The sequence below is a fragment of the Onychomys torridus genome, chromosome 5, assembly GCF_903995425.1.
Source record: "Onychomys torridus chromosome 5, mOncTor1.1, whole genome shotgun sequence".
Lineage (NCBI taxonomy): Eukaryota > Metazoa > Chordata > Mammalia > Rodentia > Cricetidae > Onychomys > Onychomys torridus.
The window spans coordinates 136,533,298-136,677,476 of NC_050447.1; the positions used below are offsets into that span (position 1 = coordinate 136,533,298).

Genomic DNA, 144,179 nt, shown 5'->3' on the forward strand with positions numbered 1-144,179 from the left:
GAAGATTTACCATCAAAAGCCCAGGGTGAAGGTTCATAGCAAATCTGACAGTCTGGGAAGATGCTAGCTACAGACATGTGTTGTAGCCTACTTCCTGGACTTCTAACCGCTGCCTCCAGCAAGGTGTCTGCAGTCCCTGTGATAACAGGTCCAAATTGAAATAAGATAAAGTTGCCAGATTTGTTTTTATTGAAGACACAAAGATGAATTTGTAGCATAAGGACACCACAAAGTTAGAAAGTCACCTGGCCAATTGCAAAGAAGCTATGCTAACAACTAAAAATAAGAATTGAAAAAAAAAAATAACGTTGAGTGTGGTGGTGCCTTCCTGTTGGAGGCAGAGGCAGGCAAATCTCAGAGTCTGAGGCCAGCCTGGTTGACAGAGTTCTAAGACAGCCAGGACTACACAGAAAAACCCTGTCTTGAAACATAAAGAGGAGGAGGAGGAGGAGGAGGAGGAGGAGGAGGAGGAGGAGGAGGAAGCAGCAATTGGGGCTGGTAAGATGGCTTATCAGGTACAGGCACTTATCATACAAGCCCAGAGGTGACATGAGTTCAATCCCCAGAATTCACAGAAAGGTAGAGAGAGAGAGAGTTATTTTTTGACCTCTATATGTACAAGATGGCACACATGACTCCCACACTTATTATGTACACATACACGCACACTAAAATAAATTTTTAAAATGAGCATTTGAAGTCAGCCTGACTACATATGTGTACATACACACACATACACCATGGTATAAACAAGAGATATTACTTCTTTAAAAATTATATTTACATAATGGCAGTGGTGGTGCACTCCTTTAATCCGAGGATTCGGAAGGCAGTGGATCTCTGAATTCAAGGCCAGCCTGGTCTACAGAGTGAGTTCCAGGGCAGCTAGTGCTACACAGAGAAACCCTGTCTCAAAAAACAAACAAACAACAACAAATTATATTTACATAAGCATGATTGAATTAAAAATATTTATTTTATTTTATGTGTATAATTGCTTTGCCTGCACATATGTATATGCAACTGTGTGCACACCTGTTGTCCACAGAGTTCAGAAGAGGCATCAGGGATCCTCTGGAACTGGAATTACTACATGGGCCACAATGTGGGTGTTGGGAACTGAACTTGGGCCTTCTTAACCACGGAGCCACCATTCCATCCCCTATTTAAAATTTCAAGTTAATTTTTTTTTTTTTTTTAAGCTGGGGATTGAACCCAGGGCCTTGCGCTTGCCAGGCAAGTGCTCTACCACTGAGCTAAATCCCCAACCCAATTTCAAGTTAATTTACAATTAACATACTCAGTAGGTACTTATATTTTTGTGGGTCAGGCAGTGCTACATCCAGCATGGCTGGGATGAGGTGAGGTGGCAAGCAAATGAAGAAAGGACAGACTGACAGACACATTGAAAAGCTGGGATTAGGTGGGACATGCTACACTGGTAGGGTATACCTACTATGAGATAACCCAGGATCTCAGGGGGTTTATTATGTATAGCATTAATTAGCCAGTTTGGTAGGAGGTCTCTGTAAGTCAGCAGTCTCAGGTTGTAAACCTCCAGGAGAAGGAAACTGTAGTTGCTAGTTTTCCTACACACTGCCAACACTCAAACTCAGACCAGAAGAAGGCTTTGCATCCATCTGAGTCTGACCCAAACACTCCCATGGGTCTGAGGCACTGAGTCCTTGACATGAGTTAATACACATTAACACAGGACTTCACCTACTCCTTACACATTCACTCAGGGATTCCTTAGCTCCCCACAGTGCAGCCATATGCCTGCATTTGGGTCAGAAGCAGCTTTCACAAACATGTTTATTAGGGATGAATCAGTTATGCATGATTATATATATATATATATTTTGCCAGACCTGAGGACCAAACCTAGGGCCTTGCACTTGCTAGGCAAGCGCTCTACCACTGAGCTAAATCCCCAACCCCTATGTATTTTTTAAAGATACTGTGTAGCCCTGATACTTCCTTTGCAGGACCAGGTTGGTCCTGAGTCCACAGAAATCTGCCTGCTTCTACCTCCCGAATGTTGGAGTTAACGGTGGGCACCACTAGTCCTGGAAGATAATTTCACATACTTTTAAGGGAACAATAAAGATTGATTACAAATTGCTTCTTTAACATTTTAATTACATTTTAATTTAATTTGTGTGTGTATGTGTATTGTATTCATGCCACAGCACCTATATGGAGGTCAGAGATCAGCCTGTAGGATTCAGTCTCTCTATTGTGTGGGCCCTGGGGATGGAACTCAGGTTGTCAGGCTTCGTGGCAGACACCTTTACCTGCTGAGCCATCTTACTGGCTCTGTGCTTCCTTTTTTTCTTTCTTAAAAACAGTTTTGTTTTGTTTTGTTTTTAAAACAGATTTATTTATTTTATTTTGTAGCTGATAAAAGGTCCTTGTGCAAACTGGTAGGTACTAGGGAAACTAGGAAAAGTTAAATGTGGATGCTGTCTCTTAAAAGGAGGGAGAAGTTTATATGTCTTCTACCCAGAATGCTGGCAATGGATGTAGTTACAACCTGGTGATCTTTTGCTGTCTGTAGGGCCAGGCTTCCCTGGAATCCCCCAGAAAACTATGTTTGTTACCCTTCCTAAATCTTGGGCATTGCTTCTCAGTTCATCAAACCATCTTTATGAGAGATACCATCTGTGCTTTACAACAGTGTTGCTGGAGAGTCTCTTTAGCTCCTGCCAAGCCCCTGCAGTCCTGCAGCCCACTTATAAAATAAACACACAGACGCTTATATTATTTAAACTGTTTGGCCTAATGACTCAGGCTTCTAGCTATCTAGTTCTTACATCTTAAATTAGCCCATTTCTATATATCTATACCTTGCCACGTGGCTCATGGCTTACCAGTATCTTACATGTGGTACTCATGGCAGCGGCTGGCAGTGTCTCCTGATTCAGCCTTCCTGTTCCCAGAATTCTCTTCTCTGCTTGTTCTGCCTGGCTACTGGCAAATCAGCATTTTATTTAGACAGAGCTATATCCATGGCACGCCCCCCCCCCTTTTTTTTTTTCAAAAAGGAAAGTTTTAACTTTCACATAGTAAAATTACATATAACAAAACAATTATCAAGCAAGAATTACAGTTACAATATTTAATCTATTTATAATATCTAGTCTATTTGTATTTGGCAAAATTAAAGAAGATATCCTATCTATCTTACATTTGTGAGTCTAAGGTTTCATATCTAACTTATTTCTTTATCATAACTATGGAAATTATAACTATCTAGTCTTCAACTACATCAAAGACCTCAGAAGGATATAATATTACCTGAGAAATGGGAGAAGGACACAAGCAACTTTCAGGAGTCTTACGAGAGTAGAAAGAGACAGCTGGCAACCTGGACAAAATGGACAGACAGGACATGAAACAAAGGACTACCTGTGGTGGTATTGTGTTCCCTAAAATATTGTGCACCCTAATAAACTTATCTGGGGTCAGAGAACAGAACAGCCACTAGATACAGAGGCTAGAAAATGGTAGCACTCACGCCTTTAATCCTAGCATTCCAGAGGCAGAAATCCGTCTGGATCTCTGTGAGTTCAAGACCACATTGGAAACAGCCAGGCATGGTGACACATGCCTTTAATCGCAAGAAGTGAACCTTTAATCCCAGGAAGTGAGGGCAGAAAGCAGAAAGGTATATAAGGCATGAAAATCAGGAACTAGGTTGGTTAAGCATTCAGGCTTTCGAGAAGCAGTTCAGCTGAGATCCATTTGGATAAGGACTCAGAGGCTTCCAGTCTGAGGAAACAGGATCAGCTGAGGTACTGGTAAGGTGAGGTAGCTGTGGCTTGTTCTGCTTCTCTGATCTTCCAGTATTCACCCCAATAACTGGCTCCAGGCTTGATTTTATTAATAAGAACTTTGAAGATTCATGCTACAACTACCAATTCTTGCCAAGACAAGTGTGGCTGTGGCTTTAACAAAAGGCATCTTCTGAGGCCAGTACAATATGGCACCATCCCTGAAGTGGCCTTTGCAATCTGGAAAAGGTACAGTGCTCTTTTCTTCTAAGGCAGCTGAACTGGCAGTGGACCAATGGCTTCTGGTGTGCAGTGGAACAGTAGCTGAGACAGTTATTCTTGAAAGAGTAATTAAGCTAACGGAGTCTCAAAAGAGTTGAAGTCAGGCCAGGCGGTGGTGGCACACGCCTGTAATCCCAGCACTGGGAGGCAGAGGCAGGTGGATCTCTGTGAGTTTGAGGCCAGCCTGGTCTACAGAGCTAGGCCAGGACATACTCCAAAGCTACAGAGAAACCCTGTCTTGAAAAACAAAACAAAACAAAAAAACCAAACAAATAAAAAAAAAAAGAGTTGAAGTCACCCACAAGCTGAGAAGAAAGGGATGTGGAGAAGAATGGGATGCTGAGATGAAGCCACACACAAGCCAAGAAGAATGGACAGCTGAATTAAAAAAAAATCAGCAATTCCCAGAATTTAAAATCCTGAATCATGACAGGACACTAGTAGAATTCAGGTGTTTCTGGTACATGGACAGCTCTTACCAAATGTGAGATCAAACTATTGGCCTTGTGTACATCCTACTTCACAAATGACTCTGTCAGATATGCTAAGCCTTATCCCTGGAGAAAACGGATTTCCCTCCTTTCTTAGAACTCTCTCAGTCATTGAGACAGGTCTTACTTTGTAGTCAGGCTGGATTTGAACTCATGATCCTTCTGCCTTTCAGCATCCCAAAGTACTGGAATTACAGGCTGTATCACCTGGTAGTGGGCTGATACTTTCTGTTTTTAAGTATAAGAAGTTTTTCTTTCCTTTTATAAAGTTTGTTTTAGGACTTAATACATATTCAGCTCATGATATTGACTACTGATGAACAAAAGGAAAGGCTTCAGCAAAGATGTGGAACTCACAAAATTGCTGTGGACAAACTCTTCAAAGAAAATAGTCTTGTCTAATCGCAGCACTTGGGAGTCAGAGGCAGGTGGATCTCTGTGAGTTCGAGGCCAGCCTGGGCTACAGAGTGAGTCCCAGGACAGGCTCCAAAGCGACACAGAGAAACCCTGTCTCGAAAAAAAAAAAAAAAAAAAAAAAATTATATATATATATAATATATATATATATATATATATATATATATATATATATATATATATATCACATCAGTTTGGATGTCAATGCTACATTCTCCTCAATACTGAGAAGTAACTAGCCTATGAGAGCTAAACTCAGCATGAAGTCAAGGGTGATCTTTAATTCCTGGGTTTCCTGCCTCTACCTCCCAAGTGCTGGAAGAACAAGGAGTCCACTACATCTGGTTTTTTTGTTTGTTTGTTTGTTTTTGTTTTTTCCTTTTTCTTTTTTCTTTTTAACTTGAGGCTCTTCCTCACGCTGTGGTCTAAACTTGAATTTTCTGTTTTCCTGAATTAGCCCAATGAGTATTGTGCCACAGGGCTTGCAAACTTTTACTATTTCGTGCCCAGAAGAGGGTTCAACAGACATTCCATAAGGCCCAGCCTCACACTCTGTTTAAAGGTCTTGTTTGTTTTGTGTCTGAGACAATCTTACACTGTAGCTCATGCTGGCCTTGAACCTGAGGCAATCCTCCTGCCTTAGTGTCCTTAGTGTTGGGATTGGAGGAATGAGTCACCATGCTGGCACACATATCAACAAACGCACTCAAAGGTTCTATTTCTCGGCATTATTGCCTTCCCAGCATTTGGGCATGCTCCTCTCCCTCTCCTCTTCTGCCCTTTTTTTTTTTCCCCTTCGAGACAGGGTTTCTCTGGGTAGCTTTGTGCTTTTCCTGGATCTCACTCTGTAGACTAGGCTGGCCTCGAACTCACAGAGATCCGCCTGCCTCTGCCTCCCGAGTGCTGGGATTAAAGGCATGTGCCACCACAGCCCGGCTTGCCTTTCTTGATTTCTCCCTGGCTTTACTTTGTTCGCACGTAACCATGTCCTAACTGGCTTCATAATTGAGATCTTCTTAGCTTGGTTTTGCTGGGTACTAGAATTATAGGCAGGGCAACCACACCCTGTTTATCATCTAATTTCCTGATAATAATCGTCCTAAAGAGTGTGAGATACTTTATTGTGGTTTGATTTCATTTCTCATAGTTAGTAGGGATGCTGGTCGTCATTTCACGTATTTATTGGGCATTTCACTCTATTTTGAGAGAAGGTCTCAGTACAGGCTGCCTTGAACTATGTAGATGAGGATGACCTTGTCAAGTATTGGGACTGCATATGTACTTTAGTGAGACCAATTTATGTGGAACTGGGAATCAAACCAATGGCTTTGTGCACTCTAGGCAAGCACTTCACCAACGGAGCTTCATCCCCAGGCCTAGTATGCTCTTTTAAAAGGTACTTGGATTCATGATACCTAGTGGAGAGACCGGAGGCCCAAGTAATTCTTCACGACTCCAACACTAGCTTGAGTCAGTTACAAAGAGGCTCATCTGCAGCAAGTGGCAGACTAGATTCTTGCATGGGGTACTCCCGCCTGCTTCTGGATGTCCCCAGCCTCTCTAGCAGCGGCCCCGCCCCTGAGCGCGTGAACACACCCTTCACTTGCGTGGCCCTGCCCCTCCCGGCCGCACGCGGAAGCGTTTCTTGTCACGTGGCCCCGTGGCCGGATTTGTAGTTAGATCTTTCGGTGACTGCCTAAGGCTTGGAAAAGTGCTGCCTAGCGGGGATGCAAATTCCTGACTGAGCTCAGCGTGGGTCTTTCCGGTCACGTGCTGTGCCGAGCAGCTGCTAGACACGTTATTGCTAGGCAACGCTTGCACGCTCTGTCCTGCGGTGGATCCCCGGAGTGGAGGTTCTGGGCGCCGCTGGCTGACATGGACCAGTACTGCATCCTCGGTCGCATCGGGGAGGGCGCCCACGGCATCGTCTTCAAAGCCAAGCATGTAGAGGTGAGGCCAGCCGCGCGCGCTGTCCGAGGGGTGCCCGCTGCGTTCCCCCTGCCTCAAGCCGCGAGCTGCGGCCTTTCAGTGCTGAGACCTGCCAGTGCGAGGGCCTCCCGGGTCTCTGGTTGCTTGTCTGGTCCCTTCTGTGGTGATCCCATCTCCAGCGGCAGGACTGCGGAAGCGCATCCCAAGCGGACGGTTTAGATATTCCCGACCTAGGGGCGGATCTCTGTAGATATCTTGTTCGTGGTGTGTTCTCTCCCAGCCCTTCCTTGCCGAAGGTTTTTTTTAGCAGTGTCTGCACTCTTCTTGCACAGACTGGAGAGATCGTTGCCCTCAAGAAGGTGGCCTTGCGGAGGCTGGAAGATGGCATTCCTAACCAGGCCCTAAGGGAAATCAAGGCTCTGCAGGAGATCGAGGACAGTCAGTATGTGAGTGGGGCTGGGCTCCAGTGGGCAGGCTGGGCTGCGGTGGACAAGACGGTGGGCGGCAGGTTCCAAGATAGCTTCTTGCCCTCTTTCACTCATTTCCATCTCTCCCTACCCACCTACATACACTTTAAAGGATTCCTTTCCAATCCCCACTCTGCTCCTGCCTGCTTACCCCTTATTTATACTCCCAGGTCCACTATTTGCCTGAGTACTTCACTCCCCTCCCCCGTTCTCCCTCTTCTTTACTCAGTGCTCACACATTCATTCATTATTTCCCTTTATTTTGTGATTTCTCTCTCTTCTTTCCTTCTTGTCCCCCCCCCCCCCCCACCTTCCTGCTTTCCTTCCTTCTCAATGCTAGGCAGGTGCTGTGCTGCTAAATTATGTCCCCATACTAATTTCTCAGTAACTTGTACCCGCTGAGCCCCTACTTTGTTCTGCGGGTCTGTTAAAGGCTTTATATGTGCTTACTTGAGTTCTCCCTGCTTTTCAAAGTAGGTTTCAGGAATTTGTTAAGCAAGGGGAATGTTTCATTTTCAGGCTCACTCAGTTCATGGGGCCTCAGCTATCCAGTGAAGACTTTTCCCTGGGGCTTCCTAAAAGTCCTGACCTGTGCACAGGACCAGTGGCACTGAGGAACTGGTCCCAGTCTGTTTCCTGAGAATATGTGTGTAATGGAATCAGTAGGAGGTCACATACCTGGTGTATATCTGTGTGCTAGTGTGTTGTGAATTCTGATGGTGTGTGTTTCAGGAATGACTGTAGATGAGATATATTTTCATTTCTTATTCCTGTATAATTTGTGTACTATCTGAATGTAGGTGTATGTTTTAATTTGTCCAATGATTATTTACTATAAAAAACCCAATAAGATGTTTCTGTTTTGTTGTTGAAAATTAAAGGTCTTTCCAGACAGCCTGTGTTGTGGGACAGGGGTGCAAGGTCCATAAGGATGCTAATGATTGCCAGCCATCTGAAGTTGCCATTTTAATTAATTAACTAATTAATTAATATTTAATTTTATGTGTATGAACATTTTGCCTGCATATGTGTGTGTGTACAGTGTGTGTGCCTGGTGCCTATGGAAGTCAGAAGAGGGCATTAGATTCCCTGGAACTGGAGTTATGGATGGTTGAGAGCTACTATATGGTTTGAGAGGTCCCAAACCTGGGACCTCTGCAAGAGCAACAAGTACTCTTAACCACTGAACTTTCTCTCCAGCCCAAAGTTTTCATTTTAAAAAATGCACTAGGGGGTTGGGGGAATGGCTCAGTGGACAGTGTTAAGCAGGTGAATGCCAGGTGGGTGTGGTACCCCACCTGTGAGACAAATGTTTGTAAGGTACTGGATGGGGGATCCCTGGAGCAACCTGGCTAGTTAGATTAGCATATTGATGAAGTTCTGAATTCAGTAGAGACATTGCCTCAACAGATAATGTGGAGAGCAATTAAAGAAGACTCCTGACTTCAGCCACGGTTTTCCACATGCTCATGCACACACATACATCCACACACAAAGACATATGTAAAAAAATAGATTTGTCCCCGGCCTTTATCATCCTCTTCACTAACTACCACTTCTTAGGTGTCTCTTCAGGGACTAACATCTGTCTAGGTTCCAGGAGCACAGGACAGAACAGCAGTGTTCATCAGCTGGATGTTGTGGTTTATACCTATAATCCCAGCACTTAGGAAGTGGAGGCAGGAGGATCCAGGTCATCTTATGCTGCATAGTGAGTTCAAGTCCTTTCCTCCCCACTGTTCCAAAAAGACACTTATTTTCTTGTCCCTCTAGCCATCTCTGCTAGCCTTAGGGCCTTGCTCTTTCTGCTTTCCTTGCTCAGACCTGCTTCTTTGACATCTGCATAACTGGCTCCTCCTTGGGTTTACTCCTGACCGAACCCTTCTAATAATATATACATACTTCCTCTGCTCTCTCACAGTCACACTGCCCTCTCTTCCTGCACCTTACAGAGCCTAGACATATATTCCCTTTATTATCTGTGGTCATCTGCTTCCTGTTCTGTAAGCTCCTCTGAGTCCTTGCATCCAGCTCCCTGTGCTATGTAGCCTGGGCCTGAAGACTTTGGGAGCTACTGTGTGTGATGTGTCTTCATTGTCCCAGTCCCAGAAAAGCTGTGATCCCTGGTTCTGTCCCCAGGGTGCTAGGCTTTATGCGCCTCTCCAGGTGATCTGCAGGTGAGTGGGCTGGGTTGAGCAGTGGGTTGCTGCTGCCCACTAAGTGACCTTCTGACCTTTTCCCTGATTATTAGTGGAGAGTTAGAGTAGAGACTACCTTGTCTCTGGGTAGCAGAGCACCATGAACCCTGCGTTTCCTGGCCATCTTTGCTTGTCTGGCCCTCTGTCAGTGCCTGGCTGATGGTACTGCTGATGGTGGGGCACGAGCAGAGGAGGTCTGGAGGTGAGTCTAGAGCAATGGTTCTCAACCTTCCTAATGCTCCAACCCTTTAATATAGTTTCTCATGTTGTGATAACCCTCACCCATAAAATTATTTCATTGCTACTTCATAACTGTAATTTTGCTACTATTATGAATCATAATGTAAATATTTTTGGAGATAGATGTTTGCCAAAGGGGTTGAGACTCACAGGTTGAGAACCACTGGTTTAGAGCCTGATAGGATTTCTTCCCTCAGGTGGTTCAGCTAAAGGCTGTGTTCCCACATGGTGCAGGGTTTGTGCTGGCCTTCGAGTTCATGCTGTCAGACCTGGCAGAGGTGGTGCGCCATGCCCAGAGGCCACTGGCCCCAGCACAGGTCAAGAGCTACTTGCAGATGCTGCTCAAAGGTGTTGCGTTCTGCCACGCCAACAACATTGTGCATCGGGTCAGTACCAATATGGGCTGTGGTGGGCTAGAGTAAGCTAATCCTTGAAGAGGGTGCAGTCAGAGGGTCTTAAGGTAGGCAGCCAGGGCTGTGGCTTTAGAGGAGATGGTGGCCTGGCTGCCCCTTTCCCTGTCCTGAAACCCTGTCTAGGTACAGGGGAGACTGATGCCTCCTTTTGTATGCACAGGACCTGAAGCCTGCCAACCTGCTCATCAGTGCCTCAGGCCAGCTCAAGATAGCTGACTTTGGCCTGGCCCGGGTCTTCTCTCCAGATGGTGGTCGCCTCTACACACATCAGGTGGCCACCAGGTAGTGGGGCTGTATCCCTGCCAGTCCTCTCACTGGGGAAGACACCTCTGTACCTTCTGTCCAGGCACGGGCTGTGGGGCTGGGATGAACTTGTAGCTTCTCGTCAGAACAATAATCCACCTGTGATCTCAAACCCTTTTCTCCCAGGTGGTACCGAGCTCCTGAGCTCCTGTATGGTGCTCGGCAGTATGACCAGGGCGTTGACCTATGGTGAGACACTTGGGGTAGATGAGGTAATGTGTGCCGTGGTGATGTCCTCTCTGGTTAGACTAGTCTGAGCAGCTTGGGATCTGTGTTCTTCACCCTGATGTTTTTGAGTTTGTTAGGGGAAGGTTAGGAGAGTGGTAGTTTCAGGCAGGAGGCTTCTGGGAATGGAGGGTGAGGTGGTCTGAGGTACAAGGCATGTAGTATGTTTAGGTATCTGACTTGAAGATAAGGCAGTGGTGCTCTAGAGTGAGGCTTGTGTCCCTGGATATGGAGGTTCAGCAGTTTTGGGGACTAGGGAGATAGTTTGTGGTATTCAGAGGTCTAAGGTTTGGGTTGTTCTGCGTTTCTGTCCCCCAAAATGGAGGAGGAGCTGGGTGTCCCAGACATGAGGCTCTAATTGTATTGGCGCTGTCAGAGGCTGCTCTGTTCTAGAACTGATGTCTGTGGGGGAGTAATAACGGCTGCACTAGAAACCTCTGGACCTTGACCTGGCATGAGGTGTCAATGCTGTTGTGGGTAGCTTGATCACCCATGTGTGAGATGTCCAGTTGCTTAGATCTGTATCCACAGGGCTGTGGGCTGCATTATGGGAGAGCTGTTGAATGGGTCCCCCCTGTTCCCTGGAGAAAATGACATCGAGCAACTCTGCTGTGTGCTTCGCATCCTGGGCACCCCCAGTCCTCGAGTCTGGCCGGTTAGTAGCAGCCATTGCTGGGGAGGGGGCAGGTGTGCTCCATTCCCCAGTAGGAAGTGACTCCTTATGCAGATGTTCCAGGGCCCCAGCCTCCCTTGACCAATGAAGATCACTTTCTTGGCCCTGCAGGAGGGCCAGGTTTTGTCTGGGTAGCATTTCAGCAAGTTGGGCAAGGAGCAGGCCTTAGAGAGGGTTAGAGGGGCTAAAGGAGAACATGTGTGGGTGATGGTGAGCCGTGACCTGAGGCATTGGGAGTGGTAAGGCAGGGGCTGCTCTCACTGCCTTTTCCTCTTCTGGGCTCAGGAGATCACAGAGCTGCCTGACTACAACAAGATCTCCTTCAAGGAGCAGGCACCAGTGCCCCTGGAGGAGGTCCTTCCTGATGCCTCTCTCCAGGCCTTGGACCTGCTGGGTCAGTTCCTCCTCTACCCTCCACACCAGCGTATTACAGCCTCCCAGGTAAGGTTCAAGGTTGTGGTCACTGTTCTGATACTCTGCCCTCAGTAGCCATGGGACCCTGCCAAGTCAGTGACTCTCAGAATCTGTGATGGACTAGAACCCCAGGAGATGGGACTTTACAATAGGGTGTTTTTTAGGAGGCTTCAGTAGAGTAGCCAGTGACCTTGCCCTCTGTGACTTGTCCATTTACCTCTCTGTCAGTGGTTCCTTCATGCAGTTACAGGTGTTGGAGTTGTCTCCCTCTTACTTGATGCTCCTCATGTCCTTATCCCTCCTATGCTTGCTCCTTTCCTTGGGCTTGTGCTCCTGTGTCCTAACCCTTCAAATCCTGCAGCATCTCTCTGGTCTTCAGCCTTTCTCCCCAGCTCTATTGTATAACTTGTTCTGGGAGACATGAACAAGTGTCTGTTCACTCCAGATAGACACTGATAACAAATCTGACCTGAGTCTAGTCACAGTTTCAGGTGCTTCCTGGGACTTGTGAGTTTCCTTTACTTCCTGAGTCTTTAAGGAGCCTCCTGCCCAGAGGGAATGTTTCAATTGGGAGGAAATAGCTACCCAACAAAGCTATCATTATTGCTGAGGACATACTGTGCATTTTGCCCCTTCCTCTGTTGGCAAGGCTTTTAAGCTCACTGCCATGTTCCTGGCTACTGGAATAGTGCTCCAGACAGGCACACAGGCAAGGTTTGCTGAGTCAGCTGAATGATTCTGGGGGCAGGTAGTGACTGGATTTCTTTTACTGACCTTTATTTGCTACCCCCAGGCCCTCCTGCATCAATACTTCTTCACAGCTCCTCTGCCTGCTCATCCATCTGAGCTGCCAATTCCTCAGCGCCCAGGGGGACCTGCACCCAAGGCTCACCCAGGCCCTCCCCATGTGCATGACTTCCATGTGGATCGGCCTCTTGAGGAGTCACTGCTGAACCCAGAGCTGATTCGGCCCTTCATCCCAGAGGGGTGAGATGCTCACCCAATTCTGCTGCTTGCCCCAGGAGCACCTAGACAGCCATTCCTCTGCCTCTTCCTCATTTGCCTTCATAGCCTCCCCAAGGCTATACATACCACACCTTGTCCTTACTCCTTAGCCTGCTTGAGGGCTGGGCTCCAGGAGGCAGAACCATGAAGATGTCCAGCCCAGCAGAGAACAAGACTCGCAGCCTCCAGAAACTACTAGCTGTGACCTTCCCCAGGGCTACCACTCAGTGGTGTCACCTACCTTGGAGATGGTTCTCTAGGCTCTGTCTCCTGCTCAAGTACCTTGCACAGCTAGGAAGGTAGGCTTGCTTTGGTTTGGTTTTGAGTCCTCTGGGCCAGGATTTGAGATTCATATAAAAGCCCTGAGTATTTCTGCCTGTTTCTATTAGGGTGTCAGTCACTCAGAAGGTGCTTCCAGTCAGGGCCACTTTGGTCCTGAGGCTTCCTGTGCCATCCATGTGACTTGAGTGCTCACCAGTCAGGGTCTGGAAGTTGAGGCCCAGAGACGGACAGTCTGGCTCCCAAAGCACACTTTCCACATGTTGCGTCATTAGTCAGTTTTTTCAGAAGGATAAGGGTGAGCCAGAGTCTGCTGTGCAGATTTGAAGCAGGCATTCCTGGAATTCATTCAGTAAATAAACTCCAGTGTAACTCAGCCAGCTTGTTGATTCTATTTCATAGGAGTATAGAAAGATGAGTCTAAAATAGTACTCAACCTTCCTAATGCTGTGACCCTTTAATACAGTTCCTCAGGTTGTAGTGACCCCCAACCATAAAATTATTTTCATTGCCACTTCATAGCTGTAATTTTGCTATTGTTATGAATTATAATGTAAATATCTGATATGCAGGATATCTGATATGAGATCCCTGTGAAAGGGTCGTTCGACCTCAAGGGGTCATAACCCATAAATTGAGAGACACTGGTCTAAATGTTACTGAGATGTCAAGGACCAAGAGGAGGGAGCAGACAGATGTTGAGAGGACTTGTGTAGCAGGTAGTAAGGTTTACTACAAGGTTATATAACAACTAAGACAGGATATTGTTTCAGGAATTGATTAGATAGACTCTTAACTATCCATTATTCATATATACCTAATAAAATATGCTAGTGGTTATGGCATATACCTGTAACCCTAGCACTCAGGGGTCTGAGATAGGAGGGTTCTCAAGAATGGAAGGTCACCCTGGGCTACAGTGGGGGATCCTGTCTCAAAAAAAAAGGTGTATATGTGTATATATGTATATGTGTAAGCATGTATATAATATCCACACATAGGAGACACATTATATTCTTAAAATGTTTGTTTTAGACCTAACATGTATTGATTGTTGTGTGAGTATTGGGGACACAGAGGTGACTAACAGATTTACACTATACTGTGCTCAGAAAATCTTGATGTCTTCATAATCCAACCTCCATTTATTTCTCTGGTCACGTCTTTTGTAGACTCTAAGGTTAGTCAGGATCCATTAGTTTCTTGTAGCTCTTATGTATGCACAGGTGACAACTTGTGTCTGGACGCTGTTTGGAAACAGTTAAGGTACAGGCTGATAAAGGTAGTCCATTTGGTGATTTACAAACTGGTGCCTTCAGTGATCTCTGCAAAACCTTTTCTAACTCTGCATTGCACAGTGATAACCAGGTATTCAGTGAAACAATACAAACAGCAGAACATGTGCAAAAGTTGTCCTTTGACCTTTGCACATCCCTTTCATTTGGGAATTCTTTCCTTCTGGAGGCCTGGAGCCCCACCTCCATCCACTCAGCAGGTGCACCTGGCCCATCCCAGGGCTCTTGAGAGAATCCCAGCCCATCCTCAGCAGGTGGTCAGAGGCTATGCTTGGGATTGAGAAAACTCTTTTCTCTGAATGGAACTTGAGAGAGACAGGATCTTTCTGTCAGGGTTTAAGGGTATGGAGGGACTGGAAGAGCTGTGCTCCTATGACAAGAGCAAGCTTCAGGGGTAAATGAAATTCATAAAGAGAATAAAATTGAAAGGAGAAGGAAAGTACTAATGACTTTATGTGCTTGTGAATGGCAGGAACTTTTAACAGTGGGAGTGGGTTTCAGCATTAACAATGATCTAAGACAGGAGGAAAAAAGAGAAGAGGAGAGAGACAAGGACATAAACTAGCTGACCTCTGGGTTTTCCCTCTGGTTGCTTAGAAATAGTGTCTGCCTGGTCTTCAACTTCACACCTTCTCTTTCTTCATTCTCTAGAGCAGAGAGGCTTCGTACAGGTGACAGCTTTGCCTATGACTCCTGGTCTCCACCACTGTTTTGTGACACTGTTCCTGGGGATATAAGAACAAAACATCTATTTACCCCAGCTAGAGAACCAACAACAGACCAAGATACAAACATCGCCAAAGTTCAACTTGGTGAAACAGCATTGCTGGGTGTGGAGGATTGAAAGAAAGGGAATGCACCAAAGGGGATGGTTCGTGCCTTCAGTCCCAGCACTTGGAAGGAGAGGCTGGCAGATCTCTGAGTTTGAGGCTAGCCTGGTCTACAGAGCAAGTTTCAGGACAGCAAAGCTTAGGCAGTGAAAGACAGAAAACTAGTGAAGATGTAATTGAATGAGGGGCCGTGTTCCAGCCCCAGCAAGCAGCAGAACTTGGCAGCTTTGGCCATGTGGTTCTGGATTTAGAGTTAAGGATAGAAGAAGAAAGGAATTATGCAATAAAGCTGCTGAGGCTAAGTATGTGTCAGGGGTGTCCCTGAATGGAGGCTTAGAGAGGCCGTTGTGTGAAGCTATGAAATTGAAGCCTGGATTGCCTTGGAGAACCCAAGATGTTGGAGATGCTAGAGCCATGGGATGCTAGAGCCAAGGAGAGCAGGGAGTGGAATCAGCCTAAGAAAAAGTGTGTTGCAGTCAATAAAACTGAGCGGAGTTAGAGATTTTAAGAGCATATTGACATCAGATGTGGAGATTCAGAGTTTGAAGTTTGCCCAGCTGGTTTTCTGTTTTGCTTTGGTCCAGTATGTCCTCACTACACTCCTTTCCCTACATTTTGGAATGGTAATGCATATCCTGTGCCATTTTATGTTGGAAGTATGCGATCTGCCTTTTGATTTTAAGATTTATTTATTTATTATATATACAGTGTTCTATCTGCACATAACCCTGCAGGCCAGAAGAGGGCATTAGATCTCATTACAGATGGTTGTGAGCCCCCATGTGGGAATTGAACTCAGGACCTTTGGAAGAGCAAGCAGTGCTCTTAACCTCTGAGCCATCTCTCCAGCCCCCTGCCTTTTGATTTTAATTTTTAAAAATTTATTATTTTTTATGTGCATTAGTATTTTGCTATGGGTGTCAGATACTGAGGAACTGAAGTTACAGACAATTGTGAACTGCCATGTGGGTGCTGGGAATTGAACCAGGGTCCTCTGGAAGAATAGTCAGTTCTTTTAACCCTTGAACCATCTCTCCAGCCCCCTTGATTTTGATTTTTACAGGGTGATTATAGTTAAGAGCTTGCCATGCATCTCAGAAGAGACTTTGCCTTTTTCTTTCTTTCTTTTTCTTTTTTTTTTCCGAGTCAGGGTTTCTCTGTGTAGTTTTGGTGCCTGTCCTGGATCTCACTCTGTAGACCAGGCTGGCCTGGAACTTTCAGAGATCTGCCTGGCTCTGACTCCCGAGTGCTGGGATTAAAAGCATGTGCCACCACCACCAGGTGAGGCTTTGGCCTTTGAAACAAGTTTGAGACTGTTATAGACTATGGGGACTTCTGAAGTTGGACTGAATACATTTTTTTTTTTTTTTTTTTTTTTGCATTATGATATGACTATCCTCATTTCGGGGCCAGGGAGAGGAATGTGGTGGTTTAAAAGAAAATGGCCCCCACAGGGAGTGGTACTATTAGGTGTGGCCTTGTTGAGTAGGCATAGCCTTGTTGGAGGAAGTTTGTCACTATGGGGGTAGGCTTTGAGGTCTCTTTTTCTCAGGCTTCCCTCAATATGACTTTTAGAGCACTTCCTGTTGTCTGCAAGATGTAGGACTCTGAGCGCCTATTCTAGCACCATATCTACCCACACACCACCAGTGTTTCCCATTACAATGATAACAATAGATGAACCTCTGAAACTGTATGCCACCCCAGTTAAGTGTTTTCTTTATAAGAGTTGCCATGGTCATGGTGTATCTTCACTGTAATAAAAACTCTAAGACATTGGGGTTATTTACAGAAATATGAGTGAGGGGTTACTTACAGAAGCAGAAATGACTAAATTACTCCCAAACCCACTCCAGAATGGGTGACAGCTCATGGAACCTGGAAAGCTGGTGTACCCTTCACAACCTTCAGGTTTTAGGGAACTGAAGCCTTTGAGTTGTTTACTTCTTGAGCTTAATCAATTCCTTGTAGGATGGAATGTTTTGCTTCCCCTTAGAGCATCATGTGTCTTTACAAGCCTCCCTTTAAGAGGGAGGGTTATATTTTGGAGGAAATTACTACACAATCACCACTAATTTGGTGCCTTATATAAGATTCTGAAAAAAAAAAAAAAAGATTCTGAAGTGACTTCCTCTCTCATCCCATCCTGGGGTAAACCCATGAGATTCAGAGAGCTAGCTTTGCTCTGCATCCTAGAAAACACAGCATCCAGCCAGCTAAGAGGGGACCAAAGCCAGCATATAGATGAGAATGTCAAAGAGCAGGTAGCATAGGGACAGTGGCAGGCCCTTGAGGTACACTGGGAAAGCATTCTCCTTCTACAGCCTTTAGGTATCTTTTGAGTTTCATCTAATTTTGAAATGTTTCTGATGTGAGGATTGTGGTGGTTCGGGGAACATTCTGACCCTCTTGGGGATTTTCCTGCGTAGATCTTTTCTATACCTGGCTTGATGCTCCCTGATGAGATGTGAATCTACAGATGGGTTGAGATTGGCCACCTCTGTGTCAACCGGAAAAAATGAAGGATGTATCTCCAAAGTTAGGTGCAATTTTATTAGACAGCAAATACAATTAAATGCTGATTTAAAATGAATGACAATTCCTGTTTCTGTATGATGGATTTGACAGGCAGATAAAGCAAATGTGGAGTTTCCAGTTGCCATGAGGCTCAGCCAGATAATAGGGACAGGCGTAAGAATATGCAGACAGTAGATGGCGCCATCGGCTTGTGTGATGTGATCTACATTGCATGCCCTAGAGACTTGAGTAAGGACGTGGGAAGACGGAAAGGAGCAGATGAATTTCCTAAACTCTCTGAACCCTAAGAGGCCTAGAAGACAGGAAGTCATTCCTACTACACCAAATCATGTGACTTAGATAGGCACAGCCTGAACAGGGCAGTTTCCACCTTAGGCTGCCATCTCCTCAGAGACAGGGGCCTCAAAGCCATCAAAGGGGGCTGCCACCTTCAGGATAAATTAGAGTACTGTCCCTGGGGACCTTGTCAGAATCTGGTCATCCCAGAACAGTGGAACTGATCATTGCAAGGGGTGGGACTGAGGGACAGTAGGACAAAAGAGGGATGGGGAGGGCTTGTGGAAAACTGACCTCAGTGCTGATATTTCTGCTATTTTTACCACCTTAAGGTGAAAATAGGGACAAATACTCACCGTGTATCGTCCATGAGATAGGGGCTTTGACAAGAACATAAGAGCCACCTACATGATGAGTAGATCACTCCTGGGCTACCTGCCACTCTGAAACATCTTGGTTTCTTCTTGTCCACCCCAACTCTTCCTACCATTTCTATTTCTCTTCATACTGGGGATTGTTCCTAGTGGTTATTGTTTTTTTTTTTTTTTTTTTTTTCTCTAACACCCTTTTCCTTTTTATGAGTCTATTATTTTGCCTGCAAGGATGTTTGTGTACCACGTGTGTGTCTGGTGCCAGCAGAGGTCAGAAGGGGGCATCACGTCCTCTGGAACTGCAGTTACAGATGGTTGTGAGCAGCCATGTGGGTCCTCTGGAAGAGCAGTCAGTGTTCCTAACCACTGGGCCATCACTCCATACCTGCTGGTGGTAGTCTTTAGAATTGGTAATGCCAGAGCCATTTGTTTCTGCTCATCTTTATTTAGGTCTTGGGGAAACTATGATCTAGGCCAATGTAATAGTAGCTCACCAAAGAGTAGTATGCTTACCTTCTCTTATAGGATCATGGCTTCATACCTGTGTACCTTTTAGTATCATTCCTCATACATGCATACTTCGCAGATCACATCTTCACACATGTGTATCTTCCAGGATAATTTCTCATAATGCATACTTTCCAGGGCTATGGCTTCATACACATGTACCTTTCAGGATCATTCTTCATATATGTATCCTTTCCTGGATCATTCTTCATATACATACTTTTCAGGGTTATGGTTTCATACATATATGAAATGCATATGTATATGTATACCTTTAGGATCACATCTTTGTGTTATTACTTTTGAGTGAGAAATATTTTTCTGCTTTTCCATCATGGCATTTTTAATGAAAAATGAGGAAATGGGGCTGGGAATGAGGCTCATTTGGTACAATGCCTACTCACCATCCACAAAGCCTTGGATTAATCTGTAGTACTACATAAAGTGAACCTGCTGGTGCATACTTATAATCCTGACACTTGAGAGGTGGAGGCAGGAGTGTAGAGGGTAGCTGTTCCAGCTTTGACCTGGAAGTACTACCTCCAATTAGGCTTCCAATAACTGCCATGCCTATGAAGTGGGGCTGAGACGGGAGCCCTTAAGACCCAAGATTCAGATGGGCTGGCTTTCTTGGTTCCTTGATCCTGGATGCTGGATATAGACTGAGCAGAGTTTTTCAGAGAATACCACTGGACTGCACTTCACCTTTCCTGGACCCTGTAACCTATCCCTTTACTTGTAAGTTACCCGCCAAAATACGCCCCCCCCTTTTTTTCTGGAGCTGAGGACCGAACCCAGGAACTTGTGCTTGCTAAATCCCCAACCCAATAAACCTCCCTTTTAACTATGTGGAGTTGCCTTAATATTTCCACCAATACAGGAGGATCAAAAGTTCAGGGTTAATCCTTGGCTACATAGAAAGTTCAGGGCCAGTCTGGGCTACATGAAATTCTGTATCAAAATAAACAAACAAAAGCCAAATCTAGATGAATGTATAGAACAAAATGTTTCTGGCTTATAATATGCCAGTTTAGTTGTTCATAGTACCTGTCTGCTTTGTGGTTTTTTTTTTTTTGTGTGTATATTTATGTGCAAAAAATGTATGCAGGTATGTGCACTGCTGACCATGCAGAAGCCAGAAATCAACACTGAATGTTTTACCACTACCATATTCTTTTTGAGATAGGATCTTTTCCTGAACCACATAACTAAACTGACTGGGCAGCAAGCTCCAGCTTCCTCTTGCCTCCTCCTCTCAGTTCTGGGCTTACAGACACACACTACCACAGCTGGTCTTTACAAGGACATGGGACTCCAAACTCAAGTTCTGATGCTTGCATAGCAAGCTCTTAATGTGTTTATTAGGGTGATAACTTGGCTAGCATCTTTCTTTTCCACCAGATGATATACTGAGAGAAAGAGCCAGTTCATGTGCCTCCCACTGTACTGCCATATCCAGCACAGTCTAGTGCAGAGAGAGAGGGAGCACAGTATATTTTGAATAGAGTACAGAGCCTTGACTATGGCTCACACAGCTTTCTGTGACTGGGCTTGGACCACCATAGTCTTTGGGAATGACTTCTAGAGAAGTGTAGATGCCTGGACAGGACCCTGGAAAGTGAGATTTCCTGAGAGCAGAGCAGCTTGACATACTAATCAGGTCCTCACTAGGAATTTTGGCTTTATTTTTACACTTAAAAATTTATTTATTTATTTATTTAGATTTTTAGAGACAAGGTTTCTCTGCATAGTCCTGGCTGCCCTGGAACTCACGCTATAGACCAGGCTGGCCTCAAACTCACAGAGATCTGCCAGTCTCTGCCTCCTGAGTGCTGGAGTTAAAGGTGGTACAATCACACCTGGCTCAAATAATGGCTTTATTTATTTTTTAAGCTTTTTATTTTATTTTATGTGTATGAATATTTTGCCTGTATGTACCTTATGATCTTGGAGTTGAGAGAGGGTGTTAGATTCCCTGGAACTAAAGTTACCCATGGTTATGAACCACCATGTGGGTGCTGAGAACTGAAAATAGGTCTTCTGCAAGAGTTAACCCCTGAGCTACCTCTTGAGCCCCTTGTTTTTGTTTTTGTTTTCTTTGAGACAAGGTCTCACTGTTTTAGGTGAAAGTTTTCCTGTGTCCTGCCTGGCCCTCAGCAGCTTATAAAATAATCACTCAGAAGCTTAATATTAATTACATACTGTTTGGTCTGTGGCTCAGGCTTCTTGCTAGCTAGTTCTTTCATCTTAAATTAGCCCATTTCTATTACTATATTTTGCCACATGGCCATGGCATTACCAGTCTGCTGGCATCTTGTTCCTCCTTGGGCAGCTGGATTATGTCTCCCTGACTCCTCCCTCTTCTCCCTGTATCTCTCTTGGATTTCCTGCCTGGCTCTTATCCTGCCTTACCATAGGCCAAAACAGCTTCTTTATTAACCAGTAATAGTACACATTTTCACATCATACAGAAAGACCATCCTACAGCACTTCCCCTTTTCTATCTAATCAAAAAGGAAGGTTTTTAACTTTAACATAGTAAAATTATATATAACAAAACAGTTATCAAGCAAGAATTTATAGTTATAATATCTAGTTTATTTGCATTTGGCAAAATTAAAGAAAATGTTCTATCATCTATCCTAAATTTATGAGTCTAAAATTTTATTTCTAATTTATCTCTTATTGTAACCAAGGAAAACTATAACTACCTAGTCTTCAACTCTATTAAAGACCCCAGAAGGTATATACCTAAATATACCTATATAATATTACCTAAGTAACCGGAAGTACATTGTAAGCAACTTCAAAAATTCTAGAAATGACAGAGACATCTGGACAGTCATCCAAAGTTCCTCTGTAATGTAGGGACATCCGTCTTTAGCCTACAAGCCTAGAGTCTCTGGGAGACTTTGTAGTGAAACAGGAATTTTGAAGGCTTGTTTTGCCTATTGGCAAAGTTCATCAGTCACTTTCCTCTGTGTCCTGCAGAATGTCTGGCAGTATCTTCTGTGAAGCAGGAATCTGAAAGACCATCTTGCCTTGTTTAGGCAAGTTCAGTGGTCACTTTCCTATGGGTTCTGTATGTCCAGTTTACACAACATATTGTCAAGCAGTCCAGGCAAAAGCAGTTTCTTGCCCAAATGGCTAACTTTTGCCATGAAGAAAGCAAATTTTATGTGGAGTTTCTTTGATGTCCATCATCCTCTTTGAAGTAATTGGTGCTGCCAGGAGCAGACATGTCTCACTGTCTAGAAAAGTCTAAGTTCTTAAAACATTTTAAATGCCATATTCTCTTGGTCTTTGAAGTGTTTGAAGATTAACTACCTAACTAACACGTATCTATGTATACCTAGAAAACTTAACTAACATGACTGTAAATTTGATTATCATAGATGACTAATTATTAATCTATATTTCTTAACTATACACTACAATTTTAAATGAGTTGCATAAACATAATATCTTAAACAAGAGTAGAAATAAACATATAGTATAACAAAATTAACTTTAAATTTATATCAATAAACTGAAATCCATACCAATGTAAAATATTTTGAGATTAACTGTTGTTTTTTGGATTAAAATAGATTCAATAATCTACCATTTTATTCTATAATTTTATATCATACATTTCTATATCATATCCATGATTATGAACCACCATGTGGGTGCTGAGAACTGAAAATAGGTCTGCAAGAGCAGCAACTACTCTTAACTCCTGAGCTACCCCCCCTCCCCCTTTTGAGACAAGGTTGTCCACACTGGCCTCAAACTTGTGATCCTTCTGCATCAGCCTTACCAGTGCTGGCATTTAAGGAATGCAACACCACTCCAAGCAGCATTAGGAAGTTTTGATCCACTGGGTACTGGGGGAGCAGTAGTGACACAAATAGACATTAACCCTATTTCCTGGAGTTTACAATCTAAAAAAGGAGATAGACTTTTCTGAGATACATCCAAATTTGAGAGAATAGATACAAACCAAGGACAACAGGCATCTCAGAGGATGTCTACCAGTGGAACACAGCTTGAGTGAATAGTGATGCATATGGGCATCTGGCTTCTGACCCTTCATATACATGTCTCCACTGAAATGTCTCATCTATGCTATGGTCAGAGGAAAGATTAAAAATAATTGTCATGCTGAAAGTTTGAAAAGCAGAGGCTCCTCTCATCAGCTGGAAACAGCAGCACTTTGAAAGCTTTTACAGCAGCTTAGATTTAATGACCCCCATGGATGATCCCATTTAAGCTGACAGTGACAAAGGCCTCATGAATTTTGCAGGTTATGCAGAAAGCAATTATCACCTCACTAGATGTCTATGTGTGCCTGAAAAGCAATTTAACTTGCTTTTTATTTTTTCTTTATGTGGTATTGGGGATCAAGCCCAGGGTCTTACACATATTAGGAAGTACTTTGCTTCTGAGCTACATCACAAGCTTGGAAAAAACAATTTAGAGCTAAGCAAATATCCATCAAGTCAAGGTGCTACAAAAATTTCAACTCAGGATTTTAATTTAGCATAAATAGAAAATTATTGTAGGCATATATTTTTTGCCACAAAATATAGATGCAAATTTTAGTTTGAACTTTGACCCTGAGATTCATCTTAGTGAATGTACTTATCCATTGTAAATTTATTTTTGTTTTTCTAAAGGAATGCTTAGGAACAATTTCAACAGTCAATTTTATGCACTTTCACTTGGGACCTTTCAGTTTGTCCTTTATCTTCTTCAATTGCTAGTTTTGACTCCCCCATTTCACCTAATTCCTTTCTAACATATACTTAGAAAAACATTAAACATTTTCATGATTTTAGGAGACTAAGGTGATAAACTTAAAACAAAACAAAACACTGCCACGTGTTCATGGCTTAAAGATTAGTTTTCAGCAAGTGTGCTGGTGCAAATGCTATCTTAGCACACAGGAAGCAGAGATGGGGGAGATGCCAGTCTGCTCTACATAGTTAGTTCTTGGTTAGCCAAAGCTACACAGTAAGACCCTGTCCCAAAACAAACAACTCACTCTCTACTCAAAATCTAGAATTATAACAATTATAATAAAAAATGTGATACCAATAATGAACTCCGTGACAAAGAAATCAGGAAAACAGCCCCATTTACAATCCTCTTCACCTATGTATATATAAACCTAACTAAGGATTTTAAAGCTCTCTACAATGAAAATTATAAATCATCGAAAAAAGAAACAGAAGAAGACAAGATGGAAAAGACCTCCTATGGTCATGAACTGAGAAATTAATTTTATAATGTCCATGCTAGTTAAAGTGCTCTATAGATTTAATACAATCCCCATCAAAATATCAGTGCAATTCTTCACAGAAATAGAGAAACAGTCCTGGGGTGGCAAGATGGCTCAGCTGGGTAAACGTTTATAGCTTGATGATCCGAGTTTGGTCCCCAGAGTCCACATGGTGAAGAAGAGAATTGAATCCTGCAAATTGTCCTCTAATTTCCACGTGTGCACTATGTCATCTTCTCCCCTGCCTTTCTAATTAATGTAAAGAGAAACTTAAAGAAAATCCTGAAATTCATATGGATGCACAAAAGAACAAAGGTAAACAAAGCAATCTTGAGTAAAAGAGAAACATAAAAACTTTATTATAATTATTTTTGAGACAGGGTCACTTTACATAGTCCTGGCTATCCTGGAATTTGTTACGTAGACTAGACGGGCTTGAGCTCATAGAAATCTCCTTCCTCTGTCTCCTTAATGTTGGAATTAAAGGTGTATGACCCTACACCTGACTATAAAGCCTGATTTTAAGACAGGCTACAGAGAAATAGGCAACAAAATAGTATTAGAAAGCTAGTGTGGGGACGTACACCTGTCATTGAAGCACCCAAACAGCAAGCAGCCTAATAAAAGTCGAGCAAATGATTTGAATAGACACTTCTCCAAGAAAGAACTGTAAAGGGCTGATAATACATGAAAAATGCTCAGCATGTCTGGAAATGCAAATCAAAACTACAAGGCACTTTGAAATATCTCAAATCTGGGTTAAGAAAGGATTCACGGTCAACCTCACTGGAGTTGCTGTTGGCTGGAAACACCTTTCATTGTCCTATGGGTCTCTTCTTCCTCAGAGTGGGGTCATCAAGGGGTGGGCAGAGAAAGGAAGAGAAACAGAACAGTTTTTTTAACCCCTCTTCTGTGACAGCTTGCTCTTGCTGTATTTTAGTCATTAGGGGGCAGCCTCTTACAGTGTGGGCAGTGATCTGAGGGTCAGAGGAAATGTGGGAGTCCAGACCTGGGATGGTAGTTTGGACTAGCTTCAGGTGTTGGTGAACACAGATAGAAGACAGAGATATTTAGGGGTGACACTGATTTGAGACAAGTGATCTATTGCTGAGCAAAATCCCTAGTGAGAATGGAGTAGGCCCCCTCTTCCTTTTCTTCTTCTTTTTTTTGAAGCACGGTCTCATGTGACAGGCTAGCTAACCTCTAACTCCCTGAGGTTTCTGAGAATGACCTTGAGCTTCTGATCCACCTGCCTCTACCTCTTGAGTGCTGGTATTACAGGCAAGCACCATCATATCTTGTTTATGGGAATTAAACAAGAGGTTTTGTGTGTGTTCAGCAAGCATACTACCAATTGAGCTATACCCTCAGCCTAACAATCATTTTTTCTATGATTCTGTGGTTGGGGATCTGACAGGCTATGCCAGTATGTTTTGTTCACACACTCACACATACTGAGAAGTTCATGGAGGTGCAGTAAATGGAGACATTTCATTCTTGTGCCTTGAGTTCTGCACATAGCAGGTACATACGCCTTTGATGATACGTGGTGACTTTTAATGACCCAACTTCCCTGAAGCCTCTCTCTCCTTCCTGAATACACTCCTGAGAAGCCTCTCTGTGGCATATGAGCCACAGGCACTTTATGTGATTAGAATTGAGGAAGTATTTGTGCAGGGTCATGAATGACATCTTTAGTGAGGTATCCGTGACACCTGTGTATCTTGAAGATATCATTGCAAGATTGACTCCTAGTTGATAGATGACATTGTCTGCAGTCCCTATAACCAAAAGAACCCACACCAATCCATGAGCCAGTAACCATGGAGTCAGTGAACCCTCTGAGCACTGTGAAAACACAAGCAAGCAGCCTAGTGGAGCAGCATCATAGAGAAACGGGACATAAACCACTGTACAAGCAGCACATGCTGTGTAGGCACCTGAATAAATCAACCCCCCTGATGCAAGTGAGAGGCATTTCAATATGCTTCATACCAAATTACTTTTGATTACAAAGCTTATTCAGGAGCTAAATGCAGATTACCTCTAGGTATGCTTCTTTCAGCCAGCTGTTGAGGATTTTAAAGTGCCAGGGTTCAGCATTCCAGCAGCTCATTTTCTGTATGCACTGAGTCCTTAAGCAGGCATTTGGAATGTGCTTTCAGAGTTGTGGTTTTCAGCAGCATAGCTGGGAGTTCAAGAGAGTGATGGCCATAATGAGGTTGAAGTAGTTTGATGTGTTCAAGCTTTATTAAGGTGTACGGATAGCATATACTCTAGGCAGACACATGCTGGTTATTTCATTATGATTAACTGTGACATGAATTGCTAAACTGTCTTACAAATTAAAAAAAACAACAACCTGGGATCCAGATATTGGGGTGAAAACTGAAAGATCAAAGAAACAGAAAAAGCCAGCCATGTTCTTACCTCTACAAAATCCTCAGCCTCAAGAGAGCGAGTTCCTGTTTCCTCACATCTTATATATCTTTTTCTGCCCTGCTATCCTACTTCCTGAGATTAAAGGCATGTGTGCTTCCCAAGCAAAGGCATGAGATCTCAAGTGTTGGGATTATAGGTGTGTGCTACCACTGCCTGACCTCTATATTTAATATAGTGGCTGGCTTTGTCCTCTGATCCCCAGGCAAGCTTAACTTGATTACACAATATATTACCATAATTAACACTGGCAACAAACAGGCTACTCTTCAGCAAGTAGCACCTATGGAGGAATAAGATGTTGTTTGAAAACATGCAGGTAAATCATACAGAATCTCATGGTTATAGAGAGAATTAGAGAGCAGAGAGAGGTGAAAATCTGGGGCTGGAGAGATGGCTTGCCATACAAAGTTCATAACTTTAGTCCAAATTTCTAGTGCCCTGAAGCAAAAGAGCTGAACATCATGGTACATGGCTGTAATCTTGGAGCTGGGAAAGCAAATACAGACAGATTCCCAGAACTTAATAGCTAGTTAGCCTAGCCACAAGGGCAAACTCCAGGTTCAGTGAGAGAACTTGTCTCAAAAAAAAAACAAGGTGGAGAGAGATTGAGGAAGAAACACCATTACTTGTTTTTCTAAAGTTAGATTTTTATGTCTACGTGTATAAACCATTTCTGCATTGTAAAGTTTAGAGCCCTGGATTGTTCACTCATGTTAGAAATCAAGAGGGTAGGTCAGGTTCATTAAATGCTCATTACCAAGTCCCAAAATCTTGAAGCTACAAAGGAAAAAAGACATTTGTCTATGTGAAAATGAAAAATCTTTTATGTGTCAAATGGGCCACAGGCAGATAGATACATAGTCATGAAAATTCTATGTGGCTTCACACATTTCTTTGAGAAGTATTAAGTGATTCATGTGTGATGGTTATATGATTTTAGCACATACATTCATGAAATATAGTCACAGATGTGAGAAACCAGCATGTTCAGGGCTTCATCTTTAATTCAGTTTTGTTGAAATGCATAATCCTTACAGTGACTACATTTAAGAACCAATGTAATAAATGACGTTTGCTGTTTTCAACATAATTTGGCTGTAAAATACTCATATTTATTTGCTGTGGATATTGCTCTGTATGCTGTGAATGTGTTGCTCTGATTGTTAATAAATAAAGTGCTGATTGGCCAGTAGCCAAGCAGGAAGTATAGGTGGGACAAAGAGAGAGGGGAATTCTGGGAAGACGAAGGCTGAGTCAGGAGTTGCCAGCCAGACACAGACGAAGCAAGATATAAAAGTACCGGCAAGCCACAAGCCATGTGACAACTTATAAATTAATAGAAATAAGTTAATTTAAGATATAAGAACTAGGTAACAAAAAGCCTGCCATGGCCATACAGTTTATAAGTAATATACATCTCTGTGTGTTTACTTGGGTCTGAGTGGCTGTGGGCCTGGGCAGGACTGGAGAAAACTCCAGCTACATTTATTGGTTATTTTAGGAACTCTTAAATTATAGTTGGCCATTATCTTGTTTATCCGGTACTTTTGATCAGACTCTTCATTACTTGTAAAAATGAAAGCCAGAGACAGATCTATTCTCAAATAAATGTTGCATACATATATTAAAATTCAGCTGCCATATTTGAAACTTTCTGTGTTTAACCCTTAAGCTCAGTTCCTTGCATCTAATATGTTACTGCATCATTGCTGGCTCAAAGAGCCTGCTATTCTCTTTTGTCCACTACCTACGGTATTTATTACTATTCTTGGTTTCATAAAACCTGTGAACTTTATAGGAATCCAAATATGTACAAATTAAGCTAGTAAGAGTATTTTAAAGCCTATATTAATTTTGAGAAATGAGTTTATCATGTTTCACACATGCTTTTGATGTAGTTTAATTCTGTTTACCTCCCATTACTACCTCCCCCAGTCTTCTTATTCTCCAATAGTCCCCTTCCTACTTTCATTTCTGTTAAAATTTTAGAAAGGTATTTTCTATTTCTTCTTTTCTATATGTGTGTGGATGTTAAAGGACAATTTGTGGGAATCCATTTTCTCTTTCCACTATGTGGATCCCGAGGATAGAGGGGTCAGCCTTGGTGGCAAGTGCTTTTACCTGCTGAGGATTCAAAAAACTTCTTGCAGTTTTTACATTTTATTTTTTTATTTTTTTATTTTTTGAGACAGGGCTTCTCTGTGCAGCTTTGCTAGAACTTTTCCTAGAATTCACTTTGTAGCCCAGGCTGGTCTCAAACTCACAGAGATCCACCTGCCTCTGCCTCCCGAGTGCTGGGATTAAAGGCATGTGCCACCACCATCCGGTAGTTTTTACATTTTAATGAAAACATGCCATTTATGTGTTTGAATCTGACCAATTCTGTTTAAGGTGAAGGATGATCTTGTTAGGAAATCAAAACACTAAACACTATTAGGGATTACAAAGGTAGGTAAGAGAATTGAAAAATACATAAATTAGAATCAGTCGAGGCAGTCAATCTTTTTTTTTTTTTTTTTTTTTGAGCTGAGGATCGAACCCAGGGCCTTGTGCTTGCTAGGCAAGTGCTCTACCACTGAGCTAAATCCCCAACCGAGGCAGTCAATCTTTAAATTCCTCTCATAGGCTTTGATTCTCAGTAGAGAAGTATTCTTTACTATGTCTCATGCTAGTCACATTAAAGGGTAGAGTAAGACAGGAAGTTGTGGAAACCCCAGAAAATAACTAGTCAGAGGATTAGGAGTTTTAATTATCTCTGTGATCCTTGGATTTTTTTTTTTTTTATAATCTTTGAGCTTTAATTTTCTTCAAGAGTCAGAAATAGGGTTATTAATTTCATTGTGAAGTTGTGAGTAGCTAGTGAAATTGTTAAATGATTTTGGGAAAAGTATTTTAAAAACGGCATGATACGATCAAGTATTATGATTGAGACTGGAGAGCTTATTTTGACCCTAGGAGGAGAACTTAGGAAATGAAGGGGATAAAGGACTTCATGCTTGCTGACATGAGTGAGGAATTGAGAAATGCTACATAGGAAATATAGAAGTAGACAAAGAAAAAAATATAAAGACACAGGATAACTTCTGGAGGGCCCTGGGTCAATACCCAGCAGCCTCAAGTTTATTTTTAATGGGCTTTTTATATACTAGCAAGGGGAGAGGCAAAAGACCTCCCCCTTTCAGGGTCAAAGCACAGAGTACAACCAAGTGTAGACCCTTCAAAATACACGGTAACCATGTCCCATGGCAAAGCATCTTGTGATTAGGCCTTGAAGTATAAGACACCTGGTAACCATGCCTTTGCACCCTATTATGCAGCCTTGGAGAGCAACATAAACTCTGACTCTCTGATCTTGAGTCAAACCACAAGTTGTAGTCTTTGTGGGCTCCCACATATAATATTGCTGAAGTGTGGTTATTTCTCTACAAATCTTGTAAGACTATTTTCAAATAAATACATGAACTATATGTTACCAATAAATATTTAAATTGTTTAAGAGACTTGCTGGACTAACTTTATGCAGTAGCTTTGCCTTTATCTTTTTTTTTTTTTTTTTTGCTAGAGCTGAGGACTGAACCCAGGACCTTGTGCTTGCTAGGTAAGTGCTCTACCACTGAGCTAAATCCCCAACCCCTCAGCTTTGCCTTTAATGAAGACTCAGTGGAAAAGAGATGGCTTGAGGACCATGCAGAGCCATGTTTGTGTTAATTCCTGTCTATTTGAAGGGGTCTGCACCAAGGTAGCCTCCATAAACCAACCTCTGGTACCTTAAGTAACACCCGAATCTTTGACCACTCCACAGTGAGATCATTTTAGTCTCACATTCCTATTTTCCCTTTCTACCCCTTCCCACTTTGATTTTTTAAATTAAAAAAAAAAAATTATTCTTGGGTTGGGGATTTAGCTCAGTGGTAGAGCACAAGGCCCTGGATTCGATCCTAAACTAAAAAAAAATTTATTCTTTGTGTCTTTCACATCATGCATCTCGATCCCATTCATTTCCTGTCCCTGCGTATCTATCCTCTGCCCTTGAAAATGAAACTTAAGAGAAAAAAGAAAAGTTTAAAAAAAAAAAAAAAAGAAAAAGAAAAATTTCACATGGAAGCTGTAGTGTGACACATGTAAATCCTTTTGTCCATATATCTTTACTGCAAGTGTTCATTGAAAAGAATTATTGGTCTGGTTCAAGGCCTCTGGTTTTTGCTACACTCTTGATGCTGGGCCCTTCCTCGAACTCCTCTTAGTTATCCTGCTGTTGCTCTGTGTTGTGGAAATCCTGGAGTTTTGGGTCTGCAGGACTGGTCCCTTCACATGCTCCAGCAGATCACAGATGGGCTGGATATTGGGGTGGGCCAACTCATAACCCTGTTTCTGGGCCTGGGCAGGGCAGCGTTGGTCAGCCAGCCAGCTCTCCCAGTTCTCACCACCAGGGGGAGCTCTCCTGCATTGCCTCAGCAAGTTTCACCCTTTGCAGCAGTGAGCAAGGGGCAGGGCCAGTTCTGTTTTCATGTCCTCAGAGTCAGATCTCCCACACCTACACCTTTAGGGCCAGCTCTTCTGTGTTGCCCAGGTACGGTGTAGGGGTCACTCTCCAGAGTGCTGTGGCAAATCAGGGATAGGGCTAGCTCTCCCACTCTTAGGACCTCAGGGCCAGCCCTCACACCTGCCTCAGGTGTTGATGGGCAGTGGGGGAGGAGGAGATGGGGAGAGTTCAGCCAATAACTTCAAAGAACTATCTCACCCCTAGCTCCCTTGTCCAATCCTAAGACACTAAGATATGTAACCCACTGCTTGTAAACTTTTTTCTACATACACCCCTTGTAGTAAGTGCTCGGGGCTTCCTCCTTCACTCACTGTATCTGAGTGTCAGACGAGGTCCCTGCCTGGGCTTGAGTAAAGAGACCTTTTGTCTTTGCATCAGAAGTCAGCTCCTTGGTGGTCTTGTTGGGGGCCTCTCAACGCGGCCATAACAGCATCCTTGCCTTCTAATATGTTTGTCTGGTTTGAGCATCAGGACACTGCCAGCCTCACACTGAGTTAGAAAGTGTTTGCTCTGCTTAATTTTTTTGAAGTGGACTGTAGAAAATTGGTATGATTGCATCTTCAAATGTTCATAACTTATCTGTGAACCCATCTTCACCTGGGGCTTTCTGTTTGGAGGGTGATTAGTTATTGATTCAACTTCTTTAGCAGCTTTAGGCCCAGTCAGACCATCTATCTCTCCTTGTAGGAGTTTTGGTGTCTCTTTTCTTTGAATTGAGTCTTTCTGTGTAAATTAAAAATTTGTGGGCATAGAGTTATTCATGGTATTCCTTTATTTTCTTTTTAATACATTGAAAAGATATTTATTTACATTATCTTATAAATGTTTTACTTCCATGTGTGTATGTGCACCACACATGTACCTGGTATCTTCAGAGGTCAGAAGAAAGTGTCAGGTCCACTGGAACTGGAGTTATGCCTGGTTGTAAGTCACCATGTGGGTGCTGGGAATTGAACCCAGGTCCTTTGCAAGAGCAACCAGTGCCCCCAACTGGCTTTTCAGCTCCCCTCCATGGTCTTTTAAAATGTCCATTTAATGGTTATGATGATCATGTTTTCATTTCTGCTTTTGCTTTTGTTTTGTTGAGACTGGTTCCCAGGTTGCCCTTCAACTTGTTGTATAGCTGAGGATGACCTTGGACTTCTGCTCTCTCTGTCTTTGATCTCTGAGTGCTGGCAATATGAGGTGTGTGCTAACACACTGTGTTTCTCTGGTGCTCAGTTTAGAACCCAGGCTTCAATTATGCTAAGCAAGCACTCTACCAACCAAACTGCATTTTAAATCCTTGGGTGTTGCTCTTGGCATAGAGGTCTTAGCAAATCATAGGAATGACTCTGGCTTGTTGACTCATTACACAGAAGTTCTAAAAAGAACTAGGTAGTGTGTTTGCTTGTTTGCTTGTTCTGTTTATGACAGGGTCTTATGTAGTTCAGGCTAGTCTTGAACTTGCTATGGAATCAAGTATGACTTTGCACTTGTGATCTTCCTGCTTCTACCTTCCAAATGCTGAGATCATACCTGTGATAGGTATGCTGAGGATAGAACCCAGGGTTGCACACATGCACTCTGAAATCCTTGGGTGCACTTTTTAAGTAAGTTACATGTATAGGTAACTGTTAGTGATGGTACATCCAGGTTAAAAAAATAAGATGCCATTCATAGACAATTGCATTTGTAATAATGTAGATGGAAGTTTTCCTGTGTCCTGCAGCCATTTGGTCCCAAAGAAACACACAGAGGCTTATATTAGTTACAAGGTGTTTAGTCTATGGCCCAGGCTTATTACTAACTAGCTCACTCATCTTAGGTTAACCCATTTCTATTAATCTATGTATCGCCATGTGTCTTATGGCTTTACCTGAGTTCCATTTTATCTTGCTTCCTAGGTGGTAGCTTGCAGCATCTCCTCTGACCCCACCTTTCTTCTCCCTGTATCTCTCTTGGATTTCCCACCTGGCTGTCTCCTGTCCTGGATAGGTAGCTTCCTCTTCTTCTTTTCTCCTTCCTTCCTTCCTTCCTTCCTCCTCCTCCTCCTCCCTCCTCCTCCTCCTCCTCCTCCTCCTCCTCCTCCTCCTCCTCTTCTTCTTCTTCTTCTTCTTCTTCTTCTTCTTCTTCTTCTTTTTTGTTTTTTTTTTGAGACAGGGTTTCTCTGTGTAGCTTTGGAGCCTGTCCTGGAACTCACACTGTAGCCCAGGCTGGCCTCAAACTCACAGAGATCTGCCTGCCAAGTGCTGGGATTAAAGGCATGTGCCACCACCACCTGGCCATAGGTAGCTTCTTTATTAACCAATGGTAGCAGCATATATTCACAACATACAGAAAGACCATCCCACAGCATAATAATAAAGTAATTAAAAAAAATTACAGGAGGGGCAGGAACTTCCATGAAGAAAACTAACTCTTTGCAGCCATTCATAAAAGACACAAATAAATGATAATATACTATTAGTAAGATTCTAATCAAATTCCCAGTGGAATCGGGAGATCAGGATTTGACAAAAGTATCACTAAAATTCTTCTGTAGGTCAATATCAAGAGATATTAAGATATCTTTGAAAATCATGGTATTCCCCATGTGAGGATTTTAAACATATAATGAACCTTTATGAAGCTAGAGGTCTATTATGAAGATATATGGTACACAGACTGTGAGCAGTATCCTTTTTCTAGAAGGAAGGTATTTTCTGTCTGTGAAAGGTGGTACCATAAATCATTAGGGAAAGAAAATGAGTCAATCAGTCCTGTGGGTGTAACTGATGCAAGTGTAGATTCTCTTCTTATATCATCTAGGGACTCCTACTAATCAGTCTCTAGCTCACCACTGGTCACAGATACAGCAAGTATTAACTGTAAGGAGTCCACTATAAAAGTCTGTGGGGCTGTGGAGGTGGCTCAGTTGGTAGAGTTCTTGGCTGATTTGCATAGTTACCTGTTTTGATCTCTGGTACCAAATAAAATTGGGGTGTAGTGCCTAGAACTTGGGAGGTAGAGGCAGGATGATCAGAAGTTTGTTATTACCCTCAGCTACATATGGATTTAAGGTGAGCTTGGGCCATATGAGAACTGTCTCAAAAATAAGTCACATTTTAGCCCCAGATACATAGACAAAGCAAGGAGTTTTGAGGAATTAGAGGTTATCTTCCAGGGACTGGACAGTGGCCATGCAGATTTTTGACATGGGCAAGGTTAGGTTCTGCAGACCTGTTTTGCCAACCCGTAGTGCACAAGGACTGTTGAGTGGGCTGTGCAGACACAGGGTCCAAGGAGGGTCTCAGACAGCTATTGGCAATGAGAGATGGCAGAGTTTCTAGGGATGCCACAATGGTACAGGATGAATTTGCTTGCTGTCTGACTACATGAGTGTTTAAGGAAGGTGCTATCATCCTGAGGCATCTGGAGGGATGGGGGTGTGATGGTAATGTCATGGTTAATCCCAGTGTCCACAGCAAGGACTGTTGTGAAGTCTCATCTCTTTCCTAGTGTCAGCATGGCAACATTAGGGCTGCTAATTGTGCTCTAGGTAGAACTGTGAGTTTTTGTATGAGTACCGGGTTCATTTCTAATGAAGGTTGCCAAAGAGGTTCAAAGCGTTGCTGCTGGTTCATTTCTCACTACCTTATTATTCTTTCTGTGGTTTGTTTCTCCCCCAAAGTTCATGTGTTAAAAGATTGGTCTCCAGTCTATGGCACTGTGGTGGTTTGAATAAGAATGCCCCCTGTAGATTCATATATCTGAATGTCACCATGGAGTGGCACTATTTCAGAAGGATTTGAAGGTGTGCCTTTGTTGGAGGTAATGAATCACTGGGATAAGTTTTGAGGTTTTAAAAGTCCATGCAAGGTCCAGTCTCTCTTTCTGCCTGCAGTTCAGATGTAACTCTCACTACTTCTCTAGCACCATGCCACCTTGCATGCTGCCATGCTCCCTGCCATGATGATAAAGGACTAAACCTCTGAAACTATAAGCAATCCTCACAATTAAATGTTTCTTTTATAAGAGTTGACTTGGATGTGGTGTCTCTTCACTGCAATAGAACACTGACTAAGGCAGAAGCTGGTACCAGGAGGTGATGGAGTCATTAAGAGGTAGCGTCTGGTGGAACAAAGTTAGGTCACTACAGGGTATGTCCTACAAGGAGAAACTGAGTCTGTAGCTCTTCCCCTCTCTCTTTCACTTCCTGGTTTCCACAAACCCAAGCAGCTCCTTCTATCACATACTTCCATCCTGATGTACTGCCCAACTACAGCCCATATGCAGTGGAGTCCAGCAACCCATGGGCTGAAACTGCTGAAACCAAGAGCCAAGACTCAAATATTTTTGTTATGCTTACAGAATACTGACCGTATTGGTGTGTATGGCACCCCACTGTTTTCTTTTCAGTTCCTTCTAAGACTCTTAATTGCTTTGTGAAATGTCATCCCAGGATGTTTTCAAACATAGCTTTCATTTATTCTCTGGCAAAAAGGACATTTATAAATATCTGACCACTTTGCCATGATCCTGTCACTTTTTGTCCTATGAGAGAATAGATAGTGAGATGGGGAAGGACAACATGCTGTCCAAAATGGAACCATTACAAAACAGGCACAACACAACTGTTGTTACTTTTGACCTCAAAACTCCTGCTCATTCTCTCCCCAGAAGCACTTCTCAGTTACTGGTGCTTTGTGGTGAAAGTGCAGGAGAAACCAAGGACAGGTCTATTCCTTGAACGCTTAGTGTTTTAAAAATCAAGGTCTAGAAGGATGCCATGTGATCATTTGTATGTAGGAGTGATCCCACAGGAGAGACAGGGTGGCCTGGTTTCTTGCTGGGGAGCACTGCATTTTAGGAACTGTGAGGACTCATCTGAGACAGGATACAGTCATTTACACTGATGGGCACAGGAGTTCCTCCATGGGAGAGAGGCCTCTGACAAACCTGCTAGTTTATCTGTTAGTTGAGCATTTAAAGTTCTTTTTTTCCCTTTATTTTTATTTATTCAGTGTGTTTTTCACATTGTGCATCTTGATCCCATTCATTTCCCTGTCCCTTTGTATCCATCCTTTGCCTCTGCCACTCCTCCCAAAATAAAACAAAACTTAAGAGGAAAAAGAAAAAAAAGGAAAAACTTAAAAAAAATCTCATCATGGAAGCTGTCGTGTGATACAGTGAGTCATGCAGTAAACCCCTTGTTCTAAATATCTTTACTTGCAAATGTTGGGTTGCAAAGAGCCATTGGTCTGGTTCGAGACCTCTGGTTTCTACTACATCATTGATACTAGGCCTTCACTGAAACTCTTCTTGGATATCCTGATGTTGCTATGTGTGGTGGAGATCCTGCAGCTTTGAGTGTGTGGGTCAGGACCCTTCACATGCTCCATTCAGCAGATCATATATGGGGTGGATGTTGGGGCAGGCCAAGCCATAACCCTGGATCTGGGGCCTGGGCAGCTGCAGGGCTGGTCAGCCTGTCAGCTCTCCCCCATCCTCACCACCACAGTGAGCTCTCCAGCACTGGCCCAGCAAATTCACCCTTAGATCAATGAGTGAGGGTGGGGACAGTTCTCTTGCTTTCATGCCCTCAGGGTTGGCTTTCTCCTAGGTACACCAGAGCCAGCTCTACTGTGATGCCCAGGTGAGGTGCAGGTGTGCTGCAGCTGGTGAGGGGCAGTAACAGCCCTCCTGCTCTTATGACCCTAGGGCCAACTCCTCCACCTGTCTCAGGCATTGATGGGCAGGGGGTGGGGAGGGTATCACTGCCCTGCCCATGCCACCACATGTCAGATGAGTAGTGGGGATAGCTCTCCTTTGCTTGCATCATTGGGGCTGGCTCATCCATGCCTCTGACAACATAATTGGCTCTATTATGTTACCCAGGTGAGGTGCAGGGCCTGATCTCCCAAATGTTGCAGCTGGTGGGGGTCAAGAACAGCTCTCACAGTCTTATGACTACTGGGTCATGCTCCCCCACTTGCTTCAGGTGTTGATGGCGAGTTGCTCCCCTCCATGCCACCTCAAGACAAATGAGTAACGGGGACAGCTCTCTCATGCTCACAACCTTGGGCCTGGCTCACCCACACCTCTGCTAACAGGGTTGGCTCTATTGTGCTGCCCAGGCAAGGTGCAGGGCCTGCTCTCCTGAGTGTTGCAGCCCGTGGAGGGCAGGGACAGCTCTCCCACTCTTGTTACCTCAGGGTCAGCTCTCCCACCTGCCTTAGATGTTGATAGGTTGTGGGAGGAGGGCATCCCTCCTTAGACCATTCCACCATATGGGAAATGAGGTATGGGCCTAGGTCTCCCATGCTTATGTTCTCAGGGTTCGCTCACCTGTGCCCTTGTCAGCTGGTATGCTGCCCAAATAAAGTGCAGGACTCACTTTCCCAAGTGTTGCAGTTGGCAAAGGGGTCAGCTCCCTTGCCAGCTGGAGGCCATAGGGGTATGGGGGGGGGAGGCATCTTTACCTCGTCCTCACCACCTCACTGCAAAGAGGGAGGGGGTACCGGCTATGTCCCTTTCATACTCTCAGGGTTGCTTTACTGTGCCCATCTGCAGGGTCAGCTCTACTGTGCTTCCCAGGTGAGGTATATGGCCTGTTTCCCTGAGTGCTGCAGCTGGTGAGGAGTTGGGCCAGTCAGGTCCCCCACCTGCTGCAGGTGGCAAGGAGAGGAGGGCATCTTTCCCTCACCCATGCCACCATATGGGATACAGAGAGGGGAATGACCTGCTCTCCTATTCCCATGCCCTCAGGGCCATCTCTCCCATGTCCCTGAGCACAGGGTCAGCTCTATTGTGCTGTCCAGGTAAAGGGTAGGCCCTTCTCTCCTGAGTGCTTGAGCCAGTGAGGGGAGGAACCATTTCTTCCTAGTGTTGCAGCTAGTGTGGTCAGGGCCAACTCTGTACAGCCCTGTCCTCTTGGCTTTTGGTGGTATAAGGGGCTGTGGACATCAAAAGAGATGGTGGCTGTGTCAAGTCAGGAGCCCAGATGTGGGTCCCAACACCCAGACATCACCTTGGCCCTGGGTGGCAGTCAAGTCACTCACCTCAGACTGTTCCCTTCTCTTGCCTCTTCAGATATGCCTCTGTCCACAGGTGACATGAACCATTCTGTCTGTCTCTACTCACTCCTATACTACACTGTAGCTAGTTTTTCTCTCTGGGTCCCGCCAAACCCCGGCAGTCCCACAGCCCACTTATAAAATAAATCACACAGACTTTTATATTATTTAAACTGTTTGGCCTAATGGCTCAGGCTTCTAGCCATCTAGTTCTTACATCTTAAATTAACCCATTTCTGTAAATCTATACCTTGCCACATGGCTCGTGGCTTACCAATATCTTACATGTTGGTACTCATGGTGGCGGCTGGCAGCATCTCCTGACTTAGCCTTCCTGTTCCCAGAATTCTCTTCTCTGCTTGTCTCATCTATACTTCCTGCCTGGCTACTGGCCAATCAGCATTTTATTTATACAGAGTGATATCCACAGCACCACATCATACCTCTGCTCACTCTAATAGTGCTCATCTGTCTGGTGCTATAAGGTGCCAGGTGGGCCCATGTTTTCTTCTTGAAGCCCCAGGTGGATAGCCCCAGGCCTGTGTATGGGGTCTCTTTGTCTCGCTCAGTTCACTTTGACTCTGGACTGGGCTGTGTTTTCCTCATCACAAAGAGATCATTATGGTGCTAGAATCCTTGTACCCTGTTTGGCTGAGCTCCACCTACCCCAGCCACATGGCATAGAGAAGCAGCACTGCTGGATTTCTGTGGTGAGCCAGGGCTAGAATCTCTGAGTGTGTTTCACATTTAAAGTTCTATCAGAAAAGATTATAAACTAATGATAAATCTTCTGAAGGCACAGATACTTTAATAACTATTTCTGAGATGTATGTTCAGAGCAATTATGGAAATCTGTGAAATAAAAATTAATCACTGTGTGATTATTTAACACTTAGAGTGTGCTGTTACCAGTGATTAGGGTCATGTGAGCAGAGGATGACAGTGGACTCTTAAAAGCAGTCTCATTACTTGGAGTTCAAAATCTGTAGAAAAATCAGAAATTTATACAGAGATAGGTTTTTCTCATTTAAGATATTTCTGACTTAACTGTTACTAAATTATGGATGAGCAAGAGTTGGAGATGAACAACACCAAACCCCATTTACTCTGGAGCCCCAAACAGTAATTAAAGGGAAAGAGAAACATCATAACAGTAATCAAAGTTTCAAAACGAGATGGTTTCTTTGCCTAATTTTTTACCCACGGCTATTAAAATGTTACTGGATCATTTTCCTGTGCTAGTCTAACCACTATTTATTTGCTATTTTTTGAGATTTATGTATTTTTATTTCATGTGTATGGATGTCTTGCCTGCATGTGTGTTTTTGCACAACACATCCATGCCATCCCAATAAAGGTGTTGCATCCCCTGGAACTGGTGTTACAGATGGTTGTAAGCCACCATGTGGGTGCTGAGAACCAAATCCAAGTCCTCTGGAAGAATAGTCAGTTCTCTTAACCACTGAGTCATCTCTCCAGCCCCATTTAACCACTTTATTATCCAACCCAATCCAGTTCCTTAACTATGTATACAAAGTTTTATCATCTAATAAATAAGATTTTTTTTCAGCTTTGAACATCTTTGTATCAATTTTTATAAAAGTTTTGAGTTCATTATTTGTTAAAATAATTATTGTTACTTCTTTTTTCCCCCTTTGGTAGGATATTGCTGTGTGTGGTAGAGGTATCTGGTATATGTTATCTGTCTGAGGCTGGATCTCAGAAGAACACCAAGGCCCTCCAAATTCAGCAAGTGGATCTGAGCTCTCAAGCAGCCAATTCTGTTCTGTTTTTCTTTATTTTTTTCAGTTTTTCTTCTTTCTTTCTATATTTACTTTCTTTCCATATTTTTATTTTTATTTTTTTGAGGATGGGGTCTCATTCTACAGTCCAGGCTGGCCTGGAACTCACTATGGAGCCCAGACTGGCTTCAAACTAGAAGAAATCCTTCTGTCTCAACTCCCATGTTTTCATCATTCAACTCTGATATACATAGACCTCACATACAGCCAAAGGGCAAGATTCTGATAATATTATCCCAAAGGACTAGGAGGGAATATAAGAAAAATGTGAATCAGGGCTTGGAAAAATGTCACAAATAGTGTGTAAATCAAAGTTGAATACAAAAATGTGGCCTCACTGCCAAACAGTGGAAAAGTACTTGTCTTCTGATTCCCATACAGACTGTGTCTAATGGAGAAATTAAGTAGTTCAGGAAACAGCCTGACAGAAAATGGCCACCAGAACTTATTTTACTTTATTATTTGTTTGGAGTCAGGGTCTCATATAGTACAGACTGGCCTTGAACTCACTATGTGTCCAAGGTCGGCTTTGTAACCCTGATCCTTCTCCTTATCTCTGCCTCCTGAGTGCTGGGATTATAGCATTGGCCACCAAGATGGATTTCCGTTGGGGACAGAACCCAGGACTTTATGTATCCTGGCAAGCATTCCCAGCTCAGCAACACCCCTGTTCACCATTTTGGGTCACCTCTGGTAGGGACCTGTCCTTTTCCAGCTTATTCCCTTGATCATCTTGCAAGGCCAGGCATTCCTGGAACCTTCTTGGTGGGAAGGAAGTGATTTATTTTCTCTCACAGATTAAGCTGCTTTAAAATCCAAATACCCAGTCAGAAAAGCCAAGCTCTGGCACTTCAAAATAAATGTCTACAAGAGTGTTTTTATTTATTTATTTATTTATTTATTTATTTATTTGTTTGTTTATTTATTTTTTGCTTTTTAGATTTTAGAGTAATAAGAGCATTGGAAAAGTCCCACTCTCAGATCACTGTTTTTTTTTCCCCCACTAAGGGGACTCCAGGAACTGAAGGAGGTGGAAGATAACTATAGTTACAACTAAGGTAAATATAGTTCTGGATCCCATTTGGAAAAATCCCTCTTTGCTATCAATTTTCATGATCATGTATAAGCCAATTGGTATTTTAGTAATAAACGGTAATAATAAAAGCTGAGTAAGTAGTTCTTCTGGAGCATTTGGAATCCAGGGGTTGATGGCACTCTGGCTGTGAGGCCTTTTGTTCTTGTTTACATAGCAAATGAGGCAGTATTAATGGACCTGGAAAGCTGCCCATTGTATTTAACACTGAGTTCATCTGGTGAAAATAGATAACCTTGAGGAACCCTTCTTCCTGGAGGACATCATTCATTATGCAGTGTCTTAGTTAAGGTTTCTGTTGCTATGAAGAGACACATGACCACAGCAACTCCTATAAAGTAAAGCATTTAATTGGGGCTGGCTTACAATTCAGAGGTTTAGTCCATTGTCATCATGGCTGGAAGCATGGTGGGACACAGGTAGATATGGTTCTGGAGAGGTAGCTGAGAGTTATATATCTAGATTAGCAGACAGCAGGAAGAGGGTGCCACACTGGGCCTGGCTTGAGCATCTGAGACCTCAAAGTTCACTCCCAGTGGTGTACTTCCTCTAACAAAGCCACACCTACTCCAAAAGGCCACACCTACTCCAACAAAGCCACACCTCCTAATAGTACCCCTCTGTATGGGCCTATGGGGGCCATTTTTATTCAAACCATCACTATCACACAGAAAACCCTTTTCTTGTTCTCTCTGGCTCTGGAGGTCCCAGCTATGTAGCTAGGTAGGTGGTCTATATCCAACTGAGCCAACCAGTCAGTCTGTGGCAATCAGAAAGATCTGGAGTCACTTTTGAAACTTCAAATTGTCTTCAGATATCCCATCTGTTCAGAATCCACCCCTGTCCTCCATTTAGTCATTCTTTGTTGATTCAGCTACTCCTTTGAGTATTATATGATTAGTGGGGCTTACAGTCATTAGTTACTGGAGTCAGTCATACCTCCTCTGCTCATCCCTGATGTCTCCTATCTAAGGAGCCTCTGGCTAGTAATTCTGCTTACTACCTCTGTGAAAGTCAATCTGATATATTTTTTTCTTTCTTGGTTTTTTTGAGACAGGGTTTTTCTGTGTAGCTTTGCACCTTTCCTGGAACTCACTTTGGAGAGCAGGCTGGCCTTGAACTCACAAAGATCTGCCTGCCTCTGCCTCATTAGTGCTGGGATTAAAGGCATGCACCACCAACGCCCGGCTCAATCTGATATTTCTAATGGCTACATCCATAGTGTCCTGATGTGCATTTATCATTTGAAAAGCAAGAAGGAGAGGCTGAGAATATTGTTAGTTGGTAGAATGTTTTCCTAGCATGCATGAAACCCTGGGTTTGATTATCAGCATCACATAAACCAGGGGGAAGTGAAGGCAGGAGGAGCAGAAGTTCAAGGTCATTCGTGGCCAACTAGTGAGTTTGAGACCAGCATGGGCTGCAGTGGCCTACATAAAAAAAGAAAGCAAAGCATAAGATGCCAGCACAATGCACTCAGGAGCAACTAGTAAGCAACCATTGGAATGCTTTCTGAATATTAAATGTGTATGGTGTGGAGTCTTAGATGTGGTGACAGGAGCCCTGATGAAGAGATGGGCTTACATCGGTTGTTAGGTTCAGAGGATTACTCTTTGCCAAATGGTAGGATTATTCCCTTTCCAGATTTATCCTTCTCTTACACCTAAAGAATTGTTATTTTATTAACATTTTATTTTAACTTTTGCGTTACTTTTAATGTTATTTTAATTTTAATTACTTTAGTATTTTTATTGATATACTAGTCAGGTCATATTATATATTTACTTAAAGACAACATGATTTTCAAATTTCTCCACATTTGCTCAACAATTCCTCAGGGATCTTTCATTTTTTAAATTAATTCTTTAAGAATTCCTACAATGTATTTTGATCCTATTCACCCCCAACTCCTCCCAGATCCACTCTCAACTCCATACCCACCCCCAGCTTCATACCTTCTTTTAAAAATTATTATTTGATAACTCACCAAGTCCAACTGTGCTGTCCATACACTTTTGGAAGTGGAGTTAGTCACTCGAGCTTGGTTGATCTACCAGGGGCCACACACTTAAAAAAAACAAAAAACAAAAAACACTTACTCTTTTCCCCAGAAGCCATCCACAGTCCTTAGCTCCTCAGTTACAGGTGGAGGTCATGAACCTCTTTTCACATTGTGCTGAAACATTGGCTCACTTGATCTTGTGCTGACAGTCACAGCTACTGCCTTGCCCAGAAGACACTGGAGCAGAATTCTTTTTTTTTTTTTTTTCTTGTTCTTTTTTTTAATTAAGGAATTTTAAAAATTCATTTTATATACCAATCACAGATTCTCCTCTCCTCCCTCCTTCCTCCTTCACAGATTATCCTCTCCTGCCTTCCCTCCCCAACCCACCCCCCATTTCCTCTTCCAACAAGGCAAGGCTTCCTGTGGGGAGTCCACAGAGCCTGGTACATTCAGTTGGGGCAGGTCCAAGCCCCTCCTCCTGCATCAAGGCTGTGTGAGGTGTCCCACCATAGGTAGTAGGCTCAAAAAAGCCAGTTCATGCATCAGGGATGGATCCTAATCCTACTGCCAGGGGCCCCTTAAGCAGATCAAACTACACAACTGTCTCACTTATGCAGAGGACCTAGGTGGAGCAGAATTCTTAAAATGTCCAAGAGGGAGGAAGAAGAAACAGTGTCTGTAAAGGCATTCTGACAAGAAGCTGGGAACCCCGGAGCAGCTGCTTCAATGTACTTGAGCTGAAAGAACACAATAAGTTACACGAAATCGGGCAGGTAACACATGCCTATGACCCCAGTGTTCTGGAGGCCAATGTAGAGGATGGTGAGTTTGAAGGCAGCTTGGGATAAAAAAGAGTTACATTCTGTGTGAACACATCTGCAGTCTCTACTGAAAAAATGAAATTGATTAAAATCTGTAAGGCAATTATTGACATCGTGATAACCATGCTCCTTTCATCTTGGCTGTGGACACCCTCAGCTGAGTGATCTTGGGCAAGTTTCTTTTTTTCTTTTTTTGGTTTTTCGAGACAGGGTTTCTCTGTAGCTTTGGAGCCTGTCCTGGACTAGCTCTGTAGCCCAGGCTGGCCTTGAACTCATAGAGATCCACCTGCCTCTGTCTCCTGAGTGCTGGGATTATGGGCCTGTGCCACCACCGCCCGGCATTGGGCAAGTTTCTGAATGTCCCTGATCTTCAGTAACCTCATGGTTCAGTCAACATGTGAACCTATAAGGGATGCTGTGAAGAGCAACTGTGATAACGACCTTGAGGGTACTGAGTGCCTGCCTAGCATGGATAAAACCCTGAGTTGATTCTCAGCACTACATAAATCAGGCATGGTGGGGCACATCTATAATCCCAGTATTCAGAGTATGGAGCAGGAAGATTAGAAGTTCAAGGTCATCCTCAGCTACACAGCAAGTTTGAGGCCAGATTGAGCTACAGGAGACACCATCTCAAAAGCAGACAGAAATAAACCACACAGACTCCCCCCCACACACCATGCATGATTTGTGCACACACACACCACACATGCATTTGTACACACACACACACACACACACACACACACACACACACACTACAGCGAACTTCTGACTGCATCACAGCCTCTGCAGAGTTACCATTTGGTCTTTCTACTCTTGTATTTGTAAACTATATGATGTGTCCCTGTCAGCCTGGCTTATGCTCTTGAAGCACTGAGCAGTTAGGTTTACACTTACGACATTGTGAAGGGTCTGGCCAGGTTGGCATTCCCAGGGTCACAGCTGTCTCCTCATCACCAGAGTCCACAGACACCTTCAGGACCCAAGCTGGAGCCTGGTGATTGTAAAGCACACTAGTCCTCTGCTGTCTCCACACTCAGGGCACTCAGAGAGATTCAATGCCCAGCAAATGCCAGTCAGTTTTGCTTTCAGATTAGCGTTGAGAAAGCTGCAGGGTAGCTCCAGCTCAGTGTGCTGCTTTTCCTCCGTGTGCGTTTATCATCCTCTCTGTTTGTTCCAAAATCACAGTAGTTAAGTGAGCCTTCGGCCCCAGGTGGAGCTCCAGGACTCCAAGTGTCGAGAAAGAGGAGGGACTGTAAGAGTGTGAATTGTTGAGACCAAGATTGGAAAAGCACAGGGACAAATAGCCAAACAAATGGAAGCACATGAATTATAAACCAAAGGCTATGGAGCCCCCAACTGGAGCAGGCCCTCTGGGTAAGTGAGACAATTGAATAGCTTGAACTGTTTGGGAGGCACCCAGGCTGTGGGACCCGGACCTGTCCTTAGTGCATGAGCTGGCTGTTTGGAACCTTGGGCTTACACAGGGACACTTTGCTCAGCCTGGAAGGAGGGGACTGGAGCTGCCTGTACTGAATCCACCAGGTTTAAATGAATCCCCAGGGGAGTCTTTGCCCTGGAGGAGATGGGAATGGAGGGGAGGGTCTGGGGGGAAGGTGGGGGTGAGGGCAGGAGGGGGGAGGACAGGGGAACCCATGGCTGATGTGTAAAATTAAAACACAAATATAATAAATTAAAAAAAAAAAAAAAAAAAAAAAGGTCTGACTTTAATGGCCAAAAGGTTTAAAATGGAAGTGTTGGGGAAATATGAGGTGTCCTTAAGAATCACTTCTCAATCAAAACCAAAACCAAAAATCTAAAACCACTAGTCTTCTTTTGAGGGTATCCATCTTCCCTGAAAAACAGGCAGAGTGGAAGGGTTGAGAGTGAACTCCTCAGTGGCCTCTTCGGAGGTTGTGCCCTCTGACCACATCTGTGTGTGTACCTTTGTGAGCATGCGTGGAAGCCAGAGGAGGATGTTGGGTGTCCTCTTCTGTTGCCCTCTGCCTCATCTCCTGTGAGCTTGCCATTTAGCTAGAGAAGCCCCAGCGATACTCCTGCCAGTGCTCCTAAAACCACTAGTGTCACAGGCATTTGAGAGACCACACCTGGCTTGTCACATGGTTGCTAGTATGCAAATTCAGGGTATTCATCAAGTACTCTTAACTACCAACCCATCTTTTCAGCCCTCACAGTATGTTCCTCACACACACACACACACACACACACACACACACACACACACTCACGCATGGACAGTGTCCACATGTGAAGCCATTGTGATAAAACTACACTCTAATAGGGAAAGATGTGCAAGTACAGATGGCAAAATACAGACACAAATGGCAAACACTTTTAAGCTGACAAACTTAAGATTTGACAACAGACCCATTAATTTAATGGAATCACAAACCAGAAGCTTTTGTGTGGGGAGATATATCTTTGTAAAGATCATAGAGGACATTAATAATAATAAATTAATGTGGGATAATAAATGTAATGATGTTTTAAATTTTTAATTAACTTTTTTTGAGACATGGTTTCCCTGTGTAGCCTTGACTGTCCTCGAACTTGCTCTGTGGTTCAGTCTGCCCTTGAACTCAGAGATCCACCTGCCTCTGTCTCCCAAGTGCTGGGATTAAAGGTATACACCACCATGCCTGGCTCATGATAATTTCTTTATTCTGAGGGCTTTTTTAAAAAAAAATACCAGTAACTTTTTACAAAATTTATTTAACTTTTATTTGATTGGTATAAAGGTGTCAGATCCTCTGGACCTGAAGTTACAGACAATTGTGAGCTGCCATGTGGGTTCTGGGAATTGAACTCAGGACCTCTGGAAGAGCATTCAGTGCTCTAAACCACCGAGCTATATCTCCAGCCCCATAATGGTTTTTTTTAAATGAAAATAAATCATTATAAAATCCCATTCCTTGAAAAGTGTTAAGCCATTTATAGTCTGAAACACTGGGGCCAATCTAAAGAACAACAACTCACTTGCTCACCTGCCCCCTCCAATGCCACTTCTTCCTTTCTGACAGGGTCTCATGTGGCTTAGGCTGTTCTTGAGTGTAGCTGAGGATGATCTTCAGTTTCTGATCCTTCTTCATGTATTTTCCGTGTGTTGGGATTTCAGGAGTGCTTGAGTTCATGCAGTGTTTGAAGTTAGGCCCAGGGTTTTCACAGGCTAGGCAAGTACTCTGTGAAGTGAACTAACCACCAGTCCCTCCAGTAAGATTTATTTATTTTTCTAAACAAAGACATTTACCTACAAGGAAATATATCCCAAGGTTTAGGGAGGAGTGTGTGAATGAGTCTGAGTTCTATTTTCTGCTCTAGAGGGCATTTAGACAGTGGCCATAGAAATGAACACGCTGTGGCCAAGGAAAGGGGAGGTGAGGGTCAGGCTGACAGCGTGAAAGGGAAACTGTGGCAGAGGTGCTGAAAGCAGATTTGTATTTACAAAACTGGGAAACCAGCAGACAGATGGGAAATGTGGGACTGTGAGATGACTTCTGGTCATTGGAACCTTTGGCTCAGTGGGGTAGTGGCTGGACACAGTGACAGTGAAGGACAGGTGGAAGGAGGTTTGGACGGTGACCTCAAGGCAGGCGCCTCTGGGTCTTTCATCACCTTCTGGGCCGAGAGCTGGAGGAGTTATCTCAGCACGCGCTGCTGATCCTGCAGTGGGGGCCTTTTGCACTTCTTTCTGTTCCTGCCTTTGATCCAGGAGATTAGTGTGTTCTTCATCACATTCTCTGTGAGACGGATGGGGATGGGCGGGATTTGGAAGAGTCCTGGGAGATGCTATACTTGGAGGCAGAGGGCATCCATCTCTAGCTTCCCCCCCAATAATCAAGAGAAACTGCAGAATGTGAGTGTAGGTTGCCATTTGGAGATGTTACCTACACGAGATGCTTGGCCATGTTCATGACACCAGATGGTCTTGGTCTTCATGGGAGACCACTTCTCAGATAGCTATAAAGTTAACATACAGCCTGGGTAATCAAATGTCAAGTGTGCCAAGGCCTTGTAATCACAGGCTGTAAGTCTTCCTATGGCTTTGTACGTGGTGCAGAATGACCAGAGATCTTGGTTTATGCAGTGTCATTGGTGCCATCACAATGGAGGTTGCCTCTGGAACTGCAGCACTGAATGTTATACTCAGTAAAGCAGAACAAAGGTTTTGACATTGTGCCAGCTACTTTTTTTTTGTTGCTGTGAACAAATATCTGGCAAAAGAAACTAGAGGGAAGGTCTGCTTAGGCTCACAGAGTACAGAATATCATGGTGGGAAAGCAGACAGGAGAGAGAGGCAGCATTTCATCTGTAGTCAGAAAGCAGAGAGAGATGGATGCTGGTACTCAGCTCACTTTCTCTTTTTTATTTAGTCTAGCTCCTTAGTCTATGGAGTGGCACTACCCACACTTAGTTTCTACCTTCATGAATCCAGTATAGAAACTCAGTCATTAACATGTTCAGAGACTTGTCTCCCAGGTCTAGGAGACTTGACTTTAGATCCTATCAAGTTGACAGTCAAAATTAACCATCATGAGTACCAAGGATAGATACATTGGCTGCTTGGTCTTCTGTGTTTCTTCCTCATCTGTAGAATTGCGGTGCTGTTGCTGTTACTATTAATCTCTAGTGTCATGAGTGGTGCCTCATGGTTGAAAGGTCACATGAATATCAGATTTCTTGCTGAATCATGGTTGAAATATGTATTAGTTATTTTTCTATTGTTGTGATAAAACACTATAACTATGGCAACTTATAGAAGGAAGGGTTTATTTTGGAATTATGTATCCAGACAAAAGTCCATTACCATCATGATAAGGAAGTGTGGCAGCTAGTAGCAGACATGGTGGCTACAGTGGAAGCTGAGAGTTCACATGTCAAAATGAATTCAGGAAGCAGAGATAGTATACTCAAAATAGTGGTCTCAAAGTCCACCTCCAGTGACATCTTTCTTCCAATAAGGCCACATCTCCTAAGCCTTCTCAAACAGTATCACCAACTGGGGACTAAGTACTCAAATACCTGAGAATATGAGGGATACTTCATTCAAATCAAAACAAACTGTAGATCTTTTTTTCTGAATCAATCCTGTTTGGCCCCATAGCAGGGGCTTCCTGGAGTCAGGTGTGACAGAGTTTCCCATGAATGTGGCAGGTTCAGATGCACCTCAGTTTCCAGGGAAATCCATCTTTAGACCCACCTCTAACTCCAGACAGGGACTTTCCCTGCAGATGTGGTAGGATCATGCAGACTAGCTTGTACAAAAGAAGTTCCACTTTATATTTTTTTACAGACAGAACAAAATGCTTGAGCAGTCTGTTCTTAGATTTAATTGAAACCTTAGAAGAGTAAACTCAAAGGAGAATCTATTATTTGCAGTTGAATAGTCAATGTTGGCTTTTGTGAGAGGTGAAGTAGAAATTAATAGTTGTGGCAAAATTGTTTTTGTACTTGAGAAAAATGAAACCACTTTACTATTGGCTTTAGTTTTCTTAAGATGAAGACCAGGAATTCAGGCTAACACAGAATCAAGCGATTTCCTACAGGTGGACTGCAGGCAGAACTGCATTTTTTTTAAAGGTTTATTTATTTATTATGTATACAGCATGTATGACTGAAGGCCAGAAGAGGGCGCCAGATATCATTACAGATGGTTGTGAACCACCATGTGGTTGCTGGGAATTGAACTCAGGACCTCTGGAAGAGCAGTCAGTGCTCTTACCTCTGAGCCATCTCTCCAGCCCCAGAACTGCATTAAAAATTTTTTTTTTCATTTAATTCCTTATGGAATGAGTGTATACTGTGATCCTACCATTCCTCTAGGCCAGAAGTTTTCAATCTGTGGGTCTCGACTCTTTTGGGGGTCAAATATCAGGTATCCTGCATATAATATATTTACATTCTGATTCATAACAGTAGCAAAATTGCAGTTATGAATCAGCAATGAAATAATGTTATGGTTGGGGTCACTACAAGATGAGGAACTGTATTAAAGGGTCACCGCATTGGGAAGGTTGAGAACCCTTGCTCTAGGCTCTGGCTGCTGCCCTCATGAAACTCACAGTCCAAGTGAGGGCGACAGATACCCATGAACAGCTGCATCACATGCTGACGTGAGACTGGGGGCAGGCATGACAGTGCCCTGGATTTGGAAGGGTTCTCTGAATAAGTGAATTTGGGGGTAAAGGATGCATCAGCGTGTCAGCAAAAGAGGATGGGATCTTTGAAAGTATTTGTACTAAATTACAGCAATATGAGAAAGATTTGAATGATCCCTGTGCAAGGATGATGAGCCAATGGTTGACATTATGCATTTTTGTACAATAAATGCTATATAGTGTTTTAAAGGTTAAATTTTATGATTCATATTCTATTAATATTTTTTAAAGATTTATTTTTATTTTTAATTATATGTCTGTGTATGTGTCAGTGTGTGTAGGTATGTGCAATTCCTATGGAGTCCAGAAGAGGGAGATTCCTTGGAGCTGGAGTTACAGGTGGTTGAGAGCCACCCCAGTACAGGTGCTGAGAACTGAACTTTAGTCCTCTGGAAGAATAGCAGGCACTCTTAACCACTGAGCCATCTCTCCAGCCACCTTAAACTACATTTTAACAAAAGGATCAGTAGGATTGGGAAGGTCTCTTTGCAAGAGGGACTAGAAGGCACAGTGTTAGTGGACCATTAGGAAAACAAAAGAATGCTCTGTCTGCCTCAGACAACAGTGGTCCTCTCTGATGAGCAGCTGACACAATGTTTTCCTCTTCTGAGTAGATGTTCCCCAAGCTATACTGGTTTTGTGACTGAGCCTTGGCTGAGCCATCCATGGGGCATGTGATAGAGAAACTGGTGTTGGAGGCTGGGGAGATAGCTTAGTTGGTAACGTGCTTACTGTGCAAACAAGAAGACCTGAATTTAGATGCACAGATCCCACAAAATAATCTAGGCACAGAGGAGCACACCTATAACCCCAGTGCTAGAAGATAGAGACAGGATGATCCTAGGAACCTGCTGGCCAGCCAGTTTAGTTGAATCTATGAGCCCTAGGCTCAATGAAACCTGAGTCAGTAAGTAAGGTGAAGGGTGATTGAAGAAGATACCAGACACCAATCTCTGGTATGCTCCACACATATGCATACACATATATGAATGAATACAGACACACACAGAAACACAGAGAAAGAGATACACACAAATACACACAGACAGACACACACAGATAAACAAACACCACAAAGCAAAACAAGCAAAAAACTTCGCTCCCCCTACCCCCACCCAGTGGGTTTAGATATGCACAGCCACCTGTGTGTTCAAGTCTGATCCTTTAGACTCATGGGTGGTGGTGATTATCAGAAAGCCTCTGAAATGTCAGCATATCTGGCAGACACTGGGTGCTGAATGACGGAGGTTCACATGATGAGGCTTGAGTATCTGGGACTGCTGCCTCTTCATTTAATGATCTTGGAAAATCACAACATACATGGTTGAGATCTACCCAAGGCAGAACAGTACTGTATTTGTGACCATCCACCCTCTCTTCCCCTAACTCACCTGTACCTCCTAGGATTGTCTTAACCCTACTCTGAACTAAGCTCACTCTATTCATGCCCCACTGATGAAAGATGTTGAAGGTTCCCACTGAACAATCAAAGGTCAAAAGAATAACACATAGGGCACACCACTTATGCAACTAAGCATGCCATAAATACCTGACATTAGTCACACATGCCTTAAGAAATAAACATTTGTTGGATTGAATGACAACCTGTTAATTACTATTGTGGGTGGACTTTTCCCACAAAAGTGTCCAGACCAAAATCAGGGGAAGATTTAGACACCTATCTCTCTGGAGGTGGCTGGTCACATTCAATTGAAAAGTGGATAAAGATGAATGAATGAGACATAGTATTAACACCAACGACTCACCCTCAGCTCTGAGGTGACTATGTGCTGAGGAAAATGTGTTCATCCACAAAGGTGAACCACCATGACCCTGGCATATCTACAAAAAAGCAACGTGATATAAATGAGGCTACCTATAGATAAATATGATAAGCATGTCTAAGGGAAACATTCTGTATTGGCAGTGGGAGGCTGTAGCATACCAGGAGTGTGGGAAAAGAGCCTAAATGGCAATGTGTGATATGTGCTATGCTGACTCCACACTCACCAAGTACCATTTGCTTCTAAACTAGGCTCTGCGTGTGCCTTTGCTGTAGTAGAAGGCAGCACCTAACAGCCTGCATGTTGATTTCGAGCTACTCAGTTCAAATATTCCTTATTGGAAATTGCTGCAATGAAATCCAGATTCAGATGAACTTGTTCATATGTTAATGCTAGTCAGTTTGGTAGTCTTTGAATTGCTTGTCTCTTTCTCATGAGGTTCCAGTCTGAGAGGAAGCAGAAGACTTTAGATTTATCAAAGAACAGTATTTTAGTTGACTTAAATCATGGTAAATGTGAACTTTGGTCTGTTTAAAGTTCTACTTCATATAAGGTGAACACGCTGTCTTCGGTGTCGTTCAGAGCATAACTGGGAAACCTCTTTCCTCATTGTGAGCATACTGCAGAACTAGTTTCGATGTTAAAATTAGCTGACCTCACTTTTTCGGGTGGAGTGATGGTAGTGGTGTCTGTCCTAGGTATTCCTTATTATAAATAAATTTATCAATCTTGCCTCTGGAACCTGATATGACTGACTACAAGTGGGGACAATGACTGGAGATCTTTAAGTACCATTTAGTTGTTTGAAACAGGACATTGCAAACAAAGAGAGTAAGATGCTTAAAGGAGATAGATACAAAATGAAGGTAGAAATGTCTGGGTTATTACTCTGTTTGTAGTTACCTTGTAGGACCAAGTACGGAATTGATACAAAGCCAGTTTCTAAGTGTGTTGCACTAATATGTAAATAAGAGGAAGTGTGGGATTTTTCAAGACAGAGTTGTGCTTAAGTCTTAATAATATCATATGGTTTGGGGAGATGACTCAGTTTGTAAAAGAGCTTGTCTTGCAAGCATGAGGACCTGAGTTCAAATCCCCACAACCTGTGTAAAAGACAGACACTTAGCTTGAACATCTGTAATCCTAGTATTCGTAAGTAGAGGTGAGAGGTAGAGATAGGAGAATCCCTGGCAGTTCTCAGGCCAGCTCACTTTGGCATGCACAACAGTGAACAACAGAGACACTGTGTTTTAAAAAATAATTCTTTGTTGATTCTTTGGGAATTTCACATCATGTACCCCAATTCCATTCACCTCCAAATCCCTCCATATCCACCTCTCACCCCTGCAGCATGCCTCTCTAGCCTCCTGAAAATTAACTAAAAACAAAACAAATAAACAAACAAAAAACCCACCTTGCTCCTCTGTCTTTCCAACACCTCTTCATTCATCCTAGTGGCATAGGGAACTGTGGTGTGTTACTCAGTATACCCTTTTGTCCAATCAGCTCCGCCCTTAAATGTTCATTGCAATAAGTCATTGGTCTGTTTCAAGGTCTCTGGTACACCATCATCACTGCTGTTGCCTCGAGTCATGGAGATCCTGCTGTTACTGTTCCACATGACCAGTACCTTCATGCACTCCAGCAGGTCATAGATGGGGCAAATGTTAGGGTAGACCAACCTAAGGCCCAGGATGTGGGCCTGGTGGTAGCTGAGCTGGTCAGTCTGGGCCACTGGGACCACCCCACTCAGATGAGGGGAAAAGCTCTCCTAGGCCCATGCCATTGAGACTAGCTCTCCCACACCCAGGTGAGGGGTAGGGACACCCAGAAACACTGTTTTAAACAAGGTGGAAAGTGAGTATGGATGTCTAATGTTGTTCTCTGACCTCTACATGTATAGCATGGCGTGCATGTCTGAATTCATACACAAATGCACACACATGGATGAATACACTCACAACTACTACTACTACTACTACTACTACTACTACTACTACACACACACACACACACACACACACACACACACACACACACACACACCTTGTATATAGCTGGCAAGGCAGGGGGAATCTCTGTGAGAGGCCAGGCTGGCCTACAAAAGTGTGTTCCAGGATAGTCAGGGCTACATAATCTAAAGACCCTGTCTCACTAAAACAAAACAAAACAAATACCAAAAAAGATTAAATATAAATTGTTTCAATATTTTTATTGTTTTGAAGAAGAGCTGCAGTTTATTAAGAGATCTTAATGCTATGGTAAAAAGAAAGATGCAAGAAGGAAAGAAATCACATTTCAGGAAATTTGATCACACTGTGAACTTGATATTGCATTATTTACCAGGAAAAAACCTCTTTCTAGTTGTGGTGTGGCTCAGCCTTAGCACACACCTTTAATCCAAGAGCTTTCTGCTTGAATATTGTAAACAGGATTAAATAAAGTCAACCTTAGGTCAAGACGTGGAGCAAGCAACCAGTTGACAGGAAGTGAACACAGGATGATTAGGAAAAAAACCATAGAGAGTAAGAGGGAGTTAGGAGGATGGATAGAGAGACTCACAGGAAGTAGAAGGGAGGGATATTGAGTTTGAGGGGACTTGTTTGAGACTGGAGGAGAGAGAAGAGGCTTCTGGGACATCAGCTGAGGAGGAAGGTCAGCTGAGTGCTTTCTTTGCCTCTCTGAGCTAGCAGGCTTTCACCCCAGCATCTGGCTCCTGAATCTTTATTGGTAAATTGAATGATTGAGGTTTTATTAAAAACAACAATAACATTGGGAAATGTGGGTATGGACTTCTCAAAGGAGATTCATCTCAATATGCTTATTTTTAAAAGATGTATTTACTAAGATACATATTTAAAATAAATAAAATATTTTATTTTATGTGTGAATGTTTGCCCCCATATGTGCACCACATGCACACAGTGTCCATGGAAGCCTGAAGAATGTATCAGATTCTCTGGAACTGGAGACACAGATGACTGTGAGTCACCATGTGGTTGCAGAGAACTGAACCCCAGTCCTCAGGAACAGCAGCCAGTGCTCTTACCTGCTGAGCCATCTCTCCCACCCAGAACTTCAGCTTTAAAGTAGAACATGGACAGTTTTTCATATAACCTTTTCAAAATCCCTGTGAAGTAGAATTTATTACCTCATCTAGAAGGTGATTGTGTTAGCCAGCTTTCTGACACTATATTAAAAAAAAAAATCTAGGTGTTGGGGATTTAGTTCAGTGGTGGAGCGCTTGCCTAGCAAGTATAAGGCCCTGGGTTTGATCCTCAGCTCCATTAAAAAAAAAAAATCTGAGATAATTATTAAGAAAAAAGATTTTTTTTGTTTGTTTTTTGAGACAGGGTTTCTCTGTGTAGTTTTGATGCCTGTCCTGGAACTCACTCTGTAGACCGGGCTGGCCTTGAACCAGGCTCTGCCTCCTGAGTGCTGGGATTAAAGGCATGTGCCACCACCACCCGGCAAGAAAAAAGATTTAACCTGGCTCTCAGTTTGGGAGATTTTATTCCTGATCACTTTGCTTCATTGTTTTAGTCTCTGGTGAAGCACACATTGTGGTGGGAACACATAAGAAAGTAAAATCACTTACATCAAAAGCAGGGGTCAAGGTGGGGCTGGGTGACCAGAAGGCTCCTTGAGAAAGGTGCATGCCATGTTAACCTAGAGAACCTGAGTTTGATCCTCAGAACCCATGTGAAGGTAGAGAACTGACTCCACAGAGTTTTCCTCTGACCTCTAAACCTGCCCTATGACCCTCCCTACTAATAATAAAAGAAATAAATAGTAAAACCCCAGGGAGCAGAGAGAGAGAGAGAGAGAGAGAGAGAGAGAGAGAGAGAGAGAGAGAGAGAGAAAAGGGCAGGGTCTCACAGGTCTTCTGGGATGCAGCCCTAATGACCTCAGCACCTTCTACTAGGCTCCACCTTTTAAAGACTGCACCAGCAGCACATAGGAGCAGGCTGGGGATCAGGCCTTTGACACGGGTTCTTTGGGGGGCATTCATTATCCAAGCTGGAGCAATGAGGAAACTGATGCTGACAGAGGTTAACTGACTGGCCTGTTCTGTAGCAACACAGAGATTAACTCCCAGAGTTGCCTGACTCCAAAGCCATGGCATTTAATCCCCAGGCTCTACAAATAACAACTGGTTATTTGTGTTAGAGTCTAGGTCACAGTCCAGCAAGCAGCACTTAGAAGCCACATTTGTAGATTTTTCTTCATTTGCTAAGTACTCTCCCAGCTTGCTGCTGCATCCTGGACTCATTAACTGTTGGCTGTTTATTGCTAAATATTTACTCTAAAATACTGTGAATTTATTTAATCTTCTAAAAATTCTTGGGAGAAAACCCTGGTTAGGCCACACTTTGTATGAAGTGAACTTTTATTAATCTTTTCTGTTTTATTACTACTACTATTATTATTATTTTTGGATAGAGTCACATATAGGCCAGGGTAGTCTCAAGCTCTCTCTGTTGCCGTGGATAACCTTGAACTTCTGATCTCCTGTTTCCACCTCCTGAGTGCTGGGTGCTATCATGTCTGATTTCTGTGGTGCTAAGGATCTTACCTGATCTTCCTGCATGGTGGACAGGCACTCTACTAACTGAGCAACACTTCCTTTTCCTATTTTATTTGTTTTAAAACCAAGTTATAACACCCAAACTCAACCTCTTGGCTTGAGTTGGCCTATCACAAGACTTCACAGGGACGTGAAGCATGAGAATTTAGGTAACATATCTGAGTTCCCCATTCATCATTATATTTAGAGCCACTCAAGTGAAGAAAGTCAGAGTCCTGCCCTAGGCTGAATTTCAGGTACTTAACTTTCTGTAGGTCACTGGTACTTAAAAGGGACAAAGTGATGTTGGACTCAGTGTGTTTAACTGTGTCTAGCACAGGACAGTGGGTAATAGAGGATAGAAACAGAATGGCAGGTGTGGTAGTGTGACTGAGAGTGTCCCCCATAGGCTTAGGTATTCTGACAGCACCTCCATCTTTACTGTGAACAGACCCAGAAGAAGGAGATCTCTCTTTTTTTATGGTTTCAGCCCAAGCCAAGACTCTGGCTTTTCCTTGTTAGAGCACCCAGATCCTTTGGGGCCTAAGCAGAGAAGGTTGTAAACAGCAAAATCACACACAGCTCACCCTACCTCATGCCAGGGCATGGAGTAAGGGGAGAGACAGGCAACTTAATGTCTTCTAGGTCACACATTAGCCAAGAACGACTTCCTTACTGAAAGAAAGGTGATCCTCGTCACATAGCCTAAGCCACATGGGCCCCACTTCTCACCTCTGTCACACAGCACAGGTCATACACTAAGTCTGCTTCCTTGTTGTACAGGGCCTCTCTTTCCCTTAGATATCTTTAAGGGAAGACATCTCAGGTTGTCTGGCAGGACTGAGGTTCTTTGTAAACTGGACGTGGTGGCATACATCTGTAATTCCAGAACTTAGGAGGCTGAATACCAGGAGTTCAAGATCAGCCTGAACTCAGAAGGGGAAGGAAAGGGAGAGAAAAGCCAAAAAGACAATAAATGAGAGAAAAGAGAGCCAGTTGTAGTGGTTTATACTCCCAGCACCGGGGTACTGAGGCAGGAGGATCAGCAGTTCTGAGTCAGCTACTGAGACACTCCCAAAAATAAATAAATAAAAATAGAAGGAATAGCAAGTAAATAATCCTCATCTAGATGCATCGCACTCAACAGTAACAAAAAGCAGATCTTACTCCTTCAGTTCTAATGTGTCTACAACATTAAAACAGAACAGGTTACAAGAATGGACATAACACCATGTTTTGAAAAATTACTTGCCTATCTTTTGAGTGTACATGATGAACATTAGTCTTTATAATGTCAGCCATGTTTACTGCCACTGGCAGCCTGTAGGCCATTTGTATACTTTTTCTGATTTTTATTTTTTGCTACAACCATGCAAGTAATTTATTATTTTAGAAGAAAACTCATTACAGTCAAAGCTGATGTAAGAATCTCATGTTAACGATATAATTCCATTTTCTTTTTTACAGTCTCTATATTCAAAAAGAATATTGCATAAGTCAGAGCTAATGGAATGGACTTGGGCTCCTTCCTGAAGTACCCCTTCCTGTCCTTGTCAAAGTCTTGTTTGGAGGCCTGGCCCTGTGCCTGGTCTGCACTTTGTCATGGTGTTTAGGGTGGGGGTGAGGTTGCCCAGTGTTGTATTATAAATGATCCTCTGATTTGCCCAGCTGACTGGGTACTGCCCATCTCCTTTGTCAGCCCAGGACAGTAAATCTTTCCTAACCAGTGTCTCCCGCCTATCTCCCACAGACGGTGATGTCTCCAGCAACCAGGCTGCCTGTGAGCACCATTGTATCTCTTTGCATTTCAATTCCTTTGCTCCAAAATATCCCAGGGGGCTGGTACACTGCTCTGCAATCTTGCTGCTAAATTTCTTTGTGGAAAGAGACACTTACTGCTTTCAATTCTACTGTCACTAATACAGAGTGATATTTTTCAGATGTCCTAAAGAAAAAGGATCTTTTGTTGTACTTTCTTCAGTATCAACAATGCTAGGTATAAAATTCACTTAGGTTTTTTTGGGGGGGCAGAGCAGCTGATCTCACATATAAATTGGTATAATGTAAGACCTGATTAAAAGGAAAGTGTTAATTAATTTTGTGATAAAAAATGCAGGTTTGAAGCTGTTAACCAGAAGTTGTTGTATAAATAACTTTCATATAAAGATAAATGGTCACTCTGTAAACTTTGCCTCTTGGTACAAATAAGATCCCACTCTTATTTGTACTTCCACTCGCCTTGGACAGAGTTCAAGATCACTGAAGTGGTATATTTTCCAAATAAAGCTGTTTGGATAATCACAGTTTTAGCAAAGGCAATCCCTGATGCCTGTAGAGTGTATTCTCCACTCTGTTGCCAACGTTGCCTCACTAAGTTACTAAGACAAGCTCTTAGCAGGTTACCAGCCTGCCTAGAAACCTTTGATGAGTCTCCATTGCTTGTGTGATGAAGACCAAACTCCTACAGTAGCTTTTAAGGACCTTCCCTTACTTAACCCAGCCTATGCTTCCTTCCCCTCCTCCAGCCCCATTCTGGCAGACAGAGGCCATTTCTTGCCTTTGCTAGCTGATCTTCCAAGCTGACCTCATGCAGTCTGGGAGTTGACCAGACCCTCCCTGGGCTGAACCTGCAGAGAGCATCACTTATATTCCTCTTTAGTCTGACCAACATAATCTATTTCTGTAGTTCCCCTCATTCCCTTTTATACCTTCTAGGGAACTGGTTTCAAGTCTAGCTGAGCATCAGGGTCTCCCATATATTTTGATATAAACACAGTTCCTGAATTCCACATCAGATCAGCAACTTAGTCTCTGAGAGTAGGGCCCAAGAAACCTATGAATTTAAAACAGTTTTCTAGACAATTGGGACTGGTAGGCATGCTTAGGATCACAACTCTAGGGTGAGCTAGAAATTTTCCATGGTGACAGACAGAAGACAGAAGAATGGAGGAGATGAGAGCTCAGACACATCAAGGGCCCCTTTGTACCAAGTCCTGTGCTAGGAAACATTACACCTGATAATCTATCCAACCATCTGGAAAGGCACAATGCTAGGTTCATTGCTACCCTCAGGAACCTGAAGGTCAGGAGGCTAGGCACCGTACACAGCCCTCACTGGTTAGTACATTTGGTTGTTAATAGAACCAGTTCAGCAGCTTTTAGATTTCATATTCTTTTTATTTAGCTTGTGTGAAATAAGTGTTGGTTAAGATAAATGAACACCTGTATTTTTAGATGTTTTGTGTCTCACTATATCCAACCAATCTGCAAGACCCATGCATTCTATTTGCTCATGTCCTTTATCATGGTGACCACAGAAGTTACCTTCTATTAATCTCCAAGTCATCTCCTGTCATCTCGTAAATCCATTTTCCCAGCTGCAGCCAAATGATCATTTAAAATTGAAAAGCTGCCAAAGCTACTCTGCTCATGGTCCATTTTGCCACATAAAAGATTTTCACTTTCATATAGACAAATATGTTAATTTTTTTCCTTTATAGTTTTAAACTTTTTAGATTTGATAATGAGTATTTAATGATCTGATCTTCCCTTTAGATTTCTAATAAGAATAACAATTCAGGACTTTATATAGTTTCAATGTCTAAATAATTCATATATTTTAACATAAAAGACTTACATTAGGAAAATTAGTAATGGGATGGGCTATCGGTATATTAACAGCTCAGTTGGTAGAGTGCTTGCTTAGCATGTAGGAAGCCCTGGATTTGAACCCTTAATACCAAATAAATAGGACTTGGTGGTGCTTACCTGAAACCCCAGCATTGGAAAGGTAGAGGCAGTAGGACCAGAAATTCAAGGTCATCTTGGGACACATAGAAAGGTGCAGGCAAGCCTTGGCTACAATGAAACCCCCTCAAAACAAAACAAAATCACATAAAGCAAAATGATTTGTGGGTATACAAAGCATTTTATAGAAGAGGAAATCTAATTAATAAGCAAATGAAACATAACCACAGTCACCAGAGGCTGAAAGAACAATGGGGTAACACTTTATTTCCAGGTTAAAACAGCAGCACTCAGCCGGGTGGTGGTGGCACATGCCTGTAATCCCAGCCCTTGGGAGGCAGAGGCAGGCAGATCTCTGTGAGTTCAAGGCCAGCCTGGGCTACAGAGTGAGTTCCAGGACAGGCTCCAAAGCTACACAGAGAAACCCTGTCTGAAACAACAACAACAACAGCAACAACAACAACAACAACAACAACAGCAGCAGCAGCAGCAGCAGCAGCAAAAAACCAAACCAAAATAAAAAACAAAACAAAACCAAAAACAGCAGCACTTACTGCTGGGGATACTGAGAGAAGGGTACTCTCATAAGCTTCTCTTTCTAATGCTATTTATTGTGTTTCCCATCCTAAGGAATCTGTTTCCTAGTACAAAACATCAAGTTAATTTAAAGGACCCATGGATAAGAGTTTCACTGCTTTAATGTTCAAGTGGTAAAGTCTTGGTGTTTATACAATTGAAGAATGAAAGTTGCAGAAAAATAGAATATGATTCAATTCTGTATTATGTTCACAGGAACATGTTCACACAAGTCTTTTATATGATGTGTGTATTCATGGTTGTATAAATGTGCAGAAAATTGTTGGAAATTGTTAATATAAATTGCTAGGGTGTGAAGGTCAATGATGGCAGGGAGTAGGGAACAAGGGAATTTCTAAGCCAAGGCAAACAAGGACAGAGGAGTTGGTAGAAAATTTCAGTAATAAAAGTGCTCGTCGTGGTGATGTAGCATTCAGGAGGCAGAGGCTGGGGGACCTCTATAACTTTGAGGCCAACCTTGTATACATAGCAAGGTCCAGGCCAGCCAGGGATACATAGCGAGACCCTGTTTCAAACAAACAAACAAACAAACAAACAAACAACAAACAAACTCCCCAAATTTTATCTGCATACAAAATGCTACAATTTATCACAAGTGTAATTTATAGGTACAGGAGTGGATTGCTTGGATTTTCATTGTATGTTTTCATTTATCAAGAAATCTGGAAAAGTTAGGTTGGGTGTGGTGGTGTACACCATGTACTTAGGGGACTGTGGTAGGAGAGTCAGGAGTTCAAGTTCATCAGTGGCTAAATATAGTTTAAGGTCAGCCTGACCTGTATGAGACCCTCCCTGCACACACATACATACACATTCTGAAAAAAAAAATGAAAATCCAAGCAATCCACCCCTGTACCTATAAATTGCAATGGCTATTACCCTGTAGATAAGAAGCCTGTCTTTAGGGGCTCTTGTTCCCACCTCCTCTCTTCTATAGAGGAACCCTCTCCTCATTCTGTTACAGATACACATTTCTCTATAGCTTCCCAGGCCCCCATCTGCTTTTCCTCACTTCCCTGTTCTCTTTTCCTTGCTCATAGCCATGAGCTGTATGTACTTAGGGTCTGTAATGTGATATGTTGGTGTGTACATACAAAGTGAAATGATTTTTACAGGTTAGGTTTCCCTTTAACTGCCACATTTTCAGAAGACTTCTGACTCACATATATGGTCAGGTATCTTGATGTTTATTCCCATGGTTCTCTGTCCTTATCAAAGTCCTTTTTCATGATTATCCTCTTTTGAACTTAGCTTGGCTTTTCCCAGAACTAGTTTACAGTCTTTTTGTTGAATGTAAGTTGAACAAGAGCCCACAGGAAAGGCCTGGACACTGCCTTTTAAATCTCACCATCGGGGGATGGTGGAAGTCTCTCCAGCCCTTCCTGCCATGCACATCGTTCTTGGCCATAATAAGGGCTGTTAGTTTTCTAGAAGAAGCAGAGGGAAGCAGGCTTCCCCATGGCTGTCTAAGTGTCTTGGACTCAGCCTTTTATTCCCTCTGGCCACCTATGTGCCTTGGCACATCTCCCTTTGTTCCTGTCCTGCCTCGAGGAACCTCAGACAAAGGAACCCCCATTCATGCTGCTGTAAATGCTACTTGTCTAGCAAACTTGCTCTGGACCAGACAGGAAGCTAAGTGAGGATGACTCAAAGTTCTGGAATGTGTCTGGGGATACTGGAGCTGAAACTTGGAGAACTGACTAAGACAAATGAGAAAGGACTTGACAGAGGGCAGGCAATTCTGAGGTGAGCAAGGATGAGGATGAGCCAGCCAAGACTGTTCAGCAGGATTCTACTTCCTCTGCATGTGCCTAAATAAACATGATCATCAAAAAGCCCCCCCCCCTTTTTTTTCCGGAGTTGAGGACCAAACCCAAACGCTCTACCACTGAGCTAAATCCCCAACCCCTAATAGCCCAAATTTATAGGAAGAGAAAACTAATTCTGTTTATTTTTAAATCATATTGTTGAAATTTCAAAGTTCATACTAGTTTTATTTCTGCAGGCTGTGGCATCTCTATACACAAAAAAGGAAGAAAGGAGACAATGATTTTGTGATCAGTTTCTGGAGATGTGGAGAAGTCAGATTCCATTGAGGTCATTGCCTCAAGCAAGATTAGGGAAAGCATTTAGATTTCAAGATGGGGATAGAAGGCAAAACCACCTTTACTACATAGGTAGGGGTGCTAATTCAAAGAGCTTTTTACATTAAACAATCCAAGCATCCCACCACTGCAGTCACCCTGTCCTCTGTGTGGAGAGGGTTAGCTAGATAACAGTTCCCATTAGCACAGGGTGGGTTTACATGTATGTCCTTTCTCAGATGGGAGAACAAATAGGGAAAGTTCTGCTTAGGAAGTCAATGTAACTCGTGGAAGTTGTTTTCCTCTTAGAAAAAGATGCCCTTGATGGTTTGCCAGAAGCACTCAGTTCTCGGTGTTCGCTTGCTTTCCCTTATCATCAGGATTGTCCAGCATTCTCAGCCTCTTCTCCAGCCTCTGCTTCCATTCTTCTCGAAGCCTGAGGAGAATACACCACACACGCAACTGATTAGTGCATTTGTTTCCATATCTGCTGGTCCATTAGAGAGGTTTCATTTGTTTCTCATAAATATTGTTCAATGAAGCCCATGACTTTTGCAGTGAGTAAAGAACAAAAATAGAATAGAAAAACAATGAAGACTATAAACAAGCAGTCTTTCATCAAATTTAATTTAGCCTTCCTAAATTAATATTGGACTCCATGAAATTCCAGTCAAAATCCCAGTAAAATGTTTTAGTAGTCGTCAACCAGCTGACTGTGAAACAGCTGGTGAATGTAGTCTTAGCTGCTTGGGAAGCTGAGGCAAGAGATTACTTGAATCTAAGATATTGAAAACAGCCTGGGTAACATAGCAAGACTTCATTAAAAAAAAAAAAATCAATCATTGAAAAATAATCAATCAGTTTTCTGTGGAAAAATGAGAAAAGAAGTAGGTTAGCCAAAATAATTGGTGGCACATGCCTTTAATCCCAGCACTCAGGAGGCAGAAGTAGGTGCCTCTGATTTTGAGTCCAGTCTGGTCTACAGAGAAAGTTCCAGGATAGCCAGGGTTACACAGAGAAACTCTGTCTTAAAAAAAAAAAAATGATACAGTCACCATTGTTAACACAACCTTGAAGAAAGGGACAGACAGGCAAATGGAACAGCAGAAAACACAAACTAAGATGACAAACTGATTTGTGATCTAATCAACTAAAGGATGAAAAGAGGTAGGGAGATGGCTCAGCAGTTAAGAGTACTTGCTGCTCTTGCAAAGGACTGCAAAGGATCTTGCAAAGGAACCTAGTGAGAGGACTCACAATTGCCTGTAACTCCAGCTTCAGGGTATCGGATGCCCTCTTCTGGTTGCCACAGGCACTGCATTTGTGTACACATACATGCAAACACACACACACACACACACACACACACACACACACACACACACACACAAATCAAATAAATCTTAAAAATGAGATCTGAATACATGAGAAGAGCAGTATAGCTGGTATTAAAGTTTTTGTCTTTAGTCTAGAAATACTGATTTCACTTTTCAAATGGAGACCAAGTCATGTTTATTTATTGTTCTAGATTCTTTTGATTTGTTGGGGTAGAGGTGGCAGGTACTATATAGATATTCTGGTTCTCCTTCATAAGTAGAATTAACTAGGTGTAACTAGAACACAGCGTGGTGGTGTCTGTGAGATTCTCAAGGGATAGTGTGTCACTGGGGGGCAGTGAGGATCTGACGGGGTTGCAGTTTTTCCATCACATGCCTGGCATGCATCTCAAAAACAGATTTAGGGAAGGAACTGTGAAAGGAACAGGGAGAAGGGACTGCGCTAGGCAGGGAGAGCCTTTGGATTTCACACTAGTGTGACACAAGGAAGGAGGCAGGGATAAGTAGGACCGTTGGAAGTCAGCTGCTTTCCAGACACCATTCTAGGCCTGCTTCCTCTAAACAAGGTCAGTGTGTTAATGACACTGTTAAGGATGTAGATGGGAGCCATTGCAGTACATTGAGCTCCATAGAGACAGCGCCGGGGCAAGCGAGAGCCGGACGGGCACTGGGCAACTCTGTGCCTCGTGGAGGAAAATCAACTAAACATGGGCAAAGGAGATCCTAAGAAGCCGAGAGGCAAAATGTCCTCATATGCATTCTTCGCGCAAACTTGCCGGGAGGAACACAAGAAAAAGCACCCGGATGCTTCTGTCAACTTCTCAGAGTTCTCGAAGAAGTGCTCAGAAAGGTGGAAGACCATGTCTGCCAAAGAAAAGGGGAAATTTGAAGACATAGCAAAGGCTGACAAGGCTCGTTATGAAAGAGAAATGAAAACCTACATTCCCCCCAAAGGGGAGACCAAAAAGAAGTTCAAGGACCCCAATGCACCCAAGAGGCCTCCTTCGGCCTTCTTCTTGTTCTGTTCTGAGTATTGCCCAAAAATCAAAGGAGAGCACCCCAGCTTGTCCATCAGGGACGTTGCAAAGAAGCTGGGGGAGATGTGGAGCAACACCGCTGCGGACGACAAGCAGCCCTACGAGAAGAAGGCTGCCGAGCTGAAGGAGAAGTATGAGAAGGATATTGCTGCCTACAGAGCTAAAGGAAAACCCAATGCGGCCAAGAAGGGGGTCTCAAGGCTGAAAAGAGCAAGAAAAAGAAGGAAGAGGAAGATGAGGAGGAGCATGAAGAGGATGAGGAAGAGGAGGAAGAAGATGATGATGAATAAGTTGGTTCCAGCGCAGTTTTTTTTTCTTGTCTATAAAGCGTTTAACCCCCCTGTACACAACTCACTCCTTTTAAAGAAAAAAATTGAAATGTTAAAAAAAAAAAAAAAAAAAAGGATGTAGATAGAAGAGGGTTCTTCTCTAGGTATGGAGGGAGGCTCTTCTTTGGGGCTTAAAAACCTTTTCGAAAGTGATGTTGAAAGCCAGATGTGGTAGCTCATGCCTGTAATCCCAGTGCTGAGGGTGTGGAGGCCAAAGGATCAGGAGTTCAAGGTCATCCTCAGATATGTAGCCAGTTTGAGACCACTCTGGACTACATGAGTGAATGTCCCATTGGTGAGTCCATGTCTCAGTGGGACTGTTCCTATTTTAGGGTAAAGAACTTGGACAGGCTCTGAGGAGATTAACTGTTCCTGCTGCTCAGCTATGTAAATAAATGATTCCTTTTCAGTAGACTCCCAACTAAAACAAGAAATACATTTGTTAATGAAAAAAAAAAAAGACTGTGCTGTGGGATGGTCTTTCTGCACATTGTGAACACTTTATTGGTTAATAAAGAAGATGTTGTGGTCTATGGTAAGGCAGGATAAGAGCCACGTGGGAAATCAGTTATTTAAGAAGTGGCTGTTGGGTATTTGGGAACAGGTAGGCGGGAGAACCTGCATTACCTCCCCCTCAAACTCTTAACATGTGTCCTTCCAGATGTGGAAGGTTTTCGTGAACTAGTTTTCATACAGACAGGCCTGACAAGCTAACCCTGAAAGGTAGTTTGTCCTTCTATTCTGGGATTATAATTGTGAAGAGCTGAAGAAGGGATTTTTCTTTATATTTATTTTTATTCGTTTATTTTTGACACAGGCTCATGTAGCTCAGGCTGGCCTTTAATTCTCTAGGTAGCTGAGAATGATCTTAAAATTCTAACCCTTCTACCTCCACATCCTAACTGCTAGGATTTTGGCTTGTATCACCACACCCATCTCTTGAGTAAACAATTGTAGGAAACAGAACCTTTTTAATTCAAATTATTATTAGTTATTATTATTGTGTATGTGTGCCTGTGCACATGCATGTTATGTATATGTGGGTACATATATCATGACATGAATGTGGAGGTCAGAGGAAAACTGGAGTCAATCCCCTCCTTCAGCCTTCATATTGGTTATGGGGATCAAACACAGGTCTTCAGGCTTATGTGGCAAGTGTCTTTACTTGCTGAGCTTTCTGGACAACCTAAAACTTGATTTTTGTCTGTGTTGAAGAAAGTATTGTTGATATCTGTAAGCTATTGGTTCTCAGTAGGAACCACTTTGCCCTCCAGGTACCTTTACCACAATGTGAAATGGGAATCCTGCTGACAGCCAATGTTTTGTACTACTGAACATGTTACAAAGGGCAAGGAAGCCTTCCACTGCAAGCAGTTCTCTGGCTCTAAAACATCAGCAGTGCTGACAGCTGAGTGAGAAACAGGATGTAGATGCACCCAAGAAACCCCATAAAGACTGGCAATATTGAATGAGTGGTTCTATTAACCTTTGTTTCTGACCTTCTGTATTTTATGTTCTGACTTTTTAAAAATACCCTGGCTGGAGAGAGACTGCCCTTCCCAGGACTAGTTCCTTGCCCTCTTTTATAAGATAGGGTCTCATGTAGCCTAGGTGGATGACATTGAACTTCTGAACATTCTTTTTCTACCTGTCCAGTGCTGGGGTTACAGGGGTTTGCCTCACACCTTCTTTGGTGCTGGGATCTGACCGAGGGCTTTGTACAGTCTAGATAGGCCCTCTAACAGCTGAGTTACATTCTTGTCCTAGCAAAAGGCTCAGCCAATCTTCAAACCATCTATACCCAACTCTGTAGCTTCATTTTTTCCATATTCAGCTTCCATACCTGCCACTATGCTCCCCTTTGAAAAGCAGCCTAGAGCCAGTACTGGGGACTAGCCAGTCAGAAGCCCACTAGGATTGTTCAAACCAGCCTACCTTGAACTGTCCTCTCTTTCCTGCCTTTCCATGGAAATCTCCCAAAGGATATATCTTACTCTTTCTTCCAGGCTCCTAGGTTCTGATAAAAACTTGCTCCTTCTTCGAAGTGCTGAGCAATGTGTAAAGACACCTCTTTGGGACCTGTGAGTTTAGTACACTTCTTTCTTTCCATATCTTGTTCTTGTTTCCTCCCTCTATAGTACAGAATCCATCACCCACCTTATAACAGTGAGTGATGAAAAAGAATTGGGCCACTCTCCACATCTCATATATTCCCAAGGAAATTTAGGACAGAAAAGCAATCCACATACTTTCTCAGAGCGCTTCTCTCCTGGCGGTCTTCTTCAAGTTCTCGGTAACAAGTCTGTTTGCTAATTTCCTTTTCCCAGAAGCTTTTGAGCTCATCGCAGGTCTCGCAGCAGAAGACTTCCCTGCGCATGTACTGGCTGTTCATCCCTGCAATGTGAAAGACAAAGCATAGCCCAGCACCGCAAGTCGTAGCACCCAACTTGGGATGTGCTTGCATCCAGGTGAGTGTGAATTGATACTTTTCTGTCATCACACACTCATGGAATGACTCCATTTTTTCCACTGCAGATGAAGATAATCATAATGATGTAAAAAGTATTTTGGAAAACAGTTGAACAAGAAAAATCTGTAACCCTTGAAGGTAATCTGATTCTGAAGCAGTTGACTTTTTTTGTTGTCTTTTAGCCATTTTGCTATACTGTAAATTATATAAAATTATGGTAATGTAAATGATTCTAAAACTCAGAGATTAAAATATATTTTTTTCCAAATGATATACCTATGGATGTCAATCAGTTTTTCATCTATTATAAATTTGTTGATTTTTAAAACAAATTTCTTTGAATCAGTTGTAATTGTATGTGTGGTGTACATGTGTGTATGTGGGTATACTTGTCTATGTGTGCTCATGTGGAGGCCAGAAAGCAACACTTAAGACAGAGGCTTTCATTGAACTGGGAGCTCGTTGATTTGGCTGGACTGGCTGGAATCTGTCTGTGTCTGCATCTTCCCAGTGTGGGGCACAACTGACCTGGCTCTTACATGGGTGCTGGCTACTCGTATTCAGCTTCTCATGCTTGCAGAACCTGTTGCCTGATGAATTTCTTCCTAGCTCCTCACTTGAAGTCTCTTTCTAGTTTTCCCATTTATATGTAAAATAAATTCTTTGCCACATTTTGATTTTATATCTGTTTGAAAATCATTTTAATTTTTCTAAAAACCATCTAACTTTATTTTTTTTTTAGTTTGTATGTATAGGTATAAAATGAGTAGACAAACAAAACCTCTGAATATAGTGCAGAGCCAATGGTTCTTAGCAAATGTCATGCTTCCCTGTCCCTCCCCCCAGAGTGACAATGACCTCTGCTCTTCTCTAAGATGTGTGGGAATCATGTTCTACCCACCGTACTGTTGCCCTTCAGTGCTGCTCTGTGAGACGGGTGGTCCTGCACTCATCACTCAGATGAGGAGGCTGAGCAACAGGATTAGCCTTTCTAGTGACTAAAACAGAGCTGAGTTTAAACCTAGGTCTGCTCATCTTTCTAGAGGACTCTTTGTATATTATGGATGGCTAATTTGAGCTTATTAATTTTCAGTTTTGCACATGAGGAAGCCAGTGCTCAGAGGCATTAGTTGATTTTGTTGAAACCATACAGCTTCAGAGTTCCTTCCTTACTCCTGTCCTTTGAAAAAGGCAAAGTGACTTTGCATTCTCTCCCTGTTGAGAATCTCAGAGCTCTCCCATGACTGACAGGTACCTCAATGTTTGGATGTTTGTGACTTGGTAGGACCTAATTTCCTTAAGACAAGAACTTTTATCTTGTTATTATTGGTGTCTTGAGGCATTTAATAGGTATTCAGTAGTTCTTAAATTAATTTAATGACTTTTTTCAAATGGCTGTTTTTTATAAAAAGAACTTGCTGAGAAATGAAAATTGTTCCTTAAGATATCCTAGGACCTAGACAATGAGAAAAGGTCAGAGAGGTGACCGCTTTTATCCTTTCTGGGTAAGAGAATTGTTCAATTCTGGTGACTCAGAGCAGCGACAGTGCTCTGAGTGTCTGTGAACCCTGGGCTCTCTTGCAGCCTGACCACAGCACAGTCGCCTGTCTCCAAGGGCATACATCTGTCCCGCTCATTCTTCAAACATGATATGCATTTTTGCAGGATACTTATAGGCTATTGTCCACCCATGACAAGCATAAAAAGTGTTAACCACTTCGAACCATCCCGCACACATACTTTCATTTGGTTTATGCATGATATCAAATGCTTCTCTTCATACTAACTCAGCTCATACTTAAGGTTTATTTATTTCTGTTGCTGGGCTATTAGGATTAGAAAATCTGAGATGACAGGGATAAGAGGCTCCCCCTTTGTCCACAGCCCAGCGTTAGAGCCTGGACAGATGCCTTTAGAAAAGCTTCTGGTGCCACTTAGGATGTTTCATTAGTGCCCTCTCTGAGATCAGGCAGAATAATCACATTCATTGCGTGATGCTGAGCATGCTGAACAAGTGACTAGTCTACTAAAAACGATTGTTGTCATCACTTACAACTGCTCTCATTCCTTACAGTTTATTCAGAGCTGCTTGTTTTTCTGGAAGATTGAAGCTCAGCTTTTAGCATTATGATAGCTTCTATATCACCATAAAATGCACTTTGATTTAGTGCAGATCCTCTCTCTAGTTTCTCTCTTTTAAAAATCTGCTTTATACTTATTGTTTCCATTTGCTGTCCTGATTGTGAGCAGCACAATAGTGGCTGGCACTGACAGCTTGGACCCACAAGAAATAGAATGTGGACTGGGAATGTAGCTTCATTGGTAGAGTACTTGCCTAGTTTACATGAATCCCCATGTTCAATCCTCAGTACCAAATAAACCACCTGGAATTATGTCATGTGTGAAGGAGAGGCTGGGGATCAGAAGCTTAAGGTCATCCTTCACTAAAGAGCATGTCTGAAGCCAGCATGAGATACTTGAGATCTTGTATCAAAAAAGAAAAAGAAAAAGAAAAAGAATTGATAGCAATTTTAGGAAAATATAAATCTAAGGCAGGAAACATGTCTCAAATGTGTCCATTTCATTTTCCCTAGAAAATTGATGAGCACTGTCAGGTGTGACTTGCTGTCTCTGGATCTACCCTGGTACAGGCAGTGAAAATCATCAACCTTATACCTCATTTATACTCATGTGACAGTGAAAAAGGCATTACTTGATCCACCTGCTTTATCTGGGGTTTGGGAAGATGGGAAAGCTCCTGGGATCTCAGTGGCAAGGGTCAGCAGTGTTTTAATAGCTCAAAAATAAGAAACATGAAGTCACATGTAGATGTGCAAACCATTGGAGGCTGTTTATGTTATGCTATTGAAGTAAGATTAAGCTCTGATGTTTTATAAGAGGAATTTTCAACTTAGGTGTCTCAACTTTCCTCTTGTGAAAATGGCTTAACCCCCCCCCCCAAAAAAAAAAAGAAAAAAACAAAAAACCAAACCAAAACAAAACAAAAAACCAACTTCAGGTCTTTGACTTCCCACCTGCAAGTTTCAGCTTGTTGATTTCATCCCTTGGTGTGTGCAGTTGGAAGGGAGTGGCCTCTTAGGGAAGCCTGTGGATGCCTTTCACATCTCTTTGGCTTCCTCCAGTCCTTAGTTTCTCTAAGAATAGAGGACAACTTCTTTGTCTTGACACTCAGCTTAACTATTCTGTTTTTCACCCTACCAGCTTAAAATCAAGAGCAGCAAATTGAAATAAGTCTAGAGACTAGAAGGTCAAATGCACTCATTCTAGTTTTAAAAAGCATTATTATTATTGTGTGTGAATGGGCGGGGCATGTGCATCACAGTGTACACCACAGTGGAGGTCAGAAGACAACTTTGTGGAATTGGTTTTCTCCTTTTATGTTTTGGTGGGCTCTGGGAATTGAGTTAACACTTTTATCTGCTGAGCCATCTTGCTGACCCTGTTCTGGGTATTTTTTTGTATATGATTCTCATGCTCACTTAAACTCTATCAGGCTCAGTATGTTTAAATTTTTTGTTTCTTCACTAAAAAAATAAAATAAAATAAAATCATGGTTATACAGAACAAATTTCTCCTTTTTACATTACATTCCTGTAGTCAGAGTATTTGGGAGGTGGAGGCAAGAAGTGTGAGGCTAGCCTGGACTACATGAGAGAGACCTCTGCCTTAACTTCCAGGATTGCCTCAATGTTAAATTTCTCCAATTAACAACTGAGCTGTGAGTATTAGAGAATGGCCATGTTCTTAGAAAGGATACAATGAAGTGTGTAGGGGTAAAAGGTTATAATGTATCACCTTATTCTCAAATGGGTCAGAAAAATATATAAGGAGATAAAGTATAAAATAAGACAGACAAGCAATGACTCATGTATCTGAGCTTGTAGTCATGGGGTTCTTTGAATTCTTTTTTTTTTTCTTTCCCTTTTTCTTCAGTGTTGGGAATCAAGCACATAGCCTCCTGCATGCTACTGAAGCACTCTACTGCTTACCGGTATCTGTAGACCTGATTTACCCTTGTAGCTTTTTGTAATCTTGAGATCAGTTGCATACGAAAATTTAAAGAAATGTTTCTTTCAAGGCCTTCTAGATGACTTCCCTGGTAAAGGTGCCTGCCACTAAGCCTGGTAAACAGAGTTCAATCTCTAGGACCCACAGGTGGAAGGAAAGAACCAACTCTCATAAGTTTTCTTGACTTCCACACATGTCCTATGGAGCATGTATGTGTACATGCATGTATGCAAGCACACACACAGTTTATAAAAAATAATAAAAAACCTTATTTTCATATTTTTAAAAGATAAGAACACATTTTCCATTTTCTTTCCCATTTAGCCCCCAGCCTCGTATGTAGACCCCAGCATCTATAAATCAATTGTGGATATGCTTTAGATTTTAAGACCCTTTGTACTAAACACTTTGTTGTGCCCAAAACATGGATAGCTTTAAAAAACAGTTTTGGGGGAACTTTGAAAAGACAAGAGGAGATTGTATCAATAGCCAAAATTAGAAGAATTTGAGCAACAAAACAACATTACACTCCAAATTGATATACACGATTATAGGTAAATGAAAGAAAAAGAGATTCCTAGTGAATAAGTGTAGAAAAGAGGAATAGAAAGCCAGGAGAGCAGTCCATATGAGGCACACTGAGCTTGATAAAAGACAAAGTGAGCAAATGAAACTTGAAGGAGAAAGAGTAGCAACTTAGCCCGGTGAACATGTCTCCAAGCTGACTCCTCCCATAGCTTTAGAATGGGTTCTTATTGAGTCTGGGGCATGTAGTGGCTGACGGGAAAATAACTTCCCAGAGCAGAAACAAGAAACATTTTATTCAATGAGTAAGGGTTGCATCAAAGTAGCAAATTGTTGCTTTCACACAATTTAGCAGTAGGTTGTGTTGCTTCTTTAGTACACTTCCCAACTCCAGAAGGCTGAGTCTACTTATAGGAAAATTGCACATTTGGTTACATTGTCCCTACTCAAGCAAATGACTCCTAAGCAGGCTCCTGCAGGCTACCCTAATTAAATGCAATGGGTCACACATACACATAAAATTAGAAGGAACGTCAAAGTAGGAGGAAGGTTTGGAAAGAAGAAGGGATTTGGTGGGAGGAGAAAGGGATATGAGATAATGGAGGTCAGGAGAGACATAGTTATAGATAAAATTATAAGAGAATAAATAAATAAACAAGTAAGAAAACTGCAGACAAGTTAAAATTCAGTCTCATCCTACAAAGCATCTTAGTACAGCTCCCTAAAATTACCAAGGCCAGTTTTTCAAAAGGAACTATAAATAATAATTTTTTTTTTTTAAAAAAAAGGTGAATTTTTTTAAAAAAAACATTGTCAATGAATTTTAAGACAACACACTGGACAGAATGTCAGAACATGTCTTCTGGTCAGACTTGATTTTGGGTATCCAAGTTTTGATTCTTACATGAACTAGTGAGCTCTCTGTGGACCTATGGGAGAAACTAACACAGGCATATGCAGAGTGCAGATGAAACACCACAAGCACAAGGAACAGGATTCTTTCTTCCCTTCCTCATCTCCCCCATCTCCCAGGCTATAGCTAATTACTGGAAGTTTATACTGGGCCCATCCAAGCTGTTCAATTTGATGTCTTCTCATCTAATTGGAGATGAAAATGGCCTGGGAGGCCACTGGCTGCTCTTGCTATGGCCTAGGTGGGTTGGGGGCTAGAAATCAAGCCACCATATTACCTGACTTTGATCTTCTTACCATCAATTAGACTCTCAAGTACTGTGGGTCGGGACTCGTTTAGCCCTGTGAACTTCATATGGTATCTCTGAAGGACACAGAGCCTTAACTATCCTCATCATGACTCCACTCACCTGCTCAGATTCTGCAAAGACTTTTCAGCTAAAACTAAGCATTTCTCTAGAAATTTTGTGTTCTCCTCCTGCAAAAATCTCAAAATGAATAAACAAAAATAAGTAAAGCAAACTGGTCAATAAACAAAATTCAGTTCAGAGTTGGCATTTTCCTTTCCACCCTTCTTCCTACTTCAGGAAGCTATTCCTCTGTCTCAATAAATATTGCTTGCTCTTCAAATACTGTCTCTCACTCCCCTTCCTCCAACTGCCAGCCCAATGACCTTTAGCTGTCATTAGTCAATGCCATTATTTTCTCAATAGGAATACTGATAAGAGGCCACATATCTCCTTTAAGGCAGTGGGCTCTAGCCACTGTGAACTTAACACTTCTTGTAGAAAAATCTGGGGTGCTGAGGAGACTGTTCAGTTGGTAAAGTGCTTGCCCTGTAAATACTAGGATATAAGTTCAATGCCCAGAATGCAGGTGTAAAACCAATGAAATGGGGGCCTATAGAGATGGTTCAGTAGGTGAGACCTCTTGCTGCACAAGAACAAGGACCTCCATTTGATCCAGTACCCATGTTGAAGTTGGGAATAGCTGCTTGTATCTGTCACCCCAGTAATGAGGGACAAAGACAATCAGATCCCTGGTGGATTGTGGTGGCTCACTGGCAAGCCAGCCTACCCTGAAATGTATTGCTTCAGGCTCGGAGGGAGATCCTCTCTAAGGGAACAAAACTAAGAATGATATAGCCAGACACCCGATGTCCTCCACTGGCCATCATACACATGGGTATGACAGAGAGAGAGAGAGAGAGAGAGAGAGAGAGAGAGAGAGAGAGAGAGAGACATAGAAACAGGAATGGAGTATCTGCAAAGAAGACATCTCAATGCCTCTATGGGTTGTTTAGTGAGGTTAATCCTGGCACCCCCACTGTCCCACACCAAGCCATAGGGCCTGCTTTCTGTATAGACTGGATGGGTCATTTTAATCAATACAGAGGGATTGATTCATCAGAACCAGAAGGGGCACAAGGGAATCAGGAGTGACTAAATGCAATAGATTGAGGACAATGTCACAAGTCAGAGGAAACAATTCAAGCTGACTCAGGGACAAGGCACAATCACTGGGGCTGCACAGGAGGAAATGATATAGGAAACATAGATTCCAGAAGCACTTGATGTCCCTCTCTGGCCCCAGAGACTGTCTAGGATACTCCTCTCTTTCCTTTTTTGCTATGCTGATCGGGTGTCTGAGGAGGCATGTGAAAGCTATTATAAGCTATGATTTATTTAATCTTTCTTGTTAAATCTTCAGAATAGTTTCTGAAAGGACTATGAAATTCATAAAGATATCTTTAAGACCATTAAAAAAGGTAAAACTTGCATGCATATGGTAATGTATTTCAATAATTACTGAAGGTTGTAAAGCTAATTATAAAACTTTCCCTCCTGTCTCCCTATAGCCACCAATGCTGCCTAGTCTCATCCACTGTTAACAATGCCTTATTGGTGTTTCCATTTTAATAAAAGTGTGTATATACATATACGTATACTCTTCTCTCCAAGCAGTGTACATGCAGTCTTGATTTTCTCACTTAAAGTACTTATTTGCATGTTTATCCCACAGCTCTGTAGTAACCTGTTCACAGATACACTGTAACTAATTTAATTGTTCATGTATTGATGGACATTTAACTGATTCCTGTTTGAATCTATTGCAACAAACAAACAAACATCTGAGTTAGTGATATGTTTTGTTCATATCTTCATGTGTACTGAAGCATAAACTCTGGAAGTATCATTACAGGTTGGAGTCATGAAATGTTTACTATGTAACTTTGCATTGCCCTCTGTAGTTCCATATGAGCATTAAATTCTTTGTGGACTTGGGGGAGTCTTTTGTATAGACTTAATTCCATCTTTCCCTAGGGCAGAAAAACCGGGCTGCTCACCCATTTGTCTTTTAGTAGAAAGACGTGAGCACAGATCTTATATTCAGGAGAATGTACCTGAATGTGCCACTCCAACATGCCCAACATGGTTGTCACTCAAAATATGTCTTGAGTGAATAAATAAATGCATCAGGCCAGACTCCTAGACAGGCAATCAATATGTATCATGATTTAATTATGCTACACCCATAAAAAGGAACCACCATCATTTGTACTAATAAACACAGACTTTAACCAGCTTCATTGTACATTTGTGCTAATAGGAAAGACACAAAATCTGATTTAAGTGGAAAGGGATATTCAAAGTTCTAATAGCAGATAGGTTTCTAAATGGTAAAATGTAAACCCCATTTCTCCTATTTTGAAGAAGTCTTTTTTTTTTTTTTTTTTTGAGCTGAGGATCGAACTCAGGCCTTGTGCTTGCTAGGCAAGCGCTCTACCACTGAGCTAAATCTCCAACCCCCATTTCTCCTATTTTGGAATGTAATACTTTGAGTAATAAAAGCAAAATGATCTATACTTATCATATTGTTATCAACATCTAGTTTTCCCGCCCTGCCTTTCTATCTTTCTTTTTCAATTTTGGGGATCAAACCTAGAGTCTTGTACATACTAGGCAGTCTACCAATTGAGCTATATTCTTAGGCTATACTTAGTTTTTAAATACATATTTAAAAACCTTTTATTTTATAGGGTTTATTGACCTAATTTAAAAGAAATATGCTCTCTTTTAAATTTTGATTTTGGTAAAGATACTTCCATCTCATTATGAATTGAGGTGTGTGTGTGTGTGTGTGTGTGTGTGTGTGTGTGTGTGTGTGTGACTCAATCTGTGTCTTGAAGTATGTTTTCACTTTTAGGTATTTAAGATCTGGTGTAGCTCATCTCTGGGACTACCACAGAGATCCCAGGGATAGTTGCCCATTAGAAGACTTTTGCTTTCAAAAAGCTTCCATGGAGGGATGCACTGTGGCATTGTGAAAACTGTATGGGCTTTTGGTTTCAGTGTCTTCACTTGCAAATGGGGCTATCTGGCTGTCTTGCGTATATGGAAAGAGCAAATAGAAATAGACTGATGTTTAGAAAAAGAGATGGCTCTTGTGTGAGTAAGCGGCTCTACTTCTCTGCACCTGCCCCTGCAAAAGTGCTTCTTGCCAGTGTTTATATGTATGAGGAAATTATTTCTGTTTTCACTAAATCATTACTAATTTGGTTAGAAAATTTTTCTTTCACTTTGATTCTTGTTTTTGAAACTAGGTCTCATGTAGCCTACCTGGTCTCAAACTCAATTTATAGATGAGAGTGACCTTGAACTAATGATCTTCCAAAATGCTGGGATTACAAGTATAAATGAGTTGCCCTGCTAGGTTTCTACTGTTTGTTCTCAAATTTACTTTACTAATTAACTTCCCCTTAAGAATCCTACAACTCACTTCCAGCTTTACATTAAACAGCCACTTAGTTAAGTAACATTTGTTGTAAGTTGACTTTGGAGGTCTCATGTGTTCCTGTCTCTGTAATGAAGGAACACAGAATAGCCAATTGTAAAAGCAGAAAATTCTCTAGCTTAATCTTCCAAGTTCCAGATTACTTAGTCAAATAAAAACCTCAAATTAATTTTTAATCCTCCTATCCAACTGGCTGCCTGAGGAGTTTCTGTGGTCTGGCACCTCTAACAAATATATATATATATATATATATATATATATATCAACACGAGGTATATTGCTTATTTTGGTTAATCTTCACAGAGCCTTACTCTGTGAGACTGACACTGATTTTTGGCTTTTTCACATCCTTGAACTTGAAATTCATGTATCACTGACATTCAGGGAAAAGAAAGCCAGAGATTAAAAAACAAAACAAAACAAAAACCCAAAACCTCAAGTTGTGGAAGACATCTCAACTGGTTGCAGTAGGCTGTTTGTTCCCACAGCCTGACAGCACAAGCTCAGAGCAGCGTACCTTAGAGATGAATCTCAGGTGAACTGATATCCTGTGATAGTGCAAAGAAGCGCAAGTGTTCTGGTTCTGGCCTCCTCAGCTCTGCTTTGAGAAAGCCACAGGCACTATTCTGAAACCTCATTGTTGGAGCTTTTTATATATGAAGTAGAGGGAGTAACAGAAATCCCTTAGCCTTTCAAGGTCATTTGAGCTAAATTAGTAGAATCAGGCAATATCTCTCCGGGGACACTGTAGCCTTCCCTCATGGTGAGAGATGGTTCTAAAGAAATCCCATCTCTCTCTCCCCTGCCTGTGCCTGAGCAAGAGAGCTTCTGTTTTGGCAGTTTCTCATGAACGCTATGACTTGGCCTGAACCTAGAGAGGTGGTTTAGAACATGCCCGGATTACCCATGTGCCCTGTTGCTCTGTGACTTGTGAAAAGGCACCCTCTGCCCCTTAGTGTGCAAAGGGGACTGGAATGGTGGGACGAGCCACACTTGGATATGATCTTACAGGAAGACTTAGTGAGGCATCTTGTTCTTTGGAGCCGTTAATCCTTGAATAGAGTCGGTGATGACACATCACAGCCTGCTAGAACTCCACCAGCTGGAGAAGGAACTGACCCCTGGGAGTGTTTTCCAATCAAACACATCCAAGTGAGATTGACTTCTCCTTTTAGAGTGGCTCTTGTTCCATCACGGAGGAGCACACTTTGTCCTTAGGAAAAACATTTGGAACAGTCACTGATCTGGTCACAGAAATAGCTCTGGTTTTCATCAAATCCTTTGACTATTCTGCTAATTGCAAACCCACATGGTTCAGTGGGCTATAAACCTGCAACTCACATTACATGTGAAACTCATCCAACATTGATATGCAGATTTTAGCTTGCTGAAGTGGTAATATAATTTTAAAATAAAAAATAAGGTAATCCATAATTTGACTCAAAATAAAGTTCAAAATGTGAAAATATATTGGAGACCTCAAAGCCCACCCCTACAGTGACTCACTTCCTCCAATGAGACCACACCTACTCCACAAGGTCATAGCTCCTACTAGTGCACTCCCTTTGGGGGCCATTTTTGTTCAAATCACCACACCATGGTAATAGGAGAGCTGTTGGTTTTCAGGTTGGAATAGTTAACAATTTGTGAGTGCTGCGTGGTCGTGAGAAGGTAGTACTGGATTTGACGAGGCAGTGACCAGTCTCAGTGCATTCTCCCGACTTTATATCTTCTAGACCAGTCTCAGTGCATTCTCCCGACTTTATATCTTCTAGACCCCTTTTAATGCACTCCTGTGGTGCCAGAGAAAGCAGACTGCCACTTCGTTTGCCAAGGACCTGTGGGGATATGGCTGGAGTCAGAAAGGAGCCTGGTTTCTCTTTCTCTTCCAGGTTTGAGCAGTGACTAAACTTAGCAGACTTCTCATCTATTCTTCTTGGGGGTTGGAGGATGCAGGTGGGGCTTTCTGGGTACACCAGCCTGACAGAGTTGTAGTGATGTGCTGTTATTGCAGCACCCCAACTGGGAAAGGCCTGTTATTGAGTTCAGAGAACCAAAGAAGGAGAGGGCCCACTGCCCTTCAGCTAAAGGAGGTAGTTTACTCTAGGCTTAGCACATGGAGTAGAATCAGCTACAGATTATTGGCCTACTAACTGTTATTTTGTTGCTTGCAACAACACAAATAGCCTGATGTTTGTAGGCTAAGGAATAAACTACCAAAGGAAAGGACAGCCCAGTCAAAGGATAGGAGGCTTTCATGAAACAACAGCATTTAATGCCTAATGTCATCCTAATTTAGCCCATATTTCTCATCTCATCAGTCTTCCAGACTAGGTGGGAGGCTGTGTGCTTGTGAAAATACAACTTAGATCTATATCTTCACTATTTTCTTCTATGTGTTGCTCTGATTGGTTAAAATAAAACACTGATTGGACAGTAGCCAGGCAGGAAGTATATAGGTGGGACAAACAGAGAAGAAAAGTCTGGGAAGTGGAAGGCAGAGGCGGAGAGATACTGCCAGTTGCCGCCATGACAAGTGAAATGTAAGGTACTGGTAAGCCACGAGACAAAGTATAAATTAATAGAAATGGGTTAATTTAGGATAGACAAATTAGATAACAAAAAGCCTGCCACGGCCATACAGTTTATAAGTAATATAAGCGTCTGAGTGATTATTTTATATGTGGGTTGTGGTACCATGGGAGCTTGGTGGCACCTGGAGAGAAGCTCTCCAACTACATTCTTATTTAAGATTTCATGTTTATGCAACTCATTTAAAAATATAGTGTATGATTGAGAAATAGAGATTAATCGTCATCTAGAATAGTCAAACTTATAGCTGTATTAGTCAGGTTTTCTAGGTATACAAAAGTATATTTCAGATAGATAGGTAAGCATCAAACACTTCAAAGACCTACAGAATATGGCATTTAAAATATTTTAAGAACTTTGACTTTTCTTGACAGTGAGACACATCTGCTCCTGGCAGCACCAATTACTTCAAAGAGGAGGATGGGCATCAAAGAATCTCCATAGGAGATTGCTTTCATTGTGATAAGATTAGCCATTTGGGCAAGAAATTGATAGAATAATTTCTTTAATTTTGCCAAATACAAATAGACTAGATATTATAATTGTACCTCTTGCTTGATAACTTTTGTTATATGTAATTTTACTATGTTAAAGTTAAACCCTTCCTTTTTGATTAGACAGAAAACCAGAAATGGTGTGGGATGTCTTTCTGTAAACTGTGAATATGTGTTATTCCCATTGATTAATAAATAAAGCTGCTTTGGCTTATGGCACGGCAGTATGGAGCGAGGCTGGAGATCCAAACAGAGATAGAGAGAGAAGAATGGTGAAGTCTAGGATAAGTCAGCTATCTATCCAAGGAGCAAAATGCAGGCAGACTGGTAACTCCACAGCCACATGGCAATACAAGATGCCAGCAGACAGGTAATGTTGCAGCCATGTAGCAATATAGATTAATAGAAATTGGTTAATTTAAGTTGTAAGAGATAGTTAGTAATAAATCTGAGCAATAGGCCAAATGGTTTGTGATTAATATTAAGCCGCTGAATGATCATTTATAAGCAGCCAAGGGACAGGGCAGAACAGAGAAAAGCCTCTATTTATAGATCTGTCTTAATGTTTAATTGATTTTTATTTTTCATGTTAAAAGGCAAGAGTTTAGATACATTACAGATTCATATTTTTAAAGTGAGCTCAAGAGGATATTGTAAAAAATGTGGCTGACATCAGTATTATTTTTCCATTTGGCTTTTCCTTAATTATTTTCCAACAGTGTTTCAAAGGCCTCAGATGGGTTCCAGCATCATTAAAGTTCAAGAAAAATCTGAAAAGATAATAGTAAACAAAATTATTGAAAATTTCAATTTCTCCTTTGGAGAATTCAGGAGTAAATAACTTGTCTCAGGATTCACCTTGCAATGAGTTGTTTCTACACATAGACTTGAAGGAATATACCTCTTAGAAAGCAGATACATTTTATAAACACATTTGGTACCCATGTTTCATTGTTGTTCTTTTTCTATAAATTCAGAAAGCAATGTCCTCTGAGACTCAGGATGGCAAATATGGCAGGCACCTACCAGGTGTTAGGACAACTAACCTACTTGCAGCTTGTTTTGAATGTTGGTAAAGACTCTATTGAATGACTGATCAAGGAACTCAGAAAGAAAAAATCCCTATGTTCTCTTTCATTTGAAGATCCCAACTCTCAACATTTATATAGATGTAAATAAAGAGGTATAAGAGTGGATATAGGCAACATACCTAAATAAGAGACCTTGAGTTGGAACAAAAATATTGAGAAAGACAGGGGTGTGGAGGCAGATAATATAGGTGATATCAAATCAGAAAGGAGGCTACGGAGATAGGAAGAAACAAAGGAGGAGAGGTGGATAAGAGAGATTAAAGGGAAAGAGAAATAAAAACATATAATATAGTTCTTTATATGCTAATAAAATCTTCTCAAAAGAGACTCACTATGCTTTCATGCCTTCAACTCAATATAGAGAGTTGTAGTCTTAAAATATTGTTACATATAGACATTCTTACATAAAGTAGGGATTGTTGCCACCGGGTTACAATTTGTGTTACTGTCTGATAAATTATAATTGAAAAAATTTTAAACATTTAAAATGTTTTCTTTACGTTTATTTTATGTTTGTTAAACACTGAACTTCCTCTAAAAAATTTCATGTGCTAAGCTAGGTGGGTTATCTGGATTCTTACTAAAGCTTGCAGGAATCATAGAAGGAAAGAAAGAAAATTCAGAAAACAAATGTGGACCAAGACTGAGAAAGGAGGGTGAAAATTATGAGGCAAGCCTGGACTACATAGTGAAGCCATGAGAGGTATGCAGATGACCCAGGGGAATCCCTGCCATGCTGTATTCTAGCCAGCTTTTTCAAGTTAAATTGAAGATGGCATCTAGCTCGAGATGATCCTGCCCCCAGTCTTTCCTGACCTTTATCATTTGGTCTTTGTGATTAACCCTGGAGGCTTCCCTAACCCACTCTGTGGTCTGGACTCGTTTCCTTGATCGTTACCTGGCATAACCATGAGCTAGATATTGCTGCTTAAAGTATTCCATCTTGCTTGCTGTTTTGGGTAATTCTTTCTATAGAAGATTTGAGCTATAAAACACTTTTCAGTGTTCTATGGTATAAAATGACAGATACAATGACCTTATAATAATTTATTTTTTTCAACGTGGATATAAAAAATGATTTTTAGTGTATTTGAGGACTTGCCTTTTGGTCAGAGATGACATACTTTCAAAACAGCATTTCATTTGAATATACTAATTCTGTTACTTATTTGGTAAAGTATGTTGAATATTTGCAATATGCACAGCATTGTGAAGAATAAATACACATAAATCTAGGTTCAAGTCTTTAGAATGGGGAAAGGATGTGTTGACATCTGTTATATGAAACAAAAGAACAAAAGAATAGATTATTTTAATTATTTAATTAAGATGAAAACATCTTAAATGCTTAGGAATAAAAGTGACTTCTAAGAGGAAGTGGCCCAGACACTGCATCAAGGGGACAAAACCATAATTCTGAACGTGACAATTGCCACTGCAAGAGGAGATGATAGAAAGCAGAGGTAGTAGGGGAGAGACATGTACAATTGTGCCATTGCAAAAGATTAACATGAACTAAGCATTCATTCTCTGTGACTCGCTGTTTTGGGATCTTATGGCAAGAATGAAACATGTACATGTTTCAAGTGCTAATTCAGTAATATCTGCTGAAGAACATATCCTAGAAATTAAAAAAAAAAGCTGAAATCAGTAACTCCTGGTCCTTTGTGGAAAGTCCTCATCTTTTAGTGAATATACATTCTGTCATTATTGTGTAGAACTCAGAATTTAAAATTGTACTGCCAACTAGGTGTGGTGGTACACACCTGTAGTGCCAGCACTTGGCAGGCCGAGGTGGGAGGATCATGAGTTTTAGGCTAATATGGGCTACATAGCATGGCCTGCTCTCAAAAAAAAAAAAAAAAATTCACAGTAGCTTGACATTATATTTGTGATTAGTTGTCTTAATGTGGTGAATCTCACATACCACTTGTGATAGGCTGATAATGACCCCTAAAGATATACCTACATCTGGAACCTGTGAATGTTACTTTATAGGATGAGGTGTTACATAATTTGACACATCAAGTCAGTATGGAAGATAGTCATGTAGAGTACAGGGGATCTAGCATCTCATTTTCAACTGAATATAATGTTATTTTATTCTTCTCAAACATGATTTCTTTCTTAACTTCTTAAAGTACCTTAGCATTTTTTAGTCATAGTTTAAATGAAGCTTTTGTTTTGAATCTACTGAAAGTTCTCCTTATGAATCTGAATTGCTCTATATGTATTATTTATTGTTATCTGAAGGAAATTCTTTAGGAAAATCATACTTCACTCACAGTGAATAGAGAAAATGATAGTGAAATTAAAATCTGTGAAAGCCCCTGTTTCAAGTGGTTTCCATTTGACCATCTTTAGTCATTGCCTTCCTTGAATCCCACAGCCTAGAATTTGAATGGGGCCCACCCTACTACCTGGTTGAGAGTGATTACATGACAGAGAGAATGCCAGATCTTGTCAGGAAGGATTGGTTCAAGAACTGTCAAGAATTCCAAACTGGGATAATGAGAACAGAACCTTGGGCTTTGGCCTGAACTCTTAGCAAATATCTGTTCATTTACTTAACAAATATTTGTTGAAACTTTACTGTGCAGGCAATCCTTGTATACTTATAGATAGAAAACTCCCTGCTCTTGGGAAGCTAACCTCACTGAATAAGATAAACAAATAAAGCATAACATTTGTAGAACTAAAAACTGCTAAAAACAAAAATAAGAAAATAGAGTTCTAAGCTAATAAACAGTTTGCCTGAAGCTAGTGTTGGTGCTGTTGGAGAAGGGGGCCAGTGTGAAGGAAAAGAAGCCAGTTCTGATGATAGAATCTGATTTCCCTTCAGCTTTCATGAATCAAAGGCTTGACTCCCCTTCTTGTTCAAGCTTGTCTGGGTGTTCATTGCCTATACTTAAAATATATCCAGTGAGTATACAGTCTTTAACCCATATTTTTGTCCACAGCTAATGAATCACCAAGGATTATCATTCTTGTATAAGCAATAGCCTTATCATGATTATCACCAATATCCTACCTAGATCTTCAGGTTAATTATGTAACTCATTATTTTTAACACATTTTATTAATTATTTTGGAATTTCATACATACATACACTGTATTTTGATCATATTCACTCCAAACCTTCCCTATAATTCCTTCCAGATCCATTCCACACCTTCCCAACTTCATGTCATCTTTTAATTTTTTATAACTACAATTGGTATGCATATGTGTGGAACCATCCACTGGAGTGTAGTTGATTTACAGGGGACCAAACACTTAAAGAAAACTTATTTACCTCTCCCAATAGACATCAACTACTTACTAATAGTTCTTCATCTAAGGATAGGGTTTCTGAGTCCCTTCCTCTCTCTATGTTGGAAGGTGGACTGACTGGCTTTTTCTTATTAAGGTCTTATATAGGAAGCCATAGCTGCTGTGAGTTCATGAGTGCATGGGGCCCTGTTATGTTCAGAAGACACTGTTTCACCCCTTCTTCCCCAACCTCAGGTTCTTACTATCTTTGCACTACCTCTTTCTTGATCCCCTGAGCATTGGTAACTAATTTTCACTGTCTCTGTTTATTACTGACCACTCCCAACAACCACTTTACAGACTACCATAGTAGAAATCATTTAAAAATACTGCATTGCACAACTCACACAAATAAGTGTCTTAAACATCTCAAATTGACCTCTATTGAATGTATTCTGAAGATCAAATGTGATCTCTCAGCTCTCAGCACCTTCTTCTATTTGGTTCCTGTTCACTACCACTATACTATAGCAGGATCCTGCATTTCTCAGATGAATTCCCTCCTTTAATTGAGGTAGTTTTATCACCATTTACCACATGTCATGTGCCCAAGTCAATGAACACTGGTCATGCAATGTCTTTGAAACCTTGTATTAGAATGTCTCTACCCTGCTATTCCTCATTACTTACTACTCTAGGGCTCAACTCCAGCTTCCAGCTGTGCCCTGAATCCATTAGGATACAAAGAGATGCAAGGGTTAAAAGGAACATTAGGATTAAAATGAGATCAGGAACACTAAGGCAGAAAAATAAGAGGGCTTGCCACTGAATATGAAATAGCCACACTAGCCAGAGAAGAGGAAGGATGGGGCTCTGGGAAAACAAAGCCAGTCTCAGCAGTCTCTCACTGGCTGCTATGGAAACCCTAGGTTGGGCAAAGGGAATATGATAAGAGCATGTGGATTTCCACTGGCTTAGCCTATGGTATACCCAAATAATTAACCAACTTCAGTAGAAATTCCTTTGTTCATTCTACATTTTCTACCATAAATTGTATAAAAAGCTTCTAGTCAAATACTTAAATGGCAACTCTCTCTTGAGACCCTTCACAAGAAAAATTGATTTCTCTTTACAATTTAGGAGCTATGGTGCCCAACATTTATCATCACCAAAGTCTTCACTGAGTACCTACAGATCCTTTGTCTTGGGAATATGAAGAATTAATTTCATGGAAATGAAGGGTGAGGTTAAAGGGGGTTTATTTCAGAGAGAAAGCTTAAAGAAAGAGGATGAAGCCACTTATTCATGGTGGATGATCTTTTTAATGTGTTCTTGGATTTGGTTTGTGAATATTTTGTAGAGTATTTTTTCATCTATGTTCATAAAATCTGTAATTCAAATTGGTCTGTAATTTTCTTTGTTGAATCTTTGTGTGGTTTGAATGTGTGACTGTGGCCTCATAAAATGAATTTGGCAATGTTCCTTTTGTTTTTATTTTGTGGAATAATTTAAGGAGTAGTGACATTAACCCTTCTTTGAAAGTCTAGTAGAATTCTGTGTTAAAACTGCCTCACCCTGGGCTTTTTTTGGTTGGGAAACTTAATGGCTGCTTCTATTTCCTTAGGGGTTATAGGTCTATTTTAGTTGTTTATCTGATTTTTATTTAACTTTAGTAAATGGTATCTATCTAGAAAAGTATTCATTTCTTTTATATTTCCCAGGCAGTTGGGGATGGAAACAGGAGGGATCAAGTAGGGGAAGGAGAGATGGAGGGAGAAAGTACTGGGAGAAATAACTGGAATTGGGGGTGTTGGGGAGCAAGATAGAGACCTAGTGCAGTGGAAACTTCCTGATACCTATGAGGATGACCCTAATGAGGAATCCTAGTAATGGAGGGTATATATCCTTAACTGGCCATCCATCGTCTGTAACCAAGCAAGGCTTCCAGTGGTAGACCTGGGACTCCAACCCTGCCACAAAACCTTCCACCTACAACTTGTCTTGCTTGCAAGATGTGCTGGTGCAATGGTGGCCAACCTATAACTGGTCTAACTTGAGCTCCAAGATATCAAAGGGAGCCCATGCTGGACACTGCCTGGATGGCCAGGAACTGAAAGCTGGAAGGCCCAGACACCTAGGGTAGAACCGAACATGACTGTCCTCCCCACCAAAAAAGGTCAATGAAATTATTCCTAGTGATATTCTGCTATACTCATAGATCAGTGCCTAGCCCAATTGTCATTAGAGAGACTTCCTCTGGGAGATGATGAGAGCAGATTGCAGAGACACAGCCATATATTAGGTGGTGCTCTGGCAAACCTTATGGAAATGGGGAGGAAGGATTGTAAGAGCCCAAGGGGTTGAGAATACCATGAGAACACAACCCACAGAATCAACTAAGCAGGGCTCATAGGGGCTCACAGAAGCTAAAGTGGCAATCTTGGTATCTGCATAGGTCTGTACTAGGTCATTTATACTTATGTTATGGTTGTTTAGCTTGGAGTTTTTGTGGGGCTCCCAACAGTGTGAGTGGGGTGTCTCTGATTCCTTTGTCTGCTCTTAGGATTCTTTTCCTCCTACTGGTTTGCCTCGCACAGCCTTAATATGAGAGTTTGTGCCTAGTCTTACAGCATCTTGTTATGTCATGTTCAGTTGATGTCCCTGGGAGGCCTGCTCTTTTCTGAAGGGAAATGGAGAAGCAGTGGATATGGGGGACATGGGGTAGTAACTGGGAGGAGTTGAGTGATGGGAGGCTGTGGTCAGGATGTGTTACATGAAAGAAGATTTTTTTAAAAAGAAGGAAAAAAAGAATTATTGAAGCAAAGGTGGGATGAGGATATTAGGTTCCTGTGGATATCCAGACATCTAAGAGACTTAAGGAACGTAAAGTTATAAACAAACACACTGATTTCAACACATCAAGACCAAAGACTTTATTCTGTAAGAACTATTAAAAAATAGCTTAAACAAACTATAGAAAACTACCAAATGACATCTCAAAATTTATTGCACCAAGAATGGAATCCTGAAAACAGAGAAATGTTTGAGATCTCAGAAGTATACATTAAAAAATTCAGGAAAACAGACAGACAAACAATCCATATCCTGTGGACATATGTCTTGTGTCTCAGTTGCAAATTTATTATTACAAGGTATGTGACTCTAGAGGAGAAAGTAGGATTTGAATGGAAAAGATAACATCTGGCACATAATGGGAGAATTCTTCTACTCCTACCTTATAGTCCTCAGAACACAAACATAAAGGGACATTGTTGTTAGGTATGGGAAAACAGTTCATCAAATGGGAAATGAAATGAAATAATGAATCCCTTAGAAAACATTCCCATGGAAAAGACAGAAATGAGTATTGTCTAAGGAAATAAAAAAATATCATTAATCACCCAAAGAAGGTAATATAAAGAGAAAGATAAAGCTCAGAACAAACTGACTTGAAAAAAAAAAAAGCTAAATGAAGAAAAACATTTTTTATATACTCACAAGAAAAGAATAGCCAAAGAAATTGCATGCCTACTCTTTTGCTTGTATTTACTTAAAATTCGTAAACAGAAATGACAAAGTTTGGTTTGGTCTCCACCATCCATAAAGGAAAATACTGACATGGAAAAATGTGTCATAAAGCCAAAAGGCAACTTAAATCCGAGATGAATAGTGAAGACACAAGGAAAGGTCAGTAGTTCAGATCTGTTCATCTTCCAACCAAAATACATCATTTCACAGAATAATGAGACAGGTTCTAAGATAGCTCATTGAATGGGGTTGGGGGAACAGGATCTGAACACAAGGGGAATCTGGGAGGCAAAGTGTACTAACATTGTACTGAAGATGGCAGCTTTCACTATTGATATTTTGTTCATTTGCTCCTTCTAAGTGTGATCTGATGCAACTGAAGTACACATGCTATGAATATCAGTTTTCTCCATCATTTGACTGACTGAGGGTATCCAGATATTTGGTCAAATATTGTGGTTATTTTTGTTTGCTTGCTTTTGGTTTGATGTGGTTTAGTTTGGTTTGGCTTTGACTGGGTCTTACTACAGACCTTGAACTGCAGATTTTCCTGCCTCAGTCTCTCGCATACTAGGATTACAGGTGTATATTACCATGGTTTATTCCAGATATTTCTCCTAAGATTGACAGTGTAATTGATATAGTCAAACAAATTGACCTCCACAATGTCAGTGGTTCTCCTTTAATCAGTCAGGGACTGAATAAAACAAAAACTTCCTCGAGTAAGAGAATTCTTCAAGGGGTGGAGATGGCTTAGAGGTTAAGAACATAGGCTACTCTTCCAGAGGTCCTGAGTTCAATTCCCAGCACCCACATGGTAGCTCACAGCCATCTGTAATGAGATGTGGTGCCCTCTTCTGGTCTGCAGTCATATATGCAGGCAGAACACTGTATATATAATATGTAAAAGGGAGAGAGGGAGAAAGGGAGAGAGAGAATTCTTCAGTAATCAGTTTTCAGACTTCTGACACACCAGCTTATTCTACCTGATAGTTCTCAGACAGGAGTATTGCTTTCCAGTCTGACATATTATCCTTAATTTTGATATAACCACATGAGCCAAGTGCTTATAATAAACTGCATATATATACATATATTACGCACGCACGTGTGTGTGTGTGTGTGTATGTATGTATGTGTGTGTGTGTGTGTGTGTGTGTGTGTGTGTGTGTGCTCTATTCCTCTAGAGACCCCTTAACTACTACAGTGACTATTAAGGAAATCTGAGAAGTGGTAAGAGAAGAATCTGAATCCAAATGACCTTGACAGGTTGGATGGGGTTCTGCATCTAACTAAATAATAATGTTTATGGAAAATAAATACAAGTGTATTTTAATTGAAAATATCAGATGTAAAAGTAGAGATATATTAGATCAAAATTAGTTTTTCCAGCTTTATTCATATACTACCCTAAATGCTATAATATTGTGGCCCATTTGGTCTCGTCTTCCCATCATCCTGTGCCAGTGACCCATTCAACCCACTCTGGTGCATTATTTCACAGAACAGTAAAGAAAGTTCTCAGTTAAATTGCCAAGCTAGTAATTTTACTTATGAATACTAGTTATATTTTGAGTATTGTGCTACATTCTGAACATATAAAAATACTTCTAAGATATAGCACAGTCTTGTGATTTTGACATATTTTAAAATAAAATTAATCCATATGTAGCATTGTACCATGCCCAGTGAAATGAAAGGCCCATCAAGGATTTATGGATTTTTTCCATTAAATATAAGATAACAATAAGAAAGCATAGTTGGAAAAGACATCACACAAGCAATGATGCCTGCTCTACAACATTCTAGGGAAAATATATTATGGCCACTGCAGGAAACATTGGCAGAATATGCAGAGCTACAGTGGCAGAGAAAAATTAAAGCCTGACTGACAGAAAACCATTGTGAAGAAGGATGAAAGGGAAGGGGATTAATAACTCAAAAAACAATAAAGAGATCAGCTATAAAGATTCTGGTTTGCTTTTCCTAGGACCTTGAATTAAATATTGAAAAAAAAATCTATCGATGTGTAAGTATGTCAAAATTGAATGAATATACAGACACTTTGCAAACAAAGATCAACTATAAACAACATTGGGTAAGCCACCTCCTGCACCTTACGTCACATCTCATTGGTTCACCTTTGATTCAGTGTTCAGCTACCCATCTACTCATGTGCAACATGGTGGTGTATCTTGCAATTCCAAGAAACACATCCTCTTGCTTGACACCTTAGATATATCCTAGGATACTTGCAAATACCCAGTAGCATCTCACTGCTAAGATAAGGAGGAATAAGCTCTATCTCATGACAGGGTAGAGAGAAGTGATCCTCCTTCTGTCTCTCAAGAAGGCAGTTCTGAGAAGTACTTCACTGACTTCCATGTATTCCCAAGGATATGAAGCCCCAACTGCCTGCAGCAGTGACTAGCTCAGTCAGACTCCTTTACACCAACTTTTTCTTCTTTTCCATTCTGATTTTTACTAGCCCTCACTCCTCATTTATGAGGCAACTTTCCAGAATAGATTACCTGCACATTTCCCACAAGCTAAGCCTTTAGGGGAAACTCTAATTAGGACAACAGATTTTTCGCAAGTGAATACAGCTGGCATTTTAAAGTAATGACATAATCTATACTAGCAAACTTAAACATATACATGCTACAGGGAGCAAAGAAGGAAAGGATATCTGTGTGGTGTACATTCACGAGCTACACACTCACACCATACCATAGTACACATACATATATACACATATACCAATCTCCTTCCTCACCCCACACACATACATATACATACACCACACACACACACACACACACACACACACACCATCCCCCACATATCACATGACACATATAAACACACATCACAGCTCACACACATATATGTATGTATACACACCTCACCACACACAAACTTAACAACTCTAGTGTCTAATGAGATGAACTTTGTCATAGCAGGACTTTATCTGCAAGAAAAATGGATGAAATGTGTGCATTAGACCCAGCCCTGCTATTAAATAGGAGAGTTGCTTGCCTCGTCTCAAGATAGCATCAACTGTGATACCTGAAACAACAAATGTCTTTTACATAAAATGTTTGCTAATATATAGGTAATAGTTCCTCACTATTTCCTATTTTATGTTAAATTACAGCTGCAAAGCTGAAGATCATTTCATAGACAAGTGTTGTCAAGCACTGTAAAGTCTCCTATTTTTCCCTCCTTATAAACTAAACATTTAGTCTGTCAGTCTCCTAGGTACCAGTCAAAGACTTTCAGGTCAAAGAAAATGACCTTATTCATCACATCAGAGCAAACACCAGGGGTATTGGCATGTCTGCATGAATTCCCCTGCCTCCAGGTCCCAAAGGTGATAGCAGATGGGCACACAGACATCTGTACAAACAGTGGTTTGCAATTCAGAAAAGGAACCTTGAGTTCAGGGAACTTTGCTTTATTTTCTTTTTATCATTAGTAAGGATCAAATGTCCTTTGCTGTGGTTCTGCAAACAACCTTAAAAAGATAATGTCTCACTCACAAACTATGAAGAAACATTTAGAGACCCCAAGAGAATGGTTTCCCAATGCATATAATCAGTTTTTTAAATGAATTTCATTTGTTGTTCCCAATAGAAACAAGAAAAAGTGGTGTTTATACAGTATAATTCATTATCACACTGAAATAAATTATTAAGAGGCCAGGCTTTATTAATAAGTATCTTATCCTGATTTTTGCCTAACAATAACAATTATCACATCGTTGCTCACACTATCTGAATATTTATGTGCCACTTTTATAGTTTTACTATAATTTTAGAAGATGATTTGGGCTCCTAAAATTGTTGATAAACAATGAGGACATGCTGAGAGCTGCTGGTAGCAATGGCTTTACCAGAGGCCACAAGGAAATACAGCAGATAACAACTAATATTCAACAAGCTGATCTATTAGATGAACACTTCTTTGATGGGGAGCCTCCACTTGGCAAAGACCATGGGGGCCACTGACTCTGAATCTGTTTGTTTCTGTCTGTAGTTTTTCTCATGTGCCACTACATTTCTTTCCTGAAAACTGCTATGGGTGTTTTCCTTTTGCTTGGGTGTTTATTTCATGTATATATTCCATCTATTGGGCACACTTATAGCTATAGATGGTCAGGAAGATGATTTCTACTTAAGTTGCATAATTCTGATTAATAGAAATAATACTAGAATATTTGTCTTAACTCAGGCTGACATAGGTAAATTCTCAGCTACAAAGACAGCTTTTCACACAGTTTGCTAAGACCTCAGAGCAAATCCAACATAGACTAAGTTGCCCCTGGAGACTATTTGCTTAAGGACAAATTCCCAGGTGTCTGTTGAAGCAAAGTCAGGCTGATAACATTGAAACATGGCTCGCTGTACTGGTCCTCTCAGTGGTTGACTTTCTGCATATACTCCTAACTTCACAGTTCAACCAGTTAACAGTTTATTGTTTAAGTCCTGAATTTGAATGTCATTTTCTATCTGTCTGTCTGGGAACTCTGACTACTTAGAGCTATGTGCACAGCCAAGCATTACTCACCAGCAGGTCAGTGTGACTTCTCTAGCCTGACAAAACTGTGTGATTTATCATGTGTTATGAGAATGGGTCAGACCTTGTATATATAACTTATAATTGTCCAGAGTTGGCTGTTGGTGTGTGTGTGTGTGTGTGTGTGTGTGTGTGTGTGTGTGTGTGTACATTGAAGTAGTAGCTGAGTGTATATAGAGAGAATGTGTGGAGAATGTGTGGAGATGTGTAACTGTGTGGAGACAAGGAAGATGAAGCTGTATAGAAAAGAGATGTGTATGTAGGGCAAAAATGTGTTTGTAGAGGAGAGTTAATGAGTGAGAGAGTGAGTATGTTAAGGGATGTAGAAAAGTAGAGAGAAGAAATGTGTATAGGATATGTGGAGCTATATAAAAAAGGGGTATAACTGTATATAGAAATATATGGCTGTGCAGAAAAGAGATGTATGTATGTAAAGAGAGATGTAAGGCTGTATGTAAAGAATATAGCTGTGTGGAGATGAGAGATTTTCAGAAAGAGATTTTTTAAGATAAAGTAAAAGAGAAAGTTACTACCAGAAAATCATGTGTTTACTTATTTAGCACTCAGATAGAAAAAGTCTAGCAATTCCCAAATTAGTGGAGATTTTGCATACCCTGGCTGGCCCCTCACAGCAGCAGCAACAGAAGAAGGTAAATTAGTTACTTTTCTTAAAGCTAAACAAATCTTTTTCTATTGGAGAATCCCAAACTTTTCCTCAGTTTTAGCAATGTTTGCATATTTTAGGCTTTGTAGTAAGCTGTCCTATAAAATCTCATATGCTAGAAGGCTTTTTTAATTAGGTGCAGAATTTTTCCATGTGCAAACCAGTTCAAATTAGCACAAGAATTATACCCATACAGGAGAAGACAGTTCTGTAACATTATATTAATGTTTATTTTTCCATTTGACATTGTATCCTATACCTATAAAATTAAAAATATTTCAAAGTGTCCATTGTTAGATGAATTCAATCACTCTCCATGTAATTATAAAGGTGATCATTAACTAGAATAGAAACAAAATCATTTTAGTCCTGTTTTAGGAAATTCTTCCACCTTTATTTCCTGAAAAGTATTTTCATCATGAATTTTTAAGCAAATGAAGTTAACCCTCCATTCTTTAGAAATCTACACCCACTGCAATCCAGTTGAGACCATAATCATATGTATGCCTTTTATACACTATTTTTGTGTGCTATCACATCATATTTGGCAGAATATTAAATTGTCTGAGAAACAACTTTATGTTTTACATATCAAGTAGGAAAGAAATTATTTTATATACTGATAGAGCAGATTTAGCAGGAACACAATGATATTGTGACCTGGTGTGGTGGTATTGTGTTCCCCAAAATATTGTGCACCCTAATAAACTTATCTGGGGTCAGAGAACAGAACAGCCACTAGATATAGAGGCCAGAAAATGGTGGCACTCACACCTTTAATCCTATCACTTGGGAGGCAGAGATTCATTCGGATCTCTGTGAGTTTAAAGCCACACTGGAAACGGCCAGGCATGGTGACTTGCCTTTAATCCCACAAAGTGAGCCTTTAATCCCAGGAAGTGATGGCAGAAAGCAGAAAGGTATATAAGGCATGAAAACCAGGAAGCCTGGTGTAGATGAACAGTCTTATTAAATAAGAAACACAGAGCCAAATGCAGAGTTAAAAGCCCAAGAGGTCAGAGCAGTAGCTGAGACTTAAAACCTCTGTCTTACCCTTCCTGCTGCTGCTTCCTTCCCCTCAGCATGAGACCTACTTCCTGTGTATCTGTCTTTTTATTGACTTTCTGTTCTGCCTTCTCATTGGTTGTAAACCCAACCACATGACCTCCTCGTCACTGCTTGTCTATACAGACCTCCAGGTCTTCAATGGTTGTTATTGAGATTAAAGGCGTGTGTCTCCATGCTGGCTGTATTCTTGAACACACAGAGATCTGCTTATCATGTGATCTGGATTAAAGGTATGTACCACCACCACCCGGCTTCTGCTATGGCTTGCTATTAGCTCTGACCCCCAGGCAACTTTATTTATTAACATACAAATAAAATCACATTTCAGTACAAATAAAATATCACCATAGCTTGGTTAAGCTTTTAGGCTTTTGAGCCGCAGTTCAGCTGAGACCCATTCGGATGATGACACAGAGGCTTCCAGTCTGAGGAAACAGGATCAGCTGAGGAACAGGCGATGTGAGGTAGCTGTGGCTTGTTCTGCTTCTCTGATCTTTCAGCATTCACCCCAATAACTGGCCTCAGGTTTGTTTTTATTAGTAAGTACCCTTAAGATTCATGCTACAACCTGGTGTTTCCAAACACCAAGTCTCACTGGTCCAAGAAGGCTGATCTAAAAGTGGTTATAAACCACCAAATATGGGTTCTGGGTACCAAACTCAGGTCCTCTACAAGAGCAGTAAACCCTCATAACATCTAAGCCACCTCTCCAGCACTAAATTATTTATTTATTAGAGTAATTCTGCTTGCATATGATTCCTTTAAATTCAGTTTTACATGTTTTTAACCAAAGGAGCACACAATTTTCAGCCAATCTCAAATCACACAGAAGGTAGAAGCACCTCATCACTCCTGAATGCTTTAGTGAGCATTTTCTACAACAAAGATATTCTTCTATTGAACCAGAGTCAACCATCACAGTCATGTTGGTTGTAGTTCTACTGCTCTTGTTCCAGTTTCACTAGTTCCTGATTGTATCCTTCACAGAATAAGCATCTAGCCCAGCATCAAGCCCATAATTTCTTTTTGGTGCCTTCTTAACCTTCAGTCTAGAAGACCTCTCCTCACTCCACTCAGCCTCTGACAATTTTCTTCATAGACCACCACCAGTGTTACCACCACATGTCCCACCACTGCTGCAGCTGAGAACATTCCCTATGTGGGAATCTTGGGATGTATAAATCAGAAAAAATGAACTGAGCACCTGCATTAATCACCCTTTTCCTGATTATGAATATAATAAGACCATCTGCCAAGCTCCTGATGCCTTCATTTCCTCCTATGAAGGATTATACCCATGAACTACAAGACAAAAGAAACCCTTTCTTAAATTGCTTTTACCGGGACATTTTATTTTGGCAGGAAAAGGGAACTAAGACAAGTACCATTTGACATTAAACTGCTGTGGACATCGCTCTGTGTAAATAAAGTTCTGATTGGCCAGTGGCCAGGCAGGAAGTATAGGCAGGACAAGAGAAAAGAGAATTCTGGGAAGTAGAAGGCTGGGGAGACACCGCCAGCCGCCGCCATGAAAAGCAACATGTAAAGACACCGGTAAGCCACAAGCCATGTGGCAAAGTATAGACTAACAGAAATGGGTTAATTTAAGATAGAAGAAGTAGATAACAAGAAGCCTGCCACAGCCATACAGTTTGTAAATCATATAAGTCTCTGTGTGCTTTCTTGGTTGGGTCTGAGCGACTGTGGGACTGGCGGGTAAGAGAGATTTGTCCAGACTGTGGGCCAGGCAGGAAAACTCCAACTACATTAAACTAAGTCTATTAATCATCAGCAAAACAATTTTAAGAATGATATTATTAAAGGGTCAAAATTGAAGCATCTGTTAAAATAATTATCTCTATACTATAGTGGGCAAGTTTCCTGTCATATATCCCTATATCATGTCTTAAATGCATTTTCTTCCTAAATGAGCACTCTGGCTCAGTTGTCCTTCTTTTCTCAGCCTGACATATGATCTTGAGAAACAAAACTATTTAGAAAAAAAAAAGGAAAAAAAAATTAGTTTAGCTGTGCAATGACTAAGCCAACCCACTGAAAAGTTACACTTCCTTAAACCACAAAACCAATAAAAAAGAGTTACAATGATTTATTTCACTAAGCATTTTACTGATTGTAGGCATTTCTGTGAAGATCACTCAACGATTTTGTTATGCATTTTTAGGCTTGGCAGCCAGAGCAGAATTCTTTTCATTACTCTTCCTATACTCTTTAGGAAATATATGGGTACTAAGTGAAATTTCCTTGACTCCTAGGTGTGAAAACAAAGTAACTGGACAGGAAAGGGAGCTCTAAGATAAATCATGAGGAAAAACAGACCCATTGATGGGCACCAATTTTGATCAAACTAAGATAAAATGAGGCCATACCCTGCTGCATTACTCCTTCTACCCCCCACCATGATGTTCTGGTGTGAAGAAAGAAATGATAACAGCACAGAAATAGCCACCGCATGAAGAGATGAAGTCAGGACTTGGTTCAGATCCTTAGTAGATGGTGAAAGAATGAAGAGCAGAGGAAACAGTGCAAATAAAGTACAAAATTCTAACTAAGGGTCTGTCCTTCAAATTCCATAAGAAAATCCACTTTTTGAAGAAAAACAGGTGACTTACATAGTGCTTTTCTCTTATCAGTAACTCTGCTAAAGTGTGAAGAGTGAAGTTTACCTAGGGCATTTTATCTTCAGAAACAGAGAATGATACAGAAAAATTTCAGACTAGACATCAAACAACAACAACAACAAAACAGATAAGAAAAAAAGGAAGACTATTCAGATTTAAGATAAGAAGAGTTCTCTTTAAGTAGTACTTTCTTAACCTAAAATTTCCCCATGTAATTGTCAGGTTAACTAACATTCAAATAAAATGCACAGAATCCCTAAAGTGCTAAATTTTTAGCATACTCTTCTTATGACCTCATCTCATGCCATTAGCCCTGGTGGGTGGCTAATTTGTTACTGGAAAACCAATTGAACATAGTGTCAAGAGGTCATGATGTCTACACTGGAAGGAGATTTTCAAATGTCTATATTGACTTTTTTACTGAACTCAAGATAGTCTCATTTTTATTGATTGTGAAGTTTAATCTGGAAGAATTATTCAGTCTAAAAGATAATTTAGAATAAATAAGAAAATACTGAATATGGGAATATTAAAACTTTGTCAACTACAAAAGAAAATCTCACAACATTAGTACTGAAATTTTTAAGTGCCATCTAGTGCCTGGCCAGGATCAGCAAGTGCATTGGCAAGCTCATTTGAACATGTGTCCATGTGTTCAACATAGTTCATCTCAGATGCTTGCTATCCTTCCCAGAATGCACGTGTAAAAAAAAGAACAGCTTAGCTTCTGTTGGCTTCTTAATCCTCCCATTGGATTCTAAGCAAAGTATTGTCAATACAACTAATCCTGAAAGTGATAACTAATCTCAACTATGGAACAAAACTGGGTAAGGTGTGGCTAGCATCTCCTCCCTACCACTGTTCTTTTTCTCAAGCCAAGGCTTTTTGAAGCTCTTTATCAAATTGTAAGAGTGCCCTCTAGTGATTTATTGTTGTATATTCTACCAGCTGATTAGTGAATTACTTTACTATACTTTTTTTCTATAGTACTTCATTTCTTCACAGGTTCTGTTATAGTACTCATCAAATTTGATCCAGTTTGTTTTGTTAATAAATCCTTTTCATGAAACAAAATTAAACTTTAAATATAATTTATATAAAGTGTGGGATAAATATTTGTTAATTGATACAAACATTAGATGAGCAAGGAATGAGTATTGGTTTACAGTACAAGACTGCACTATCAGACTTGGGAATTACTCTGGCTTGAGGATTCAGGGGATGAAGAACCCTGGAATATGGCAAACTTCTAAAGGAGGGTTGAGTTGCATGCTGAAAGATGCCTCCAAGGAATCCTGCCCATTAGTGATATGTATTTCTAAATATGCCAACTAGCATTTATTAGTTGAGTTGAAGATATTTGGACTGGAAGGAGTAAAAGATGAGAATAGAGAAAAATATGAACAATTCCAATCAATCAAGTGGTGACAGATGGTCACAGTTAAATAGGCAACAAAATCAAACCAAAAAGTCATGAATCTGGAAAAGGGACCAGGAGGAAAGGGAAATGGTTGATAGGGATGGGAGGGGTATAAGACAGGATGTGTTGGGAAATGAACTAGAATACATTCTATACATGTATGAGACTGTCAAAAAAAAAAAAAAGAACCTTAATTTTTAAGTTATTTTTAATTCAAGGAGAAATACATTTTTAAAATTCTAAACTCATAGTTGGATTAAATCAGTAGAATTTTAATTTAATTACATTTTTACATTTTCATGTATGATAAAAATAAAAGTATTAGGTTTTTCTGAACTGTTTAGAATATCATTATTGCACTAGAATACTGACCATTCTACAAATAAAACCTTACTGGATTTTTACCAAATCAGAAACACAGCACCCAATGACAAATTTTTAAAATGTAAAATGTTGACATCTAGAGAATGCTAGAGAATGGCTAGCAAAGTTTTGTCTTTAAGCAAGAATTTTTTTTCTTTTTTTCTTTTTTCTTTCTTTTTTTTTTTTTTTTTTTACTATTAGAAACAAACTCTTCTGTTAAGGGAATACCCAAGGGCTTTTTCCCCTGAGCAATGGGTTTTAAATTTGGCCTATAAAATTTAGGCTGGCTTACAGGTGCTCCACCTTTGCAGTACTTAAGAGTTAATTAGCATCTTAACTCTGAAGCTGCCAGGATCTGCAAAACTGTAAGCTAACAGCAGCTAAACTGATGCAGGGTGATGTAATGCCTGCCAGTCGTTTCTCTGATGGACTTAATTCTTTGAAATTGTTCCAGTCCTCAAAGGGAATAAATGATAGATTGGCCAATTAATTCCTAACTACGCTGTTCTTTTTGTTTTTATGAAAACATTCACTCGCTCAATGACTATTCAGATATATAAATAAAATATATACATTATATATTTTAGACCCTCTCAGAAGAGGAAAGACCATTGTAAATAAATTCTATTTTTCAGGTTGCAACCCAATAGGGTTTACTTGAAAGGTTCTTTATTTTTCCCAGGCCTATGCGCTGCTATCCCGGGTCCAAATATGACTAGGAATTAAATGCAAAGTTTTCAAGATAGCTTAGTTCAAGTTTTAAGCATTTCGCTGTACTTACGTGGATCTCCTGCTGCTACTAGAGGCCTTTTGTGGGACCATGTGTTACCAATTACTAGGAGCCTGTCCTGTGGGTTTAGGGTTTAGAGGACAGAAGTTGGAGAGAGAGAGCAACACATCCAGGAAGGCTCCTGTGACCCAGGCCATGCTCACTTTGTGCTCCCAGAAAATCTAAAGAAAGCAGCAGCTGCTTGGGTGAGGCTCCGTGTCCTGCCTATGTTCTGGCGGTCTTTTCTGCTTGCTGACTCTGCTCCTGATATCAGCAGCCAGCCCTCCAACTGGCCACACAGAAGCCTGAGCTCCGCGGTGAGTGTGCAGGGACTGCCACCTCGCGACAGACTACCTCTCCAGCTCCAGGCTGTGTCTCCCCACCTGTCCCAGAGGGTCATACCTGCAGCCTTCCCTCCCACTTGGATGCAGGCACTGGGTGCTGGGAATCACCTGACTCATACTGTGAACCCCACTGCCATACTAGGGCCTCGGGTTGCAAAGGCTGGCAGACCACAGGGAGTGCATCCAGAGAAAACTCTGCTTTGTTTCAACTCAAAACAGATGGGCCAGAAAAGACTCTATAGGTGGATGCTTACAAAGACACACACTTCTACTTTGCAGGATCTCCCTATGAAAGCTCAGGGGTCAGGTCAGGTAGGCAATGCTAATGAGAGGGGGTTGTTCAAATCAGAATCTGTCTTTAACAGGGTTTTTGTTTTGTTGTCTGTGATACTCAACCCCACCCCCTATTCCATTAAATTTTATTTTTGCCAACAATGTATTAAAATATTATGAATCTGTGTTACTGTCTCTTGAAGTTTTCACCTTGAGGTACCTTACTACCATCATCTTGGTCTAGTCCTTCAGGAAGATAAGTGGTAAATCTCATTACAGGTAACTGTGCAAAGAACTCTCTCTCTCTCTCTCTCTCTCTCTCTCTCTCTCTCTCTCTCTCTCTCTCCCCAAACTTCTGTCCTCTAAACCCTAAACCCACAGGACAGGCTCCTAATAATTGGTAACACACGGTCCCACAAAAGGGTTATCTTGGAGAAATAATAGCTATATCTACTTTCTGTCTTTTCCTTGTGAAAACAGCTTTGAAATTACTCTCAAAAGTCTTCCTTAAAATTAATTTTAACGGAAGACAATTATTTGGCTTGAACTGTTTGGGGAGCACCCAGGCAGGAGGATCAAGATCCATCCCTGATGCATTGGCAGGCTTTTGGGAATCCAGTGCCTATGGTGTGGCGCCTTGTGCAGCCTTGGTACAGTGGGAAGGGCTTGGACCTGCCTAGGCTCTGTGTGCTGGGCTCTGCTGACTCCCCATGGGAGACCTTGATTTGGAGGATGTGGGGGTGTGGGGTGGCTTGGGAGGGCTGGGAGATGGGAGGAGGGAGGAGGTGGGATCTGTGGGTGGTAGAAAATTTCTTAATGAAGAAAAATGAAAAAAATTTAATATCTCAGTAATATAAGCAGTATCTCTTAAGCCATTCATGGCTTATTAATTGGTTTCTCTAAGCTACTTTCCACAAGAACTCTGCAAATCACTCCTCTTTCACTAAGGAAAGTTTTTGGAAATGTAGGTTCTTGATAGATTAATTGCCTTGGGTGAGAGAGAAATTGAGAAAATGGAATTCATTCCTTAAACTGAACAAAAATAAAACCACAAAATGTCAATGCTTTCCAATTTTTGTTTTTACACACACATGCAGCCTGCACTTACTATAATTCAGTAGAGTTTTGTTCCATATTTTACACTACTATGTTGTTTCATATGATCTCTTAGGGATATATGAAGTATGTGGGACCAGTACCTCCAGAGATCTCCTTTTGCCGTAGTGAAAACTAAGGTTTATAATAATCACTGCTTCTAAAGTGTAGCTACAGAGCAAAGACATGCTGATGGAATCTTCCACAGTGAGGACCTGGCTTGATTAAAAAAAAAATAGTAAGTTCATATTAAAAGATGTAAGAGGGGCTGAAGATATGGCTCAGAAATTAAGAACACTTACTGCTCTTGCACAGGACCTGGATTTAGTTCCCAGCACCCATATCAAGCAGCTCATAACTGCTTGTAACTCCAGCTCCATAAGATCTGATGCCTTTTACTGTCCTCCTCCAGTACCTGTACATACATAGTACACATAAAACTCACATGAGTATGCATGTGTGTGCACACACACACTCACACATACAGTTGTGTAAAAAATGTTATAAGACTTGGAAGTGATTTGTTAAAACTTAGAGGAGTTTACTCTGGTTTAGGCATATCCTTCCTTGAAAGATGGGCCCTGTATTTCATTCCTTTAACAGAACTTTACTCACATATTACATTTTAATGACAGGATGACCTTGTAAACATTTAGAGTTTGAATTTATTATGTAAAGATTTATTATCTTACATAATAAAGATTTTTATTCAGAGCATGATAAATACATTTATTCATTTGTAAATTCTAGTCTGGAAAAAATGCTCCTGGAAATTAAGCAACTATTTCTAGTAGGGAAAAAAAAGCACAATATACTAAGGGTATTCAGTTCTAAAGATTAAAGTGGAATCCCTAAAAATGTAGTCACGTTTGTCGCCAATCCAGTGGCACTTTAAGTCCTAAACAGTTCTACTCCTAAAAATGCATTACATCTCCTAGAATTATTTTTTCTTAGAATTTTTTCTGAGCAATGTAATGTGGTATTAATATAATTTTTCAAATAAACTACTGAATCAGTAAAAGTACAAGGCAGAAATCATTCAGATAATTTACAAATGAATAAAGAAAAGGCTAAGGCTCTGTATAGGTTAGCTTCACATTGTAACAAAAGCAGAGACACTTAGAGAAAATGTTTTAACTCATGGGTCTGTGGCTGCTACTGTCTAGGGAACTGGGACCAACCTTTACTTCTTCTGTCCCTTGGAGTGTATGTGGTCATGAAAACAAAATGTTTTCAAACAACTCAGCTATCTCAAAGGGATTATATCCAAGATTATGAGAATCTCCATCAAACATGCCTTCCTTAGTGATGGAGGAAAAATGATTACACATGGATGTAATTTCCAAAGAATAGTAAACAAGTACTCTGCAGAGTGACTATATGAATCTTCTGGTCCCGATTTTAAAAGGAACTGTCATTGGGTATATATGGAGGACGAAGAAAAAAAATAAAACAAGGCTAAAATGATAAAATGATTAGGAAACTCACTTCTGGGAGATAAGATGGCCAGGAGATGGACTTGAGACAAGCATCAGAAACTTTCCCTCTTCACCCTGAGTACAAGACCCTAAGTCTCTCTAAACCACAAGTTTCATGTCTTTTGGAGTGAATGTAATTTTATTTTTCTGAATATTTTGTGAGGATTATCTGAGAGTATTTTATGCAAAGTACCACTGCCTATAAATAGAGTTCAGTAAATTAGTCATATTGTCATTAATTAAAAGAAAAATAAACCCTACAAATAACTTTTCAAAGGTGGGTAATCAGTAATATATATTAAAAATCCTATCAATAGGTGTCTTTCCACCCACTCTCCCAATTAAATATAATTTTCTTTGTTTTTGAAAAGATATCCCTAAGCACTATATTTCCCAGGAGGTTCTATGTTAAATACTGGCTGTTTGGGCTTCTTATGCTTCTAGAATTTCTCATAGCATTGTACACTAGAGCTGTGCTAGAACAATTTCCACATGAATAATAAATAAGGTGCATACTGTGTGATTCAGAGTCTGTGCCAATATATTTATTCTCTTGGTTGTCCAATGTGATTGTATAAAAATTTAATACCCTGCAATGAACACTTAAGCATAATTACTATTAAATATAGATTAATAATCTAGTATGAATACTATTTTGTTTCACAGGATTTACCCTGAACTTCTTGTTTTTATCAACAAATCTAGCAGATGGTAATTTGCCAAGTGCCAACTGATGCATATGGTGGCTGGTGATGCATGACATGGTATTTTACTAGGAAAGGAAGAGCTTCAGACTGTTCTCCAAAGGACAAGAAAATATACTTTAAAGATCAGCACTCTCAAATTATACCCTTACTTGAAATTTGTCCCATAAAGAGTCTTTTGAAGGAAACTAGAAGATCACTAGAGAGTCACCCACCAGAGTGAGTATAAGTTAAGTAACTTAGTAGAATCACTCTGTTCTTTCACTCCTTCAGATATAAATTGATTAATTTTGGTATGTTTTATTTCCTCTTCAAAATTACCCCTTTATCCTATCTTTCAATGTAAGACTTACATAAAAGGCAAAGTTTTATTCACCCTTGAAACATGATTCAGTGGGTAAATCTGAAGAAGCCAACTTCTTCATCTCTTAGGAAATGATAGTGGAAAGCATTTCTAAAGTCTGTGAATAGTACTTATAAATAAGTAATGGACACATAGGACCATGCTCATGCTACAATTCTTTTTAAGAATTATTATAATGGCAGATGTATGAACAAAATGGAAAACTTCAAAATACATGAGCAGCAAGTCTTTTTTAAAAATGTGGAAATCACAGTTCAATCATATAAATATAACTAGAAATAGGAATTTTTTTCATTCCCAGAGGTTATATTCATCCTTGAAAATTTTTAAGTAATCAAATAAGAGAGAAAAGAACTTGTTATTTATGGTGATAAAAAGATATATAGAAATGATAGAAAAGAGGGTAGATTATTGAATCTACTCTGAAAGGTAAAGAGAGGATATAGATATGATATAGATAAAAAGATAGATTATTGAAACTACTTTTAAAAGACAATGACTAGTTTTAAATACTTTACATTGGATTGGATTTTTATATTGTATACAAATTATATATATTGAGATTGATATTTTGGAAATGCTGTACCTTTTTTTCTAATCTTGTTCAGGACATTGTACTTATACAGTTAATTTAACAATGTAATGCGATTTGCTAATTCTTGAATGTTATTATTACCAACTATTACAATATAAAGAAATGAAAGTTAGTAGTTAGACATTACAATCGAACTTGTAGTCATTGTAGGTAAGTTTTCAGGGTTGAGCAGAGATATTTTAGATGGACAGGTCATCTTCAAACCCTTCAGAGATCTACAGAATATGGCATTTAAAATGTTTTAATAACTTAGAATTTTTTCCTTTTTTTATGACTATGAGATATGTCGGCTCCTGGCAGTACCAATCTAGTTCAGAGAAGATATGGGCATTGTAGAAACTGCATATGGAGTTAACTTTCATTATGGCAAAAGTTAGCCACTGGGCAACAAAATGCCTTCATATCAACTGCTGACAAACAGGACAAAATGGACAGACAGAGCACAAACAAAAGGCTACTGATTCTTGCCAAGACAAGGGTGGTTGTAGCTTTGGCAACAGGCATCCTCTGAGGCCAGGCAATATGGTACCCCTTTCTTCAAAGGCAACCAAACAGGCAATGGACTGATGGCTTCTGGTGTGCAGTGGAACAGTAGCTGAAACAGTTATTCTTTCAAGAATAACTAGGCTGACAGAGTCTAACCTCTCAATGGTAGATTGGCATTTAATAAAAGAGATGAAGCCACCCACAAGCCGAGAAGAATGGACAGCTGAATTCTAAAAACACTAACAATTTCCAGAATTTAAAATCCTGAATCATGACAGGTCACTGATGGAATTCTGGTTTATCTGGTGCGTGGACCACACTCACCAAATGTGAGGTTGAACTGTTGACCTTGTGTACATCCCACTTCACAAATGAGTCTGTCAGATACACTAAGCCCTATATTCAGATATAGCCTCATTTTGATTATAGCCTTATAATCAAAAATACAATTAAACAAAGGAGAGGCCTCAGACTAAAGCCCACTGAAAACTGGATAAGAATTTCATAACTATGAATTGGAGCAAAACAAATCTGTGCTTCATTTTCTATAAAAAAATTGAAGGAAAATTATAAAAGTATGATAGCTATATAATAAATCTTAGCATTAAAAATGAAAAGAATATTGGTGATAACTTGATAGCAAGAAGGGTGAAATATGCATTGGATTCACATGCTCACTTGACACAATATTAACAAAATACATGAAACACTAATTTTTCAAATGCCAGACCCCCAGAAACAAAGGGAATTGATCTCTGAAAGATACAAACTAAGTAAATTTCCCATGTGACTAGCCTTACTCCCTGGAGATTTTTTTTGACCACAGCACAGACAGGAAAACAGCAGGGCAAAGAAATCTTCTGGGTTGAAAAAGACAGCGTTAGGGATATAGAAGACAAAGCTGTAATTTATAAGAGACACAAGACTGGCACAGAATGAGGACATAACAGAGGAGCAGAAAGACCTCTCAAGAATTCCGCACTGTAGTGAGCAATTGTACCCAACACTTGTGAGCAGCTTATTAAGACCAAAGGAATAACAATTCAAAGGATTTGGAAAAACACTGTTGAACACTCACATTGGGTCAGGAATAATGTCTATTTCCACCAGCTTCATTGAAAAGCCCTTATCTCACTATAAAGGGTTCATTACCCTTAACTTGAGAATTTCTCTGTAATTTTTTAAGAAATTGTAAAAGCAAGGTATTTTTCAAATAACTTAATTGTATCATCAGAACAAAGCTTAATGATATTTATAGGAAAACAAAATATTTACTGTGCAAAAAAATCAAAACTACACTACTTTGTTTGCTATAAGAAATCAGCAGACACAGACAAGCAAGATGACACTACAGGTAATTAGCTAAAAAATGTTTTCAAGGAATCAGAGAAATCACAGAACTGAAAAATATTTTAACTGAACTGAAAAATTTGACAGAGGATCTAGCTATTAAACTAGATCAAACAGAGAAAAGGATTACTGAACTACAGGTAGGCCACTGGAAACTACGCAGTATGACTAACAAAAAGAAAGAATAATGGAAAAGCTAAAGAGACCTGCAAAACAACATTAAGTGGAGTAACATATTCATCACTAGTGTATCAGAAGGAAAAAGGGATGCAGAAAGGGATAGAAAGCTCACTAAAAAGTATAGTGGCAGGAAACCTCCTAAGAATGGGGGAGAGAAGAACTGGAATTCCAGATCTAGGAAGCTCAAACAACAGTAGAAACTCACAGAGACACATCACAAACTGTCACAGTTAAAGGGAGAGGCTTAAAAGCAAAGGGAGAAAGTAAAATGTTACATACAAGGGATTCCCCTACTGCCATGTTAATGAGCTAATTTGTTTGTTGAGTAGAAATCTAGCAAACCAGAAGAGAGTGTGATGTGTTCAAAGTTTCCAAAGAAAAAAAGTAAATAAAGAATACTACAATTAGAATTTCTGTTTTTCAGAATGATGGAATGTAAAGGAACTGCTAAGAAAAACCAATGCTAATGAAACTTAGCACCACTTTTCCTACCTGGGAAGGGAATATCAATAATTGCATGAAAATAGAGAAATTATAAAACTCGCTGGTAAAATATACTGTCAGTCTCAAAACAGTAGAAAACTGCTTTGTTGGTGGATAAATTAACTATATCATTATCATGAAAAATTAAAGACAAAACTATTTTAAAAAGACAGCCATCTCAGTATATTTTCTATTTCTATAATAAAATATATGAGAATGAACCAGCTATACCACTCCTGGGTATATCAAAAGGACTGTAAGCTCTACCACAATAATACTTGTACATCCATGTTGACTGCTGCTCTATTCACAATAGCTAAGAAATGGAACCAGGCTAGATGTTAATTAACAGATTAGTGTATAATGAAAACATGGTACATATACATAATGGAACTTATGTCTTCCATGAAGAAAAATATATGATGTAAATTTTTTATAAAATTAAAGATTTCCTTCTACACCTGAATGTTGTAATTTATCTTGTTTACTGTTCTGTAAGGACTAGACAAAAGATGAATTGTGCTAGCTCATTGGGTAGAGTGATATACAGATAAGGATAAATAGAAACAGAGACTTACAACTATTAGACAGTGGCGATATTTGCATCTTCTATTTCTCATTTTTCTACTAGTAACTATGGCTTATGGAGAAGAATTCCTGAAGTTCTCAAATATACTCTACGTTAATATGCTATCCTATGATTTTTTCCTTTTCCTTACTCTCACATTTATCAAAATAATTTATAACTGCCAGAATACCAAATTGAATCTTTAAAAAAATGGTTTACTACTATTGTGTGTATATACATGATACATATATGGAGGTTGGAGTTCAACTTTGGAAGTCAGTTCTCTTTTTCCACCTTTATGTAGGTTCCAGGAATTGAATGCAAGTGGCCAGGTTTATACCTTTACCTGCTGACCCATCTCAGTGTCCTCAAATAAAAATATTTTCTTTCTTCCCACCTCACATTTAAAAAAAATATTTTAGGGGAACAAAGTATAAATAAAAGTCTCAATAATGGTATTTCAGAATTCATAGTATTTAAAGCAAGCAAGATATATACATGTAAAGAAATATACTTCAGAATATTCTGGAGATTATGTAGAATGCAGAATAGGAACATAAAGTTTTGAAACTACAGCCATTTTTACAAAGACCTTTAAAAGGTGAAACCAGAATATTAATAGATTGTGTTTACGTTATAAAGATACACCAGGTCTCAATAAGTTAACAACACAAAAGTCTGTTTCTCATTTGAGATTCTTTATGCAGGGTAAGGGAAGGTAATCATATAATATTAAAGGGCATTTATGTTGCTATTACTAGTTTTTTGTAGGAAAGATTAAACATGACATATATGAAAGACTGCTTTAAGCCTGAGAAATAAAAGTGATTATTTCACTTTAAGGACATAATCTGTCTTTCTAAATTAAGAGCTTCTTAACTTAAATTACACATAATTTTCATAGCATTAAATCTAGTGAGCAGTCTAAGGCAACTTTTGATTTAGAATTTAAGTCTGGTAGAACTGTTTTCAAACACTACTGTCAAAAAATTGACCTTACAATTTATAGATTTTTCTACATAACTGAAATGTGAGTGAATCTTAGCCTATATTTATTTTAATTCACATTTTCCTTCATCCAGTAGTCTGAAGGCTTATTTATTCAAGACTAAAACATTGTTCTGTGAATCCTGGATGACTTTGTTCATCACGGTGTAGTGATAGGTGGAATGTTGGTCTATTAGAGTTTCAGAAACAAGAACTGATGTCTACTTCTTTATTTTATGGCTCTATTGTTAGCATAGTGGTGTACTTTTGTAAGCTTTTGACATATGGAATTCACTCTGGTGAATATGCTAGGTGACTATTTTTGTTTATTTTGATAAAATACACATTTAATTCACATTATGAGGAAAGAAGCACCTGGTATTCTTAGCTTCTTAGTTCTGTGATTTCTACTTTAAATAATTTTTTGAAGTTACAGTTTCATCATGTCCTCACTTCCATTTCCTCCCTCTAACTCCTCTCATGTATCCTCCCCTGTTCTGTCTCTCAAATTCATGGCCTCTTTTAAAAATAATTCTTATACGTACATACACATATATGTATGTATATGTATTTCTAAATGCATAAATAAAACCTGCTTAGTATCTATAATGTTACCTATACGTATATGATCTCAGGGATGACCACTTGGTATTGGATAACCAACTGGGGGACTCTTGGCCAAAAAAGCTCATTTCTCTCTTTCTCAGAATTCCTCAGGTGCCCATAGTGTTGTCTAGAGTTGAAACCCCTGAGCTTTTCCCATGTTAGCATGTCCATTACTGTTAACATTGTTCAGGCAGTTATATTGAGGAGACTTCATGGATGTGGCCTCTCTGACATTTCTAGGAGATACATGTCACAACAAAGTTTAATGTTCCTCTGGCTCTTACAATTTTTCCACACCCTCTCTTCTATGATCCCTGACCCTTAGGTGTAGGGATTATAGGGACTGTGTTGTAAATGTAGCAGTTGGGACAGGGCACCACAGGATTTCTTGTTCTTTGCATTGTTATCAATTGTGATTTTCTATAATGGTTTCTGTTGTAAAGAGATATTTCTTTGGTGAGGCATGAGAACTATACTTACCTGGCTAGACCCTAGCAAAAGGTATCTTGGGTTTCTTAATATTTTTAGAAAGGTTTTGATCATTCCTCTTTCTTTTTCAGATTTTTGATTCCAAAAGGCATATGACTGACAATTCTAAAGAATTCTAATTTATTGACACACAAAAGGATACCAATGGGTGTTAGATTATGAACCTGTCACTCTCAAATGCTGGCCATTCTAGGAGACCAGATCTCACAGGCTGAAGAAATCAGGCATGTTCCATCTTAGAGCAGATAGACCCTCATGTATATGTAGAGTGGGGCAAGACAAAAGTAGAAAAAGAAAACCTGAGACATAAGAGATCTAACCATGTCCCTTTCTTTCCCAGTCCTTAGCAGACTGAAGAAATGGTGGGTCAGTGTAAACAATTTTAGAAAGGTCTTGATCATTTTTCTTTCTGATTCTGGGTACCAAAAGGCATGCTATTGACAACCCTAAAATAGGTGAGTCTGTTGATTCACAGTAGGAGACCGATGAGGGAATCTTTTTACGTACATTCTATCTCCCATTCACTATCTGCCCCACCCTCTGCCAGTGCTGGCAGTGGTCTAGAGGATGCCTGGACTGGTCTACTCTGGTGACTGGTCTAGTGAATACCCTAACCACCATCATAGAGCCTTTTTCCAGTGACTGGTGGAGGCAGATGCAGAGATCCATGGGCAGGCACCAGGCTGAGCTCCAGGAATCCAAACATGAGAGAGAGGAGGGATTCTGGAGGTGGGGGATGTTGAGATCATGATGGGAAGACATACAGAGATGACCGGCCATACTGGTGGAAGCCCATGAACTGTAGACTAGTGGCTGTGGAGCCCCCATGGGACTGGACTAGGCCTTTTGGATACAGAAGACGGTTGTTTGGCTGGAACTGTTTGGGGGGTATCCAGACGGGAATTGGGATCCATCCCTGGTGCATGGGCAGGCTTTTAGGAGCCCAGGGCCTTGGTGCAGTGAGGTGGGACTTGGACCTGTCTAGGCTCAGTGTGCCAGACTCTGCTGACTCCCCATGAGAGACCTTGATTTGGGATATGTGGTGATGTGGGGTGGCTTGGGAGGGAGGGCTAGGGGATGGGAGGAGGGAGGAGATGGGATTTGTGGGTGGTAAGTAGAGTGAGTAGAAAATTTCTAAATAAAGAAAAATGGGGAAAAAAGAATGAAAGATAAAAAGATGTAAAATGACCTTAGTATGCTCCAAGGATGAGTTAATATCCCTGGAAAACTGATTTTTAAAAAAGCAGAGTTTCGTCTAATGTCAATATTTATCACTTCAAGTAGTGAAGGTCTTTGCAAAATGTGAAGCTCAAATTCCTCTTTGGGGGAGTGAAAAATGGGCATAGGACATAGGAACTTGTGATTGACAGAGCTGTGGTGGCAATAACCAGATTTTATTCTCCCGTGTGGAGCATGAGACTGGATATTATCATGAAATAAGCTTCTTGACTTCTCAGAAGGTCACAGACTATACCCAAATTTAGTTTTTCTCAGGGTTCCTTAAATAAAAATTGGATTCAGGGTAATGTAAAACTAATGTTAAAATTATGAAATGAAATAGGTCCAAAAGTAATAGTTTTTGGAAAAAATGACAATTATATAGGTTACTTTGAATGACAAATCTTAAATTCTTGATTAATTTACTATAATTTTCATAAATAACATATTCCTTTAGAAAACTGTACTGAAAAGAAGCACTACAAATTAAATACAAATTTTAATTTTTAATTTTAATTTTATTTTTATCTTTTTTTTTCTGGTTTTTCGAGACAGGGTTTCTCTGTGTAGCTTTGCGCCTTTCCTGAATCTCACTCTGTAGACCAGGCTGGCCTCGAACTCACAAAGATCCGCCTGGCTCTGCCTCCCGAGTGCTGGGATTAAAGGCATGCACCACCACCGCCCGGCTAAATACAAATTTTAAGTTAGCATATTTAATCAATGTATATCCATGGTGTATTCTGAAATAAATACTGTAAATTGTAAGAACAAGGATTTTAGATTTAAAGTACTTAGAATCTATATAAACAGGGGTTGGAGAGATGGCTCAGTTGGTAAAGGGTTTGCTATGGTAGCAGGAGGCCTGAAAACCATCCCCAGTACCCATGTAAAAAGCCGGGCAAGGCTGCCTGTGCTTATAATCACAGTTCCAAGGAGGTGGAAATAGGAACATCTTTGGGCTTACTGGCCAGCAAGTTTGGTTGCATTAGCAATCTCCAGCTTGATTGAGACACACTCAGAAAAATAAAGTGAAGAGCAATTGAGGAAGATAATGTTAGCCTCTGGCTTCCACATGCAAACACATGTACATACACATACAAAGAACAATGTAAGTATTTCCCACTGGATAACATTGGCATCAGTACTACACATTATGTATAAGCCACACTAAATCTCTCCCCAAACTTCTCTTTCCTCTAGCCAGTGGAGACTGCTGGCCCACCCTTTCAGTCTTCTTTTATGTTTAAAACCCTCACACAATCTTTGACCTTGCTCTTTCTCTTCCATTAATTACATCTTCTCTTTCTCAATTCATTGCCACTTCTGTAGGACCAAATATCTACTCATCTTGTATTTATTACAGTAACAAATATTTGTTACTATGTTTGTTACAGTAACAGAAAGCTAAGTTAACACAGATATGTTGTCTTTTATTGGTGAAAAAATAGTATTTTATCTTTGAATAATTTTAAGAATTAAAAAAATTAAATATAATTTTAAAATTTATTCCTATTTATGACAGTCCCAAAGAAAAGTGTATCCCATTCTCTTTTTGTCATTTTTTGTTTTGCTTTTTATTTAACATAATTTCTTTTTTCTTTTTCTTTTTTTTTTTTCTGAGACACGGTTTCTCTGTGTAGCTTTGCACCTTTTCCTGGAACTCACTTGGTAGTCCAGGCTGGCCTCGAACACACAGAGATTCATCTGGCTTTGCCTCCCCAGTGCTGGGATTAAAGGCATGCACCACCACCACCCGGCCTTTAACATAATTTCTTTATTGAATTTTTTGGAATTTCATGTAATACACTCCAATTTTACTTAGCATCCAGGCCCTCCATATCCTTCCCTCACCCCTACAGTGCCCCACAAAATAAAATAAAAAAAAAAAAAATCAAACCAATCCAAAACAAAACAAGCAAGCAAACAAACAAAAACAGAAAAAAAAAGCCCCTAACTCTCCTAGCCTCAGTTTGCCTTCTCTGGACACTTCTGCTCTTAGACTTGTCATGTTACTTCTACTACTATGTAATGATTATTTATCTAATCTCGTCGAATTCTCTAAGTAAGCTGAAAGGCTCATTAAGGGTCTGCAAAACAATTGCAGATGAACTTCCCTGAAATAAAAGGCATGAACTAAACAGCTCCCCCAAATAGATTACATCAGCCAGCTCAGAAACTTAGTGTCCTCATCATTTGTCTCCCAGCTGCTGCCCATTTATAAGTCAGCAACCACAGTGATCCTTTGAAAGCAGTCTCACTCCTCTATGCAAAGTTCTCAGTGGCTTCCTTATCCATGGTCCTGATAATGGCTCACACCATCCTGCATAGTCTAGCTCCTTTCAGATCTCATTTCCTAAAGTCTCTCCTCGCCGTCTGCCCCACTGAAAGAGCCCGTTCCTTTGGATGCAGCTGGTGTTTTCCTGCTGCAGAGCTTTTGCAAACATTCTTCCTTCCACTTGGAACAAGCTTCCTTCAGACGTCTCTTAAATTCTGTTTCAGGTGCTCTGAGCCTTGACTTGGAAGGCAGGAAGCTTGTGTGTTAACAATAGTTTCTCCTCTGCTGTCTCTAACAAGACTCGTCCAACTCAGTGTCTCAGCTTTCTACTTCCTGTGTGTCTCTCTCCATCTTCCTGACTCCCTCTTACTCTTTATGTTTTTTTTTTTTTTTTTATGTCAACTGGTTGCTTGCTCTTCTTCTTGACCTATGGCTGATGTTATTTAGCCCTTTAAAAGTATACAATCAGAAAGCTCTTGGATTAAAGGTGTATGCTAGGGCTTAGACACACCACAACTAGAAACAGGCTTTTCCAGTAAATAATGCAATCTCAGGGTTCACAGTGTGATCAAATATCCTGCAACAATTCAATTTCTTATTGTCAGCAAATTATTGAATACATTGTTGATATAGTAAATGTTTGTGGACAAAGAGAGAGGAGAAATTATGACTCCACAAAATCCTGTAATTTTTCTGGGCAGCAGAAGATGTATAAAAGACAAAATGACAACTTTTCCCATTTCTTATTGAACAGATAGTTTTCTGGGGCTACGTACAATTATAGGATAGGTTAGAATAATAATAATGGTGGTTTCTGAGTTAATAGAAATTACTAATAAATACAACATCAGCTCTGTGAAGCCTGTGACACAGTGAGAATCTTGGAGTAATTTTATAAGGCTAATCATATCAGCAAAATTCTTTCAAGTTCTTTCCTTCACTGATCCTTGCTGAACTTATGCTCTTTCATTCCTTTAGTAATACAGAATCTACTAAGAAAAATTAATCTATCTTTTATGAATGAAAGAAGAAAATTGTCATGGAAGACCTATGGCTATAATAATACCTATAATTAAAATGACTAAAAATGATCATTTAGCCAGGTATAGTGATTCACAACTATAATCTCAGTACTTGGGAGATAGAAGCAGGAGGATTAGGAGTTAAAAATGATCTTCTGTTACATAGTAAGTTCAAGTCCAGCGTGGGCCACTTGAGACCCATCTCAAAAATCAGTCAATCTATCAATAAATTAGTAAGTAAGTTAATAAATAATTGCCTGATTGAAACTTGAATACATAATCTCATATATGGTTTTGATTCAATAGTCATAGGTAAGTGCTCTTAACTGCTGAGTCAATGCTCCACCCCCAGCTAGTTATTTTTTGATTGTTTCATAAGTAATCTGGTGGTTTGAGTGAGAAAGGGTATTATCTGGAAATAATAAAGATAATCAGCAGGAGGGGATATTAATCTAGTACTTGTTTGAGGCTTGTCTAAGGACATAGGTGGATCTGGACCAGTTGCTACTGAGGGTTAAGTATTTGAAGATGATATAATATCTCAATAGCATATGACATAGTTGTTAAAACAAATATTAAGATGACGACTTCCTTTAAGGCCTCAGAAAAAAACAAGAATATCTAGTGTCAGCCTTCAGAACAAATAGATTGCTAAATTAGATTTTTTAAAGTAACCTAAGTGAGATGTGGAGAAAGAAAAAAATGAGCTGAAGAATAAAATAAGAGCAATTGGACAATACTACTACAAATGTGAAAGGAAAAAACTATTCAGAGAAACTCAGTAGGAAAGGGTTTAAAAAAAAAAAAGCTATCAGCAGCCAATTTACAACATTGTAGATCGATTTTAATGGGAATAAAGCCGGAGAGTTTCCTGACTACCAGACTTGAGCTATAACGCTGAGATACAGCCTCAAAAAGGGAATTAGCTCCTTGAATTGACTTTATTCATATTTAAACTTCCACTTTACCCTTCAGATTAGAACAATCATGAAGGTCAAACTTTAGACTGCTAGGATTTCTGTGGATCTTCACTGATGGCCACTTGGTTGACCAGTGGTTCTTAGGTTCAGAAGGCTTCTGACTCCACAGGCCTGCTAGGCCACAATTGGTTTTGTTTTATTATAGCCTATTTCAAAGAGGAAACCAAAAAGTCTCAAGAGACATTTAAAGCCTTTCATATGAATTTCTTGTATGAGCCTGCAGCAAAGAAAATCAACTTAGATAAGCAGAATCTGTATTCAAAAGGAGTATGCTAATAGGAAAAGTTCTTTCATTTTAGGACTCTGAAAGCATATGAAAGTCAAACAGAAAAGGACTTTTATTTATTGGGTAAGGATGGCTGAGCAGAATGGGATAAAGTAGCAGGTAAGTTGATAAATGACAGGGCACCATATGGAGATAACTGGGCAGAAGATAGGCTTCCCTGTGGCCAGAAGATCAAACTGATTTCTCAGATAAGCTACTAAGAGGTATATTCTTCATGTAGTATTTAATAACCCCCCCCCCAAAAAAAAGGCTAAAGGGGCCTATGGAATGAGCAGAAGACAAATATAATACAGGCAGAGCCAAAGATAAAAAAATCTGAAGTTGTAACCACTTGGTTTTGGTAACTATAGAACTATTGACAAGTAATCACTCTTAAATTCCTTCACTAGAGATGGCCAAACTGGACATGGCTTCTAGAAGCAAGAGGCTATGTTCCAAAATGACCCCAAAAAATCTTTACATGAGAAAATCCAATGCTAGTACTTAGCAGGAAATGGGTCCTGAAAGCCCTATTTAAAAAGTGATTTCAGAAAGCTTAAAATTATGAATGTTCCCTTTGCCCTTTGTCACATAAGTCTATAATTGTGTTCTTAAAACCCTGAGAAATACATCTTTGAAGTGCAAACAGTCAGAGCACTAGTCCAATTTTGTCTTCCAGGCTCTCTGGAAAGGCAAAGGACTGGTTTTGGTTTATACCTTATTTCAATGTGTGTTACCCTGCCATTTCATTACTGTCAAAAATCAACACAAACTTCTTTCAAGTCCAGTGGGAATCTGTAACTGTGGAGGTAATGTATCTGAGTTCTTTCAGGTGTAGGAAGGTGATGAAACAACATTCTGGTAACTAAAAAAAACCCTGTTATTAGACTCATGCTGTTTGATGGAACATTATTCTTCAATTATCTATGTGTGCTCCTCTGTTATCCCAGTAGATCACAGAACAGATAAAGACGAAGGCCAAATATTAAATCAAGTTAGCCGCTTTTAATGTTGCAACAAAAATTTTTAAGCCCACTAAAGATAAAATTAGAGATAGAAGCTTAGGCCACTTTTTCCCATGCCCCCTAATGGTGTGACTTGGGACAGATCTTCCAGCACCTATGCCAGCCAGATGAGCCTCACTTGACAGTGGATGCCTAGTCCTCTCATGACTTGTAACAAAAAAATGGTTTACATATAATATAACCTGCCCTGTGGTACTATTTCTGACTCCCCCCCCTTTTTTTCCACTCTTAAAACACTGACAAGGAAAGACCTGCTTGAAAGGACTTGATGGCCAAGCCAGGGCCCTAACAGGCTCCCCAAGCAGCCCTAGCATGAACCAGGCCTTACTTTCAGTTCACTAGAACTGGCTGGAGCTGAGCAAGCAATTCTCAGGAAAACCACAACTTAGGGGCAACCAATCAGCAGGTGCCCCCCAGCCTCCAGCAGGCTCACCAGGCACTCCAGGCCTCTTCTGCTGGCTCAGCAGGTCCCCAAGCTGTTGGTTAAATTCCAGATGTTGGTTAAATTGGCACTGCTGGTAGCTGGCCACCGCCGGCTGTGGCCAGCTGGAGGGGTGTGCTGGTTGGCCAAAGAATCACAAGCCATGGTTACCTTTCTAGAGCTTTATTGAGAGAGAGGGAGGGAGGGAGGGAAGGGGAGAGAAAGAGAGAGAGAGAGAGAGAGAGAGAGAGAGAGAGAGAGAGAGAGAGAGAGAGAGAGAGAGAGAGATAGAGAGAGACTGCGTGGAGAGGAGAGAGAAGGGGGAAGGAGGAAGGGGGGAAAGGGCACAGAGGTAAAGGGCCCACCCACTTTTTAGGCTGGCCAGTGTCCCAGGATTATGATGCAATTAAGGACAAAAGTCTTACACAAGCTGGCTCAGCAGATGTCCCTCAGACTTCTTCTAGCTAAAGATAGCTTTCCCTATGATAGAAAATTACAACATGTCCACACGGTTGGGCTTGCCCGGTGGACCACCTAATTATTTCTGGTTCAAAATAGCCATTTCCAGGTCAGAACATCTCACGTGGCTAGGACTCCGTGGCTTTACATGGTTGTGTAAAGCGCACGCAGCCATGTAATCATGCGCGTGGAGTAGCCACATGCTGTCCTGTACGCATGTGCGGCTCACTCTTTAAAAAGCCGGCGCCATTTTGCACAGGTCTCTCTCTTCTCTTCTCTCTCTCTCTTGTCTCCTCACCCACGTGTGCTTCACACAGGCCTGTCACCTCTATCCTCTATCCTCTTTAATAAAAACTCTTCTGTGGATTTGTCGTGTTCGGGACATGTTCCTCGAGGGGTAAGAGTGCCGCCTAAATAACTAACACCCTACCCTCTGGTCAACAAGCTCCTAGACTTTAGACTCCACCACTACCACCAATGGGCCTCTATCTATTACAGCCTCCCACCAATCAACTCCCAGACTGATCTTTCTTCAATCAATCAGTACCAAATTAATCCCTCCTCTCTGCAATTCCCCTAACTCTGCTTAAAAGGAGCTCACGACCCCTGCTTTGGGGTCACTATTTGCCACCTCATCATGCTGGAGATAAACACTCTTGCTAAATTGCATATGTGACTTGTTGGTCTTTCTTGGGGGCTTCTCTCAGACTCTAACACTGCTGTTGGACTTAGCTTGGCCAGTTGGGTACATCCCACGGTGTGCTAGTTTATCTTATTGCTAAGACCAAATATCTGATATGAAGAAACAAGGGGAGAAGAGTTTATTTTGGGTTACAATTGAGGGCTTGTAATATGACTGGGAAGATATGGCAGCAGGATCTTGAGGTGGTTGTTTACATGAGGACCACAGTCAGGAAGCAGAGTGGATAGGAAGTGGGGACAAGCTATAAAACTTCAAGGCCTGCCACCTGACCTACTTTCTCTAGAAATATTTCATTTCCTGAAGGTTCCACAACCTTCTAAAACAGCACCACCTGCTGGGCAGCAAATGTTCAAACACATAGGTTCATGGAGTGGATCTTAGATTCGAGCCACATCGTTAGGGTTCACTTCAACATAAATCACATATACTCGACCACATCCCCCAGGATGCACATGGGCTTCTGCAATTTTGGAGGTTTAGAGTTTTAGGGTTTGGGGACTTAGCCCTATTTGAAATGGCCTCATATCCTAGATCAGTGAACATGCACTTTGGCAAGACTGCCTCCTGTGCTCACCTGGGAGGTACTTGCCAGCAGCTGTAATATGTGAGAGGCTGCCATGGGGTGCACAGAGTTGAACTAAATTACTAAACACTATTTTTCACTGCCTAGGGGATCAGCCTCCAGCAATGCACAGCTCAAAGGGAATCCAAGGAGTTGGCATACTATGAATTTTTTTTTTCTGAAGGGGTTAGGGGAAATGACACACACACCCTTTTGATGGTTTCCCTCAGACATTTTCTTTACTCTTCTTTTGTGTTCTTTATTCTTTATTTTACTTGTGATTTCCTTCCCCCAATCTTGATGTTTTCCTTCTAACCCTGTCTTTATTCTTTCATATTCTCTCACGCTTGTTTTCCTTCTATCTCTCTCTGTTCTTTCCTTTACAGCTTATATACCTCAGCAAAATCTTCCAGGCAATATGAAAATTATAATGTGGTTACATTCTATTTTTCAAGTGAATGATTACAACGAATACAAGTAAGAAAGAGCATGGTTTCCATATCCCTTAACATGATTAAACATTTTATATATTACAAGTAAAAAACAAATTATCTCAAATATCCCAAGAACATATGTACATTCATACCTAAGCAACTTGTTATAGATTAATAGTGTAAACAAGCAAGGTATTCTTTTACTGGCAGGCTGCAATTTGCAGTTACAAAGAAATGACAGATCACTTTATTACTTATCTTCAAAGGTAATCTTATAAGGAATCTTAAAGGAATCACAAAGTTAAACTTTTATACATAAAAACAATCAGTCAACTCTACTTCCAATCTTCAGGTTGAATAACCACTCATCAATAGTTTTTTATATCAGGAAATTAAGGGCAGGAATGAGTATAAGGAATTAATCATCACCTTTGGTCATCAACTAATCCTAGAAAGAAAGGTACATCAGCAAATGATAATTGGGCTGCTTTGTTCTTGTTCCCTGACCTTATAGAGTCCCTCACTCAACTCTGTGCCTTTCTAAAACTTTAGATTGTCTTCTTGAGTTTTTCACCTTAAAACTATTTAACAAAAACATCTTAGTCTAATCTTAAGTTATTTTCAAAGCTTTGCTTCAGCTATGATGCACTCCAAAACCTATGAACACATTTCCTAATATTAAGGTTAAAAGAATTTAAGCTATATGTGTAACTGGGACTCAATTGTTTTTCTTAATCATTAACTTAAGCCACAGTCGATGTGGCTCCTCAATAGAAATTCATGTGTTCTAGCTGTGCGACACTTCCTTGTTTTTATTTTTAATCATCAAAATTCTATTTAAACTAACATTATTATTATCAATTAGACATTACAGATTAAGAATAAATCATCTTCCTAATAATCCACAGGTAAAAATGCCCAGTAGAACAGAATGTATCCATGAGATAAACACACTATATTACAGGCAGTGGGGATCTCCTCACACCCATTCACACTATGCCAGATACCAAAGAAAGATGGCAGTGGCAAACATGTAAAGGCACAGCAGAAGCAAAAGGCATTCTGGAGTCTGTGATCTCAGAGCCTTGGCTATCAGACATTCACCCATCACAGATTTTCTCCCTGGTGGGCTGACACCTTGAACATCAATTGCTACATACTGGTCCTCTGATCTGGCCCTGACAATGTTACCTGATTCCCCAAAAATCACCATTTGGAAGGAAAGTCAGATGCATGGAGAGGCAATTCAACTAGAATAATGATCACAAGTGATTTTTAAAAATTACAGGAGGTTGTGGAAGAAAGACAAGGAGAGACTACTTTTCAGAGATCTTTGATGTTTTATCTCTGGTGAAGTACTCTATATAATGGCAGAGACATGTTGATTAAATATAAGGCTTCAAAAGTTTTAAGTCACATAAATCTGTGTGAAAAAATAATAAAATCCCTAGAGGAAATTCCACTTGAAAGAAAAATCAAGCCAGGGTAACATGACATTAGGTTTATGGAAATAAAGATTGATATTAAGGGCATTCTATTGTATCTGAAAATTGCACAAAAATATATTTTTTAAAAATCTCAGATTAAAGTTTAATAATATAGCCCCTGGGGTTAAAGATCATTGTTCTAGACAAAGCAGAGTCATAGACATTAAAAATTAGACTACAATATGATAATACATTTTAAAAAATGAAAGGTGAGTATTATCAGATAAGATAATCTTTAGCAGTATAAAAGTCCAGTTCCCAAACTACTACCTAGGGATACTCAAAGAAGACTTCTCAGGGGCAAGGGGCTTAGATCTGAGGGTTGTTCTCTGTATTATCCAGCAGCTCTAATTCCCTTGCTCTAGTTGTCTCTAATTCTATTTTGTTCCAATTCTCTGTTTCCCTCTTGCTTCTTTGTTCACCTCACTTAAATACATTTTTTACAGGAGGCTTGAAGCAATGAGAAAAAAGTTTCAAGGCTACCTCTGAAGGTCATAGCACATTCTCTGAGTAAACAATAAGAGCAGAGCCATTTACCATGGAAATGCATAGGTGGGAACATGGTGCTTGGCACTTTTCCAGGTAGTAGCATCCACAGTTAGCTGGACATAAAACTATTTCTCTCTGGATTGGTTAATTGATTAGTTGTTATTTGGGACATAAATAATAAACAGTTAGTTGAAACTTGAATTTTAAACCATAAACTGAGATTAGAAATTTGTGTAGAGTGTTAATTGCTAAAAGTTTAGTAGGGAATGATGCTAGTCTCATTATCAGCTGGACCTGGTAGGGGAAGCTGGCAAGAAATTCAGGTCACTTTTGTCCCTGAAGGACTTCAATTCAACAACCCAGACATTTTGTAATCCCATCCTTAGTATAATCTGTGAAAGTCCAACTAGTGATCTATCCACAGAGACACTATGTCTGGCCAATATGCCCTGTCAGCTTAGCTAATTATAGAAAACAGTCTTCTAGGTGTCAAAGCATATTCTAGTGTATTTTTTATATATCAAAATTATATAGCTTAATGAGAAGTCATCTTTCTGACCATCCACAGGTATATGTGCCCATAAGATTGAGTTGCAATCATGAGATTACATATACATATTATATGAGATTACAAATTACAGTGAAGATATTGGGGAGATACCATAGCTATTTAAGCACATGTAACATTACAGACAGGAGCAATGGTTTTCAGAGTCAGTGGTTCTATAAGTCTTGCTTGAATGGGTTTCTCTTCCATCAGAGAGTTATTTATCTGCTGGGTTGATATCTGAATTATCATTTGCTATAAGTTGTATTGGCATCATGGCCCACAATAGCTCATGACAATGATCTTTTAAAAATCTCTCTCTCTCTCTGTCTCTCTCTCTGTCTCTCTCTCTCTCTCTCTCTCTCTCTCACTCACACACACACACACACACACACACACACACAGAGAGAGAGAGAGAGAGAGAGAGAGAGAGAGAGAGAGAGAGAGGCAGCATCATAAATGTCATAGTGCATGGCATGTGTGGAGCTTAGTCTAAACAAATTTATGAAGTTAACAGATGACTTTTACCTGTTCAAAAATAGAACAGAGAATAATCTTTAGCAAATTTGTACATATTGTACATATTGTACATTTTATACTAGTGTTATTGCAGATACATATGTTACCTTAAAAGTTTGTACGTTTTCAGAAACACACACACACACACACACACACACACACACACACACCAATGAAAAGAAGTAGCCCAGGTGATCCAGTCTCTTGGAATACCTCTGTAACAGTTCCTTCAAAAATCTAAAACAACTTCAAAGTTTCTAGCTGAGATGGTCTAGCCTCCAAGATGACTCCAGCCAGGACCTTAGATAAGCTCTGCACTTTTCCATCATACAGAGACTGAACAACAAATGATATAGTTAGCTCTCCCAGGACTTTATCATTGTCCTAATTTTCTCAGGGTCTCCTAAAGATGTCATCACCCCCATACAACAGGAAACAGTCTAGAGAACACAACACTCACATTCCCAAGAGACAGGGTTAGTGGTTTTTGGTTGTTCAGTGGATTATAAATGTTTGTCATGATTTAGTGGGGCTGATTGCAAGTTGTTACTGGTCAAGGTCAGAAAAAAAACCTAAACAAAGCATGTTAAATTCTGAAAAAAAGGGGGAGATATAGAAATGATAGAATAAAAGAATAATTATTGAATAATGCCAAAAACCAGCTACTAATCTCAAATACTTTACATTTGTATGGATTTTTGTATATTGATACAAATTTAAGGTTATTTTTGTTTTAACATACTGTATATATATATTTCTACTCTTGTAAGGTATTGTAGTTATGCAGCTCATTTTAAAATGTAATGCAAAGTTCTAGTCCTTAAAGGCTATTATTACAAACTATTTAGGATATTAAAGAAATACAGGTTAGTAGTTAGTCATTTATAACAAAGTTATGGTCATGTTAGATATGTTTTTAAGGTCAAACAGATATGTCTTAGATAGATATATGGTCTTCAAACACTTCAAAGACCTATAGAATATGGCATATAAAACATTTTAATAGCATAAAGCTTTTCATGACAATGAAATACATCTGCTCCTGGCAGCACCAATTTACTTCAGGGAAGATGATAGTCATCAAAGAAACTCCATATGGAGTTTACTTTCGTTATGGTAAAGCTAGCCATTGGGGGAAGAAACTGCCCTTGCCTTGACTGCTGATAGTATGCTGTACAAACTGGACAAGCAGGAGCCCAAGGAAAAAGACTGCTGACCTTTGCCAAGATAAGGTGGGACAGTCCTTCAGAATTCTTGCTTCATAGAAAAGTCTGCCAGATCTTCTAGGCCTGTAGGCCAAAGATGGATGCCTTAACATTGTAGAGGAAACTTGGGTGACTGTCCAGGTAGCCAGATATCTCTGTTGATTTGGAAATGGTTTGCACTGCATTTCCTGTTTATTCGGGTAATATTATATCCTTCTGGGGTCTCTGATGGAGTTGAAGACAAGATAGTTAAAGTTGCAATTTTCTTTGTTAGCAAATTCAAAAAAGAAACTCACAAAAAGTTATAAAATGTATAAGGTTGAGAGACAAAAGCTTAAATTGTTTATCTAAGGAAATATTTTGAGGTATAAATAGTTTTAAGACTGTAATGCAAGTTATGATAAAAATGATTTAGATATAAAACTTTAAATTCATCAATATAAGATATACAATAGTGTATTTTCTCCAAATATGCCAAATATAAATGGACTGTACATTGTGAATATAATTTTTACCTAATAATTATTCTTATTGTTTATAGTTTCACTATGTTAGAGTTAAAATCTTTCCTTTTTATTTACAAAAAAGGTGAAATATAATGAAATAATCTTTTTGTACACTGTGTAGATGTGTCACTCTGATTGGTTTAATGAAAAGCTGAATTGTCAGGATTTGGGGGCAGGGAGAGAACTGGGAAGAAGGGTTGAGATAACAGGAGACACACAGAAAGCAGCATGGGCATTACAAAGTAAAGGTAACCCAGCCAAGCAAAAGAATATAGATTAAAAGATATGGGTTAATTTAAGTTATAAAAGCTAGTTAGAAACCAGCCTAAGCTATCAGGCAAGCTTTCACAATTAATAAGTCTCCATGTTATGATTTGGGAGCTGGCTGGCAGGACAGAGAAAGACTCACTACAGTGGACTTAAGAGGTAAATAAAACAAAAAGTTACAGAAATACAACATACTAAAACATAGAGAATGTAGCAAAAGCAACTCTAAGAGGCAAGTATTTAGAGATAAAATGTCTATGTGAAAGAAAAAAAAAACCTCGAGTCCAAAAAATTCCTTGTATCTCAAAGAAATAGAAAAATGTGAATTAAGCCCTAAATAAGCAGAAGGAAGGGAAATAGTAAAGAACAGAGCAGGGATAGATAAACTGGACCACAACACAATAAAAAGAAAAAAAAATCAACAAAACTATAGGAAAGACAGAATTATTTTTAATGAGTCTAAGAAACAAAAAGAGATGATTTAAATAAACTCAGAAATGAAGACATCTAAATCATACCACAGAAACATACAGTAGTCTACAGTGAACAATTATTCTAATTCAACAACCTAGAGTATACTCTAGAGTAGAAAAATGATTGCAAACATAATGACCAAGACTGAAGCATGAAAAAAATATAACATTAGAATAGATATATAATGAATAAAGAGATTGAACCAGCACTCAAACCCCCTAACAAAAAAATTCTTAAGACTAGATGGCTTTAATGGGGAATTCTACTGAACATTGAAATAATTTTTTAATTAAAGATTTATTCTATTTTTATTTATGCATATTCATGTGTCTTTGTATCTGTACTCATATATGTATAGGTTCTTGTGGAGGCCAGAGAAAGCATTAAGTCCCAAGTGTAGCACAAATTCTAATTAGTCTTAATAATAAAAACCCAGAGTCAGATATCAGGGTGAAAGCTGAAAGATCAGTGAAGCAGAGCAGCCAGCCACTAGAAAGACTTCTTTGTAGCACGAATCTTAGAAGGTCTTATTAATAAAATCAAACCTGGAGCCAGGTATTGGGTTAAAGCTGGAAGATCAGAGAAGCAGGACAAGCCATAGCTTCCTCACCTCGCTAGTTCCTCAGCTGATCCTGTTTCCTCAGACTGGAAGCCTCTGAGTCCTCATCCACAAGGAATCTCAGCTGAACTGCTGCTCAAAAGCCTGAAAGCTTAACCAGCTCTAGTTCCTGGTCCTCACACCTTATTATACCTTTCTGCTTTCTGCCATCACTTCCTGGGATTAAAGACATGAGTCACCATGCCTGGCTGTTTCCAGTGTGGCTTTGAACTCACAGAGATCCGGATGGATCTCTGCCTCCCAAGTGATAGGATTAAAGGTGTGAGTGCCACCATTTTCTGGCCTCTATATCTAGTGGCTGTTCTGTTCTCTGACCCCAGATAAGTTTATTAGGGTGCACAATATTTGGGGGAACACAATATCACCACACTTCTTACCTTTAGGCACCCTCAGACCAAAAGGGCCAAGCTTCTGTCTCCACTCCACCTTATCACTTCCTCTCTACACAGTCATATCACTTCCTGTCTGCACCTGCCTGGTGCTGGGATTAAAGGCATGTGCCTCTCAAGTACTGGGATCAAAGGCATGAGATCTCCAATGCTGGGATCAAAGGTGTGTGCCACCACTGCCTGGCTTTTATGTTTAGCTAGTGGCTAGCTCTACACTCTGATCTCCAGGCAAGCTTTATTTGTTAGAGCACAAACAAAGTATCACTATACTCAGGTGGTTGGGAGTGACCTAATATGAGTGCTACAAAGTGAATTACAGTCCTCTCTGAGACCAGCATGTTCTCTTAATTGCTAAGCCATTTCTCCAGCCTTTCCCCAAACATTTAAAGGAAAATTTACATGTTTCACAAATGTCCGATAGATGATCTAGTTGCCTTTCTGTCTCTCAGAACTTGAGCCAACCTTGGCCTCCCAGCCTGGTAACCTCTCTCCTTTGAAAGGTTGATAAAATGTTCTGCAAATTCATAGCCTTTATAAAGAATTCAGTTATCTCTCTCCCACTTGCAGCTGTTAGCAAGCTCCACCCTGATAATCCTAGACCAAGGACAATTCTGGATTAAAACATTCCTTTTATCAGTGCCTTCCTGACTTCTCAGGCAGGTCCAGCTAGGTCATATAGTATGAAGCTTGCCTATCTCCTTGAAAATCTGTAGGAGTCAAAGCCTCCTTTGTTCTTCATATTTGAAAGGAAGTTTCTGTCTCTGTTTATGGTTGTATAATGGCTGTATATGGCCATGGTGCTATGTATATCTTGATGTTACAGCAATAAAATGTCTATCATTTTCCCCTTAGGAACATGCTATACTTGGTAGCTATCCTTCCTAATGGTCTCCCATTTCAAAGCCCCATCATAATTTCACATGGTGTGAGATTCTCTCCCTACTCCCCTCTTCTCTCTTACTAAGGATGCCACAAAAATAAAAGATTTTATTAACAGGTATTAGTTGTGCATGTTGATTTAACTCAGTGTCATATTTCAATACACATGTATATCAGGTACAATCAAAAGCAGCCTCCTTTTTACTACTCCACTCTACCCCGTCTCAACCTCTAATAATCACTATTCTATATCCAAGTTGACTTTTTTTAAACTCCCATATATGAGAGAGAATGTGCAGCACTTGTTTTCTATGTCTAACATTTCAACAAATGCAAGAACCTCCAGTTTTATCACTGTTTCAAATGACTGGATATCATTCTTTATAAATGACTAGTACTCTACTACAAGGGTGTGTGTGTGTGTGTGTGTGTGTGTGTGTGTGTGTGTGTGAGAGAGAGAGAGAGAGAGAGAGAGAGAGAGAGAGAGAGAGAGAGAGTATAATGACTGACTCAGCTATAATGAGTAGTGCCACAGTTAACATGAGCATTCAAGCATCTTTTGGATATGTTGATTTCACTTCCTTTGAATATATGCTGAGGAGTGGGATAATTCAATCATGAAGTAGATCTATTTTTAGATCTATCCTGTTCTTCAAATGACCATGTCAGTTTACATTTCCACCAACATTGTAAAAGAATTTTCCTTTCTCTATAACCTCCCCAGGATTTGTTTATATTATTAATATAGTCATTTGGATATCTCATTGCAATTTTGATTGGCATTTTTCTGATGGCTGGGAGCAAGTAGCATATTCTTGGATTAAAAAGTACTGGATTGTTTTGTGAAAGAATACGGCATGTGTGTTTGTATATTATAAATATATGTACATGTGGCTGGATGTCCATGTGTGAACACATGAAGCAATTCCCAAAATCTTTGTGAAGTTAAACTTTATGAAGTCTATATAAAGCTACATATTTACAAATACCATATAAGATTTTAGCTACTTGTAGTTATTTAATGCTTAGATTTTTGTTTTTATGTATTTGTGTTCTTCTGTTTGAAAATGAGGCAAAATATAAAAACAATGTAGTTAGAGTTTTTCTGCCTGGCCCAGTCAGGACAAATCTCTCTTACCCGCCAGTCCCACAATCGCTCAGACCCAACCAAGAAAGCACACAGAGACTTACATTGTTTAGAAACTGTATGGCCGTGGCAGGGTGCTTGTTATCTACTTCTTCTCTCTTAAATTAACCCATTTCTGTTAGTCTATACTTTGCCACATGGCTTGTGGCTTACCAGTGTCTTTACATGTTGCTGCTTTTCATGGCGGCGGCTGGCGGTGTCTCTCTCCAGCCTTCTACTTCCCAGAATTCTCTTCTCTCTTGTCCCGCCTATACTTCCTGCCTGGCCACTGGCCAATCAGAACTTTATTTACACAGAGCAATATCCACAGCACTTCCCCTTTTCTTTTTTTTAAAGGAAGGTTTTAACTTTTACATAGTACAATTACATATAACAAAACAATTATCTAGCAAGAATTGCAGTTACAATATTAAAGAAGATATCCTATCTATCTTATATTCATAGATGACTAATTATTAATCTATTTTTAATTATCCATTTCAATTTAAAATGAGCTATACAAACATAATGCCTTAAACATGATTAGAAATATATACATAGTATAACAAAATTAACTTTAAGTTTGTATCAATAGACTAAAATCTAAACCAATGTAAAACATTTTAAACAAGTTGTTGCTCTTTAGAAGTAAGTTCCCTAATCTACCCATTCATCCTATTATATTTATATCATATTTCCCCTTTCTTCTTTAGAAAGAGATCTCATTTATAATCAACCTGCTTTAAAGAAAAATATTGTTTTTTCTCTGTCCCACACCAGAGGGCTCTTTTGATTTGGGACACAAGAATCTCTTAACCTTTTCTTTTAGCAATATGTCTGGGTTTAGAGAAGGAGTGAGCCAATTCCATCTCCAAAGCCGGCTTGATAATTTTGGGAATGTGGGCGTAGTTTCTCTTACTACTTCCTGCTGGAGGGGGGCGCTGTATCTTATGGGGATACAAAGAAAATTTTAGGATTATAGAGTAGTCCATTAGGGTGAACCTCTGAGCCAGTTGCCTTGAAACCATTCTGGATGTCGGATCATCTGGGCCACTGTGTCATCGGAGACCTTTCAGGTGGTCTTGGCTGATCAAACCTGATATATCTTAATCTGGAACAAATCCACAGCCTCTGGCTTTCTGTGGAAACAAAAGCAGAGACTCCTTTCCAAAGCAACATATCCTTATATCCAAATTTTGAAGTTAAGGTACCTTTAAAATTTACATACTTGTTTAACTCAACAGCTTTTACGATCAAATCTTTTTCTGTAGTTAAAAATCCCAAAGACAACATAAACCAGATTCTCTGTGACATATCCATCTTTGTAAGACTGAAACACTGCTGTGGCTGCTGGCTCCGCCCACCCCTGCTTCCCAACATGGCGGCGGTACAGTTTACTGCCAGCTCTGGGTCTGGAGCCATGTGTACCATCAAGTATCAGAAGCAGTTCTATCAGAGCAGTGCATAGCCCAGAAACCTTTTTTTCTTTTTTTATACTAGCAAAGGCTAAATCTACCACGCAGCAATGTATTTGTGTTCTTCTGTTTGAAAATGAGGCAAAATATAAAAACAATTTAAAATTCATAAAATTAAATGAATATAAAAGGAACTTGAGTTCTTTCCTTGAACTGATAGAAAATAAAAAAACATTGCACAAACAAACCAGACTTGAGAACAAAGGAGATACTGAGAGTGAAAAAACTCTGGAAAATATTCAAAATTACAGGATCAGTCTCAGGTTTTTTAAAAATTATTTTTAATGTGTATGCATGAGTGCCTGCATGTGCATATTTGCACCACATGCATGTGTAGTGTCCACCAAAGCCAGAAGAGGATGTCAAAAACCAAAACAAATCCAAATAAAAATTTGTGCGTGTGCGTGTGCATGTGTGTGTGTGTGTGTGTGTGTGTATCTATGATTGCATGTGTCCAAGTGTGAGGGTGTTTGTGTTTTCTAGCTAGGCTGGAGTCCAGCAAGCCCAGAAAGAAACCCTCCTCTATCTACTCCTTTTTAAGCTGGGATTCTAAGAACTGGCAGAGAGGCCTAGCTTATGTAGCTACTAGTATTTGAACTCAAATCTTCGTTATTGAACAAGTGCTCTTAGCCACTTGCACTATCTCTCCATCCCCCAATCTAAGATTTTTTTAAGGCCTATAAGAATGGTTTTAAGTGTGGTGGTAGTGCACGCCTTTAATCCCAGCACTAGGGAGGCTGAGGCAGAACCCTGTGAGTTTGAGGCCAGCCTGGTCTACAGAGCTAGTTCCAGGACAGCCAAGGCTGTTACACAGTGAAACCCTATCTTGAAAAACAAAAAATAAAATAAAATAATCAAACAAAAAACAAACAAAAACCCTGGCTTTAAAATACCTCAAGCTAAGATTGGCAAATGAGAAAAGGAACCAGGTAATATATGAATTCCTTAGGGGAGGGAGAAGTTACAAGAACATTAAAAAAGAAAAAGTTGGTGTGAAGGCCTAGACTTGACTTTACAGGCTCCATTTTAGGGAAAGGGCCACCATCTCAGACCACCTGCTGTGCTCAGTCCCAGGAAGGACCTCAGGAATGTGCCATGACAACTCAAACAGATACAGAGCAGTATGCTCCTTCAGGCATCCTTCTGCGTTTTATGGCCCTTGAAGATATCTAGATAATCCTGCTGAGCAGTCCAGATAATCCTGTTCATCAGGTTGTGGTTTCCCACCAAAAGTTTCATGCCCAAAGTCTAGACCAACAGTTTCAAAAAATCATCTTGCCCCATATCTCTTCTACCCAGTCCCCAATTGCCAATTCCCAGTGTGTGGTCTTTCCCTATAAAAACTATCTACACTTAGGCACATGGCCGCCACCACATTTTCTTCCCTCTGCCCTGCGGTGGCCCAGGTTGAACCTGAATAAAAGGACCCTTATGTGCTTGCATCGGAAACCAGCTCCTTGGTGGTCTCTGGGGGTTTCGCTAAATGGGCACTACAGTTGGAGTAAGTGGAGTTGAAAGAAAGTATCCAGAAGGCAACTGTCTGTCTGTGTTGCCCCTCCCCCACTCTCAGAAGTCCTTTGTGATGTTGAGACCTGGCTTTGTGATGGATGGGGAGTCCCCAGCTCTGTGACTTATCCTTCACCTCTGAGGGAGAACTCCCACCACTTCCATTCAGATGGAGACTCTTTCCTCTCTTCTAGAAAGAATATACACCACATGGGTGAGTCTCAGCTCCACTATGTGGGTAATGGACATGATCCTTGCCTTTGTATGTGGACTGGGGCTCTACCTCCTATTACTTCCCTTCCTTGAGAGTCATCTATCTTCACCTCTACCAAATATAAAGTTCACCAAAAAGGTAAGAAACTCTCAGTCTAATCTAACAGAGAATTCTCATTCTCTCTCTCTCTCTCTCTCTCTCTCTCTCTCTCTCTGTCTCTCTCTCCTCTTTTCCTCCCTGTCTTCCTCTCTCTCCCTCTTTCTCTTCCTTTCTTCTACCTTCCCTCTCATTCTTCCCATCTCTATGTATATCTCTTAATTTTTAAATTAGTATACAAAGTTTTGGGTTTAATAATGGGATCTTCAAACTTTGTCTTTGTTGTCTGCTGTCTTCCACCCCCCTTTCCTCCCTCATCCCCCTCCCTACCTTGTCTTGTGTTCCTCCACTCCCTACAAGCCTCCTTTTGGCTTTCAGGTCATGTGGGTTCTTTTGTCCATCTCCCCTGCCTCAACACCACATTTTAGTACAAATTTCCACAAATCAAATAGATGGCTGGGGAGCCATCTCCAGAAAGAACAGAAATCTGTTCTCCTGGTGGGGTAGCTGGTGGGGCAAGGTTGAGAATAGACACCAGGGCATCTATCTGGAGCTCACAGTATGTCTGTGAGGTGTGCTGATATGCCAGGGTGAACTTGAATGGCATGATTTCATGGGTAGGATCTGCATTCTTGATAAAGTTAGGGATCTCTTTATCAGAGATAGGACAAGCATTGAGATAGTTCATGTTCCCTTCTCCTGTACAATCCTTTCCTCTGTGATGGGTTGTCTGAGGTTGTGCTGAGTCTCAAAAGGTATTAGATCAGAGGTCAGAGTGACATCTGGCTTCAAGAAACAGAATTCTACCTGGCAACTATCTACGAAGCAGCTACAAAGGTTTGACTCTTGAGCAGAAGAATAGTGACTGTAGACATCCATGATTGGGCTCACAGTGCATCTATTGGAAGACCAAAGAAGAATATCAGGTGTTCTGCTCTATAACCCTCTCCTTAATTTCATTAGACAAAGACCTTGCAACCCCAGTGCTATGGGAGGCAGTGACAGGAGAGGATTTCTGGAATTTGGTGTCTCTTAGCCTAGCCCCAAGTTCAGATCCTCTCTTCCCTCTGCTTCCCATAACACTGGGTTACAGGCACATGTGCAACTACATGACTTTTTACATAAGTGATGGGAACCTGAACTTAGGTCTCCACACAGCAATGTTCTTATCCACTAGGCCATCTCCACGGCTCTCTTTTTATATTTCTTTAAAAAAGAAAACAAGGGGTTGGGGATTTAGCTCAGTGGTAGAGCACTTGCCTAGCAAGTGCAAGGCCCTGGGTTTGGTCCTCAGCTATAAACAAACAAACAAACAAACAAACAAACAGAATTAAAACAAATTGGCAAAAGTGCTCAGTAAGTTTTTGTTTTGTAAGCACGAAGATCTGGATTCAGATACTCAGCACCCAATCAGAAAGCTGGGCATAGTGATATATGTCTGTAGTCTTGGTGTTGGGGAAACAAATCCAGAAGGATCCTTGAAGCTTCCTGGTCAGCCAGCAAGTTTGACTGAATCAGTAAGTTCCAAGTTGAGTAAGAGACTCTGTCTTTAAAACTTAGAGTGACGGGAGAATACTGACATGAATCTCTGGTCTCCCATATTCATACACACTTGCACATACACGAGAGGGGGAGAGAGAGACAGAAAAAGAGGGGGGAGAGACAGAGACAGAAAGAGAGAGACAGAGAGGAGAGAGAACAAGTGTTTGTTTGCACTCACTTTAAAAATGTGAAGTTAAAACAACAAAAAACAGAACCACTTGCCAAGGTCTTATAATAAGAACAAACCTGAGGCCAATTATTGGGGTGAATGCTGGAAGATCAGAGACACAGAACAAGCCACAGCTACCTCATGTCGCCAGTTCCTCAGCTGGTCATCCTCAGACCGGATGCCTCTGAGTCCTCATCCAGAATGGATCTCAGCTGAACTGTGTTTCTCCAAAGCCTAAGTGCTAAACCAGCCAAATGCTTAACTAACTTAGTTCCTGGTCCTCACACCTTATATACCTTTCTCTTTCTGCCCCCACTCCCTGGGATTAAAGGCTGGATTTCTGGGATTAAAGGCGTTAGTCACCATGCCTGGCTGTTTCTAATGTGGCCTTGAACTCAGAGATCCATAGGTATTCTGTCTTTGAAATGCTAGGATTAAAGGCGTGCACCACCACCACCACCGCCCAGCTTCTGCTATGGCTTGCTCTGACCCCAAGGCAACTTTATTAATATACAAATAAGATCACATTTTACAAATATAGTATCACCACACATAGCCCACAACCACCCATACTCTAGTTCCAGATCCAATACACACTATTCTGGCCTCTGCTACTGGTCAGGCACAGGCACATATCACACACACACACACACACACACACACACACACACACACACACACAAATACACACAGCATTGATCACATATCAAATTTAAAAATTCATGAATATCTGCAGCTTCTTTAGATGAGAATGAAAACCTCTCTCTCTCTCTCTCTCTCTCTCTCTCTCTCTCTCCCTCTCTCCCTCTCCCTCTCTCTGTCATTTCTCAGCCTCAACTGCAGATGACCTGGCAGAGCTGGTGCAGGAAAAAGTTTAGGACTCATTGTAGGAAAGATCCTAAAGGTAAGTCAGTCTCTGCCATTCACTTGCCTGTGAGGCGCTAACACCATGTTTTCCAGGTGAGTTGCAGAGGCCTAAGAGGGAGGTTCCTGGGAAGGAAATAGTAATACCATACTCAGGATCCTGTCTTAGAAGAAAACTATGAAGAGCCAGATGACAGGTGTTCCTAACAGAGATGTCTTTGGACTATTAGGAGCAATGTTAACCAGGATTTGGAGGTGGGATCTTGAGCAAAGCTGATTCTTTTTTGAGGTGATCCCATCCTTTCTTCCATAAGTCAGTTAGAAGGATCATGGAAAATGACAGCTGTGGGAGTTACTTATAAATGGATAAGTGCTATCCATCCATCTACCTTGAGAACACTGTCAGTCATGGATCACATGACCTAGGATACTAATGATCAGGCTCTAGAATCTAATCTCATAATCTTTTCTAATGGGGCACCCACAAATTTAGCTTACTATGAAAACCCTATGCCCTACATTCCATCATCATAACCCAGTCTCCTAATTTCCAGCTTGGGGAGAATGCCTGAAAAAGATGAAAGAAAAAGAAAAAGATGGATTATTTCTAGAAGAAATTAGCCCAGGACACCATTTGAATTCTTTAGGGAACATGTTTAAGTTACCAAGTGCTAAGCAAGACAACACTACTCTGCAACCTTTCTGGAACCTGAAAGAAAAATCAGAGCAGCAGATGGCCATTCAAAAACTATCATATCCCAAGATTTTGGGGGACCATTTTCAACAAAAATACAACCAGCTTTTCTGGGGTCTCCCTTCTCTGCACAGTGAATCTCTAGTGGCTGCTGCCTGGATTCCTCAGACTTCTACTCTCCCTTCTCCCTTTTTCTTATTCAATGTCATCTCAAGTGGTTATCCAGTTCAAATGCAGGCTCAAATGTCTCCAGTGCTTTCACATACACATCCCCTGTCCTACCTAGACCTCCAGTCTCCACCCTTAATACTGTCTCCACAATTCCAGCCCCCAACTTTGAATCAAGTCCATCTTCAATCCCCTCTTCCAGCCCTACTGCCCTCTTCTCTATCCTCCTACACAAGGGATTATGGAACATCTTGTTCTCAGTCACAAAGTAAGCCACAGTGTATCTCTACTGAAATACAATACAAGGAAAGGCCCTCAGTTACAAAACAACTAGAGAGTAGATTGGCTTTACCCTTGATCGTCCAGAGACCTCAAGAAGTCTATGATGTCTTCACCCCCAACATTTCCCAAGACTTGGCAGTCTCTATCCTTCCTGACAATTTTCCAATCAGCTGTGAGCTCCGGGAGAAACTGGAGCAACACATTCAAAAGTGGCTCATTCAACATCGATGGGATCTTCCTCGGAAGATCCAAGAATCTCTGGAAGTGATACAGCTCCAGAGCACAGTAATAGAGAGTTGTCAATCCAGAGACAGACCTGGCCCATCACGACCCTTTGTGTCTATGGGTGAACATAGCATGGATGGCCAGAAGGTGAGATTCAAGCTAGAAAGGGAATCTGGTAAGAATTTGGGACCTATTCTAGGAAAGATCTCAAAACATCCAATCAGGCACTTGGAAAAAACTCCAGTAAAGGTAGAAGGGACAAATCTTTTGGAGTCAGAAAGAAATCCAGTGAAGAGCTTGAAGAGCGACTCCAGAAATAACTTAACCAAATGCATAGATGAGAATCTAGAAAATGGCCTAAAAGCTCATTTGGGCATGAAGTCAGGGCAAATCAATCAAGGTCTGATCCCCCTGAGTGTGCGTCGATCCTGGCTTGCTATGAACAATGGATTTACCACGTCTGACACCCATATGGAAACTAGAAACTTAGCATCCTCAAAGAGTTCAGAAAAGTCTGTGAACTCTTTACAGAAGCTTGCCTTTCTTGATCCAGGTATTCAACAGGCCCTGGAGGCACATGTTGTAAGGTTTTGGGTGAAGCACAGGTGGGGCCTACCCCTCAAGATACTCAAGCCCATAAATCTCTTTAAGTTGAAAAGTGGTGAGTCCTTGCCCATTGCACTGTATGCCCCGCCCTCCTCATCCTCTGTATCTGAGACCAGTTCAGGAGTTGAGGTAGTCGGGTTCCTAGGAAAACCATGTCAGACATGCTTGAAAGAGGTGATAATTAAGGATTCTTCTCCATCACTAGGGAGTCTTCTCCTTGTCTCCTCTCCTTCCTGTAAGGATATTGAGAAAGCCCTGAAAGTGTTTCCATCTGGTGTTGACCAGGAACTTTCAAAGACCCCACCAACCAAACCAGAGAGCAGGCATCATTCTGAAACTCCCACACATAAGTTCATGGATATACCCTCTCAGAATGGGACTGTCTTAGAGAAAGAGAGAGAGGCCCAAGAAGTCCTTTTACTGCCTAGAAGGACTAGTGTCCAAAATGCAGGGGCACACAGCCACCAGGCAAAAGTTGTTAGTGAGTTTCCACATAATGTGGAGACAGAATCAACAGGCCAGCCACAAGTCTACACTGCTGCTGTGCTCCTTCCAGAGCGTTCCAAGAGCATGCTTCTTCCTGCAGACACTTTGGATTCACAGGTGTTAGGTGACATTGTGGTGGCAGGAGGAGGCAATAGCCTGGTGCAGCAGAAACCTACTACTCCAAAGCATCAAGTCTCACAGAAGAGCCAAATCAAGGTGTTGGCCCCTACTTATCAAGGTGAGGACACTAAAAGACAGAATAAAAGAAAGCATGAAGAAGGGTCCAAGTTCACCAGAGTCCAGGAGAAAGAAGACAAATTTAGAAGTAAACATTATCAATCCCTTCCAAAACCCACACAAGTTCCTCCAGAAAGCCCCTTCCAAAAACTTGTGAGCCGCTTTCTTCAGTGGATTCATCCCAAGAAAACAATCAAAGGTCAGGAATCTCCTCCCAAGAAAAGTAGGCCTACAGCAGGTACTGCCCAGAGTCATAAAAGGCAAGTGAAAAAGAAACCACATGTGGATAGCAATGTTGCTGAGGCCCAGGAACTTATGACAGCTGTTGGACAGATGTTAGAAAAGAAAATGATGCTGCAACGTAAACTCTGTGCTTCCAAATTTGACAAGCACAGAGAAAGTCCTCCACCTCTCGTCTCTCAGTCTTCCTATGGCCACAAGCCAGCCTCCTACTCAGAACAAAGGAGAGCACCCAGTCATGCAGTCAATTCCTCCTGTCAGAAGTGTCCTATTCAGGACAAGCACATCAGAGACAAACCATCTCAAAAAACTGTACGATTTAGCAGTGAACCACAGACCCCTCAGAATCCTAACCTCCTGTCCCCTAATACAAGTATGAACCTAGTGAATTCTTCCCAGAGTGGAACAATAGTGCCAGGTGTCTCAAGTCACCATATCCATTGTCCTAGGCACTGTGTTCTTCGAAGGAGTGTCTGTAGCCACCTAGAAAATTCCTCTCTAGTTTTTTCTAGTAGGAAAACATAATCAAAAGAAAAAAAATAGTCCATGTAAAAATTATTTTTCTCACGTTAGTACATTCAAGGTATTTAATGTAGCCCAAAATACATGTTTTTCCCCTTATAAAAGGGTAATGGTTTCTGTCTGTTCCATGTTGTTTATGGGCCTTGTCTTCTAGCAGGGATAGACTAGAATGGGTGATTAATAGAGATAGTACAAGCACACCTCCCCCCCCCCCAACTCTTAATATTGAAATGCCATTGCCAGTGTCCAGAGAGATGGTTCTGTTGGTAAAATGCTTGGTGGGAAAGCATAAAGACCTGAGTGCGGATCTCTAACAATCATGTAAAAAACTAAGCATGGTGGTGCACATTTTTAATCCCATTGATGGGGAGAGGAAGACAAGAGCATCCCTGGGGCTTGCTGGCTAGCTGGCTAGTCAAATGATTGAGCTACAGGCTCACTAAGTGACCCTGTCTCAAAAAAGAAAAAAGAATTACTGAGGCAGATACCCAACACTGACCTTTAGTCTTTACACATATAGGTGCACACATACATGTCTATTTGCGTGTACATATGCTCAAACATAAAGATGATAGGATATGAAAACTGAGAACATTCCATCCCATGATCTGCTCCAATCCACCTTTACATTGTGTTCTTTTAACCTTAAACTTTAGGCAGCTGCAAAGACTAGGAAGACAGAGGCTTCTTAAGTCTCAAAAATCTCCTCCTTCCCCCTCCCCAGGGCTCCAGATAGAGTCTGAGACAAGTAGCTTTCCTAGTTACAAAATAGGCATGAGTTTGGATGAGAGCTGGGCATTCTGTTGTGCTCTGAGCTCAGAAGCAGGAGAAAGCTTGCTCATAGCTTTCTTGGTGGAGAATAGACAGTGCCTGCCTCTGGGAAGCCTCTTCTCCTGGGGAAAGGTAGAGATAGTTCATCCTTAAGAAAAATTCAGTGATATGCTAACCACCTCATTGCATTCCCCATGCTTTAGAATGCAGAGTAAAGCACTTTCTGGGTCAGAGTGATGATATCATTCAGGAACACCATTGAAGGTCATGTCTACCCCAGAAGAATAGTCTTACAGTTCATTTACCTTAGTCTACCTCACAGCTAGCTCAAGTACAGGGAGGCATTCTGGGTGAATAAAGAGGGATATGGTTGAGAGTTGAGGACTGTAGACTGAAGGTTGGATAAAAAGAATTAACCTTGGAGGCAAAGATAGAAGCATGAAGGTGCTATAAATGTGCTATGAACAAGGAGCCCTTGCAGTTCCTCTGCCACCCAGAAGCCAAGAGGATGTTAGGGGCCAAATGGTTCATCCTAGTCGCACATGTATCCCATTTGTGATCCTTGGTCTCAGACCTAGAGAAGCAAAAACAAAAAACCAATCAAACAAACAAAAACAAACAACCCAGACTGGATTGGAATCAAAACAAATTAAGGAAGATAAATTTCTTAATCTTGCATATAATTACATCTCTAATCCTAGAAAAAATGGTTTCACAATAGATGTCAGGACTGAGGATCATGAGATCTTGTCTGTTGTGTGTATACACCATACCAGGACTGCTACCAGTAGAGAGATGAAAATTTACAAGGGTGGAGGGGATGGCCTAGGGTCATACAGAAAATTTTGCTCAGCTCTTTGTCATTGTTTAGTTCACAGACCAATAGGAAAGACACAATCAGAAAGGACATGCACTGCCAGTACCTTGTCAAAATGTGTTCCCTCCCCTGTATAGAAGGGCACTGAATGCTCTATTCTCTACATTGCATCCACATGGAAAATTAGAAGGAAGAGGAACCATTTGTGCAGAGAACATGTTCCAAGCTGTGCTACATACAGGGCACAGAATGCATACAAGCTTAGAGGCCTCATACTCATCATAGAGGGCCTTGCACCAGACTGATCCTGATGACAACAGAAATGGGCCCTGACCTTCACAAATGGGATTAGGCTGATACTCACCTATATGTAGGGATAGTAACCACAGGCCCTGGGGTCTGGATGCTGATGTCACTAGCCTTCTCTTAAAGATGGACAACCATGTTAGCCTCTAGATTGGGACCAGCAGTGAGAACGGAGCTAGGGCTGACTTGGGGGTCTGGAACTTGATGCATAGTTGTTCCTAAACCACCCTACAAAAGCTAAGAAGAGGGTAATATAGAGCTGGACCTTGACGTCACAAGAGGCCATGTCTGGCTGCTTCTGGCTTCTCTAAGGACACCAAGAGGTGAGTTCTCTGAAGTGTGGAGGAGCTGGACCAAGACCCCATGGTTCCTATCAGGAAAAGGACAATAAACTGACAACACTTGTTGAACCAGACAGGAGACATTGATTCTCCATCCTCCATAAGATTCAGGAAGGCCATCAAAGAGATCTACACAAGGTTCTCAGAAAGACTTCAGACAACATGGATGCCCCTCACTGCCTCACATAGTTTTATAATCTGAAACTTCCCATAGTGACTTTCCACAGGACCCTCACACAGCTGAGTCCTCCTATCAACCTACGCAAGCCCCATAGAGATTTCTGTGAGAGTTCTCATACAGAAATCTCACAGACCCTCCTTTTGAGGACTCCACAGAGACTTCAGTCACACAGAGGCCTCAACTTCATAGCTGCACCCCTTCTTACACAGATACATTCCCAGATCCCACAACTTAAACCTCCACAAACCACTTGTATACAGAACTGTCCCAATCAGCAAGTAGGGACCCAAGATACTGCTCACAAAAATACCCAAGGCAACACAAAGACCCCCTCCCAATCTTCCAGAGTTCTCCAAAAGACACACACCCCTAGAAAACCCCTCACAGATATAGTAAAAACACAGAGACTCCCCAAGTCTCAGAAATCTCTCACAGAGACTGCCCCCCATTCCCTTCAGAGCCTTTAGGTCATTCCAATCACCACCCTGAAAAACCAGGGGATGTTTCCTATTTCTCTCAGGTCTAACTCAGAGAACTCATTAGAGACTGCCATAGAGACCTCTCATGGAGATGTCCACAAGAACTCTCAGACACCTTACACAAGATAGAACACCATATAGATCTCCCACACAACGCAGATCTCCCAGTGCCTGAGGATGCTTCAAAGAACTCACATAGCACCTTTCCCAGAGGTTTCAAACTTCTCACAGTTCACACAAAAACCACCTGCAGGAAACTCCACAGAATCCTCATCCAGGGTTCTCGCAGAGACCTGGCCCAGGGGTCTCATAAGGAAAGCTCACACCTTCTGAAGCCTGAGCCACTGATGAAGATGAAACTACTTAGGAAAATGGTGCCATAGATAGGATTGTGTTGTGATTAACTGAAAAACACAGCCACATTGTCAGCATTATACCAAATGGGATTCTCTTATTGAAGAAAGACATTTTGATATGGTGGTTTATTTTTATTTTAGTAGTATTTTTTTTTAATCTCTGAAGAAAATCTATATTTCCTTTCACAAGATTTCATCAGTTTGAACTTTGTCTCATTCTAGGGGGTTCTGAGGGAATGAAGAGAGGACTAACAGATAAAGGTATAGTAAAGATTGAATTAGGTGGGATTTGCTATCATCCCAACTAGGAACCTCAGTGTGTTCATTATGCACAGCACAGGGAAAGGGGTTACCTAGTCTTGGTAGGAAGTCTCTGTAGGTGAGCAGTCTCAGACTATAAAATTCTAGGAAAGGAAGCTGAAGTTGCTAGTTTTTGTACACAGTGATCAATTTTTCATAATCACTTAGATTCCTGAGGAAAATGTTGTCATTCTTCTAGAGTCTGGCCAACACAGGTAATGGCTTTGGAATTTTCTCATGGGTCCTAGGGCCATTGAATCCTTAACATGGCTGTGTGCATGTCAACAACACACATTCACTCAGGACTTAACTCACTCAAGGGCTTCCTCCACTACAGAACTCTGATCCACAATTTAGAGAATCATTCCTTTTTAAACATGAATAAACTATTGTCAACTTCTAATAAAAGTATCTTGTCATTTTGCTACCATTTGCCTAAATTGTATCAGTGGCACATTTTTGTATTTCATTGGGGTAAGTCTTGAACTTGGATTGCTTTCTTCTTTCCAAAAACCTGCAGCAAAGAAACCAAAAGCAACTTAGGGGATAAAAGGGTTTATTTGTCTTAGACTTTCAGTTATAGTATATCATTGCATGATGATATGTCGTTGAGAGAAGCTGAGTTAAGAACTCAAGCAGAAATTTGAAGCATAAACCATGGAAGAATGCTTCTTACTGGCTTTCTGTTTCATGTTTAGCAGGCTTTCTTATACATCTCATGACCCTCTTGTCTAAGGTTGGTACCACTCACAGTGGGCTGTGTTCTACATCAATAACAAAGACAATGCCCCACCAATATACTATAGTCCTATCTGATCTGGATAATCCTTAAGTGAAACTCCCTTATCAGGTGACTCTAGGTCATCAGTTCTCAATTTATGGGTTGTGACCTCTTGGAGGAGGGCGTCAAATGACTTTTTTATAGGGGTCACCTAAGATAATCAGAAAACAGATATTTACATTATGATTAATAACAGTAGCAAAATTACAGTCATGAGATAGCAACAAAAATAATTTTATGCTTGGGGATCATCACAACATGAGAAACTGTATTAAATAACTGCAGCACTAGGAAGGTTGAGAACCAATGCTCTAGGCTGAGTCAAGTTGAAAGTTAAAGTGAATTAAGACAATATATTTGTTTATTATTTCAGAACTGAAAAAAGAGGCATTGCTTAAAACTGTTAAAATCTGAAAAAATTCATCACTTGTATAAATGTAAGTTCTGATAAAAATTATTATGACTGTTAATATCTGAACTGAAGAAAGTATACATTTAATCAAATTTATATGATAATAGCAACTAATAAAATGTCTGACTTTTATGTTCATCACTTTCCAAAGGACACACTTTGGTATGACTTTATGTTTCTCACATGAGTGAACTGCTATCCAAAGTATGGACAGCAGAAATAATAAAGGAGATTTGATCCTTTAGAAAGATATCATTAATATTTTCAGACTCTATTATTATCTTTACATTATTTTTTAACTTTTTTTTTTTTTTTTTTTGGTTTTTTGAGACAGGGTTTCTCTGTGTAGCTTTGCGCCTTTCCTGGAAATCGCTTTGGAGACCAGGCTGGCCTCGAACTCACAGAGATCTGCCTGCCTCTGCCTCCCGAGTGCAGCCACCACTGCCTGGCACAATTTAAATTCTTTGGGGATTTCACATAATGCACTCCAATCATGTTCACCTCCCTATTCTTCCATATCTGCCCCTCACCCCTGAAGCATGCTCCCTCCAAAAGAATACCCCCCAGAAAATTAATTAAAAACAAACAAACAAAAAACCCCCAAACCCATCTTTCCAGCCCCTCTTCATTCATTCTAGTGGCATTGGGAGCTTCATTGTCATGCAATATATACCCTTTTGTCCAGTCAGCCCCATCTGCAAAATGTTCAAGGTCTCTGGCACACCATCATCACTGGAGCTTTGTCAAAACTCCTCTCCGACATCCTGCTGTTGCCCTGAGTCATGGAGATCCTGATGTTATCCATTCTGCAGGACCAGTCCCTTCACCAGCTCCAGAAGGTCATAAATAGGGTGGATGTTAGGGTGAGCCAACACAAGAACCAGGATGTGGATCTGGGTGGTAACTGAGCTGGTCAGTCCAGGCCACTGGGACCAGTCCCTTCAGGCAAGGGGCAGAGCCAGCTCTCATAGGCCCATGTCATGGGGGCCAGCTCTCCCATGCCTATGGTGAGGGTTGGGCCCATCTTTCCAGAGCAGGGGCTAGCTCTCCCATAGTGGGGCAGGGCCATCTTTCTTGCTACAGTGACACTGGGCCATCTATCTCAGGACCAACAAGGGATGGGGCTAGCTCAGCATGGCTCTTGGATTTCAACACACGTGGTTCCTATAACCTCCTGTGGCAACACTGGCCATGATATGATCACAGATCCCAGCTGCACCAGGAACCTGGACCCAGGCATGGTCCTTGACAGCAGCTCGGCCCAGATGTTACCATGGCCCAGGTGGCAACAAAGGCCACCCAGATCAGTATGGCCCCTAAAATTCTACTCCCAGTGATTTACTTCCTCCAGCAAGGTTCCAATTCCTAAAGGATATATAACTTTCCCAAACAGTGCCACTGGCCAGGGACCAAATGTTCAAACACATGAGCCTATAGGTTACATGTAATATTCAATTCACAGCAAAGACCAATAATCTGACATATTTGTTTCCCAGCCCATTACAGTAAAGGTGTTAAGATTTGAGGTCATTCAAATGTGGTCTACTTTGTTAATAACCAACAGCTGGTATTGAAGGCAGCATCTACAGATACAGGTCCTTGTCACAATGAAGGGAGCTGTGCAAAGAACAAGTTTAGCCAGAAGAGTACTTCCATTTTGATTCAAAAGTTAGCCCCTTTCTCTCAATACCAGGTATAAAAGTATTGATTTAGTGAGCACTGTGTATATTAATCTCATAATTTAATGCCCTAGATATGTTACTCTTGGCACACTCTTTGAGCATGGATATATTGTGCTCATCAGCTATATTTGTCAAGATTAAGCTAAATGTCAGTGGACAACTCAGTGGAGGCTTGTAAAATTTTCAACTTGCTCACACACAGACACATTGCCTACAGAAATGAAAACCATTTCCTGCTTATGGTACTGTTCTCATTGATACATGAGGGCCAGGAAGACATGTTATCCCAGAAACTTGCCAGCACTGAGCCTACAGACCTTATCACTGCAGACATTTCCTATAGGGTTTAAAATAAAAAGAACTTGTCTGCCTTTTTTCTCCTGAAATTACTTTGAGTACCATATATGTTGTCCACATCTCTCTAGCTGTGCAGTGTCTGTATGAATGTGTTTCCTGAGTTCTTACTTAGGACTCTGTGACGTAGGGGAAGTAGAGCTCACCAATATACTCACTCAAAGGTCAGCTTGAGCAGTAATCCCACTGTTGATAGAGACTGTGTGCTGGTTCAAGTGGGAATGTCCACCACAGACTCAGATGTGTGGCCTTGCTAGAGGAAGTATATCACTGGGGATAAGTTTTGAGGTTTCAAAGTCATGTGCCTTTCCCAGTTCTTGCTCTCTGTTTAATGATTGCAGTTCTTCTTTTTTTTTTTTTTTCAAGATTTATTTATTATTATGTATACAGTATTCTGTCTGGATGTAT

At 40.8% G+C, this 144,179-nt stretch overlaps 4 protein-coding genes across 6 annotated transcripts; 3 read left to right on the top strand and 1 right to left on the bottom strand.

Moving 5' to 3' along the window:
• Positions 1-6,636: 6,636 nt before the first annotated feature.
• Positions 6,637-68,311, top strand: Cdk20 (cyclin dependent kinase 20). Of its 3 annotated transcripts, none has more exons than XM_036187014.1 (10): positions 6,637-6,916; positions 7,228-7,341; positions 9,998-10,186; positions 10,374-10,495; positions 10,643-10,705; positions 11,273-11,396; positions 11,700-11,855; positions 12,622-12,815; positions 12,944-13,132; positions 67,930-68,311. In XM_036187014.1, the coding sequence occupies exons 1-10, from the start codon at positions 6,842-6,844 to the stop codon at positions 67,937-67,939; spliced, it is 1,236 nt and encodes a 411-aa protein (XP_036042907.1). In that variant the 5' UTR covers positions 6,637-6,841; the 3' UTR covers positions 67,940-68,311. The 3 variants fall into 3 exon arrangements, with proteins under 3 accessions (XP_036042907.1, XP_036042906.1, XP_036042908.1); XM_036187013.1 differs by lacking the exon at positions 67,930-68,311 and adding an exon at positions 15,059-15,325; XM_036187015.1 differs by lacking the exons at positions 10,643-10,705; positions 11,273-11,396; positions 67,930-68,311 and having other exon boundaries at positions 12,622-13,011.
• LOC118583593 (protein FAM240B-like) lies at positions 63,191-67,994 on the bottom strand. Its single transcript, XM_036187017.1, has 2 exons — positions 67,852-67,994; positions 63,191-63,332 (listed from the first exon to the last, which is right to left on the bottom strand). Exons 1-2 carry the CDS (start codon positions 67,992-67,994, stop codon positions 63,239-63,241), a joined length of 237 nt encoding a protein of 78 aa, XP_036042910.1. The 3' UTR covers positions 63,191-63,238.
• Positions 64,857-65,560, top strand: LOC118583592 (high mobility group protein B1-like). The gene is given in 2 exon segments (XM_036187016.1): positions 64,857-65,463; positions 65,466-65,560. Coding segments are annotated over 2 exon segments (618 nt in total). The 5' UTR covers positions 64,857-64,940.
• A 62,504-nt stretch (positions 68,312-130,815) lies between the features above and the next one.
• On the top strand, positions 130,816-137,371 carry LOC118583480 (spermatogenesis-associated protein 31-like). Its single transcript, XM_036186822.1, has 3 exons — positions 130,816-130,998; positions 133,499-133,571; positions 134,086-137,371. Exons 1-3 carry the CDS (start codon positions 130,816-130,818, stop codon positions 136,992-136,994), a joined length of 3,165 nt encoding a protein of 1,054 aa, XP_036042715.1. The 3' UTR covers positions 136,995-137,371.
• Positions 137,372-144,179: the final 6,808 nt, after the last annotated feature.

Bases quoted from the DNA above. Each gene is read 5' to 3' on its own strand.
- LOC118583480 (XM_036186822.1), top strand. From the start codon at position 130,816: ATGGAGACTCTTTCCTCTCTTCTAGAAAGAATATACACCACATGGGTG. The intron at 130,999-133,498 runs GTAAGAAACTCT...GTCATTTCTCAG, and splicing joins ATATAAAGTTCACCAAAAAG to CCTCAACTGCAGATGACCTG. The intron at 133,572-134,085 runs GTAAGTCAGTCT...CCTAATTTCCAG, and splicing joins TTGTAGGAAAGATCCTAAAG to CTTGGGGAGAATGCCTGAAA.
- Cdk20 (XM_036187013.1), top strand. From the start codon at position 6,842: ATGGACCAGTACTGCATCCTCGGTCGCATCGGGGAGGGCGCCCACGGC. The intron at 7,342-9,997 runs GTGAGTGGGGCT...TTCTTCCCTCAG, and splicing joins AGATCGAGGACAGTCAGTAT to GTGGTTCAGCTAAAGGCTGT. The intron at 10,706-11,272 runs GTGAGACACTTG...CTGTATCCACAG, and splicing joins GACCAGGGCGTTGACCTATG to GGCTGTGGGCTGCATTATGG.
- LOC118583593 (XM_036187017.1), bottom strand. From the start codon at position 67,994: ATGAACAGCCAGTACATGCGCAGGGAAGTCTTCTGCTGCGAGACCTGC. The intron at 63,333-67,851 runs GTATGTGGATTG...TATTCTCCTCAG, and splicing joins GAGAGAAGCGCTCTGAGAAA to GCTTCGAGAAGAATGGAAGC.